The 121,896-nt window shown below is 42.1% G+C and overlaps 2 long non-coding RNA genes across 5 annotated transcripts; one reads left to right on the top strand and one right to left on the bottom strand.

The window, feature by feature from the left end:
* Window positions 1–8,538: 8,538 nt before the first annotated feature.
* LOC130355958 (uncharacterized) lies at window positions 8,539–72,097 on the top strand. Of its 3 annotated transcripts, none has more exons than XR_008888715.1 (3): window positions 8,539–8,674; window positions 65,654–65,732; window positions 71,509–72,097. It is a non-coding gene; the product is annotated as an uncharacterized LOC130355958 (long non-coding RNA). The 3 variants fall into 3 exon arrangements; XR_008888716.1 differs by lacking the exon at window positions 8,539–8,674 and adding an exon at window positions 37,041–37,345; XR_008888717.1 differs by lacking the exon at window positions 8,539–8,674 and adding an exon at window positions 42,471–42,617.
* On the bottom strand, window positions 9,130–83,893 carry LOC130355957 (uncharacterized). Of its 2 annotated transcripts, none has more exons than XR_008888714.1 (5): window positions 83,656–83,893; window positions 83,010–83,087; window positions 35,292–35,387; window positions 34,961–35,103; window positions 9,130–9,501 (listed from the first exon to the last, which is right to left on the bottom strand). It is a non-coding gene; the product is annotated as an uncharacterized LOC130355957 (long non-coding RNA). The 2 variants fall into 2 exon arrangements; XR_008888713.1 differs by having other exon boundaries at window positions 35,310–35,387.
* Window positions 83,894–121,896: the final 38,003 nt, after the last annotated feature.

Raw genomic sequence — 121,896 nt, 5'->3', positions numbered from 1 at the left:
AGGGGGAGGGGGAGGGGGGGGGCGATATTGGTCGGGGGCTGGGTGTCTTCCAACACAGGGTGCCTCCAGTTGTTTCCCCACTACAACTCCCAGCATGCCCTGACAGCAAATAGATGTCAGGGCATGCTGGGAGTTGTAGTGGTGAAACAGCTGGAGGCACCCTGTCAGGAGAACTATGGGCGGAACTCGGCCCCCAGCAGGCATCAGTGACGTGGTGCCTGCTGGGGAAGTCTGCCTGGTAGTGAGCACACTACCAGGCAGACAAAATGCCATTTTTAAGATAATAAAAAAATAAAAATAAAGGCAGGGAGGGGGTTAGGGATAGATGGGCAATAGGCAGGGACAGAAAAAAAAAAAGAGGATGGTGGGAGCTACCCTTTAATGACTGAGTTTCAACCTGCATATGAAAATGATGATTATCACCTGTTTAATATAATTGGTTAGTCAGACATCTGACTAAGGATGGTCACGCCAAATTTTTATTACATTTAGATTTCTCTTTTGTTCATTAAAATTCTATTCTTGCTCTGCAGGATTTTGTTCAGATCTGCCTAAGACTTTTGACAAGGACTGTACATTTTTGTTGAAGCAGATATATTGCTTAAACTTCAGTTCTGCTCTGTTAATAGCATTTAGCAATTACACTGACAAAGGAAATAACAGACCAGAGTAACACATTTAAAAAAACACTTTTATAATTATTGCTTTGTACTTATTACAGTACAAAAAATCCATAGTAAACAATTATAAAAAAAAAACTGTGCTTACTATTGCTTCTATTGCCTCTGCAGCTTGATGTGTGAGCTCTATTTTCTCTCTATACTTGTACACAGCCTTTATGATTCTTCACTGTAAACTGTCTTTTGTTGGCTCTCCTTTTAAGCCTGGGTGAGCTGTCCTCTGATTTCTCTCCTTTCTGTCCACTCTTTGAGCTGGTGTGTATCTCAAAAAGTACTGCTATTTTTAACACTGAGAGAGAAGATAATCCACTAACAGACATATCGTATATTTCTTTAAATGGGCACCATCACTTTGTAGAGACATGTCAAAAGTTGATCAGTCAGGGTGTTAATATTGCAACCGATGTCTCTGATGTCAGCTGCACTTTTCTCCTTGCTAGTTCTTACAATTGGTTGAAGTCTAAACACTTAGAGCCCGACCGTTCAAACTTTTTTGACATTTAAACATTTTTTTTAAGCAACAAGTACACTTTAAATAGCAGCTAAATGGTAGGACATTTTAAAGGGGACAATTTTAAAAAAAAATATACTTCATTTTGCATTTAAGAAAAAAAACAATGTAAAGGTATCCTTAGCTTTTTAAAAAACGTGCACCATAAAAACATGATTTAAGCAAAGGGAACTTTATAATGGCACACTCTCTTTTCAGGGATTCTGTTTACTCTATCTGCCTCTAAAGAACTGCAGATACCTTTTGGATAGATGTAAGGGTATAAAATCAAATTGTACCTTCCATGAAACCAATGATGCTTGCCCAACTTATTCAATCATCTTTTTATATCTTAGCTGTGTGTCAAGGAGGTGGAGCTGAGCTGCTCAAGTACCACAGTCTGGCAAACCTTCTCGGTTGCCCTCATCTTCCAGCTCCTCCTTGATTATGTGCAGAGCTCTGTACATCGGTCAAAAAGGTACTGGGAGGTGATGGTGAGTAAGGAGGGGTGCCGTGCATGCTGTGGCACTAAGGCTCATTTTACACTGCTATTGTGTTCTGTCCGAAAACGCCCATTATGCCCTCTCTTTTTTTATTTTTTGTCTTTTTAACGACCGTTATCAGGACGGGACACAATGGCCAACAACAGGTCCTGATGGATTTCATTGACTATAATGGGGTCCGTTGGACGTCTTTGTTTTTTTAGGGGGAATAGCGGGAGAAAAAGACTGCTCATGCAGTCATTTTTCTCCCGCTATTCTCACCTCATTTTTTAACATCTGATTGCTGGGAGTGTGAAAGAGGTCTTAAGCAGCTCGGCTCTGGGGCCTTAACTCTCTACAAGAGCCATTTACATTTTTTACAAGAGCATTTTTTTACCCCATAATTGTTTTTGTTTTTTTACATAATATGAATCTCTATAATGCCATATACAAATACTCTCTCAGGTGTTTTGAGCCTTGTATTTTAGACAAGCAGTGCATATCTTTGAAAATAGATGTAACTTTAATAAGGCATAAGGAGCTGCTGCCAAAAGAGCTAGATTTGACTGAACAGTGTTAGCATGACAATCATTGTATCAAGTCAGAGCCTTTGGCTTATCATTGTGTCATGCAGCTCGTGTCTGCTGTGTAGTGAACACAGGATATGATGCAGGTGCATAATGCTTGCACATAGTAAAGCAAAAGAAGCGTTTGCTATTATTTTCTTTAAGCCATGAAGGAGCTTAACTGGATTGTGCTAATAAATTAGCTGAAGGCTTTCTTTAGGATGAGTGGATGTGCGCAGCCCATTTTGTGATGCACTGTACTATAGCATATGATGAAGGACTTGTTTTCATTTTAGCATTTCTATCAAGATCAATTTCCATAATCAGCTTCACAGTCTTTCTCAGGCTCTTTGGTGGTGTCACAGGGAAAGAGTGGCACATCTGTTATCTATCACAGCCATATTGAAGTCACAATCCTAGCATTGCCCTCCTGCATCAACAAAGGAATCATGCAGATCATATCTTCTAAATAGCGGAAATTTTAAAGCTTGTTTGTGAATGGAGGAGGGGTGACCTGGACTGGTGTACAAGCCAACAGAATAACTGCTTCCCAGGGAATTAAACAGGGAATTTGTTTATCTCATAAACAAAACATAGCACAGATTACCTATTTATGATAGCAGAGAATACTTCATAAATCAAACACAGTCAGTCTAGCTGTATCTCTATCCACAGGTGTGCTGCTCACTTTGCCAGCACGCTGTGGTCTAAAACTTCATACAAAGTAGAAACTACCTGCCCAATGTTGTGTATATCCCCCTCCTGCTACCATAAAAGCTCTAATCCATCAAAGCATTTACTCCACAAGAACTCTGAAGGTGTCCTGTGGTATATGGCACCAATATATTAACAGGTGATTTTTTTCATTCCTGTAAGATATGAGGTAGGACTCTGTAAATTGAACTTGTTGTTTTCAAGATTGCACACAGATGCAAGATTGGATAGAGATCTTGGGAATTTGGAGCCGAAGTCGACGCTTGAAATCTGTGTCAGTTTCTTCAAGCCATTCCAGATAAATCTGTGTGGCTGGGAACATCATTTTACTTAAAGAGACCACTGCCATTAAGGGAAACTGTATCCATAAAGGCATCTCCTTGGTCTACAACAATATTTAGGTAGGTGGTACATGTCAAAATAATACCCTCATGAATGCTAAGACCCAGGGTTTCTCAGAAACATTACCCAGAGCATCATCCTGCCTCTGAATGAATGAACTGATCGTATGAAATACTTTCGTCTTTACATAGTTGATGTGCTGACAACAAAATCACACAAAAATTATCAACAGAAATCAAATTTGGATATGGAGTCACACTCAAAATCAAAGTGGAAAACCACACTACAGGCTGATCTAACTTTGATGTAATGTCTGTAAAACAAGTCAAAATCAGGCTCAGTAGTGTGTGTGGCCTCCACGGGCCCGTATGACCTCCCTACAATGCCTGGTCATTCTCCTGATGAGGTGGCGGATGGTCTCCTGATGGATGTCCGTCCAGACCTGAACTAAAGCATCCACCAACTCTTGGACAGTCTGTGGTGCAACATGGCAATGGTGGATGGAGCGAGACAGGATGTCCCAGATGTGCTCAATTGGATTCAGGTCTGGGGAATGGGAGGGCCAGTCCAGCCACGAGGTCTAGCATTGTCTTGCATTAGGAGGGACCCAGAGCCAACCGCACCAGCATATGGTCTCCCAAGGATTCTGAAGATCTTGCAAGCACATGGTGGGCTCTGCGGCCCTCCAAAGAAATGCCACCCCTCACCCTTACTGACCCACTGCCAAACCGGTCATGCTGAAGGATGTTGCAGCCAGCAGAACGTTCTCCACAGCGTCTCCAGACTCTCACGTCTGTCCCATATGCTCACTGTGAACCAGCTTTCATCTGTGAGGAGCAGAGGGCGCCAGTGACGAATTTGCCAATCTTGTTGTTCTCTGGCAAATGCCAAACGTCCTGCATGGTGTTGGGCTGTAAGCACAACCTGCACCTGTGGAAATCGGGCCCTCATACCACCATCATGGAGTCTGTTTCTGACTGTTTGAGTGGACATATGAAATTTGTGGCCAGTTGGAAGTCATTTTGCAGGGCTCTGGCAGTGCTTCTCCTGCCCTTCCTTGCACAAAGGCGGAGGTAGCAGTCCTGCTGCTGGGTTGTTGCCCTCCTACGGCCTCCTCCACATCTCCTGATGTACTGGCCTGTCTCCTGGTAGCACCTCCATGCTCTGGACACTATGCTGACAGACACAGCAAACCTTCTTGCCACAGCTCGCATTGATGTGCCAACCTGGATGAGCTGCACTATCTGAGCCACTTGTGTGGGTTGTAGACTCCCTCTCATGCTACCACTTGAGTGAAAGCACCGCCAGCATTCAAGAGTGACCAAAACATCAGCCAGGATGCATAGGACCTGAGAAGTGGTCTGTGGTCACCCCCTGCAGAACCACTCCTTTTTTGGGCGTGTCTTGCTAATTGCCTATAATTTCCACCTGCTGTCTGTTCCATTTGCACAACAGCATGTGAAATTTATTGCCAATCCGTGTTGCTTCCTGAGTGGACAGTGTGATTTCACAGAAGTGTGATTGACTTGGAGTTACATTGTGTTGTTTAAATGTTCCCTTTATTTATTTGAGCAGTGTATATTTTCTATGTTATAGAAGCACAGACATATATGAAAGGTACCATGTGTTTCCCTGCCCCAAAAGAAAGTTTGAATTGTGAATTGCAGCTGACAGATTTACTTTAAATGTTTGTTAAGTGAGTTAGATAAAAATGAAAAATTTAATTTAAAATTACAAAAAGTAAAAAATGTTGTTTAATTCACCCATGTGAAAGGCTCTGTAATGATATTGAATGAAGCTGTTTTCATGTACTGTAAGGGAGTTTTACAATATTCGCCTTTTATCCTTGTGGATTACAGATCTGGACCTGGCTGTTGATAACCTTCTTATCATAAGCATGCTAGGAGTGCTTATGTTCCTGCACTAGATATATAGAAATGAGAGAGAAAGATATATATATATATATATATATATATATATATATATATATGAGATAAATAGACAGATAGATGATATGGGGGATACAGAGAAGACTGATTCAAATGTCACACCTGGTACCTTAAACACGGGGCCAGACAATTTACCATCACCGACTCCGCCATTGAAATTCCATAGTGTGAATGGTGCAGAGGAATCCCATTGCCAGCAATAGGAATCTGCAGCACCAGAATTTCTGACCGAAATTACTAAACGGAATTTTGGTCGGAAATTCTGTCTAGTGTTGCTCGCGAATATTCGCAATTCGAATTTTATTCGCGAATTCGCGAATATTCGCGAATATAGCGCTATATATTCGTAATTACGAATATTCTTTTTTTTTTTTTTTTTTTTCACAGTACACATCACAGAGATCATCCCTCTCTGCTTCCAGTTTATGTGGTGTAAGAAGGCTCTAATACTACTGTGTGAGACTGGCGTGCGAATTTTCGTATATACGAAAATTTGCATATGCTAATTTTCGCATATGCGAATTTCCGCTTATGTCAATTTATTGTATATACAAATTTTCGCATATGTTAATTTTTGCACCCGCGAATATTCGCATATGCGAAAATAAAACGAGAATATTACGAATATGCGAATATTCGCGAATATGCCGAATATTCGTCCATATATTCGCGAATATTCGCAAATTCGAATATGGCCTATGCCGCTCAACACTAATTTTCTGTCGTGTGAACCCAGCATTACAGCTGTCAGGTAACAGGTCCCCTATCTGAGTGTACAAGGGAAGGAAAGAAAAATGTGGCTCTGCTGGCTTGGACAGAGTTATTCTGGTGTCTCCTTAAGGCTAAATTTCCACTTGTTTTTTTTCTGGCAGTTTTTGGATATATACCACTGCAGTTTTTGAGCCAAAGTCAGAAATGTATTCATAAGGAATAGGACATATAAAGGAAGGACTTACACTTCTCCTCCCTTATGGATCCACTTCTGACTTTGGCTCAAAAACTGCAGTGGAAGACATCCAAAAACTGCCAGAAAAAAACCCAAGTGGAAACTTAGCCTTACTGGGGCAAAGTAATGCACCCTGTGTGGTCTTAGGTCACACAGCTGTAATGCAAAGTGTTTCTCTTTGTGTTGCCATATTAGTCGAGCTGTAATATCTCTATGTGTTTTTATATTGGTGGTATTTATTATAGCACTAGTAAAAGTATCACAGTGATATAGCAAAACACAGTGAGATTATAGTACAGTAATATAGTAGCACAATGGCAGTATTATATCTAATAGTGCTGTCATATAACTGGTACTATAATATGTCTCTGTGCTTCTTTATTACTGGTACTTACAGTATTATAGCAACAATAAGAGCAGTAGCTTATTACAAAGATATACTGTAACAAAGCACAGTGAGTATCCAGTACCAGTAATATTGTAGCACAATGGCAGTTTTATATCTCATTGTGCTGTCATAATACTGGTACTGTAATATGTCTCTTTACTGCTTTATACTGGGAGTTGTAGTTTTGCAACATCTGGAGGTCCGCAGGTTGAAGACCACTGGTATTGGAGGTTATACTCACGTGTCCCCGCCGCTCCGGACCGTCACCGCTGCCCTGGATGTCGTCTTCCATCGCTGTCGCCGCGTCCCCGGGGTTTTCCCGTCGCTCTGGAAAGGCCTCTGCTTCCCCGGCACCCTCGCTCTCCGTCGCCGCCATTACGTCACTACGCATGCCGCTCCTATTGGATGACGGGACAGCGTGCGCAGCAACGTGATGACGACGATGAAGAGCACCGACGATGCAGGGGATCCTGAAGAGGACCCGCAGGAGCCCCGAGGACAGGTAAGTGATCATCAGTGGACCACGCGGGGCACCGTAAATGGCTATCCGGTGGCAGCTGAAGCAGTCTGCGCTGCCGGATAGCCGTTTATGCGATGGCCTTGACATACAAAAGCATCGTATGTTGATGCTGCCTTCAACATGCGATGGCCTCTGAGAGGCCATCGTATGTTGAAATGATCGTATGTTGAGGCCATCGTAGGTCGGGGGGTCACTGTAGTTCTTGTAATACAGCAGCACTATATTGCAATGGCATTACCACCACTGTTTCAGTATGAGGAGACATCTACGGGCACAGCACACCGCAAGACTTTTTTATTTTATTTGTTATTTAGAATTTAACATATTTAACTGATTAGCCAAATACACCTAGGTATTAGTATTTGCTTGTTCAATATACTGTTCATTGGTGTGTTTATTCTGTCATTACATGATTTTCAGTCAAGACAATCAAAATTACTGTACAATCATTTACATATTCTGTATGATTTAGGCTCTGTTCACACCAACAGGAATGGAAATATTTGCATCTTTTTCTATGTTTGAACCCAATTATGGTTTGGGCTAAACATACTGATCAAAATGCTGGTACAGAATTACTGATACAGGGAGCTCCTGATTATAGTTGGCATTACTGTTTCTTGATATGAGTTGCCTTTCCTCTGTTATTCCAGTGAGGCTCTTGTGCACTTGGAGCGTCTGACCTGCATCTTCACTAATAATACAGTGCCCCCCGACCTACGATGGCCCCGACATATGATCATTTCAACATACGATGGCCTCTCCGAGGCCATCGCATGTTGAAGGCAGCATCAACATACAATGCTTTTGTATGTCGGGCCATCGCATAAACGGCTATCTGGAAGCGCAGACTGCTTCAGCTGCCACCGGATAGCCATTTACGGTGCCCCGTGTGGTCCGCTAACGATCACTTACCTGTCCTCGGGGCTCCGGCGGGTCCTCTTCGGGATCCCTGCATCGTCGGCGCTCTCCATCGTCATCATCACATCGATGCGCACGCCGTCCCGTCATCCAATAGGAGCGGCGTGTGTAGCGACGTGATGGCAGCGACGGAGAGCGAGGATGCCGGGGAAGCAGAGGCCTTGCCAGAGCGGCGGGGACACCCCGGGGATGCGGCGACAGTGATGGAGGGCGACATGAGCGGTGACGGTCCGGAGCGGTGGTGACAAGTGAGTATAACCTCCAATACCAGTGGTCTTCAACCTGCGGACCTCCAGATGTTGCAAAACTACAACTCCCAGCATGCCTGGACAGCCGCTGGCTGTCCGGGCATGCTGGGTTTTGTAGTTTTGCAACATCTGGAGGTCCAAAGGTTATAGACCACTGTCCTATACTTTCCATTGCACAGATCCCTCAACATACGATGGTTTCAACAAACGATGATCCATTTGGAACGGATTACCATCGTATGTTGAGGGACCACTGTACTCGTCTCTCGCAAGCAGAAAGGTCTCACATATTGTCTGCCGGCCAGACATCACAGTGCAGCCGGGGGTAATAAACGCCCTGAGTGAACAAGAGCCTAATTTGCATTTCTACCATTTCAGGATCCTGTGGATAGGAGATAAGTAAATTTTCCCTGGAGTTCTCCTTTAAGGTTAGTGAACAAGGCAATATACCTGAGAGTAGGTATTATATTGATGTCGTATACTGTATATGTGCATGTCTACAAGGAAGCTGAAAGCTTTAGACTCAATGGGGGAGATTTATCAAAACCTGTCCAGAAGAAAAGTTGCCCAGTTGCCCATAGCAACCAATCAGATCGCTTCTTTCATTTTTAACAAGGCCTCTGCAAAATGAAAGAAGCAATCTGATTGGTTGCTATGGGCAACTGGGTAACTTTTCCTTACACAGGTTTTGATAAATCTCCCCCATTAATCTTAGCAAAAATGATTTCCATGGGAATTTCTTACTGTGTGGTATATTTGTGTTTTCATTTGTTTCCACTGAGATTGCTCTTCAGAGAACTGAGTATTATGGTTGTGAGGTGTTAATAATCCTCTTCATGCATATGCAAAACCAGATCGAAATAGAAGATTTTTTATTCGCCATTTCTCTAATAAAAATATATTGTGTAGTTAAAGCATTTCTTCTTCTATGTTCCCCTAGGAAAAGGATTAAGATGTTATTTAAATGCATTAACCCTCCCCTGACATAGCGAACATAGAGAACTACATTTCCAGAATAGCCAAGTGTTGCATGTCACGTTAATGTGCAGTATTGTGTCCATGTCATTATACTGTACTGTTGGTTCCTGTTATTCAGAATCAATCTTGAACACATTGCTGGATCATACAGTTGCTAAGGCACAATGAAGGCTGCCACAGTAACCACTGCTCGCAACTCACTACACAATACTTCTCCCGGGGCTATGGAACAGGTGGCCAATTACAAAATTCGGTTTCTTCCCAACGCACTTCAGTCCTATAAAGCCATAAAAGGAATCATGTTCAATTTCACCAGTGCTGGAAAAAAAACACATTAAAACTTTTACAGTACAAGGAATTGCCCTTTGCTACCAAGGGCAAAAAATGTAATTAAACTCCAAAAACAGATTTTTGTCTGCATGGTACTTTAACTTTTAATAATATGACAGTGGTTAGATCAGGAGAGAAAAAAGAAAGAGAATGCTTTGTTACTTACCTACTATTTTTTTCCGTATTGTTATTTGAAAAGACCGAATGTTACCTATGGGCTTGTTGTAATGTTCATTTTTTTGCAAGTTAATTGCTTTTACTATATTTCCTATCTATTGTAGCAGACATAATTATTAGTTTCTCAACATCATGAAAAAGGTCATTTAAAGGGGTACTCCACCCCAAGACATCTTATCCCCTATCCAAAGGAGGGGGCGTGACGCCGCCATGCCCCCTCCCATAGACTGTCTAGGGGTGGAGTACCCCTTTAAGCTTCCTGGCACTCATTTTATGTGTATATCAAAATATGTTATACAGCATGTGCAAGTTACAGTTACAATGGGTTCCAACTTATAAAAGGTATAAGACAAACTCCAGCAGTGAAATAAAGGCCATGAATAGAAAATCTATGTTCAAAACTGTCTATAAAGGGGCAGGGTTTATCAAGAAGGGTATGGCCAACAACAGTCTGACAAATTTATTTAGTAAGAGTACAATTACACATACAGGATCCTGCACAGATTTGATGCGCAGGATTTGTAACTGCAGATTAGAAGCTGTGCTCAGTCATTAGGTTTACATTGAAATCTGCAGCAGAAAATCCTGCGCATCACATCTGTGTGAATGTACCCTTAAAGAATATAATGCAAATAAAACCAACACCAATCAGAATCTGTAATAGCGGACGTAGATTTCATGTTCATGTTTGAGGACAGTCCGAGATGTGCTAAATTTATTAAGAGACATCCATATTTTAATAATTTTTGTGAATTTTATTCCGATTTACTTTGTTTTTGCTTAAATTTACCGTTAAACTTCAGGTTTCAAAAGGGGTGTAAACTTTAGCTAATATCTAGGTAAAAACTGAACCAACTTATGGACATATGTTGTGACAAATATCCTGCATTGCCACTAACTTTTACATTGGCTTAGAGGGAACCAGTCCTCTGTTTTATGTTGTTCAAACCATGGACAGAATAAAGTAGGTGCAGGGAGCGTGATCCTGACATACCATGATTATCTCTGAAATACTCAGGCATTTAACTGAAATAATAGTTTAAAGGAGTTCTCTAAGCTAAAATTTTTAACCCCCGCTGTGCCCGGGCTGTAAAACTATACATAATAAACTTTCACTTACCTGCCTACAATCCCCCGTTGTTCCGATATTGCCGTCCCTTTCTCTGGTCCTGGTCTCTTCCACTTCCTGCAGGTTGGTGACTTCACCCTGCGCTCAGCCTATCAGCGGCTGCAGCAATGTTCCGTCGCTGCTGCTGATAGGCTGAGCGCAGAGTGAAGTCACCGACCCGCAGGAAGAGGAAGCTGACAGGGACCGGAGCACGCGCGGCGATATCGGAACAACGGGGGATCGTAGGCAGGTAAGTGAAAGTTAATTATGTATAGTTTTACAGCCTGGGCACAGCGGGGGATAAAAGATTTCAGTTGGAGAACTCCTTTAAGTAGTCACGAGAGGTGGTCCCTGCAGCTGCTTCCTGTCCCACTAACCCTGAGGGACATGTATGCTACATAAAGACCTACTTCTTCAATGTTTTACAATATTGAATTATATTCAGGCAGGATTTACACTAAAGCACACCTGACGGGTGATTTATTCTGAACTGTGCATCATTTCTGAGTAAAAAATAGAGTAAATCCTGACAAGTCTTCTAGAAGACTCATCCTGCCCACAGCAGGTGATTGATAGCTCCCCCTGTATCAGTGTGTACAAAATTATCAGTCAATCCCTAGGTGTGGGCAGAGAAGAGGACTCTCACAGTATATCCTAAGGCCCCATTCACACGGCGGAATTTCTGAGCAGAATCTGGACGGAAAAATTCTGCTTGTTTTCCCATTGTTTTCTGCAGAATCCCATTGTTTTCCGCAGAATCCGCTCAGTAAGGCATTGCCGTCTATGGAGACAGCACATTTTTGATCGATCCTAGCACCAGCTTGTTCTGTTAGTACTTGCTGTGAATGTTGCTGTAGTGATAGGAAATATTTGCAAAATAGATATTATAGGAAACAACAAATGCAATACTAATGTTTTCTTTGCTGTATAGTCCACCCTAGCTAAATCAATGGGAGCTGGAAAACTTTTTTATTTTATTTTTTTCCTTTTTTTTTAAATTGTGAGAATGCAATTTTTTTAAACTCTTATTTATTACAAAGTCATATCTGACCACAAAGACAAAAAGCCAAGCATGAGCACAGGAAATATACTGGATAAACACATTCAGGGTGCATTCACATGATAGTAGCTAGCAGCGAGTTTCCCGCTGCGAGTTACGCTACCATTTATTTAAATTGACCGCGGACAGTCCACAAATCTGACACTATTGTGGACTGTCTGTGGACCCATTCAAATCAATGGTAGTGGGACTCGCAGCAGGTTTTCCGCAGTGTGAAACCCGCTGCTAGTAATAACGTGTGAACGCACCCTGAAGTCGAATTTTTAACACTTGTTTATGCACTAGGCAGCCTAAGAAAAACAAATGTAAATCTTGCTAGTAAAGAATAAATAGCAATGTAACATGCATATCCAGTTCAATCATGCTAATGCTTACACTGTTCTAGACAGTGAATACATTGTATCCCTTATGTAAATGAAACATATAAGAACACTGCTCACATGCTGGGTTATCACATTCACATGCCCTACCATAGCTGTGATGTGTTCCACTTCATCATACAGATGCCTTCCAGCTCTGACTTTGCTTCCTTATCTCCTTCCAGCACGAGCCACTTATAAGGACACTTGCAGTGTAAAGTATCACAGTTGTAGATCTATCAATAACTGCTCATTATTAGATATGGCATGGAGTGTGCCACCCAATTTCCAAAGCAGATGCTCTTCACATTTCAGTTATCTAGCTTCTTTTTCTTTCTCTCTTTTTTTTTTTTTTTTTTTGTCTTTCTATGTAACCTCTTCCACTGGCATGCCTTCTGGGCCTTAATGCCCAAGCAATTAGATTTTTTTCTGTTTCTCTATCGTTGTTCCTTAAGGTGCCATTTAAGTTTTCAAATGCCTTTTTTTTTTTTTTTGCAGGAAAAGATGTACTTTTTAATGTCCCCATTTTGGAAATCATAAACAAAGGTTGAAATTCCCATTGTGCCATAAAAATAAAAACATCTACTTACCTTCTGCTGCTCCACTGGTGCATCCATTGTCCCACTGCAGTCCCTGGTGCATTCCTCTTCCTGGTTCCCGGTGGTCAATGCATCATGCTGCAGCTCAGTGAATTGCTGGCCACCACAATGTCCTACCTTGGCCAGTATTAAGCCCTGGTACAGGTCTTGTTCCTGTTGTCTTTGTGTTTCCTTAGTTGTTTTTTTTTTTTTTTATAACAGAAACAATGGGTATGTTGCTGTAACCCGGTGTACTCCTTTATTTATTCGTTTTTACCAAGGGAAATAGAATTTTTGTTGATGATAAAAAATAACGTTAAAGCTTTATTTTGTGGGTAAGTATGATTGAGTTAGCAAATTTTATATATATATATATATATATATATATATATATATATATATATATATATATATATATATATATATTGTGGCAGTGTGGCAAGGAAAGGGTGTATTTCCCTTGCTAACTCTGGAGAATGCTCCACCTGTGGCCTGATTAATGAGGTATCAAGAAGGTGAAGTGTGTTTAAAAGGAAAAGAAACAGAATAGTTGGGGCTCTCCCTGGAAAACAGTATGCTGACTGTTAGAGGGGGAGACACATGGGCCCTGTTTAGGTAACACGCAGAAGGCGCTGCGAGTGGTCCAAGAATTGGTGTGAACTGTGAGTAACAGGTTGCAGGAGACAAATGCTTAACTGGCTGAGGGTAGCTCACCAGTTCGTAGTCAGGGCATGCTGATATGTGTAGTCAGTGACCAGACGGTCAAGGACTTTATTTTGTTCCTGTTTATGTTTTGTTTTACCTGCAACCTGTGGAAATAAAGCTGGCGAGGAGCCAGACTTGTATGCGGAACTGTGGTCTGTGGTGTTATTGTGAGGAACGTGTTCCGTGGAAAGTGACCAGGACGATCCCAGAGCTAATCCCCAAGACTGTTCGTCACATTTTGGTGGAGGATGCTGGTACACAGTTGCCAAGGGCAACCAACGGGCGAGTTGGAGAGGAGCCATTGCTAGGAGTAGCCCCCTGTAAGATTAGAAGTTGGAGGAGCCCAGCAGAGGAGTTCAAGCACAGGATGGTCTCTGTGGAGGAGCGTTGCTAGGGGCAACGGATTGAGATTTTTTTTCTGGAAAAAGGACATCGGCAGGCCGTTGCTGGGGGCAACCGACGTGGGTCACAACCGGTGGTCGCCAGGATGAAGCCGAGGTCCCGTGAGTTGTTGGTGGGCGGAATCCCATTGTGGGTGGACTTGGATTGTTGCCAGACTGTATCTCGGATTATGCCAGAAATAATTCCATTTGTGAAGTCCCACCCGGAGCCCGGTAAGACTGTTCAAATTACCTTTGATACATGTTTTGGGACAGTAAGCCATATGATGGAGGTATGTGCGGAACTTACAGTTGAAATTGTACTGGGCAGAGACTTTCCGTATTTCTGACAGCTGTGGGATGCTGAGAGTGCACCTCAGAGTTCGCACCCAAAGGTTCCGAAAGTAGTGAGGACTGGGTTGTCTCTACTGGACTGTGTGAATGGTGCTGTATATTGTGAACCCATACAGGCTGATAATGTTTTTCTTGAAACACTTATGTTAATGTGTTCTGATGTAAAGAGTACTGTTGCCACCTCTCGCAGGACAGAAGAAAACCTGTGTGAGCTGGAAATAGAAGGTAAAAAGATGATGGTTTTGTTAGATCCAAAATGTGACGAACCATCTTGGGGATTAGCTCTGGGATCGTCCTGGTCACTTGCCACGGGACACGTTCCTCACAATAACACCACAGACCACAGTTCCGCATACAAGTCTGGCTCCGCGCCAGCTTTATTTCCACAGGTTGCAGGTAAAACAAAACATAAACAGGAACAAAATAAAGTCCTAGACCGTCTGGTCACTGACTACACATATCAGCATGCCCTGACTACGAACTGGTGAGCTACCCTCAGCCAGTTAAACATGTGTCTCCTGCAACCTGTTACTCACAGTTCACACCACTTCTTGGACCACTCGCAGCGCCTTCTGCGTGTTACCTAAACAGGGCCCGTGTGTCTCCCCCTCTAACAGTCAGCATACTATTTCCCAGGGAGAGCCCCAACTACTCTGTTTCTTTTGCTTTTAAACACACTTCCCCTTCCTGATACCTCATTAATCAGGCCACAGGTGGATTCTCCAGAGTTAGCAAGGGAAATACACCCTTTCCTTGCCACACTGCCACAATATATATATATATATATATATATATATATATATATATATATATATTTTACTATTTACTACTTTGGCACAATAGATACATAAAATAGTAAATAAATGTATTGCCACATTACAAGATCCATAGATTTTTTTTTATGTTAGAGCTCATTCTTTACAGAAAACATGTACTTTTTTATTGGTTCCAATTTGAAATATATAATAATAAAATAAAAAATACAATAAATTTTATTGTTTGGGTTGTTATAAATGTGGAGATATCTAATATGTGTTTTTTGTTTTTTTAAATGTTGAGTTGAGTTGGAAAACTCAATGAAAAAATATATCAAATAAGGAAAAAGAATGTAAAGGGAAAGTGATATGCAGACTTCTATGAAAAGGGACTCCTCACATGCAGCAGTCATGATATGACTGCAGAATGTGTGTGTGTGTGCATGTGTGCGTGCGTGTGTGCGTGTGTGAGAGGGGGGTATTCTACCAGGAGCGGAGTTATAGTGGCAGCTCCGTTGAGCTCCAACGTTCTCTGCATGGGAGACTTGTGCGGCCTTATTCTAAGAAGATTCTAAGGGCGTTATGGTGTTTAATGGATAAGGCATTTGTGCAAAGAAGAACTGAAATCTACCATAATTTAATAAAATGCATGTAAAATTCTACAATGACTGTTCAATGCAGTAATACAGCATCATGTTTAGGTCTATATTATGGACATAACATATGGTTCTATGGTGATCTACATTTGATTTAGTAGAACCACCAAGGAAGGTAAAGCTAGGTTCACACTGCGGAATCTCCAGACAGAAAATTTCCACCCGGAGATTCTGAGTGCGGCCAGCACTTAGTCGGTGCTAGGACCACGTGGACACTGCAGTGCTCCAATAGACTGCAATGTATTCCGCAGGGGTGGCGCAAGTATTTCCACCTGGAAAATTAGCAACGTCATACTTCAGGCGGAAATTTTGAAACGGATTTTCCATTCACATATTCCGCTTCAAAAAAATCCGAAGTGTGAATTTGTGAACGTAAAACCCATTCACTACACTATACATTTTAGTAAGCAGAATTTCTGCCTGCAATTTCAAAGCGGAAATTCCGTAGTGTGAACCTAGCCTAAGAGGATAAATCTTGTATTCTTAATACTGGTGCTGGCTGTATTAGCATTAGGGATGAGTGAGACAAATCCGAATTAGTAATGAATTTCAGGAAAAATTTGATTTGCAACGAATGCGAATATCACCGAGATTCAATTGCGCGAATTGCTTCATTAAACTCCATTTAGTGCGGTCCAGGCTCCAGGGCATCTTAAATGGCAGATCCACATATGAGCACATGGGGCAAGGAATCCTGGGAAGGCAGGAACAAGGGTTGGCGGGATGACCCTGAATCACATGCAGCATGTAGCCTATCAGCAGCCAGCCACCCCTGTGATGTCACAGCCCTATATAATCGGCAGCCATCTTGCGGCCAGTCACAACAGCGTTCTATTACAGAGAGAGGGGCAGAGAGCAGTGTGTGTTGCACAGAAAAGCATTTTTACAGCAGCGAATCACCTCCCAGTCACATCAGCCTTCTATTGCAGAGAGGAACAGGGAGCAGTGTGTTGCACAGAAAAGCTTTTTTACAGCAGCGATTCACCTCAAGCCCAAATCCAGCCTAGAAGCACTGATTGGGAAGGGAGTGAGATTGAGAGAGAGAGAGTGAGAGAGAGAGTGTGCAATTTTGGGTGTAGTACACAGCTACTGTGTGCTGCAGCACTGGTGTGTACAACAACTGAAAAGCTAATAGTAGCCAGCCAGTTAGGGTGAGCAGAGCACTAAAACCTTATAGTCCTCTATTAAGTGTAACCTGTGCGTACACCTAAGTGGTGTACCATTTTATTCCTGTTAAAGTCTTAAGGGCCTAGATACTGTGAAAGGCCAGGCAAAAGTACACACCTGCTGGTGTTGTAGACAAATACTGTTTTAAGCGTACTGGAGCGCATTTTCCTCACCTCATAAATGTATACCACATACGTACATCTAAGTGGTGTACCATTTTGTTTATGTTAAAATCTTAAGTGCCTAGATACTGTGAAAGGCCAGGCAAAAGTACATGCCTGCTGGTGTTGTAGACAAATACTGTTTAAGCGTAGTGGAGCGTATTGTACTCCCCTCATATACGCACTAAGTATGTCAGGCAGAGAAGTGCCAGGATGTGCACAGAGGAGTGGCAGAGGCCCACATTCATCAGGCAGAGGTTGCAACAGACTAGGGGAGAGGCCTGAGCTCCCGGTATCAGCTAGCGGTCCTGTCTCAACCAGAAACCCATCTGCCGTCATCGATTGGTTAACATGGTCATCCACTTCATCACAAGTGACAACTGACACCCCCAGTCAACAGTCTGTGGGTTCCTCAGACAGAATCCTCAGTTGGCATGGCCCGGGAGCAATCCCTGTCCTCACATTGCCTCTGTCCTATGCTGTTCCCTCCCCCACAGAAGTATCTTATGCTGTGGGTTCAGCTTCACTATTTAGTGAGGACAGTCAGCAGCTACTGCCCAGCCAAGAAGTGGAGGAGACATCTGTCGCTTCCTCTGCTAAGTGGGCAAGTAGTGATGAGGAGAGTGGCGTGGGAGGTGGTGTTCTGGCTCCTGAAGCAGACACTGTTGAGGAATCTGAGGAAGACATCAGTGATGTGCAGACACAACTCGATGACGATGAAGTCGATAATACTTGGGAGCTGGGTGCAGAAGGGGCTTCATCATCATCAGGAGAAGAGGGTTGCAGGTTGCCCGTGAGGCAGCAGCTGAGCCGGCAAGGTGGTAGCATGGCTGGCAGTCAGCATGGTGGCAGAAGTGGAAAGTCTGGTGCCAAACGTGCCCGGGGTAGACCACCTGCTTCGCGACAGCCTACCTTCCCGGGAGGTAGTGGAACAGGGGTTCCTGAAGTCGGTGGCAGTAGCAGTCAATCAGTGCGGACTGTTGGTGGGAAAATGAGCTACGCGGTGGTGTGGCAGTTTTTCATCAAGCATCCGGAGGATGTTAACCTGGCCACATGCAAGATGTGTTGGCAGAAGGTGAAACGTGGCCAGGGTCTCAATGTTAGAACCCCCACCCTGCATCAACATATGCAGCGTCACCATAAAGCAGCCTGGGAGAACCGTGGCTCTGATGTGGTGGTCCAGCCTGCGGCATGACACAGAGGCACGCCACTCCCTGTTTCAGCCAGCCAAGGCTCCACTACCTCAGCTGAAGGGAGCTGTGTGTCATACCCATCTTCTGTCGCTTCAGATGCTCCTGCTCTTCCTACTTCGAGTCAGTCATTCCGCCAGCAATCCATCGGCGAAGCCAGGTCCAAGAGACAACAGGATGTGCCCACTCATCCAACGGCACAGAAGCTGAATGTGCTCCTGTCCAAGTTGCTAGTGCTGCAGTCCCTCCCTTTTCAAGCGGTGGACTCTGCACCTTTCAGAGAACTGAAGGCTTGTGCCGAGCCGAGGTGGAGAGTGCCAAGCCGTCATTTCTTTGTGAAGAAGGCAGTATCAGCCCTGTACAATTTTGTGGAACAGAAGATTGTCCAGTCCTTGAGTCTGTCGGTGTGTACCAAAGTGCACGGCAACGCCGACGTGTGGAGCTGTAACTACTGTCAGGGACAATACATGTCTTTTACAGCCCACTGGGTAAATGTGGTTCCTGCACAGCCCCAACAGCAACTTGGACAGGTCACGCCACTTCCGCCTCCACGCTCTCAGGCTGTTGGTCCTGTGACAGTTTGCATCTCCACCTCCTCATCCTCCACCATGTCCTCAGCCTTCACTACATGGACAAGTCTCAGTGCCCCTCCAGCATACCATGTGTGCAGGGCACAGTGGTTTCACGTTGTTCTTCCCATGGTTTGCCTTAGCAAACGGAGTCACACAGGGGAGGAACTGCTAAAAGTCATTCATCAAGAAATTAAATCAGGGCTTACTCCATGAAAACTGGAAATGGGAACCATGGTGACCAACAATGATGAACAACGTCCTTCCACTACTTAATTTACTGCAACACATGTTGGAAATTATGGCTGGTCAGGGCACTGGAGACGTGGTGCCTATATCTCATGGCCACATGAGCCCTGTGGGGGCTGAACTGGAGGAGGAGGGGGAGGGGCACAGTGGAGCACAGTTTATGTTTCGTGAGATGGGCGTTTCTTCTAGTCATCTGACAGGGGAGGAGGAGCAGGAGCAGCCAAAGAAGCTAGAGGATTATGAGGAAGGCAAGACAGAGGACCCAGACACACCGTGGCTGTATGGAGATGGAGGTAGGGAGTCCCAACGGGTCACTTGCACAAATGGCACGATGCATGCTCACTTGCTGTCGTAGTGACCACCAAATTGTCACCATTCGGCAGCGGGATGACTTCTGGCTCTCTACCATATTGGACCCTTGCTACTGACACAAAATAGGGGCCTTTTTTACACCCACTTAGAGGGAGGACAAACTGACCTTCTACAGAGACATCCTATGTACTCTATCTGCACCATCGTCCGTCCTCTCGCAGGTCTGAATCGGGGGGCCCTCTGCGCTCACCTTCAGCTGCCATGGATGCTGGGGAGGGGTGGGGTGGTAGGAGCAGTACCATCTCCATCAGCAGTAGCCTGAGTCTACAGTCGCTGATGAGTAGCTTTCTTCACCTGCATAGTGAAGCAACTCATCAGCAGCAGGTAGACCTGGAGCAGGACCTGAACCAGCAGGTGGTGGCATACCTTGATATGACCATTCCAACACACCTTGAAGATCCGCTGGACTTCTGGGCAGCTAAACTTGATTTGTGGCCGCAACTAGCAGAGTTTGCCCTCGAAAAGCTGTCCTACCCGGTCAGTAGTGTGTCATCCGACGCGTTATTAGTGCGGCGGGGGCCATAGTAACCCCTAGGAGAACTCGTCTGTCCACTAAAAATGTGGAGAGACTGACCTTTGGGAAGATGAATCAGGCATGGATCAGCCAGAATTTCCACCAACCAATGCCTGATGCATCAGTGTATATTGACCATGGTGCCACACCAACACTTCACAAAAGTGGATAGTGCTAAACATATTTAAGGCGCTGCTCCCCAGTTATAGACATTCCTCTGCATCAGACCACAAGTAAGTATTGAGGATATGCATAATGTAAAACTTAACTTTTAACCCCTTAAGGACCCAGCCAATTTTCACTGTAGGACCCAGCCATTTTTTGCACATCTGACCACTGTCACTTTAAGCATTAATAACTCTGGGATGCTTTTACCTTTCATTCTAATTCCGAGAATGTTTTTTTGTGACATATTCTACTTTATGTTAGTGGTAAAACTTTGTCGATACTTGCATCATTCCTTGGTGGAAAATTCAAAAATTTGATGAAAAAAATTGAAAATGTTGTTAACTTTTAAGCTCTCTGCTAATAAGGAAAATGAATATTCAAAATAAATTATATATTAATTCACATATACAATATGTCTACTTTATGTTTGCATCATAAAGTTGACATGTTTTCACTTTTGGAAGACATCAGAGGGCTTCAAAGTATAGCAGCAATTTTCCAATTTTTCACAAAATATTTAAAATCGAAATTTTTCAGTGACCAGTTTTTTTTTTAAAGTGGATTTGAAGGGCTTTCATATTAGAAATACCCCACAAATGACCCCATTATAAGAACTGCAAAAAAAAATTCGAAATCTTCATTTTTTACACTGGCATGTTCTTCTAGACCCAGTTATTGAATTTTTACAAGGGGTAAAAGGAGAGAAATTTTCCTAAAATGTGTAACCCAATTTCTCTCGAGTAAGAAAATACCTCGCCAAACTAAGTGTTATAAGTAAATTTCCCACACAGGAAACTTGCTTCAATTTCTTCCTTCTAAAATATAGTCTAGCAAGATCATAAAACACTGCTATTTGTCTTAATGTCTAACCAAGATCATGTATAGAAAATGTCCAGAATGGGGTGGAAGTATATACAATTTCTTCCATATTTATGTCCTTAGATGGATTTGCTCATTCATGGAGTCATGTGATTTGTAGTTGGTTAGAAGGGGCAGGGAGTGTATTTAGCATTCCATATTGATGTCTATGATTAGATATTGACCATCTTGATGTCATTAGAACACAGTGATATGTAACCTTTTTCTTACATGATATTCCAAACCTTGTAGCTTTTGTTTCATTGTAACAAGTTACTTAGTACTCACATGTATTGTTCTACCGTATGTAGTCAATTAACAAGCTTGTAATGTTTACTAATATATCTAATTGATATTCATTTGCATATATCATTGTTTATTACTCATTTTTGTTTATAACCTTATAACCAATAAATCTGCATACTTTTATAATACCTGTGTATTATGGTATATTGCAAAACTACATCCTCAAGCGTTAATGTCATCCCGTCATAAAAAGAACTTGTTGATATCTGAGGAAATAGTCGGACTCAGATGTGATTTGCATTGATTGGCTTTGTCTACAGTTCACCAGGTAATAATTTTGATATTTTTAATAATTTTCATAATTTTCAATTGTTCATAATTAATAATTTTTGTGACCATAATTCATAATTGAGTCATTACCACACAACAAGATGGAGGCACTGCTGAGATATGATTGTGAGATGACAGATCAATGATTTAATGCTATTTTTGTTTGGAAGTAATTTTGCAATATTACTAACTGTTTCTGTATTAAACAAACTCTGTGTAATTCCATGCTAAGCATTGCATTCCATTGTGTTAGCAGTGGCAGGGTGTGGCTAAGCCATCTGCAGTTTGGTTATTGTAAACTGTTTTAATGAGTATGCCATCTAGTGGTTGTTAAGGTAACAGTGAGTCCAAAATTGCCATGTATGTCTTTCTTGGCATCAGTATGCCTAAAGCCAGATCACGTAGACAAACCCTTAGAAGGGTATGGTCTATACAATGTACAATGTCTGGTATTGAAGGTGTTAAACCCATACCAGAACCACAGATGAGTTTGTTGCTATAAGGTGTTATTACACAAATGCAACTAGTGCATGACAAGTAAATCAACTGCAGGAAGTTGTTTTGTCTATGCTGAACACAATTGATTTTTATATCGCCTGAAATTAATTGTAAAATTGTTGCAAGATGTTCAAGATGACATAGGGAACAAATTTAGGTATCATTAGCCTAGGCGGAAGGGTCTGGTTCTAGTCCTTTGACTCAGAAGCCTTCCTATTAATTCCTGGCACACATCTCCAATAGTTGGAGATTTACCCCCATAAGCGTAATGGACACAAATCACAGTAGTTGATTTTTATTAAGGTCCCAGATTACAGGGAGGTTGAGTTAAGTAGCTTAGGGCATGGCAGAAGGATAATAGAAAACTTTATGATGAAGTTTTACCCAATATATGCAAGTTGGAGTAAACATGTTTCTTGCAAAAAATTTATTGCAGGATTCTAACTGTACAATCTGCAATTGTCGCAGATATATAAATCCCCAAGGGGGGATTGTATTGTTTACCTGTATCTGATTAATCGTTTCAGATTGTAAAATGTCTTTTCACATATTTGTCAGTTTCTTCCAAGAAGGTACCTGGACTAGAAACTGGTTTGAGCAGAAAGTTGCTTTTCAAATACTTTTGCAAGCTAAGTCTGTTTGTATAGCAAGTGCTTAAGTGAAGTTTTTAACACTTATCAGCCTTTTATAATCTAAAGGGGGGAGAAAAAGTTGTATGTAAATTCCCTCTGAAAGGTTGTGGCAGATATTCACGCCAAGAAGGTGTGAACGGAAGATGGGATATATCTCAGCGCTGTCCACAAGCCAGGTAGATAGAAAAACTTTTTATAACATGTAACGCGTTTCAAGGACGCTCCTTGAAACGTGTTACATGTAATAAAACTTTTTCTATCTACCTGGCTTGTGGACAGCGCTGAGATATATCCCTTCTTCCGTTCACCCTTGCTTGGCGTGAATATCTGCCTCTGTTGTTTCCCATGCTGCTGCCTGGGCGGGATCAGCTGCAGCCCACATTGGATCAATCGCTACCTCCGAAAGGAGACTGTGCAAACGAGTGTTGTGCCTCTGTTTTAGCACAACAAAATCTGGTGAGTCCTTTTCAATTTAAGGGGCTCCCCCTATCTCCTATCTGTTCTACACATTGGAGCGCTCTGTTTTCTTTTTCCTCTCTGAAAGGTTGTGACGCTGTTGACCTCATGCTGATAGACAGCAGAAGGTGGGGGTTTCTCTAAAAAAGAGTTACATAGTTAGTATGGTTGAAAAAAGACATACGTCCATCAAGTCCAACCAGGGAATTGAAGGGAAGGGTGTAAGGGAATAAGGGAAAGGGATGTAGTTTTATAATTCTGCATAAGCATTAATGTTATTTTGTTCCAGGAATGTATCTAACCCTGTTTTAAAGCTGTTAATTGTTCCTGCTGTGACCAGTTCCTGAGTTAGACCGTTCCATAAATTCACAGTCCTCACGGTAAAGAAGGCGTGTCGCCCCTTTAGACTAAACCTTTTCTTCTCCAGACGGAGGGAGTGCCCCCTCGTCCTTTGGGGGGGTTTAACCTGGAACAGTTTTTCTCCATATTTTTTGTATGGGCCATTTATATACTTATATACGTTTATCATATCCCCCCTTAAACGTCTCTTCTCAAGACTAAACAACTGTAACTCCTTTAATCGCTCCTCATAGCTAAGATGTTCCATGCCCCTTACTAGTTTAGTCGCGCGTCTCTGCACCCTTTCCAACTCCGCAGTGTCCCTTTTATGAACAGGCGACCAAAACTGAACAGCATATTCCAGGTGAGGCCGTACCAATGCTTTATAAAGGGGGAGTATTATTTCCCTGTCCCTTGAGTCCATGCCTCTTTTGATACATGACAATATCCTGCCGGCTTTGGAAGCAGCAGCCTGACATTGCATGCAATTCTGTAGTCTGTGATCTACAAGTACACCCAGATCCTTCTCTACCAGTGACTCTGCCAGTTTAATCCCCCCTAAGACATACGACGCATGCAGGTTATTAGTACCCAGATGCATAACTTTACATTTATCCACATTGAACCTCATTTGCCAAGTGGATGCCCAGACACTTAGTCTATCCAAGTCATCTTGTAACTTATGCACATCCTCTATAGACTGTACCGTGCTACAAAGCTTGGTGTCATCTGCAAAGATAGAAACAGAGCTGTTAATACCATCCTCTATATCATTGATAAATAAATTAAACAGCAGCGGACCCAGTACTGAACCTTGGGGTACACCACTAATAACCGGGGACCAATCAGAGTACGAATCATTGACCACCACTCTCTGGGTACGATCCATGAGCCAGTGTTCAATTCAGTTACAAACTAAAGTTTCCAAGCCCAAGGACCTTAACTTACCTGTCAGACGTCTGTGAGGGACAGTATCAAACGCTTTGGCAAAATCCAGAAACACTATATCCACAGCCATTCCTCTGTCAAGGCTTCTACTCACCTCTTCATAAAAGCAAATTAGATTGGTTTGATAACTTCTATCCTTAGTAAACCCATGCTGGCTATCACTTATAATACTATTATCCCCTATGTATTCCTGTATGTAATCCCTTATAAGTTCTTCAAACAATTTACCCACAATGCACGTTAGACTTACTGGTCTATAATTGCCTGGCGAAGACCTAGAGCCCTTCTTGAAGATTGGTACCACATTTGCCTTGCGCCAGTCCCTTGGCACAATACCAGACACCAGAGAATCTCTAAATATCATGAACAAGGGTACAGATATTACTGAACTTACCTCTCTAAGAACTCTTGGGTGTAGTCCAATCGGCCCTGGAGATTTGCTTACATTTACTTTACTTAACTTACCTTGTACCATCTCTACATTAAGCCAGTTCAATACATTATATGATGTGTTACCAGCACTGACCTGGCCAATGTCAGCTCCTTTTTCCATAGTGTATACAGAACTAAAGAACCCATTCAGTAGCTCCGCCTTCTCTTGATCGCCCGTGACAACCTCCCCATTATCAATATTAAGGGGTCCTGCATGCTCTGTCCTTGTTTTTTTTGTATTTATATATCTAAAAAAATATTTAGGATTAGTTTTGCTTTCTTTGGCCACCTGTCTCTCGTTTTGAATTTTTGCTGTTTTTATTACATTTTTACAGATTTTATTAAGCTTCTTGTACTGTTTAAATGTTATAGCTGACCCATCAGATTTGAAATTTTTTGAAGGCAATTTTATTGTTGTTTATTGCTCTTTTAACCTCATTTGTCAGCCATGTAGGATTTAGTTTTAATCGTTTATATTTGTTCCCCTTTGGTATATATTTAGCTGTATAGTTATTTAGAGTTGATTTAAAGATGTCCCATTTACCTTCTGTATCAGTATTTGAGAACACATCCCCCCAGTCTATGTCCTGTAGTGCAGCTCTCAGCCCAGGGAAATTTGCCTTTTTAAAGTTATATGTTTTTGCTTTCCCCGTCTGTCTTTGTTTTCTACATTTTAAGTCAAAAGTAACTATATTGTGGTCGCTATTACCAAGGTTTTCCCGCACAGTTACATTACCAATCAGATCTGCGTTGTTGGAAATGATCAGATCCAACAAGGCATCACTTCTTGTTGGGTCCTCCACAAACTGGCCCATAAAATTATCCTGCAATAAATTTAGGAATTTTCTCCCCTTTGTAGTTTTAGCCAGCCACCGGCCCCAATCTATATCTGGATAGTTAAAATCTCCCATTATTACCACTGTACCTGCTCGGGCGGCCCTCTCTATTTGTTTATGAAGCCGACCTTCTATCTCTTCAGTGATATTAGGGTGTCTGTAGATTACACCAAATTTTATTTTTTCAGTAATTTCCTCCTTTTGTAATTCTACCCACAGTGATTCCACCTCCTCAGAATCATCACACACTATGGCATCGTTCACACTGACTTTCATACCACTTCTTACATACAGACAGACTCCACCACCTTTTCTATTCATTCTATCCTTGCGAAACAATGTAAACCCCTGCAGATTAACGGCCCAGTCATGCGAGGAGTCCAGCCATGTCTCAGTGACCCCAACTATATCAATATGTTCCTCCAGCATCAATTTTATTTGCTAGGCTTCTGGCATTTGTGAACATACACTTTACATTTCCATTAAGTTTTACACATATAGTCTCACTAATGGGATTTTCAGAGTTATTGGGGTTAATGTTATTATTTGAGTTATAAGGGCTAATTGTACTATTTAAGTTATTGGGGCTAATGGGATTTTTTAAGTTATTGGGTCTAACGTTATTATTTAAGTTATTGGGGCTAATGGGATTTTTTGCGTTATTGCGTCTAACGTTGTTATTTAAGTTATTGGGGCTAATGGTATTTTTTGAGTTAATAGGGCTTATTGTAGTTATTGAGTTATTGGGGCTAATGGAATTTTTTGAATTATTGGGATTACAATTTTTCGGGCTACATTTAACTGCATTTAAATATTTTGAGTTTTTCTCTGCTGATTTTTTTTTTTTTTTTTTTTACATAGCTAAGTCTTTTGTTTTGGGCCATGGTATACTTTGATAATGTGTAAGATTATTTATATTTCTTAATCCAATTGTTAGTAGGAATTATTTAGTGAAATTCTGGTCTAGCTTTCACTTAAATACCCGCCTAGTTGTGGATGTCAATTATAGTTTTTGTCACTGTAAAACTTCTTAATAGACAAATTCTGCAGATCTATTTAGGGATCCAGGATGACATTTGATGAAGTGCCCATCATTTTGATTGTGGATGCACTATAGCTAAATTGGAAGGCTGGTAACTTGTTAAATAATGCCATATTGGGTTTATATTACCAAAGTATCATTAGATTGGTCATGGTCTTCTCACGCAAGGAAGATATCTGGTAGCCATGGTATGCATGGTTAGATATATATGTGTTGTTCTTGTATTCATATATATCCCAGCCAGTTAGATTGCGATATAGTATTGTTTTTTTTTGTTACTCGGTTGCCATAGTGAGGTTGTAGTTAAAGGGGTACTCTGTTACCTTGCTGTCAGAACTCCGCTTTCCAGCGTCCGGAAGTTAATGTTCCAAACGATGTGTGCGCGGGCTTCCGTGTTCAGGGCCGCCCCGCATGACGTCAAGAGGGGCGGCCCTGAACATGGAAGTCCGCACACACATTGTTCGGAACAATAACTTGCGGATGCTGGAAAGCGTAGCTCTGACAGCAAGGTAACAGAGCACCCCTGTAATGCTGCCATATTGTGTTACATTTTGGTACAGATTGCTCTTTATTGTTGCATATTTTCTGTCCACAACATTTTGGCTTAAAGATTCTTTAGTCATCTGTATTATAATTGTCAGTCATAAGATAGTGTGCACCGTCTTATGGGTTGTTTGCTGAGGCCAAGTAAAGAGTGTTTTGTTGTGTAGACACAGTACAGTGAAGTTAGAAGAAACTTAATTTATTGTATGCAATTCAAAATAATAAGTAAAGATCAGAAATCTTTTACAGAAAAGTGCCCATATAGCAGAGTACCTGAAACCAATTAATTTGTTCTGTTGTGAAAAAGTGCAAAACTGTATTTAAAGCTTTCTGTTACTTAACCCTAAATGCCTTAAATGTCTCCTAAGATAGGGCAGGGGTGAGGAGAAAGCCCACAGTATGCTTCCAGGGGTCACAGAGCTGTGTCATGTATGAAATCAGATGTTGCAGAGGCTGTATGTCCCAGAATTTTGCCTACAATCCTAGAGATGGGAGGGGGAAGTGAGCACATTTCTAAGTCCTAGGTACATGTCAGTAAGAGGTCGCAGAGCTGCGCTGCAAGCTGATTTCTCAAGTCAATCTGATAAAAAAGGGAAGAGTAAATTCCTTAGCAGATTTATCTCATAGTCAATAAGATTTCTTTAATTTTAAAAGTGAATTAAATAAGAAAAGTTTTATAGCTGAGACAGGAGTGTCCAGTAAATAAAACAAATTGCTTAATTGAATTGATAACTATAGCAAGTCAATCATTCTAATAATAATAATTAATGATTGTTGATTACTAATCACATTTTTCCACAGGATCATTAATATGATGTTTGTGTGAGTTTTGTTTATTTCAGTCTTAAATGGGCACTGTCAGATACAAAAACTTTTGATATGTTGTAAAGCATGCAAAACCAATTGGTTTTGCAATTGCTTTAATTAGAAAATTTTCAGCATTTCATACTGAAAAAGCCCACCCCTGCCAGCTTGGACACATACTAGTCCTGCTGTGTCCATGCATCATCACCTATGTCATGGACATACTTCCTTGATTGACAGCTGTGAGTGCAGGGCTCATAGCTTGAGGAAAAATCCACCCACTGTCATCTTGTGTCCCGCTACTGTCAGTGAGGACAAGCTGGGAGTTGTAATTTTGCTAATGCTAGGGGAGATGTGAGCAGACAGCATACTGCGGGAGGGGGTGGAGACCTGCACAGTGATGCCATGCCCCCTCCCTTTGAGAGGAATTCAGACCAGTGAGCTAAATTAAAAGTGTAATCAAAAATAAATAATGGTGCTAGACACATAAAAATTAGATGCGCATGGTCAGAATTAGCTGTGTTTTGTGCAATGGCCAGAACTGAAATCAAAACAATTCCAAATTTGAAGATGGAGACACATCATAAATTCCCATGTGGTGGTGGTATTATAAAACTGAAAATGAGCAGTTGTTACTAACCCATGTTGTTTTTGTCTCTCATCTGTGACTAACTTGTTGTCACTGTGTTCCATTGAACATATGTAACTGTTTAGAAGTAGTCTCAAGTATTGATTGGATTATTATCCTAAATAGATGTAAAACCTAGGGCAGTAATAGCCTAACAGAGGATGAATAGTTAAATCTATTCTTGATCACCCTGTAGTTTGTTTTCTTTGGTAGAAAACCGAAGTATCCTCAACTTAGCTGCTAGCTGATATATGGCATAAGTCAGAAGGCCCAAAATAGGCAGGTATATGTTTGACATTGTCTTTTTATCCGGAACCAAGAGATCCTGGGAACAGAGCTAACCAAGACACAAGAGATGTCCAGTCGGAGACAACCCAGATGTATCCAAGATGTATCCAGGAGGGACAAGAGATTCGTCAGCTGCATCCAAAGTACATCACACCAGGTTCAACATGACGTATTGAGGTTGAAGACATGCCAAAGCGCTGCTCGCTAATTCGAGTTGCCAAGTGCCTGACAAGCAAAGAAGCCTTTACTCTAAGTTGGAGGACCAAAGAAATAATTTAACTAGAGACATGTTTCCAGAAAGTCTATGATGAAACGATTTTTCTCTCTACAGTGGTCGTCCAAATTTTTGTTTATAACAATATTTGTTTTATGAACTGGCGTGTTCACTACTAATACAGGTAAAATAACATACTTGAAGTGAAGTAAACTAAACATAAAGTTTGTGCGTTAGATATGTGTAGTAAAAGTGCACACTAAGTTGTGATTCATTTATTCCAAGGTAAAACTTGCCTTCTCCAATCTACAATGATTTGGAGCATTCAGCCCTTAATTGCATTTCAGCTTAATCAACTTTCTATAACGAAGTTGTTACTCTGAAATGGGGGGGGGGGGGGGGGGAGGGGGGGTTGTCATGCTAATTATATGCCCCAAAAATGAATCACTATGTTTAATAACATGATGTTGGTCATTTTGTGTAGGTTCTAAATAGACCACAGTGTATTCTAAAGTTCTCCTATTCAAGTGCCAGTCTGGGAGTAGAATACTTGTTGTCTCTTTAGATATTTATGGCTGTTTAGAGAAGACAGATAGATTCACACGTCTGTGTGAAAGAAAGCTACATGATATTCTGATCTCTCTAATAAATTTGGATGTCTAGGTATGCTCCAAGATGTCCATGAGAATCCAGGTTTTAATTACTTATAGATGTAAAAAATTATCCCTGAATTGTTAATTATGGCTCCATATGTCAAGTGTGGAATGTGGGTTTGAAACCAACATTGGACAGTTAACTCTTAATGGTAATAATGCTAATTGCTTATGCAATAGCACCCCCAAGTGTATGGGTAGTTGACATTACACCAACAGGAAAGGCATTATGGGTGATATAGTGATGTCATAGTAATTACCATATGTAAATGCCAAACCTACATTCATTAAGGAATTCCAATTTAGGAGGGTGTGTCTAACTAATTAAAAAGTCTGGTTAACCAGATGTTAGGAACAGTACTGTAAACTGTAGCCTCTACTGTGCTGTAGAGAACACACAAAGACACAGGAAAGAGGTCCAACTAGGTGGGAAAGCCATGTGAGATCCCAGCAAGATGGACTGATCAAATGGTACCAGACCAATGGCTATCCATGATGATGAGATGGATCGTTAAGTGTTCCTCAGTGCAGAAGCGAGGTTCTTACATAGACTTGGTAAGAGACACAAAAATTATATTCCATTTAATTAAGACCAATTTGGATAATGTGGATGGAATTATACCATTTAGTTTGGCAAATAAATAAATTAATTAAAATAATTATCTCCATATTGAGATTATAGTTTTAGGATATTGTGAGACTTCATTCTACCTGCAAAGAATCAGGACTCATAATCTATCAAAGCATTAAATAATTGCTTAGACATTGATAAATTTCCCACACAGTTCTTCCTTCTAAAATATAGTCTAGCGAGATCATAAAACTCTGCTATTTGTCTTAATGTTTTACCAAGATCATGTAAAGAAAATATCCAGAATGGGGTGGAAGTATATAAAATTCCTTCCACATTTATATCATTAGATGGATTTGCTCACTCATGGATTCATGTGATTTGTAGTTGGTTAGAAGGGGGCAGGGAGTGTATTTAGCATTCCATATTGATGTCTATGATTAGATATTGCCCATCTTGATATCATAAGGTTTCTTCTGAACACCGTGATATAAAACCTTTTTCTTACATGATATTCCTCACCTTGTAGCTTTTGTTTCATTGTAACAAGTTACTTACTACTCACATGTATTGTTCTACCATATGTAGTCAATTAACAAGCTTGTAATGTTTACTAATATATCTAATTGATATTCATTTGCATATATCATTGTGTTTATTACTCATTTATGTTTATAACCTTATAACCAATAAATCTGCATACTTTTATAATACCTGTGTATTATGGTATATTGCAAAACTACATCCTTAAGCGTTAATGTCATCCCGGCATAAAAAGAACTTGTTGATATCTGAGGAAATAGTCAGACTCAGATGTGAATTGTACTGATTCGCTTTGTCTACAATTCACCAGGTCATAATTTTAATATTTGTAATCATTTTCATAATTTTTAATTTTTCATAATAATTTTTATGACCATAATTCATAATTGAGTTATTACCACACAACAGTAACACTTGCCAAGCAGGGAATTAATACCTGCAACAATTGACAATACATTGTTCCCTTCCACCTTTTCGAGGAAAGTGTTACTTGTCTTTAAAAGGGCAGCCCCACATAGGAACTAATCCCTATTTCCACCTAAAAACCCAGGGAAATGTCAGTGTTTGTAGGTGCAAATAGGGAGAGGTTCCTGTGTGGGGCTGCCCTTTTAGTGCGAGTAACACTTGCCAAGAAGGGAATTAATAATGCGAGAGTAGGGCCTTACAGGGGAAGTTTTACCCCCACCGGTTACAATGGACCATACAATATTCCCTTCCACCTTTTAGAGGTCTTTGCATCACATCAATACTTGGTGATGTAGGTGGCACATGGTGTTTTTTGCACACCTTTCTTTTTGCTACATTTAGGATAAAATATATGGTCCCCAAATTTTTCTAAGGCTTTTATTAAAAGTTCAGTTTTACGTAATGCATATCCTCAATACTTGTGCACACTAACACTTTTACAAAAGAGACCGTTTTCTTCTGCCTACCCGCCTCAGCTACTATTCTGATGCTGCCACCCGCCTGATGCCACACATCTGGTCTCCTTTTTTCACCCACCTTCGTCACCGGGGACTGGTATTGCCACCCACTGCACCACTCTGTCACCAGGTCACTTTGAGGACTCCTGATGCTGCTGCTGCCACCCCCAGGCTGTCTCATTCTGCCACCATATGTTCTCCTTATGCTGCTGCCACCTCCAGGCGGTGTCATTCAGCCAGTATATGGCCTCCTCATGCTTCCGCCACCTCCAGGCTGTGTCATTCAACCACTATATGCCTCCTCATGCAGCCGTCAACTCCAGGCTGTGTCATTCAGCCACTATATGCTGACGTCAACTTCACGCTGTGTCATTCAGGCACTATATGGTCTCCTCATGCTGCTTTCACCTCCATGCTATGTCATTCAGGCACTATATGGTCTCCTCATGCTTCAGCCACATTCAAGCTGTGTCATTCAGTCACTATATGGTCTCCTCATGCTGCTGCCACCTCCACGCTGTGTCATTCGGGCACTATATGGTTTCCGCATGCTGCCGCCATCTCCACACTGGGTCATTCAGCCACTATATGGTCTCCTCATGCTGCCGCCAACTCCACGCTGTGTCATTCAGCCACTATATGTTCTCCTCATGCTGCCGCACACTCCAGACTGTGTCATTCAGCCACTATATGTTCTCCTAATGCTGCTGCCACCTCCACGCTGGGTCATTCAGCTACTTTACGGTCTCCTCATGCTGCCGCCACTTCTACGCTGTGTTATTCAGCCAGTATATGGTCTCCTCATGCTGCCGCCAACTCCATGCTGTGTCATTCAGCCACTATATGGTCTCCTCATGCTGCCACTCCCTCCATGCTGTGTCATTCAGGCACTATATGGTCTCCTCATGCTGCCAACATCTCCACGCTGGGTCATTCAGCCACTATATGGTCTCCTCATGCTGCCGTCATCTCCAGACTTTGTCAGTCAAGCACTATATATTCTCCTCATGCTGCCGCCACCTTCACGCTGTGTCATTCAGCCACTATATGGTCTCCTCATGCTGCCGCCACCTCCACGCTGGGTCATGCAGCCACTATATGGTCTCCTCATGCTGCCGCCACTTACACGCTGGGTCATTCAGCCACTATATGGTCTCCTCATGCTGCCGCTAACTCCAAGCTTTGTCATTCAGCCATTATATGTTCTCCTCATGCTGCCACCACCTCCATGCTGTGTTATACAGCCACTATATGGTCTCCTCATGCTGCCACCACCTCCACGCTGTGTTATTCAGGCACTATATGGTCTCCTCATGTTGCCGCTACCTCCACACTGGGTCATTCAGCCCCTATATGGTTTCCTCATGCTGCTGCCAACTCCAGGCTGTGTCATTCAGCCACTATATGGTCTCCTCATGCTGCCGCCACCTCCACACAGTCAGTCAGCCCCTATATGGTCTCCTCATGCTGCCGCAATCTCCGTGCTGTGTAATTCAGCCACTATAAGGTCTCCTCATACTGATGCCACCTCCAGGCTCTGTCATTGTGCCGCTCTGCGACAATGATTTTAATAGCGACGCCTCAGATCTGCATGTCATACTGAATAACAGTATTATTTCACTCAGTATTGTATCACGGTTTTAGGTCCGGTGGGAAAACCGCATACAGGGAAAAAATGAGCCGACCGGAGTCATCGTTTAATTCCGGTCAGCTCATTGAAATGAATTACATACAGGAGCACCCGGTTTTCGCTCCCCCCAGCCATATATGGTCCCATATTGCTGAAAACGTAATGTGATACACCCTATGCATGTTACAGCAAGACAAAGTGTTCTACACCCCTATTGAGGCTCTCTGTAGGCCAGAAATAGCCATTTTTAATAGCGATTTGCTGCGAAAAATTCGGACCGAAACTAATTTTTGGGGAAAATTGGGCGAATCGGCCGAATCAAATTTTTCAAAAAATTCTCTTATCTCTAATTAGCATCTTATATAACCTGTCTAATGATTTCAGTTGATAGCTTCTAAAGATAGGTAAGTCATGAATACATATTTAGGTAAAAGTGCATTCCCAAATACATTCCCTCCACCTAGTATTCCCTATTCAATCCCAAAATAATAAGGCGTGTGTCAAATAATATATGTGTATAGCACTGCAGGATCTTTATTTTTCCCATTATCTGCATATCTCCGTCACGCCTCCTCCCATAGACATAAATGAAGGGGGCATGGTGTCACGAGGGGGCTTGGCATAATGCCGTGAACACTGCTGCCAGAACCCAGCGTTCGTTCAGAACGCTGGGTGCTGCGCGGAGATTGCGGGGTCCCCTCTAATAGTTCAATAAAAGTATAGCCATTACTTGATCAGAAAAACTAGGTTTATTGGTAATGCAACAAAGTTTCGAGTCCGGTCCAGACACTTTGTCAGGCAGTGTATACAATTACCTATCTTGAGTGCACCTAAGGACCGGACCCTGAGGAGCAAACTGAGATAAAATCAAATAAATCTTCACTCAACTGGAGCCCCAGGGACTTTACCATAAACACCATTGTCATTTAATATTGTATGGCAGGATTATAAAGACACTAAATGACAGTATTGTGTGGGAAATGTATAGCGATGTAATGTGGGTACTACATGGCAGCAGCATTTAGTTGTTGCATATGATTTGACACTTGTGTGGGCTTTGTATGAAGGTATTATTTGACATTTGGTAATGTCTGATTTATTCTACAATGAAGTCACAAAGCAGCCAATAATCTCCAGTACATCCAGCTCACAACATGTTACAGAGCAGCAGGTCCACAATGGTCACTAAGGATGCATTCAGTCTCATGTTGCACATATAGTAGCTACTAAAACTTATTTTATATAAGCATTAGGTTTGACAAAGGCTATAAACTGCAGCACAGAAGAGAGCCGATCCTGTGCCGATCCTGTGGTGAAGTGGATTGGATTTCACCTCAAACATAAACAGAAATATAAATGTTATCAATGAGGGCATCATGGAAATTGTAGAATGCAGTCCCTTAGGAGCTAAGGGTGTAGAGAAGTGATACAGGGGAAGTAATGCACAGTATATACAACCCAATAACTTACCGAATATACTGCATTTATTGCTGTTCCAATGCAGATGATCTATGCAATAATATAAAGGATCCTCTGGCAGGTGACATAGCACTTTTCAGAGGGGTCAGCATGAATTACCATGAATTTATACTCAATGTGAGCGACACCAACTCCTAAAATAGACAATACATGTTATCAGCCACAGGTTTCCATAGATGATTCCTACTGACACTTGTAAGACCCTCCAAGATCCAGTAATGGTTGTAATCGCCAATGATGGACGCCGGTCAGCACTAAATAATGATCAGAGATTTATCGTCATCACTGAGCACCCAAGCCGCTGATCTCTTTATCATCCTACCTCCCTTTAGGCATTCACCTAGGATGGTCATCACCAAGTAGATAACCATGTAGAGCATCGACTCCTGAAACTGTATACCCCAGTATTCCTGTGTCACTGTAAAAGAAAATACTGAAAGTGAATAGAAAACAAGAGATAAAATTATCTCATTTTACAGAAAAGAAGAAGTTTTTCACCTTTACCTAGCCCACTATGGGGTAGATTTATCAAAACCTGTGTTACCGTATATACTCGAGTATAAGCCGACCCGAGTATAAGCCGAGGCCCCTAATTTCACCCCAAAATCCCAGGAAAAGGTATTGACTCGAATATAAGCCTAGGGTGGGAAATACATCATCATCCCCCTGTCATCATCCAGACCCCCGTCATTAACATCCTCATCATTATCACCCTGTCATCATCCAGACCCTCATCATCATCACCTGTCATCATCCCCATGTCATCATCCCCTTGTCATCATCCCACCCCCCCCCCTTCATCATCCCCTTGTCATCATCCCCACCCCCCTTCATCATCCCCTTGTCATCATCCCACACCCCCCCTTCATCATGCCCTTGTCATCATCCCCTTGTCATCATCCCCACCCCCCTTCATCATCCCCTTGTCATCATCCCACACCCCCCCTTCATCATCCTCTTGTCATCATCCTCTTGTGAACTATCCGCCCTCAGTGGTCTTCAACCTGCAGACCTCCAGAGGTTTCAAAACAACAACTCCCAGCAAGCCCGGGCAGCCATCGGCCACTGCGGCCTTCGACATCATCCAGCCCCCTCTCACCCCCTTTAGTTCTGTACAGTACTCGCCTCTGCTCGGCGCTGGTCCGGTGCTGCAGGACTGTCCGGTGGGGGGGTCGTCCGGTGGGATAGTGGTTCCGGGCTGCCATCTTCACCGGGAGCGCCTCTTCCCCGCGCTTCGGGCCCAGAATAGAGGCGTTGCCTTGACGATGACGCAGAAGGACGTTGGTAATGAACGTAACTCTGCGTCGTTGTCAAGGCAACGTGACTATTCTGGGGCCGGGCCCGAAGCGATTAGAAGAGGCGCTCCTGGTGAAGATGGCAGCCCGGAACCACTATCCCACCGGACGACCTCCTCACCGGACAGTCCTGCAGCACCGGACCAGTGCCGAGCGGAGGCGAGTACTGTACAGAATTAAAGGGGGTGAGAGGGGGCTGGATGATGTCGAAGGCCGCAGTGGTCTTCAACCTGCGGACCTCCAGTGGTTTCAAAACTACAACTCCCAGCAAGCCCGGACAGCCGATGGCTGCCCGGGCTTGCTGGGAGTTGTAGTTTTGAAACCTCTTGAGGTCCGCAGGTTGAAGACCACTGCGGGTGGAGAGTTCACTCGAGTATAAGCCGAGGGGGGTGTTTTCAGCACGAAAAATCGTGCTGAAAAACTCGGCTTATACTCGAGTATATATGGTAAGTCGTGCAATTGCCCATAGAAATCAATCAGATTCAAACCAATTAATTTTCAAAGAGGCCTGTGAAAAATGAAAGAAACAATCTGATTGGTTGCTATGGGCAACCGGTCAACTTATCCTCTACACAGGTTTTGATAAACCTCTTCCTATCTATTTATCAATTCCCCCAATACATTCAATAATATGATTTTCATGGACAAGCAGGGGGGGGGGGGGGGCGTGGTGGTGGTGTTCGTGACAAAGTGCTACATATACACGTTGAGAGATGCTGACTTCTGACATTTATTGGCGGAGAGCGCTTCCGAAAAATATCCTTCCACAGTGCCTATTTTGGAGAGTGGAAGGTCGGTTGGTGCACCACAGATGATGAGCAAGGGCAGAAGAGCTCATAGGTATCTGTTCGGGATTCGAAGACTTGCATTACAATTAATGCCCACCCACGGCTGGCAGTCATTGAAAAGGCACTTGCCCCCAATAGATGTTGTAAGGGAGTGACTCTCTCTGAGAAGGAAGCAGTTTAGATAATAATCCATGTGGCTTACTCTCAGCATCACTCTCAGCTCTAATAATCCAAAACCACTGCCCTGCCCTCTATCCAGCACCTCTCTTGCATCATATTACAGATTTTGTGCGGTATGTAACTATTGATTTTGCTTTGGCTAAAAGATTTTGACGATTTTAGTACCTCTAGATGAGCATTTGAATTGAACAGGAAGCTGAACACCCATTTCACCGATCCACATTCCAACAGGATCTGTGACTATATACACTTCATCTGTCTATACATCCTGAGGATGTGAATATAGTTGATGGAGGTGTTTGCCCAGGGATCTAGGCCAAAATCATTAACAAATGCCTTCCTTACAGTGCCATGCTGTTCCTAAAAACTCACATAAAGACTATGGGGGAGAATTATCAAAACTTGTCAAGAGGAAAAGTTGCTGAGTTGCCCACAGCAACCAGATTTCTTCTTTCATTTTTGAAAAGGCCTGTGAAAAATAAAAGAAGCGATCTGATTGGTTGCTATGGGCAACTCACCAACTTTTCCTCTCGACAGGTTTTGAAAAATCTCCCCTTTGAGACTGAAAAAAATGTCAATAAGTCACTTTATTGTCCTCAGCTTTATGGAGTTATCCAGCCATTTTTTTAAGTAATGTGTCCAGACTGTGTTGTAAACTAAAAAATAAATCCTGTGCTTGCCACTTGCTTAGGACAATATAGAGGTGACATTTAACCCCTAGTATACATGTACATCACTGTGCACTGGTATGTAATCACTGTGTGGTGGCCCAGTACGGGAGGTGTTACCCCGTGCTCCTGCTGTCCTGTCAGGCAGCCTCCTTCAGTGTCCGCAAGGCACTTGTTTCCCCCATTGTAAATATGTTTTACCATGTAAAGTCTCCCCCATATAAGCCCTGGCTGGAGCTAGCTTTGCTCTCTTTGAGCTCTGCTTTTCTGCTAAGCAGAGGTCCAGTACAGTCGTGCCTAGTGTGTGTGTGTCCAGAGTGTTGGAGGCCTCAAAGTCAGGTCCTGCAGCCACCATCAAGTCAAGGAAGCTAAAGTCATAGCTTTATGAGTCAAGTCAAATCAGTCCTTGTCATCTGTCAAGTCAGCATGGTCTGCATCCAATTGTCCAGTTCTTCTACAAGTCCCAGCAAGCCCTTAAGGTCTCTGCATCACTGGTCACCTCCTTGGGCCCTGGCTGAGCTGTATAGACTTTACCAACTTTCTACCCTCAGTAAAGCGACTGTTGTCCGTAACTTGGCGTCGGAATCTTTATTGCCCCCATGCCTAGCCCAGGATACAGCGTTATACCTTCGGGTGGTTATAGACATCACATATACAAGGGGTTACTGCCATCTGCCCCTAAGGTAACAACATCTGCCCTGCACCACACACCCCGCCACCACAACTGCGTCACCTGACATGGTGATCGAAAGAAGCTGACTGCTGTAATCAGCAACAGGATCCTAGTGCATAACCCCTCAGATCAATAGTGATCATGGCATATAAAATTGCTGCAATTTTTTTGTGATTTGACCAAAAAAAGGAAACATATCTGTGGATGTGTCAGTGAAGAAAATGTCTTTAGAGTACTCACACAAAAAAAGAAGGATACAACCAAATGCATGCTGTGCTCAAAGAGGCAGAGTAGCACTATGTTCATGTAAATAGAGGCAATTAGGGCCAACCAAAAACAATATTTTACTTTTAACATACCCACCTAAAGCCTTTACACAGGAAAGCCTTTAAAGGGATGTAAACATAAAAACACAGACAAGATGTCCACTTCTTTAAAATATGAATTTTGCCAGGAAAATGCCTATCTATATATATAAAACTCAATGGCCCTTATTTACTAAGAGTGGAGTGTAGGTTTCTTTGTGGGTTTTAATTTCCTACAATTTATCTTCCACAGTATTTACTAAGGTTTCCCTACATTTTCCACTTTCCCGACACTTTGCTTTTTTTTTTACACATGCTCTGATCTGTCTGGTTTTCCTCAGCTGAAATCCACCATATTTTATGTGGAAACCTTAGTAAATATGTTGTTTTTATGTGAAAATGTCGGGAACACACCCCTTTTGGAGACCACGCCCCTTTCCCGGTGGCCACGCCCCTTTTCGGATTTTCTTTGCAAAATGGAGAGTTAGTTGGGGTTTTTTCAATTCTAGCGCAAATTCTGGAGCAAAATCTGGCGCAGACAGTATTTCTGGCGCAATGCCACAGAATCTGGCGCACAACCCCACAAAACATTTTGGGTTTGCAATAGTAAATGAGGGCCAATATATGTATGTTCCAGCATCACTTCCAAACGGCTAAAGATATTATTAAAGTCCCATTCAACTCTATGGGAATTATATGTTACTGTATAACTTCCAAACGGCTGGAGATATTTCGATAATACTTGGTCACATGTTACTTATATGTCCACTTAAAATATAGTCCAAAAAATACAGTAGTCGGCACTACCTATATATGCGCTGGTATGAATGGGTGAATAGATGATGTCACGGGTATATACTGGAGGTGGTGAGCATCTGTGGGGTGCACTCTTGTATAAATGCAGTCCGCAAGTAACAATCATCCACAAAGAAGTAAAGAGGCACTCACCACTTATGATGCTAAATCTTCTTTATTCGTGCATAAGGTAAAACAGTCAGGTCGGGTTAGGACGCCAACCACTTAAAATATAGGATAGTTAATTTAACCCTTAACTACCCCCATTTGTGAGGGTCAGGGTTTTTGTTTAAAGTCCCATGCAAATCAATGGGAAATGTATGTGCCCATATAACTTCTGTACGGCTGGAGATATTTCAATACCTGGTACACATATTATGGGTCAGGATAGGAGGTCAGGATAGGAGGTCGGGATAGGAGGTCAGGATAGGAGGTCGGGATAGGAGGTCGGGATAGGAGGACGGGATAGGAGGACGGGATAGGAGGTCGGATAGGAGGTTGGGATAGGAGGTCGGGATAGGAGGTTGGGATAGGAGGTCCAGATAGGAGGTCGTGATAGGAGACGGGATAGGAGGTCGGGATAGGAGGTCGGGATAAGAGGTCGAGATAAGAGGTCGAGATAAGAGGTCGAGATAAGAGGACGGGATAGGAGGTCGGCATAGGAGGATGGGATATGGGGTTGGGATATGACAACAATATATGAGGACAGGATATGAAGTCAAAAGCTTCCTCCTTTGTTTATTTTGCTCCCCAACAAGGATTAGGAAGGAAAAACCGGGCAACGCTGGGTATTCAGCTAGTCTGAGATAAAACTTAGGGCATCTCCATTCCACCCTGTGGAATGTTCCAAGAGATGCCAACTGCACTGTCCAGAAGGGAGAATAAAAAGGTAAAAGTGCATTAGAGTAATCAACCAATCAAAGCACTTAATAGCAGGCAGCAAGCAGAAAGGTAAAGGGAACCTGTCATCACTTTAAAGGAGAACTCCCATGCCCCAGCATTCTAAACATTTTTAAGACAGTAACGCTTTAACACCCCTTTTTGGGGGTGGTGGAAAATCAGCCTTGTCCCTCTTCTAGAAAAATTTAGGAACTCCAGCATGATAAATTAAAGGAGGAAATCAATTGATATAGGCAAATCAACTGTTCTAGTTTACATCAGACACAAGAAAACCCAAGGTGTTGTTAGCTAGATGCCCTTTTATAAGAGATTTTACTTGATTGTACTGTCCTACAATGGATATAATGTTGGGTAGCAGATGAGGACTGTGCCTTAATGCATATAAAACATGTTTTATGTATTTGCTCCCAAGTCTGGTTACAGCTGCAAGGAGATTCAAGGGTTACTGTAGAACACTACAGACACTACAGTCACCTAGAGTTCACACAAGTTACACAACAGCACTGCCTACTGGTCAAACTGTAGAGTGGTGTTTTTCCACTAAAATGGAAGGAAATGACAGGTCCCCTTTAAGAGTCTGGGCACAAGTCAGGTACATGAGGGTCAGGGTCTATAAAAACCCTGGTCACCTGTCCTGGAGGAGAGAACGAGGAGCACTGAGTAGAGACCCCAGAGAGAGGAAGATAGAAGCTGCACTATTTATCTCAGTCAAGTTCTGCTTCCACAGTGTCCACAATAAAGAGTAGGAGGAGAGAGAAGTTTTTACAAAGGCTCTCTTTGCTTACCTCCTCATCCCGGTTCTGTAGCAGACCAAGTCTGTGCACACTCACCTGGATGTGCCAGCAGTAAGCGTCTCAGCAGAGCCAAATAGGGGGATTCCCACCTGGATGAACCAGCAGGAAGCTGTATGTACAACTGTATGTGAAGGAGGCCCTATTTTATTATGATATAAAGGAAATAGGTAAATAGCACATTATAATTTTTATAATAACTAGCTTTTGCCCGCGGCTTCGCTCACATTAAATTTGGGGTAAAAGAGATCTACTTTTTACGATCCTATAGTAATGAGGCCGCTCTGTGACGGGCATCTAAACAACCTGAATTCTTTCAACTTTGATCGCCGCGTCTAAAGAGTTAATGCCGGGCATCTGCCGGATTGGCGATGTCTGGCATTAGCCACGGGTCCTGGCTGCTGATAGCAGCCGGGACCGTGCGGGTATGATGCGAGCTCAGCTCCTGAGCTCGCTTCATAACCCTCCCGTGCCGCAGTGCCGGATATACCCGGCATTCTGTATCAAGGGGTTAATTCATACAAATTTTGAACCCCCGTTTCACCCCTTCGGGGGTGGAATTTTAGAAATTGTTAAAACAAGTGTTTCTTTATCTCTAATTGTTAGCCTAAAAACAAAGTTTCATGCTTCTAGCTGCAAAAATGATGGACCTCCATACAAACTGTCAACCCCTATTTTACCCCCTTAAGGGTTGAATTTAGAAAAATCATTTCTTATTCCTCGTCTATGTCTTAAAAACAACACCTGCAAAAAAAATTCCGCTTTCCAAAATTCTTTCAAAGGGTTTAGGCTGGGCAATGATGAGTCAGTGAGTCAGGCCTCTTTTTATATGTATAGATAATTATGACATAAGGCAGGAACATTTGGTATTATATTAAGAAAGTACTATGGGGGAGATTTATCAAAACCTGTGCAGATGAAAAGTTGCTGAGTTGCCCATATCAACCAATCAGATGACTTCTTTAATTTTTCAGAGGCTTTTTCAAAAGTGAAAGAAGCGATCTGATTGGTTGCTATGGGCAACTCAGCAACTTTTCCTCTGGACAGGTTTAAATAAATCTCCCCCTATGTGTTTTAGTGTCAACTTCCTTAAAAAGAACAAAGACTTTTGTAATATGATGGATAAGTCCCTTAGGCTGTAGCTAAACTCAGTTACATAAAAACGACAAAATGACTCATTTATCATGTTCTCTGAGGATTCCGCCACCCATGATGGCTGCTGCAGGATTTCTGAAGGTCTTCAACCACATACAGTATGTCAATCACATTATTGAAAGAAGTTGTATGGCTAAGATTATAACATAGAGGAAAACATGCCGGGCTGCATCCAATGTTCTCTTTCATCTACACCAACAACCATAATCCTCAGTCTTCATTTCTTTAATGTAAACTGGTTTCCTACTATAAATATTTTTTGTAGTATTACCCTCAGCATAGGTTCCATTCCATGATGCTCTACTGTGTTATTACTGTCTTTGTAACCAGGGCCGGACTGGGGACAAAAAAGACCACAGTATTATGTTGTCAGCTCAGATCTCTCATTGTGTCTTAACTAGCCCAGGCGTGGCGCTTTACATGTCTACATTGGGGGACAGGGAGGCCTAGCATTTTATTTGCCAGGTGTCCATAAAAGAACTGTGTGCAGATGGCGCTCTGAGGTTAACCCCTTAAGGACCTGGCCATTTTTCTTTTTTTTTGCACTTTCGTTATTTCCTCCTCACCTTCTAAAGATCATAACACTTAAAATTTTGCACCTACAGACCCGCTTTTTTTTTTTGCACCACCAATTTTACTTTGTTATGACATCAATCATTTTACCACTAAATCAACGGCAAAACCAGAAAAAAAATATTTGTGGGGCAAAATTAAAAAAAAATGTTTGTAATTTTGGGGGGTTCCGTTTCTACGCAGTCCACTTTTCGGTAAAAATGACACCTTATCTTTATTCTGTAGGTCCATACGGTTACAAGAATATCTAATTTATATAGCTTTTATTTCACTACCTAAATTATAACTACATGCACCAAAATTTGTATGTTGAAAATTGTCTTCTGACCCCTATAACTTTTTTATTTTTCTGTATACAGGGTTGTGTGAGGGCTAATTTTTTGCATTGTCATCTGAACTTTTTATCGGTACCATTTTGTTTTGATGGGATTTTTTATCGCATTTTATACATTTCTTTAGGGTATACAAAGTGACCAAAAATATGCAATTTTGGACTTTTTTTTTTTAAATATAAACGCCATTGACCGTTTACGCCATTAATGTTATATTTTTATAGTTCGGACATTTGCGATACCACATATGTTTATTTTTATTATGGTTACATATTTTTTATATGGAATTTGGGAAAAGGGGGGTGATACAAACTTTTAATATGGAAGTAGTTAATGGGTGTTTTTTTAAACTTTTTATTCAACTTTTTATGTACACCTTTAGTCCCCTTAGGGACTTTTAGGAGGAATTAATATATTTCTCATACAGATCAATGTAGTTCCATAGACCTACATTGATCTGTATGCTCTGCACTCGATTGATAAAGCCTAGTTTAGCCGGGCTTTATTAATCAGCTCCACCTCCACAGTGGATCGCCACAACCCCCCTCCCCCGCGATCACACTGCGGGGGGGGGGGGTGATCCACCCCACTGGACCATCAGGGACTGCTTAACTTTGACAGTGGCGATCTAAAGGGTTGGTCAATAGGCGGCCCCATCGATCGCCGCATGTCGGCTATTCGTGGCAGCCACCAGCTACAAGAATCAGCTGGGGGGCCGGCCGGTATGAGGCGGGCTCTAGTCAGGATCCTTAGACAGCAACCGGTTAAAGGGTGCAGCCGCATTATACATGTTGGAAGCCATGTTGGAAGCCTGGTAAATCAAATTTGTCCGGTAATGCTATTACTTAAAAGGACAATTTAACAAAATTTGATATTTTAGCAAAGTTATTCAAAATGATCAGGATCAACAATGATATGTTAGAAATTTCATATGTTTCTGATAGCATTTAATACATTGTGTTGTCCAATATAGTATAACATTTTGAAAATAGAATGTATAAAATGGTTAAATGTACACAGGACTTTCCCCTTAAATGTTTCTATTAACCTAAATATTATTATTTTACAAATATATTCCATGTATATATATATATATATATATATATATATATATATATATATATAAAATTACTTTATACATATTTATCAGACAACTCTGACATAAAAAAAAAACTGAGCTAGATGAGCTTAAATAATAATTTTGTACTTGAAGTCTTCATGCTTGATATTGTGATATTTTGATCCTTGTATCAGCCACACAGTAGGCTGGTTGTCATTGAGGTAAAGTAGCAGTATACTGTGGAGAAAATCCTAACAATTGTTCTAAATGAAAAATGAATTTGAAATGATTCTTTTTTCCTTGCAAAGTTTTAGCATTCAATGCTCTTTTTTTGAGTGAATTTTAATCATAACAGTTATAGTTGAGCGAGTCATGCCTCGCTCCAAAAAAATCGGCTCGCCAAACATTCAGAGTTTGCCCTGACTTCAGACATTGACCTGTCACCTGCATTAATGTGTCATGTTGGTGCACTACAAATCCCAGCAGTGTGACTGCAGAACAAGTTCATAAAAAGCTTTCACACTATAAATCAAAGCAAGTTGAACGAAGCATTGTACAGTCAATATGCGTGACGCGATATGCGTGACCCCGCGTCATATCTGGTCGGTCCCGGCGGCTATCAACGGCCGGGACCCGCGGCTAATACAGGACATCACCTATCGCGGTGATGCCCTGTATTAACCCTTCAGACGCGGCGATCAAAGCTGACTGCCACGTCTGAAGTGAAAGGGAAAGTATCCAAAGTCCAAAAAAGCGTATTTTTGGTCACTTTTTATACCATTAAAAAATTCATAGAAAGTGATCAAAAAGTCAGATCAAAGCAAAAATGATACCGATAAAAACTTCAGATCACGGCGCAAAAAATGAGCCCTCATACCGCCCTGTACGTGGAAAAATAAAAAGTTATGGGGGTCAGAAGAGGACATTTTAAACGTATACGTTTTCCGAAATGTAGTTATGATATTTTCCAGAAGTACAACAAAATTAAACCTATATAAGTAGGGTACCATTAAACCGTATGGACCTACAGAATAATGATAAGTCAAAGCGCCAAAAAAGGGGAAGGAGATATGCTCAAAAATGTATGGGGTCCTGTGGTAAACACTCTAATTATAGAACCAAAAAGGAAAAGAAACCACTTGAAAACGGACCATGTATAGACTAAAATGAATTTTATTTAGAATAATACAAAGACATATAAAAAATATATAATATACACACACAGCGTGGACAAACAAAAGTGGGAACCAGGGAGCAGGGGGAGACAGAAAGGGAGGTAAAAAATATATGTATATAGTGTCTAGGCGTGCTAAACAGTGGTGCAAAAAGAGACAAGTATATCAAAGTAAGATTGAAGAAATTACATATACACATAAGGCACATATCAGGGCAACATTGCCTCATAAATATAATAATAAATGTGCACTTATTAATTACAGTGCAACTCACATGTTTTAAAGTGCCAACAGCGTGCAAAATAAATGAATAAGACCAATATGTTTAAAAACGCACACAAGACGGATCACAGAGAAAGCCACATGTAGTGGTGGCATAGATCAGTAACACTCCCTCCGCTTCCCAGTTACCCACCAGACCTCCAACGCGTTTCACCCAACGGGGCTTTATCCACTCCTGGACACGCGGTGATACCATATATGTTTATTTTTATTTTTATTTACACTCAGTTTTTTTATGGGAAAAGGGGGGTGATTCAAACTTTTAATATTGGAGGGGTTAAATGATATTCATTCATTTTTTTTCACTTTTTTTTTGCAGTGTTATAGCTCCCATAGGGACCTATAACACTGCACACACTGATCTTTATCATTGATCACTGGTTTCTCATAGGAAACCAGTGATCGATGATTCTGCCGCATGACTGCTCATGCCTGGATCTCAGGCACTGAGCAGTCATTCGGCGATCGAGCAGCGAGGAGGCAGGTAGGGGCCCTCCCGCTGTCCTGTAAGCTGTTGGGGATGCCGCGATTTCGCCGCGGCTATCCCGAACAGCCCACTGAGTTAACCGGCAGGCATGGTTTCACTTTCGCTTTTAGCCACGCGGCTCAGCTCTGAGCGCGCGGCTAAAGGGTTAATAGCGCGCGGCGCCGCGATCGGCGCTGCGCGCTTTTAGCAGCGGGTCTCGGCTTCATTATGACGCCAGGCCCGCCGTGATATGATGCGGGGTTACCGTGTAACCCCGCGTTATATCACGGGAGCAGGACCAAGGACGTACCGGTACGTCCTTGGTCCTTAAGGGGTTAAAGGGGTACTCCGGTGGAAAACATTTTTTTAATTTCTTCATTAGTCAACTGGTGCCAGACAGTTAAACAGATTTGTAAATTACTTCTATTAAAAAATATTTACCCTTCCAGTACTTTTAACAGAGAAAATGTTTTTATTTTTGAATTTCTTTTTTGTCTTGTCCACAGTGCTCTCTGCTGACACCTCTGTCCTTGTGAGGAACTGTACAGAGCAGCATAGGTTTGCAATGGGGTTTTTCTCCTGCTCTGGACATTTCCTGATACGGACATCAGGTGTCAGTAGAGAGTACTGTGGACAAGACAAAAAAGAAATTAAAAAAGAACAGAATTTCCTCTGTAGCATACAGCTGCTAAAAAGTAAAGGAAGGGTAAAGATTTTTAAATAGAAGTAATTTACAAATCTGTTTAACTTTCTGGCACCAGTTCATTAAAAAAACTACGTTTTCCACCGGAGTACCACTTTAATCAAACATATAGCTTTTGTAGCTGGGTTTATCATAAATCCACATTGAATGCATTGAGAATGAACATGATATAGGCATTTTCAGCCATGTTACATGTATTTTGAATGAATTAAATCAAACATTTAGCATTTGTAGCTAGGTTTAACATAAATCTGTGAAAACATAGAATGTGAATGTGTTATATGGATTTTAGGCCAAGTTATGTGTATTTTCTGGGTTTAATCAAACATACAGCATTTCTACCTGTGTTTGACATAAATCTGCATTGAAAGCATTAAGAATGAAAGTTGACTGGCAGTTTCTCTACCACTTGACTAGTTGGTGAGGGATGAATCACCTCAAAAACATAAAAATAACATCCAAATCTTTTTCATTGAAGAAAAAAAACTACACAAAAAAATTGGTAAAGGAAGGATTTGCTAAGAATTGGGTACAGGAAAGAGCACCCTTGCCATGTCCTCTGCCAGTAACAATGTTGGTGGCAGCACCAGTACTGTGGGCACCACTTGTTTGCTCAGGCCCAGTACAGGTATCAGCAGCAGCAAGGTGCCTGGTGGTGGTAGTAGAAGTAGCAGCAGCAGCAGCAAGCAAAAGATGTCCATGTCTTCCAGGATTGTGTTGTTTTTGAGGATAATACAGCCATTGTGGACTGGTTGTCACGTTCTCGGTCATCTCAGGAGGAGGAAGAGTCGGATGTTGAACCAGGTCTCAGTGGATTTCTCATCATCTACAGTTACATAGTGTACAGTTAAATGTCATTCTTAGATGGTCTTTTTCCATCATCTCTATCTTTGCCCCCCCCCCCCACTTGTGCAAATCAGAAGGATAGTCACCAGAAGGAGTGCGCCTTTGGAGTGTGTTGCAGAGGAGGTGAAAGCAGTGGCCGAGCATAGCACTATTGGGACTGGTGGTGGTGATACTGTAAGCCAACGTAGCAGGGGATGAATGAGCCCATGATCAAACATCAGAAGTTCATACAGAGAGGAGTGACGTGGATGATGATGGAGTGTTGGACAGGATGTAGGAGGATAGTGGTACTATCAGCGAAGAAAAGCTTAGCAGAGATAGTGCTAGATCATCTGTCAAATGTACCAAATGTACCAGGCGTAGGCCTGCTAGAATGATCAGCTCAGGAGCAGGTGACGTGGACGCTGCTGCATCTGTAGGCCTGAGAAAAAAAGCCTTTCAGAAGAGGGGTACAGTCGGGTGGTGGTGTTTCTATCTTGTCACAGTATTCTGCTGTGTGGAAATACTACTATTTTACCAGATGCAGAAAATGTGGAACAATGCCATCCCTGACAAAAAAATAAGCCATAGCCTGGCTACGAGTTAGGGATTGTGGCTTTACAACAGCACATGGAGTGGCAACACAAGGCCTGGCTACAAGTATCACTAGTCCACCACTTCCTGCTGTCCGCTGGCTACTACTCCGACCTCCAGTTCTTCAATGCTTGCGTCCACTGGCTACTACAGCCCCTACCAGTATTTTTTGGTCTTTTTTGGTCCTTAAAGGGGTACTCCGCCCCTAAACATCTTATCCCCTATCCAAAGGATAGGGGATAACATGTCAGATCGCTGGGGTCCCGCTGCTGGGAACCCCCGGGATCTACCATGCAGCACCCACCATTAGCGGCTTCCGAAACCGCTGGAGGTCCTCAGGCTGAGTCCATCTCGACCACAGTTGTCACGCCCCCTCCCATAGGCTTGCATTGAGTGGGCGGAGCGTGACGTCACACGGGGCAGAGCCGTGACATCACTATGCTCCGTCCCCGTGATCGCCAGTAATCAGATCCGGAGCGAACACGCTCCAGAGACTGATTCTAACGGGGTGCGGCGTGGAAGATCACGGGGGTCCCCAGCGATGGGACCCTCGTGATCAGGCATCTTATCTCCTATCCTCTGGATAGGGGATAAGATGTCTTAGCGCCGGAGTACCCCTTTAAAAGCTATTATGAAATATTCACTATTATGAAACAAGAATCCTGTTGGAACTCCCAAAAAGGGGTATTTTTTGGAACATTTGAAAAATTGCATTTTCCTATACCTCATGTGTGCATTTTAACACTAGCAGTCATCTGCCAACAAAAAAGGGATACTTTATGCAGCTTTATTGCAGTGTTAAAAAGCATACAAAATCCACTAGTGCAGTGTGTTTCTAAACAAGCTGTAAGTTACCATGGGTTACTGCATGTTGCCATAACTTTGGAATTAACTTAGCTTTAAAACTACTTAACCCCTTAAGGACCAAGGACGTACCGGTACGTCCTTGGTCCTGCTCTCCTGATATAATGCGGGGTTACACAGTAATAGTCATAGTGAAGCCGGGACCTGCCTCTAATAGCGCGCAGCGCCGATCGCGGCGCCGCGCGCTATTAAGTGAAAGTTGCCGGCTAGCTCAGTCGGGCTGTTCGGGATAGCCGCGGCTAATCGCAACATCCCGAACAGCTTACAGGACAGCGGGAGGGCCCCTACCTGCCTCCTCGCTGTCCGATCGCCGAATGACTGCCCAGTGCCTGAGATCCAGGCATGAGCAGTCATGCGGCAGAATCGTTGATCACTGGTTTCTTATGAGAAACCAGTGATCAATGATGAAGATCAGTGTGTGCAGTGTTATAGGTCCCTATGGGACCTATAACACTGCAAAAAAAAGAGAAAAAAAACGTGAATAAAGATCATTTAACTCCTCCCCTATTAAAAGTTTGAATCACCCCCCTTTTCCAATAAAAAAAAAACACAGTGTAAATAAAAATAAAAATAAACATATGTGGTATCACCGCGTGTGGAAATGTATCATAAATTAAACCGCTCGGTCAATGGCGTGTGCGCAAAAAAATTCCAAAGTCCAAAATAGTGCATTTTTGGTCACTTTTTATATCATTTAAAAATTAATAAAAAGCGATCAATAAGTCCTATCAATGCAAAAATGGTAACGTTAAAAACTTCAGATCACGGCGCAAAAAATGAGCCCTCATACTGCCCCATACACGGAAAAATAAAAAAGTTATAGGGGTCAGAAGATGACAATTTTAAACGTATTAATTTTCCTGCATGTAGTTATGATTTTTTCCAGAAGTCCGACAAAATCAAACCTATATAAGTAGGGTATCATTTTAATCGTATGGACCTACAGAATAAAGATAAGGTGTCATTTTTACTGAAAAATGTACTACGTAGAAACGGAAGCCCCCAAAAGTTACAAAACGGCGTTTTTTTTTCAATTTTGTTGCACAATGATTTTTTTTCCGTTTCACTGTAGATTTTTGGGCAAAATGACTGACGTCTTTACAAATCAGAATTGGTGGCGCAAAAAATAAGGCATCATATGGATTTTTAGGTGCAAAATTGAAAGAGTTATGATTTTTTAAAGGCAAGGAGCAAAAAACAAAAATGCAAAAAAGAAAACCCCCCGGTCCTTAAGGGGTTAAATACAGTCCTAGGTGACCATATTAGTGTTATACAGGGCTTTAGAGGTCTTAAGCAGTGTTATACATGTGTTGAGGGTTATTGCATTGGCGGTTTGTCTAGAACTTGTTTGCCGCGAACTAAACTCTTTAAAAACTTGCTCAACACTAATAACAGTGTAGACCTGTATAATGCGAAATAATCCAATGTCACTTTTGTAGATGAATGTAAGATCAGGAGTAATAAATGGTGTGTTGCATTTTGTGTCCCAAATGGATAGCAAGGATTTTAGCCTATAATCTAGTTTGTTAATACTTTAGTTTGATATGACAATAACATCTGCATACAACCAAATTATAATTTTGCTTACGTATGGCTCGGATTGTGTATGAGTTACAAGACGTTGCCTGTTGTGTATCTATTTTTTTGTGTTCATCTTTTATTAATGACAACTATATGATCAGCAAACAAAAACATGTTAAAACAATCTGAATTATTTGTTTCATTTACTAAAAATATATACTAAATATTTTTAAGTATTTCTGGTGGCGAGGTCCTAGCAGAGTTGTGAATAGAATTGCACAGGCTCCACTCCATTTGTGGCCATATTATCAACAAAGTTTGCATTATAGAGGACATTTACTAAGCCATACTACCAGCATATTTGCTCAAAAGTCACAGTTTCCATGCAAAAATTTGCAATACAACCCCAAAGCATGATTGATCAACCCCCATGCTTAACAGCTGGACAGAGGTTCTTTTCAATAAATTATGTTCCCCTTCTTCTCCAAACGTACCTTTGCTCATTCCGGCCAAAAAGTTCAATTTTAACCTCATCGGTCCACAGATCTCAACTGAGCCTGACGAAGCGCCTCGGCACGATAACGGCCCATCGCTCCATGCCCCAGCGTCCTCACCATCTGTCTCCCCGCACCTTGTTTCCAGTGCTTGTTCGCATGAACGAATAAAGAAGCCGACACAGCAAGAACTGAGTGAATGCTCGGTGCTTTCTTAATGTAGTCAGCACCAACACAGGCACCGTCTAGCTTCTAGGGAGCTGCACTCTTATACCATTCACTAGCACCTAGCCCGAGATTCACACAGGTAGGGCCCAGTACCTCTTGATCTGGTCCACAGAACTTGTTTCCAAAATGCATCAGGCTTGTCTATATGTTCATTTGCAAAGTTCAAACGCTGATTTTTGTGGTGAGGATGTAGAAGAGGTTTTCTTCTAATGACTCTTCCATGAAGACCATATTTGTACAAGCATCTCTTTATAGTGGAATAGTGTACCACAACTCCAGTGTCTGCCAGATCTATCTGGAGGGATTGTGCAGTCAAATGTGGGTTTTGAATTGATTTCTCACAATCCTGTTCTGTCTGACATTTTTCTTGGTCTTCCAGATCTTGCTTTAACTTCCACTGTTCCTGTTGACTGCCATCTCTTAATTACATTCCGAACAGAGGATATTGACATCTGAAAATGTTTTGCTATCTTCTTATAGCCTTCTCCAGCTTTGTGAGCGTCCACTATTTTCAGTTTCAGATTTCTAGATAACTGCCTAGAAGAACCCATGGTGCTGATTGTTGGGGCAAGGTCAGATGAGTCTCGGCATTTAAAACCTTTGATATTGACATCCCCTGGTCTTCCTAGATAATGATTGAGAAAAATCCATGACACTGGCAGGTCTCAGCTTTGCAAAGGGGGCAGTGCATGCTATAAATTCTGCAGGGTGGCCAAACTTTTGCAGATGCAATTTTTTTGTTTTCTGTTATTTTGAAATTGTAAAGGATGGAAATAAAATCTAACTTTTGTTGACATATTATAAGAATGTCTAATCTGTAATTTGATGCCTTTTGGAGATTTTTCCATCTTTCCTTGGCTTCTTTATGCACATTAATACAAATTTTTACCTGGGGTGCTCAAACTTTTGATCCCCATTGTAGTTGATATCTCCACGTCTGTAACAACTTGAAAAATAAAATTATTTTATGATTTCTGCTGTACTTTGTTAGTCCGCCTAACAAAAGAGATAAAACGATACCAATTAACCCCTTAACCCCTTAAGGACACATGACGTACTGGAACGTCATGTGTCCACTCCCGATCTATAACGCGGGGCCACGGCGTGGCCCCGCGTCATAGCGGTTCGGGCCCGGCCTCTAACAACGGCCGGGACCCGTGGCTAATAGCGCGCGGCATTGATCGCTGTGCCGCGCGCTATTAACCCTTTAGACGCGGCGTTCAAAGTTGAACGCCGCGTCTAAAGTGAAACTGAAAGCATGCCGGCTAGCTCAGTGGGCTGTTCGGGATAGCCGCGGTGAAATCGCGGCATCCCGAACAGCTGACAGGACAGCGGGAGGGCCCCTACCTGCCTCCTCGCTGTCCGATCGCCGAATGACAGCTCAGTGCCTGAGATCCAGGCATGAGCAGTCATGCGGCAGAATCATCGATCACTGGTTTCTTATGAGAAACCAGTGATCAATGTAAAAGATCAGTGTGTGCAGTGTTATAGGTCCCTATGGGACCTATAACACTGCAAAAAAAAAGTGCAAAAAAAAAGTGAATAAACATCATTTAACCCCTTCCCTATTAAAAGTTTGAATCACCCCCCTTTTCCCATAAAAGAAAAAACACAGTGTAAATAAAAATAAAAATAAACATAAATGGTATCGCCGCGTGCGGAAATGTCCGAATTATAAAAATATATCGTTAATTAAACCGCACGGTCAATGGCGTGCGCGCAAAAAAATTCCAAAGTCCAAAATAGTGCATTTTTGGTCACTTTCTATATCATGAAAAAATGAATAAAAAGCGATCAATAAGTCCTATCAATGCAAAAATGATACCGTTAAAAACTTCAGATCACGGCGCAAAAAATGAGCCCTCATACCGCCCCATACACGGAAAAATAAAAAAGTTATAGGGGTCAGAAGATGACAATTTTAAACGTATAAATTTTTCTGCATGAAGTTATGATTTTTTCCAGAAGTGCGACAAATTCAAACCTGTATAAGTAGGGTATCATTTTAATCGTATGGACCTACAGAATAAAGGTAAGGTGTCATTTTTACCGAAAAATGTACTACGTAGAAACGGAAGCCCCCAAAAGTTACAAAATGGCGTTTTTTTTTTCAATTTTGTCTCACAATGATTTTTTTTTCCGTTTCACCGTAGATTTTTGGGCACAATGACTGACGTCATTACAAAGTAGAATTGGTGGTGCAAAAAATAAGCCATCATATGGATTTTTAGGTGCAAAATTGAAAGAGTTATGATTTTTTAAAGGCAAGGAGCAAAAAACGAAAATGCAAAAACGGAAAAACCCCCGGTCCTTAAGGGGTTAATGACCAAGCCCATTTTGGCGTTAAGGACCAGAGGTTATTTTTGCACATCTGACCACTTTAAACATAACTCTGGAATGCTTTTAGTTATCATTCTGATTCCGAGATTGTTTTTTCGTGACATATTCTACTTTAACATAGTAGTAAATTTTTGTGGTAACTTGCATCCTTTCTTGGTGAAAAATCCCAAAATTTGATGAAAAATTTGAAAATGTTGCATTTTTCTAACTTTGAAGCTTTCTGCTTGTAAGGAAAATGTATATTACAAAAATTTTTTGATTTTATTCACATATACAATATGTCTACTTTATGTTTGCATCATAAAATTGATGAGTTTTTACTTTTGGAAGACATCAGAGGGCATCAAAGTTCAGCAGCAATTTTCCAATTTTTCACAAAATTTTCAAACTCGATATTTTTCAGGGACCAATTCAGTTTTGAAGTGGATTTGAAGGGTCTTCATATTAGAAATACCCCACAAATGACCCCATTATAAAAACTACACCCCCCAAAGTATTCAAAATGACATTCAGTCAGTGTTTTAACCCTTTAGGTGTTTCACAGGAATAGCAGCTAAGTGAAGGAGAAAATTCTAAATCTTCATTTTTTACACTCACATGTTCTTGTAGACCCAATATTTGACTTTTTGCAAGTGGTAAAAGGAGAAAAATTTTACTTATATTTGTAGCCCAATTTCTCTCGAGTAAGCACATGCCTCATATGTCTATGTAAAGTGTTCGGCGGGCGCAGTAGAGGGCTCAGAAGGGAAGGAGCGACAAGGGGATTTTGGAGAGAAAATTTTTCTGAAATGGTTTTTGGGGGGCATGTCACCTTTTGGAAACTAGACCCCTCGGGGAATGTAACATGCAATAAAGTGAGCCTTAATACCCCACAGGTGTTTCATGACTTTTGCAAATGTAAAAAAAAATTTTTTACATTTTTAAAAAGGGTAATAGCAGAAAATACCCCCCTAAATTTGAAGCCCAATTTCTCCCGATTTCGAAAACCCCCCATATGGGGGTGAACAGTGCTCTGCTGGCACACTACAGGTCTCGGAAGAGGATTAGTCACATTTGGCTTTTTGGAAGCAAATTTTGCTCTGGGGGCATGCCGCATTTAGGAAGCCCCTATGGTGCCAGGACAGCAAAAAAAAAACCCACATGGCATACTATTTTGGAAACTAGACCCCGCAGGGAACGTAACAAGGGGTTAAGTGAACATTTCTACCACACAGGTGTTTCACGACTTTTGCATATGTAAAAAAAAAAAAAAATTTACCTAAAATGCTTGTTTTCCCAAAAATGTTACATTTTCAAAAAGGGTAAAAGCAGAAAATACCCCCCAATATTTGTAACACAATTTCTCCCGAGTACGGCGATACCCCATATGTGACCCTAAACTGTTGCCTTGAAATATGACAGGGCTCCAAAGTGAGAGCGCCATGCCCATTTGAGGCCTAAATTAGGGACTTGCATAGGGGTGGACATAGGGGTATTCTACACCAGTGATTCCCAAACAGGGTGCCTCCAGCTGTTGTAAAACTCCCAGCATGCCTGGACAGTCAATGGCTGTCTGGTAATACTGGGAGTAGTTGTTTTGCAACAGCTGGAGGCTCTGTTTTGGAAACAGTGGCGTACCAGACGTTTTTCATTTTTATTGGGGAGGGGGGCTGTGTAGGGGTATGTGTATATGTAGTGTTTTTTACTTTTTATTTTATTTTGTGTTAGTGTAGTGTAGTGTTTTTAGGGTACAGTCGCACGGGCGGGGGTTCACAGTAGTTTCTCGCTGGCAGTGTGAGCTGTGGCAGAAAATTTGCCGCAGCTCAAACTTGCAGCCCGATACTTACTGTAAACCTCCGCCCATGTGAGTGTACCCTGTACGTTCACATTGGGGGGGGACATCCAGCTGTTGCAAAACTACAACTCCCAACATGCGCTGACAGACTGTACATGCTGAGAGTTTTAGTTTTGCAACAGCTGTAGGCACACTGTTGTGTATCACTGAGTTTGTGACCTAACTCAGTGTTTCACAACCAGTGTGCCTCCAGCTGTTGCAAAACTACAACTCCCAGCATTTACGGTGCATGCTGGGAGTTGTAGTTTGCAACAGCTGGAGGCACACCGGTTGTGAAACACTGAGTTAGGTAAAAAAAAAACTCTGAGTTTCACAACCAGTGTGCCTTCAGCTGTTGCAAAACTACAACTCTCAGCAGTCACCGACAGCCAACGGGCATGCTGGGAGTTGTAGTTATGCAACCAGCAGATGCACCACTACAACTCCCAGCATGCACATTAGCTGCTTGTGCAAGCTGGGAGTTGTAGTTATACAACAGCTGAAGGTACTCTTTTCCATAGAAAAAAGGTGCCTCCAGCTGTTGCAAAACTATAAGTCCCAGCATGCCCATAAGGGAATGCTGGGAGTTGTGGTGGTCTGCCTCCTGCTGTTGCATAACTACAGCTCCCAGCATGCCCTTTTTGCATGCTGGGAGCTGTTGCTAAGCAACAGCAGGAGGCTGTCACTCATCTCCTACTGCCGCAGCAGGTGCCGACGAATCAGGGCGATCGGGAGGTGGCACTCAGTGCCACCTCACCCCTGCTGGCTATGGCTGTTTGGGGCCGTCAGAGACGGCCCCAAACAGCCTGTAATACCGGGTCACCGGAGACCCGATTTACTCGGAATCCGCCGCAGATCGCTGGGCTGAATTGTCCAGCGATCTGTGGCCATCGCCGACATGGGGGGACATAATGACCCCCCTGGGCGATATGCCGCGATGCCTGCTGAACGATTTCAGCAGGCATCCGGCTCCGGTCCCCAACCGGCTAGCGGTGGGGACCGGATTTCCCACGGGCGTATGAATACGCCCTGCGTCCTTAAGGACTCGGAATGTAGGGCGTATCCATACGCCCTGTGTCCTGAAGAGGTTAAGGACCTAGCCAATTTTCAGTGTAGGACCCGGCTATTTTTTGCACATCTGACCACTGTCACTTTAAGCATTAATAACTCTGGGATGCTTTTAACTTTCACTCTGATTCCACTCGTCGATACTTGCATAATTTTTTGGTGAAAAATTTCAAAATTTTATGAAAAAATTTAAAAGTTTGCATTTTTATTAACTTTGAAGCTCTCTGCTTGTAAGGAAAATAGACATACCAAATAAATTATATATTGATTCACATATACAATATGTCTACTTTATGTTGTCATCATAAAGTTGACATGTTTTTACTTTTGGGAGACATCAGAGGGCTTCAAAGTTCAGCAGCAGTTCAGTGTTTTTTGACTTTTTGTCAAGTTGGATGTGTAAGTAAAAAAAAAAAATTTCACTAAAATGCTGGTTTTTCCTAAATTTAAAATTTTTACAAGGGGTAATAGGACAAAATGACCCCCAAAAATTGTAACCCCATTCCTTCTGAGTATGGAAATACCCCATGTGTGGACATCAAGTGCTCTGCGGGCGAACTACAATGCTCAGAAGAGAAGGAGTCACATTGAGCTTTTGGAGAGTGAATTTGATTGGAATGGAAGTCAGGGGCCTTGAGCGTTTACAAAGCCACCCCCCCCCCCCCCGCCCCCGTGGTGCCAGAAAAGTGGACTTCCCCACATGTGACCCCATTTTGGAAACTACACCCCTCACAGAATTTAATAAGGGGTGCAGTGAGTATTTACACCCCTCTGGCATTTGACAGGTCTTTGGAACAGTGGGCTGTGCAAATGAAAAATTGCATTTTTAATTTTCACGGACCACTGTTCCAAAAATCTGTCAGACATCTGTGGGGCTTAAATGCTCACTGTACACCTTATTACATTACATGAGGGGTGTAGTTTCCAAAATGGGGTCACATGTGGGTATTTATTTTTTTTCGTTTATGTTAGAACCACTGTAAAATCAGCCACCCCTGTGCAAATCACCAATTTAGGCCTCAAATGTACATAGAGTGCTCTCACTCCTGAGCCTTGTTGTGCGTCCGCAGAGCATTTTACGCCCACATATGGGGTATTTCCGTACTCAGGAGAAATTGCGTTACAAATTTTGGGGTTCTTTTTTTCCTTTTACCGCTTGTGAAAATAAAAAGTATGGGGCAACACCAGAATGTTAGTGTAACATTTTTTATTTTTTTACACTAACAGGCTGCTGTAGCCCCCAACTTTTCCTTTTCATAAGGGGTAAAGGGAAAAAAAGCCCCCCAATATTTGTAGTACATTTTTTCCCGAGTATGGAAATACCCCATATGTGGTCCTAAACTGTTTCCTTGAAATATGACAGGGCTCTGAAGTAAGAGAGCGCCATCCGCATTTGAGGACTAAATTAGGGATTGCATAGGGGAGACATAGGGGTATTCTACGCCAGTGATTCCCAAACAGGGTGCCTCCAGCTGTTGCTAAACTCCCAGCATGCCTGGACAGTCAGGGGCTATCAGGAAATGCTGGGAGTTGTTGATTTGTAACAGCTGGAGACTCCATTTTGGAAACACTGCCGTACGATATGTTTTTCATTTGTATTGGGGGGAGACAGTGTAAGGGTGTGTATATGTAGTGTTTTACCCTTTATTATGTTTAGTGCACTGGTGGGTTATGGTGAGTTTCCCTCTAGAAGTTTGCGCTGCAGCAAAAAATTTGCCGCAGCTCAAACTTGAAGCAGGAAACTCACTGTAAACCTGCCCGTGTGAATGTTTCCTGTACATTCACATGGGGGGGGGGGGGGGGCAAACCTCCAGCTCTTTCAAAACTACAACTCCCAGCATGTACTGATCGCCGAAGGGCATGCTGGGAGATGTAGTTATGCAACAGCTGGAGGGCTACAGTTTAGAGACCACTGTATAATCGTCTCAAACTGTAGCCCTCCAGCTGTTGCAAAACTACAAATCCCAGCATGCCAAAACACCTCACTCCTATCCCTTCAGGGGGATCGTGGGTGTCTTGGACAACCACGATCCCCCTTATTTTCCGGGTCACCATAGACGCATATGACCCTGAATTGCGCAAATCACTGGTGTGAATTCACCGGCGAGTTGCGGTGATCACCGACATGGGGTGGTCTGATGACCCCCCTGGACATTTGCGCGGGGTGCCTGCTGATCACTATCAGCAGTCACCCCTGTCCGGTCCCCGTCACATCATGGGTCCTTAACTACCAGGGTCCCATGACATATCAGTACAACATGGGTCCTTAACAGATTAAAACTACAAGTTTCCCAGTATAAATAAGCCCGAACATAGTGTCACGTGAAAAATCTAAAAGTTATGGATATTGTAATGTGGCAACACAATTTTTTATTTTTTTTTATGTTTCTATTATAGCAATGTAGTAAAAAAAAAAAAAGGTTCAAAACTTGGTATTGCTGTAATCGTAATCAAAAGGTACATCAAGGCAATAGTTGATGAAAAGGGTGTCGCTAAAAGTAACAAATTTATTAATCACGTTAAAAGCCACCAGATAGAAAAAAGTGAATACCAAAAGGTGTAGGATATACATAGAACTTTGCTACCCAAAAGTATGAGGCTGCAGAGTTTCACCATAAGAGCTACTCGCTGTACCCGAAGGGACAGTGGTTAGTCAATTGTGGTAAATAATAACCACATTTCTAATATAATTTACATATATTCCCAACGCGTTTCTGTCCGCATGCTTTTTAGCATGCACGTGGACGTCTTCAGGGGAACCTTTGCAAATGTAGCTCCAAAGAATAGTTAAAAAAACAAACATGCATCTACGTTATAGTAATGTGCATTCCAGGTTATAAGTACTGGCTACAGGTGGCCAGTACTTATCTACACAGATATCATCTACGCAGGCATTCCTTTGTCAATGTCAATATCGGAAGTCCTGTGTTAGCGTGGGAATCCAGCATGCAGCGCCGATTAGTAGAAACATATCCGTCCTGCAGTGGCAGGGAGAAAGGAAAGTGGTCCTGCATTCAGATGCGGCTCGTGGTGAATCCAGTGCCTGTTATTATTGCTATAATCGTACTGATCCACAGAATAAAGCTTTAATGTTATTTTTACCATACGATGAGTGGCGTAAACTTAAAATGGAAAAAATAAATGACAAAATCCCATTTTCCTTTTTGACCAACAAAAGAAGAGTTAATAAAAATTATCTAATAAAAAATATGAACCGCAAAATAACGGCATTAAAAAGTAAAATTTAATTTTTCCATTAACCAAGCAAGTTGATATTTAATAAAGAAAACTACTCCCGAAAATCCCACCACTAGGGGTCCCCATACTTACTAACCAGTCCTGCAGCAGCATCAGCTTGTCCATGAGTCATGGACAAGAGATGACTCATGGACAAGGCTGCATGACTCGATACACCAATCACCTCGGACCATCACACGGGAGGGACATGCCCCCTTCCTCTGAGAGGATTTTTAACACTGTGAGCTAAGGTGATAGAGGCATATAAAATGAGATGAACATGGTCAGGATTAGGTACAGAGTAACATATTAACCCCTTAAGGACCGGAGGTTTTTCCGTTTTTGCATTTTTGTTTTTTGCTCCTTGCCTTTAAAAAATCATAACTCTTTCAAATTTACACCTAAAAATCCATATGATGGCTTATTTTTTGCGCCACCAATTCTACTTTGTAATGACATCAGTCATTTTGCCCAAAAATCTATGGTGAAGCGGGAAAAAAAATCATTGTGCGACAAAATTGAAAAAAAAAACGCTGTTTTGTAACTTTTGGGGGCTTCCGTTTCTACGTAGTACATTTTTCGGTAAAAATGACACCTGATATGTATTCTGTAGGTCCATACGATTAAAATGATACCCTACTTATATAGGTTTGATTTTGTCAGACTTCTGGAAAAAATCATAACTACATGCAGGAAAATTAATACGTTTAAAATTGTCATCTTCTGACCCCTATAACTTTTTTATTTTTCCGTGTATGGGGCGGTATGAGGGCTCATTTTTTGCGCCGTGATCTGAAGTTTTTAACGGTACCATTTTTGCATTGATAGGACTTATTGATCACTTTTTATTCATTTTTAAATGATATAAAAAGTGACCAAAAATGCACTATTTTGGACTTTGGAATTTTTTTGCGCGCACGCCATTGACCGAGCGGTTTAATTAATGATATATTTTTATAATTCGGACATTTCCGCACGCGGTGATACCACATATGTTTATTTTAATTTTTATTTACACTGTGTTTTTTTTTTTATTGGAAAAGGGGGGTGATTCAAACTTTTAATAGGGGAGGAGTTAAATGATCTTTATTCACTTTTTTTTTTCACTTTTTTTGTGCAGTGTTATAGGTCCCATAGGGACCTATAACACTGCACACACTGATCTTCTATGTTGATCACTGGTTTCTCATAAGAAACCAGTGATCAACGATTCTGCCGGATGACTGCTCATGCCTGGATCTCAGGCACTGAGCAGTCATTCGGCGATCGGACAGCGAGGAGGCAGGTAGGGGCCCTCCCGCTGTCCTGTCAGCTGTTCGGGATGCCGCGATTAGCCGCGGCTATCCCGAACAGCCCGACTGAGCTAGCCGGGAACTTTCACTTTCACTTTTAGCCGCGCGGCTCAGCTTTGAGCGCGCGGCTAAAGGGTTAATAGCGCGCGGCGCCGCGATCGGCGCTGCGCGCTATTAGAGGCGGGTCCCGGCTTCACTATGACGCCGGGCCCGCCATGATATGACGCGGGGTTACTGTGTAACCCCGCGTTATATCAGAAGAGCAGGACCAAGGACGTACCGGTACGTCCTTGGTCGTTAAGGGGTTAAAGGGGTTATCCAGGAAAAAAACATTTTTTTATATATCAACTGGCTCCAGAAAGTTAAACAGATTTGTAAATTACATCTATAAAAAAAATCTTAATCCTTTCAGTACTTATGAGTTGTTCTTTTCTGTCTAAGTGCTCTCTGATGACACCTGTCTCGGGAACGGTCCAAATCCCCATAGCAAACCTCTTCTACTCTGTGCAGTTCCCGGGACAAGCAGAGATGTCAGCAGAGAGCACTGTTGCCAGACAGAAAAGAACAACTCAACTTCAGCAGCTGATAATTATTGAAATAATTAATATTTTTTTTAATAGAAGTAACTTACAAATCTGTTTAACTTTCTGGAGCCAGTTGATATAAAAAAATAAAATAAAAAGTTTTTCCATGGAATACCCCTTAAATTTTTTTTTTTTTATCTGATAGGTACACCTTAATTGTTGTTGGTCTCCAAAAGGAGAATCAGTTCACCATTTAAATAGTCAACCAATACCAATCTCTCCAAAGATGAGGGGCAACATCAACAAACAGCTGTCTACAGACATTCTGATTTGGCTAAAATCCTTAGTCATGTTTCGAAGCTCTTTAATACGTAGGACATTGACTGACATGTAAACTACATCCAATAGGGGGCACTATATAGATATATTTCTCCTGTAGGAGTGGGCATTATCTGGTCCTGAGATTATCTTCATCAGCTGGCAGTCCCTAACTGATCTACTCACTTCATTCTGTCAATTTATGAATTTGGAATTCAGCACGGAGATTCCGCTGCAACAGAGTCCCGTTGAATTTAACCCCTTAAGGACACATGACGTACTGGAACGTCATGTGTCCACTCCCGACCCTATGGGACCTATAACACTGCAAAAAAAAAGTGCAAAAAAAAAGTGAATAAACATCATTTAACCCCTTCCCTATTAAAAGTTTGAATCACCCCCCTTTTCCCATAAAAGAAAAAACACAGTGTAAATAAAAATAAAAATAAACATAAATGGTATCGCCGCGTGCGGAAATGTCCGAATTATAAAAATATATCGTTAATTAAACCGCTCGGTCAATGGCGTGTGCGCAAAAAAATTCCAAAGTCCAAAATAGTGCATTTTTGGTCACTTTTTATATCATGAAAAAATGAATAAAAAGCGATCAATAAGTCCTATCAATGCAAAAATGATACCGTTAAAAACTTCAGATCACGGCGCAAAAAATGAGCCCTCATACCGCCCCATACACGGAAAAATAAAAAAGTTATAGGGGTCAGAAGATGACAATTTTAAACGTATAAATTTTTCTGCATGAAGTTATGATTTTTTCCAGAAGTGCGACAAATTCAAACCTGTATAAGTAGGGTATCATTTTAATCATATGGACCTACAGAATAAAGGTAAGGTGTCATTTTTAACGAAAAATGTACTACGTAGAAACGGAAGCCCCAAAAGTTACAAAATGGCGTTTTTTTTTTCAATTTTGTCTCACAATGATTTTTTTTCCCGTTTCACCGTAGATTTTTGGGCACAATGACTGACGTCATTACAAAGTAGAATTGGTGGTGCAAAAAATAAGCCATCATATGGATTTTTAGGTGCAAAATTGAAAGAGTTATGATTTTTTAAAGGCAAGGAGCAAAAAACGAAAATGCAAAAACGGAAAAACCCCCGGTCCTTAAGGGGTTAAAGGGGTTATCCAGGAAAAAACTTTTTTTTATATATCAACTGGCTCCATAAAGATAAACAGATTTGTAAATTACTTCTATTAAAAAATCTTAATCCTTTCAGTACTTATGAGCTGCTGAAGTTGACCAGTTTTTTTCTGTCTAAGTGCTCTCTGATGACATGTGTCTCGGGAACCGCCCAGTTTAGAAGCAAATCCCCATAGCAAACCTCTTCTTCTCTGCTCTCTGCTGACATCTCTGCTTGTCTCGGGAACTGCACACTGTTGCCAGACAGAAAACGACAAATCAACTTCAGCAGTTGATAATTATTGAAAGGATTAAGATTTTTTAATAGAAGTAATTTACAAATCTGTTTAATTTTCTGGAGCCAGTTGATATATAAAAAAAAGTTTTTTCATGGATAACCCCTTTAATGTGATTCTGCTGAGCTTTGCACACGGCTGAATTTTTATGCCAGATGTTTCCTGCTTGGAAATCCCGTTTTCTGTGTCCGCCAAAAAAAAAAAAAAACCTGTTTATTCTTTCTGCAGACTCCGCACAAAATACATTCCCCTGTGGTCCTGGTCCTGCAGTTTGCGGAATGTCCACATGGAGATTTTCCGTGCGAACATTCAGATGTGTGAACATAGCCTTATAGTAACTTTTGTAATGAATGTACTCTTATTTGCTACGGTATCTTCTAATATATGAATATATTGACAAATAGTATTCAGAGTTAATGAATGATACATAATTAATCTAAGAAACATTTAAGCTAAGAGGGATAAGTCTTTTTATGATTATGCCTTATGTATATAATTATGCCTAAGCCACTATTGTTGCAATAAACAGACTCCTTTGCCTGTTTTTATCAATATGTAAAATATATTTTTCTAGTGTAATTCTGCACGGTTAAGCACGGTTTTCACATATGTAGCTGCTAAGTATCTATTTCCTCTCACCCTTATCACTTTCCTGATTGCTCAAGCACCATCTTTATATACAGTAGAATTTTCCGCCAGTAGTTTATTGTATACAAATGACAGGAATTACGCTAGTTTTATTTGTGGATTTAGCCAATGTGCAAGGCAGAATATTTTCCATCTCACTCTTTCACCTTTTATGCCTTTTTTCTACAGCTAAGAGCAACAATCATTCTCAATTGCCATTTTTATATTGTTTTTATTGCCAGTTAAGTTTTATTTTTCACTAAAGCTACTGCTTCACATTATTTGCTGCATTGCATTTAAGTACTAAGATGTATTCAATATTTATTGTTACACTTTAGCTTTTAAATTGGGCACAAAAAGTTGTTCTCACATGTTTAAAAAAAAAAAAATCATGATAATAATTTCCTGCTGTTACAATGTATTAACCTTCCACAAGTGGAGGGTGGAGGCGCACCCCACTGGGTGGAGGCACCTTCAGTAAAGTTATGCTCAGTTCATTTGTGGTTTTATTTCACCATCTACTGGACATTTAGATAATACAGCATTAATAAAACTCATAGGGGTTACATTTCCAATATAGTTTTTCTGCTGTGTTGCTCCACTACTAGAAGTTCAGGGCAGCACTAGTATAAAAGTATGCTTGTCCTTATTATGATCCAGAACACATCAAGGATAACACCAGATCTGCTCTTCATTTTCCATCTGCTACCCAATGGAATTGTCAGGTGGATGAGTAAATAAAAGTGTAAACTAGGTGCCCAGCATTCGTCTATAACATGGAGGGAAGGAAATTATTGTGGATCGGTGAGCCCTTAGGGGAGCACTTCTGCCTCTTTGTTCTAGTGATGGAAGGGGGTCTCAGCACTACAACACTTAATTTTAGTTTAAAATGCAGCTCTTGTTTGTACAAACTGCTTTTTAAATGTATATGAAAGATGGCATGAGTGTCTATGGAAGGTCTTTTCACTCTCCTTTCGTAAGTAGTTTCTGTATTCTGCTTATGGTGCCTTCAGGTCAGAGGCAGGGACGTTAAAGTTGTCTGCAGCCTAATGTTTATTAACCTGTTCTGGTTGTAAAGGCAGTGATAATAATAATATTGAATTTTAAGAATCAATGTATATATAACAACACCCAAATAGTGTATGAAATACACATGTAAGGTCTTTTGATGGTACACCTCACCAGGCGATTTTTATGATAAAATGGTATTATTGTTTTACTATAATGTATATATTTTGTTCACCTTAAATTTTATAAGGGACATTTGCATTTTCCCAATATTAAAATTAGCTCCAAATTTAACATGGTTCAAATTATTTTAGCAATTCCCTTGGTATTTATGCAAAGTCCTTGGTCATTCCAGCTAGAGGAAGTGCGCCAGTGGCACGAAACAGCTTGTTACCTACTACATGTCGTCAAGACCTGAATAAAGCTCTGGTTCGGTGAGTGAGGCCTCTCTTTTCATTCTTTGCTCCTGCTCCCTTGGTATTTATAGTGGCACAGACAGACTGATTTACCTTATTTATAGTCTCCCAATGACTGTAGGTTCTACTTGATGCATGTCGCTGGGACACACAAGAACAGAACAACCTTGACATGAAGTACAAAAATATTCATATCCTTCTGAAATCCGATTTTTTATGCTCATATCAAACAAGTGCATTACAGTTTCTTTTCTTCTTACATCTTGTGATAGAATGTAACAAATGTTTTATCTATCTAATATGTATATATATATATATATATATATATATATATATATATATATATATTGTGATAAAGTGGTAAGGAAAGGGTGCATTTCCTTGATTCACTCTGAGGAATCCTTCACCTGGAAGCTAAGTAACCAGGCAGCAGAGAGGGGAGGTCTTTAAAAGGAGGAAACTCAGTCTAATCTGGGCTCTCCCTGGGAAACAGCAGGTCACTGTAGGGGGAGATGGGGGCCCTGTTGGAAGCACGGAAGCACACAGCTGGAGCTGTGGCCCAAGTGACAGTGTGAACTGTGAGTAAATCAGGTTGCAGGTGGCACATGTTTTAACTGGATGAGGGAAGCTCACCAGTTGGTAGACAGGGCATGCTGAGAGTTATAGTCAGTGACCAGACGGTCTAGGACTTTATTTTGTTCCTGTTTATGTATTGTTTTACATGCAACCTGTGGAAATAAAGCTGGCGAGGTGCCAGACTTGTATCCTGAACTGTTGTCAGGTGAGTTATTGTGAGGAACATGTCCCGTGGCAAGTGACCAGGACGATCAGAGAGCTAATCCCCGAGACAGAACGTCACAATATATACCGTATTTATCGGCGTATAACGCGCACTTTTTAGGCTAAAATTTTTTGCCTAAAGTCTATGTGCGTGTTATACGCCGATACCGCCCCAGGAAAGGCAGGGGGAGAGAGGCCGTCGCTGCCCGCTTCTCTCCCCCTGCCTTTCCTGGGGTCTAGAGCCCTGCTGCCGGCCCTTCTCACCCCCTGGCTATCGGCGCCGCTGCCCGTTCTGTCCCCCTGACTATCGGTACCAGCGCCGATAGCCAGGCGGAGAGAAGGGGCAGCGGCACCCATTGCCGGCGCCGCTGCCCCGTTGCCTCCCCCCATCCCCGGTGGCATAATTACCTGGGTCGGGTCCGCGCTGCTGCAGGCCTCCGGCGTGCGCCCCCTTCGTCGTTGCTATGCGCGGCGCCATGCATAGCAACGACGCAGGGGACACACGCCGGAGGCCTGCAGCAGCGCGGACCCGACCCAGGTAATTATGCCACCGGGGATGGGGGGAGGCAACGGGGCAGCGGCGCCGGCAATGGGTGCCGCTGCCCCTTCTCTCCCCCTGGCTGTCGGCGCCGGCAATGGGGCGCCGGTACCGATAGTCAGGGGGACAGAACGGGCAGCGGCGCCGATAGCCAGGGGGAGAGAAGGGCCGGCAGCAGGGCTCTAGACCCCAGGAAAGGCAGGGGGAGAGAAGCAGGCAGCGACGGCTTCTCTCCCCCTGCCTTTCCTGGGGATGTATCGGGGTATACACGCGCACACACGCACCCTCATTTTACCATGGATATTTGGGTAAAAAACTTTTTTTACCCAAATATCCTTGGTAAAATGAGGGTGCGTGTTATACCCCGATAAATACGGTATATATATATATATATATATATATATATATATATATATATATATATATGAACCAGATACAGGCGCAGCACTCCAACAAAAAAGTGATTTCATGTCTCATGTCAGCATTACTTGTAATGCTGACATGAGACATTAAATCACTTTTTGTTGGAGTGCTGCGCCTGTATCTGGTTCTTATATTGGATGGAGTCTGATCAAGTCCTTTGGGACGCTGGCACCAATTTTCTGGTTGGACTGGATAAGTAGTGCTGCTTTATTTTGGGATTATATATATATATATATATATATATATATATATGTATCCATCTCTCATATCTATCTATCTATCTATCCATATCATATCTATCTATCCATATCATATCTATCTATCATCTCATACCTATCTATCTCATATCATATCATAATTATCTATATCGTATCGTAAATATCTATCTATTTATCTATATCATTACTATCTATCTATCTATCTCATATGATATCTATCTTCTTCATATCTATATAATTTCTTTCTATCTATATCATATCATAACTATCTATCTATTGTTGGGCGGTAATAACTCAATTATGAATTATGATCCAAAAAATATTAATTAGGAATATTTTTTTTTCAAATGATTAAAAATTATGACTTGGTGAATTGTAGACAAAGCCAATCAATACAATTCACATCTGAGTCTGATAGACTGAGTCTGAGTATTTCCTCAGATATCAACAAATTATTTTTATGACTAGATGACATTAACACTTAAGGATGTAGTTTTGCAATATACAATAATACACAGGTATTATAAAAGTATGCATATTTATTGGTTATAATGTTATAAACATAAATGAGTAATAAACACAATGATATATGAAAATGAATATCAATTAGATATATTAGTAAGCATTACAAGCTTGTTAATTGACTACATAACAGTGGAACAATAAATGTGAGTAGTAAGTGACTAGTTACAAGATTACATAAACTGCTAGGTTAGGATATCATACAAGAAAAGGTTTATACATCACTCTGTCCAGTGTAAACCTCATGGTATCAAGATGGACAATATCTAATCATAGACATATCAATCTGGAATGCTAAATACACTCCCTGCCCCCTTCTAACCAACTACAAATCACATGACTCCAAGAAAGGGCAAATCCATCTAAGAATATAAACATGGAAGAACTTGATATACTTCCACCCTATTCTGGACTATTTTCTTACAGGATCTTGGTAAGATATTAAGACAATTAATTGCAGAGATATATGATCTTGCTCTATATTTTAGAAGGAGGAACTTGAATCAAGTTTCCTGTGTGGGAGATTTACTTATAACACTTAGCCTGGCGAGGTAGGAGTTCTATCAATATGTATAAGCAGTAATTTAATGCTTTGATAGATTATGAGTCTTGATTCTTCTGCAGGTAGAATGAAGTCTTGCAATATCCTAAAACAATAATCTCAATATGGAGATAATTAAATAATTCATTTAATTTATTTATTCGCCAATCGAAATGGTATAATTCCATCCACATTATCCAAATTAGTCTTAATTTGGATACCATTTTTGTGTCTCTTACCAAGTCTATGTAAGAAGCGTAATGCTCCATTCATCGCATAGTCATGGGTAGCCATAGTTTGGTACAGTGTGATCAGTCCGGCTTTCTGGAATCTCACATGGCTTTCATGACTTCCATCTTGTGCACCTCTTTCAGTGGCAGACTTCTTTGTCTTTCTCCTAAGTCTTTTTCTAGGTCGGTAGCTCTCTCTTTCCTAAGTCTCCTTCCCCCTTTGTCTCTTGAACATGGTTTATTGCCATGTTCTAATCAGTGAGACACACCCTCCTAAATTGGAAATCCCCAATGAATGTAGGTTTAGCGTGTACATATGATAATGACTATGACATCACTATAATACCCAGAATGCATTTCTGGTTTGTATAATGACAGCTACCCATACACTAGGGGGTGCTATTGCATAAGCAATCAGCATAATTACCATTAAGGTTTAACTGTCCAAAATTGGTTTAAAACCCACATTCCACAATTGACGTAAGGAGCCCTAAATTAGAAGTCTTGGGATTTACTCTGATACATATTCCAATTAAAACATGGTTTCTCAGACAATTCGGGGCCTAGTAAGACAGTTCTCCAAACTATCAAATTTATGGAGAAGGATACCATGGAGGTCTCTTTCACACATATGTGTAAATCTCTCTCAGTGGCTAGTCAAATGGGTAATTAATTGTAAGTTAGAATAACATTCACAAGACTAGCACAGCTTTGCACAAAGACTCCTGATCAAAGTGTATACTTGAAACATTATCACCTTCCCACCATGTCTTAGAAATGCAAGCACTTAGCAATACTCATATAAAAGATAATAGATATATACAGATGTACTTTACAATTCTTAACAGTATATGACAATATCATATGTCCTACTGATTACCTTATATATGTATCTATCTGTCTATCTATCTGCTAGAAAATGGTTGCATTGGGCGACCGTAACATTTGCACTTTATTGGATGGAATTAAACACTTTTTTTCACCATCAATTTTGCCTTGGAGTGCTGCAGCCTTTTCTTATATTTGTTATATCTATCTATCTGTCGATCTCATATCTATCTATCTATCTATCTACTCCTATCTATTAATCTCATATCTATCTCATATCTATCTATCTCATAAATCTCTCTATTTATCTATCTATCTATATCATATCTATCCATCTATCTGTGTATCTCATATCTATCTCATATATATATATATATATATATATATATATATATATATATATAATATCTATCTATATTTTTATCTATCTCATATATCTATCTATCTCATATCTATCTATCTAACTCCTATCTATTTATCTCATATCTATCTCATATCTATCTATCTCATATCTATGGCGGGACATCGCTGCGGCCGGTGATAGGCTAAAGCTCCGTGTGACGTGTCGGGCTAACAGGAAGTAAGAAGCAAACAGCCCGGCGACCGAACACCTGTACCGGAGCTCCGGGGGCACGTTGGCAGATAAGAGAAAGTTTGTTTTCTTTTTTTTTTTTTGCAGCCCGGACCGGATAAAATAAAAAAAGTGCACGCCGGACTACTCCTTTAACTTATTTTAAATATATATATGTACACTTCATTTATGGTATAGTCCATAGCAAGGGTCCTGCTTGGACATATATTTGTATATACTTGTTTGAATAAATGTTATCGGTGATCTTACATACAACTAGTCTATTTTTAATATCGTTTTATACATATATCTAGAGGTCTGTAACATTTTCTTTCTCTACTTGCATATTTTGGCACGAAGGGTACGTGCAACACAAGTACCTCGATATATATATATATATATATATATATGTATATATATATATATATATACACACATTTAATATAAAGTGTGAGCCCCCTAATTTTGGTTTTAATTACATACAGGTATAGGACCATGGTAAAACAATTCCGAGCAAAGTTTCTTGGATAAATGCAGCGCACCAAACAAGTATATCCGTGCAACAATGATTTATTCCATGGTGTATGGAAGAAATACAACATTTCAGTAACCTCTCACTATCATTTTCAACTTGAAAATGGTAGTGAGAGGCTACTGAAATATTGTATTTCTTCTATACACTATGGAATAAATTATCGTTGCACGGATATACTTGTTTGGTGCGCTGCATTCATCCAAGAAATATCTATCTATCTCATATCTATCTGTCTGTCTATCTATCTACTGTATCTCATATCTGTCTATCTGTCTACTCCAGACAAAATTAGAGATGAAAAAAGTGGGTTTCATTCTATCTTTTATGCCCCTTTGGCGTGAGTGGCGTATATTTAAAGTCACACATTTATGCTAAAAAACTAAAACACTGGTTTGCAACAAAACGTGCAACTTTCAAAATATATGCCACTTGTGCAGCTTGGTAAATATCCGCTATGTTTATTTTATTAGTGTGTGTAATGAATTAGCAAATGCATGAAGTATTTTCATTGAATATGGATCATTCACATTTTATTGGTCTAGCTATAACTCTTCTTGAATGGTAATTCCTTCATTTTTGTTTATTACAACTCCTATTTCCCTATGAAGGTATGCAGGCTCTCATTAGGTTGCAGCGGCTTCATCTGAAGTAGCCCCAGTTACGTGTGGGGCTGATGTCACGGCACATATGTTTCAAGCCCTTTGAAATCTGCATGAACGTCAGAAAATCGGAGTGCGTGTCTGACCAGGAAGGAAGTGGTTAACATTTACTCCATGTACATCATCATTATTTTTTGGTTATGATAATATGAGATATGGTTCTTTCCAAATGTATGTATTAATGTATCAGTGCACTCTGGCCACATGTATTTAAGATTTTATTAATTTATTCAATAAAAATACATTTGTATTCTGTGGCTATAGTACTCTCATCATCATAGAATTACATTGATATAATAAAGCTAATTTGACACAATGGGGTGAATGAATAAAAAAATTATGGGTAGCTTTGCTGTCGGTGCTGCCTTTATGAAGGGTCAATAGTGTTTTGGCTTTTGAAATTTGGCGCATTTTATGGTTAATTGGTATTTTTATTATTGGCACCAAAATCAGTCCACCTAAAGTATGTGCCAAAAAATGTCAGGTGACATTTTAAAAATACCTTGAAGAGGATCTTTTTGTTTGTCATGATTTTGATTGCGTCACGTAAGACAGGGAAGAAGTGATCCATGAGCTTTTCCCAGAACCCCTTTTCCTGCCTACTTGCATAGCCACCCTAAATAATGACTCAACAACTGGGCAACAGTCCATCAGCTAACAAAAGTGCAGGGGTGTCATGGTCTAAACCAGGGGTCTGCAACCTTTACGACAAAAAGAGCCCCTTGGACCCGTTTCCGAAGGAAAAAAAAAACTGGGAGCCGCAAAACCATTGTGACATTTAAAACAAATATAACACTGCATATATTGTTTCTTACCTTAATGCTATATATACAGGATATATATATATATATATATATATATATATATATACAGTCAGCTGTCAATCTGAATAAAAAAAGGACTTTCACTTAACAATGTAAAATATATTTTTGCAAATTAATAGCTAATTAAAATATTTTATTTACCTGGTTAATGGGACTGCTGGGGGGAGGGTGTTGCTGGTGGATGATGAGGGTCCTACTCAGGCCTGTCTTTAATGTGGGGCAAAAGGGGCAGCTGCAACAGCTGGAGGCACCCTGATTGGGAAACAGAGCACTTCCCCCTACCCTGGGGCTTTTCAGCTGTTGCAAAACTACAACTCCCAGCATGCCCAGATAGCCAAAGGCTGTTCGGGCATGCTGGGAGTTGTAATTTTGAAACAGCTGGAGGCAGTCTGATTGGGAAACAATGTAGAGCACCTTCCCCTACCCTGAGGCTCTTTAGCTGTCGCAAAACTACAAATCCCAGCATGCCCGGATAGCCAAAGGCTGTCCGGGCATGCTGGGAGTTGTAGTTTTGCAACAGCTGGAGGCACTCTGATTGTAATCCCCCCCTCCAGCCACTTTAATTCTCCCCTGATCCATTTGTGCCCTGATTAGAGGGGGGGGGGAGAATCTCAATGAAAATACCACAGGGGGATCAGGGGGGCTCAATTTAAACCCCCCTGATCCCCCTGAGCAGGTCTGGACCTTACTACAAGATCCTGGGGCAGCCATACATTTACCCAATTACCCCCGGTGGCTCCCTCGCCCACAGCCACTCATTAAAATCTCTCCAATCCCCCCCCCCCCCCCCCGAGTCCCCCGGCCCCTCATGATAACCCGGCCCTTCATTTTGTCACCCTCTCACCGCCATGCTGCACGGACTGGGTACTGCTATCCACAGCCAATGTGGCGCCAGCAGCGGAGGGCCGCCCCTTCGGTGATGGAAGACGTTCTCCTGCGCGGAGGAGGACGTCGTCACTGACATCAGGCCCGGACCCAGGGGCGGCCAGCGGAGTCTCAGACCAGAGCGGAGCTGCGGCAAAGGTTTGAAAGAGCCGCAGGTTGCCGACCCCTGGTCTAAACAATAAACAGGAACTCTACAAGGTCGGGGGCACTAGTCAGGATATGAAAGTTTACAAGAAAACAAAAATACAGCCAGGGAACCAGAATACTGAATAATGACAGGAATACAAAATAATAAACAGATATCAGGGAAACATAGTGGTAGGTATATAGCGCACAGACACAGCCCAAAATCCAAACCAAGATTAAACTGCAGTTGAGAATATGAACAAGACAGGATAACTGGAATATAAACGGCAAGACTAGACCAGAAATGCTGGGGATGAACAGGCAAACTGAAGACAGGCACTATATAGATCAAGCATAGGCAAATACTGGATAACAAGAACAGACACAAAAACACACAAAGACCACACAAAGACCAACGGATCAAACTAACTCCTAGGTTTGAAACATTGCGAAACTCAAGAACAGGATTAAATCCAAAACCGAACTTCAAACATGAAGGAATCCAAAATAGACCTGAACATGGGTCAAGATACAGGATTCAGAGAAACAGGTGTGAACACTAGTGTTGCTCGCGAATATAGCACTATATATTCGTAATTACGAATATTCGTTTATTTTTTTTTTTTATTTTTTTTTCACAGTACACATCACAGTGATCATCCCTCTCTGCTTCCAGCTTGTGTGGTGTAAAGAAGGCTCTAATACTACTGTGTGAGACTGGCGTGCGAATTTTTGCATATGCAAATTTTTGCTTATGCTAATTTTCTTAAATGCAAATTTTCGCTTAAACCGCGAATATTACAAATATGCAAATTTAGCGAATATATGACGAATATTCGTCCATATATTCACGAAATATTGCGAATTCGAATATGGCCTATGCCGCTCAACACTAGTGAACACAAGCCAACATACAAGGAACGGGTTACTAATACAGATACAAAACTAGACAGGATAAAACCGACCAGTACAGAGAAATAACTGGTAAACAGGACAAGGCAAAAACAACACAAACAAGTGAACTACAGAGGCCATGACGAAAGCAATGATACATGTCTGCACAAACAGAGGCAAAGTGAAGTAAAATCGGTAGCACTACTGAAAGGCTCAGAGGCCTGAAATAACCCCTCCTAGCTACCGATTTGTCCAAGACTGTAACACCTTACATGATCAGGATGTAAAATACATAGACTGGCCAAGTGTACTCATCACAAAATGTTGTATCAAAAATGTTGGACACAGTTTCATTTAATACCAGAGTAACTTTTCACTAAAATGCTAAACATTGTGATCCAAATAAATCAATATAATACAAGGGATAGATAGATAGATAGCAACACAGAAAAAACAACACAGATAATGAAGCAAAATTATATCCAAACAGTTAAAGCTATTACAGTTAAAAACAAAACAAAACAACACAATAAAACAAATATCTATAAAATGCATTTGCATGTACAAAAACACCTGCACGGTCTCTTGTGAATGTCAGCAAAGCCACAAAGTACTCGGAGAGCAGATGACTCATTTCTCTTGTGTATAGGCTGGTAGCAACTGTGTGATTGCTAAAGTGTGAGTAAACAGAAAGAGAGACAGTACTTGGTCAGCCGAAACTACCCAAGGAATAGGAAAAAGGACAAATATTTCAGAAATATTCTTCTGCTCTACAAAAAGCTTATTTTAGGAATATTGCCACAATTAGCTTAAAATAATTGAAACATGGAAATTTTACCAACTAGGGATTATGGTGCTTTATATTCTGTTCCACTATGATGTCCTTGAATAATGCCATGACATTTTTTATGTGACTTAAATTTTTTTATTTGCATAAGGGATAACTGGATATGTCTTGGCTACTAAATACCCTTTACCACTACTGCCCTTAGGCTAGGTTTCCACTTTTTTTTTTTTTTACAAAAACGCAAGTAAAAACGCCCATTCTGCCGTTTTGTGAAAAAACGCTGCGGCCAGATGTCAGCTACAAGTCAATAGTAAACTGCAAAATTCCAAACCACTTGGCGTTTTTCAGTTTGGCGTTTTTTTAAATCCTTTTGCCATTTTTGGGCTCCTTGGCAGTTTTTAAAAAACGACCTCTTGTGGAGACTTTGGCGTTTTTTCGGGAAAATCTTGGCGTTTTTCCCCCATAGAAATCTATGGGAGTGAAAAAACGCCAAGAAAAACGCCATGTGGGTTTTAAATTTGCCATTTTTCCAGGCGGTTTTTATTCTCTTTTGGACTTTAGCAATCCAAAAAAGTGTTGGAGATACCTTTTTTTATTAACATTTAGTAGGGTATCATTGAAAAAATAATAATAAAAAAGATACAGTAGTGATGGAAAAAAATTGTATTTAATGAAATTTTTCTTTTTTATAACATAATTTTAATTCATTTTTAAGCAGGGATCAATTTATGTGCGTGGGTAGGGCACTAAAAATTTAGCCGACAATAATAAAAATGTAGTGTGTGTGTTTGTTTCACTTTATTTTTTTAAATTTTTTAGGTAGTACTACTACTCCCAGCATGGAACACACTGTTCCATGATAGGAGTAGTAGTACCTGTACTAATTGATAGATCGCCGGGGTCCGTTGCGATCCTGTATAATGTATAGATGCAGCGGCCGCTCTTCTATGGTCCCCTGCACTGCCGTATATATACACCTATTCATATTTCCCGCAGAGAGCTGTGAGTGGTCAGATGGTTCCAGCCAATCACAACTCTGTGGGAAATAGGAATATGTGTATATATACGGCAGTGCAGGGGACAATAGAAGAGCAGCCGCCGCATCTATACATTATACAGGAGGATCGTAACGGGTGTCAGGAGGAGTGACACTCGCTGCGATCTGTCTATTAATGCAGGTACTACAGCTCCCAGCATGGAGCAGAGTGTGCAGAGTGTTCGTCCTGAAGTGACTCTCGGGATCAGCTGTTCTCAAGGCTACAGAGCCGGGAGAACAGCTGATCCTGAGCTGAGCAGTATATATACATCCTATACATACTCACCAGCAAGAACTGACAGTGAGCCTGCAATGTGTATACAGTATACACATTGCTGGCTCACTTAACCCCTTGCTGAGCTGTGCACTAAGCCAGCCCGGCAAGGAAAGAGTTAACTTACACTGCTGGACAGTGTAGGTTAACCCTTTGAGCAGTATACACTATATACAGCTATATACAGCTATCTATAGATAGCTGTATATAGTGCATACAGAAGATGGAGAAGTCCCCTTACCTCTGTCCAGTTCCCGCATGTCCGTGTAACTCCGCCCCTAGTGATGACGTCATTAGGGGGCAGAGCTACAGACGCGATCCAGGCTGGCAAGGGTATAAGGCTGTGTGAACATTGTCCATATTGGATAATGGGAACAGACCCTTCTGCCAGTATCTACCCAGGCAGGGAGACTCCAGCTGTTGCTAAACTACAACTCCCAGCATGCCCAGACAGCCAAAGGCTGTCTGGGCATGCTGGGAATTGTAGTTTTGCACCAATTGGAGGCTCACTGTTTAGGTAGACATTGCATTATGGGCGCTCTCCCATGCAGAGAGCGCAAAAAATGTCCTAACTCATTTTTTTGTGTTTTTTTCTTTCTTCTCGTTTCAGATCCGTGTATGCAGAGGATTATGACGGATTCGATGGATTACTACGGATGAACTTTATTTTTTTTATTTTAATAAAATGGTTAATGAGGGCTGTGGGGGAGTGTTTTTTAAAATAAAAATTTTTTTCCAATGTGTTGTGTTTTCTTATTTATTGAATATTCAGGCTTAGTTATGGAAGCTGTCTAATAGACAGAATCCATTACTAAGTCAGGGCTTAGCGCTAGCCCCAAAAACAGATAGAGCTAACACCCAATTATTACCCTGGTACCCACCGCCACAGGGGTGCCAGGAAGAGCCGGTACCAACAGGTCCAGAGCGTCAAAAGTGGCGCTCCTGGGCCTAGGCGGTAACAGGCTGGTGTTACTTAGGCTGGGAAGGGCCAGTAACAATGGTCCTCGCCCACCCTGGTAATGTCAGGCTGTTGCTGCTTGGTTGGTATCTGGCTGATACTGAAAATAGGGGGAACCTTATGCGTTTTTTAAATTTTTTTTATTTATGAAAAAAACAACAACGCATAGGGTTCCCTGTATATTCAGTATCAGCACGATACCAACAAAGCAGCAACAGCCTGACCTTACCAGGGTGGGCGAGGACCATTGTTACTGGCCCTCCCCAGCCTAAATAATGCCAGCCTGTTACCGCCTAGGCCAAGGAGCGCCATTTTTGATGCTCCATACCTGTTGGTACCGGCTCTTCCTGGCACCCCTGTGGCGGTGGGTACCAGGGTAATAATTGGGGGTTAGCGCCAGCTGTTTTTGTCATAGATTCCGTCTATTAGACAGCCTCCATAACTAAGCCTGAATATTCAATTAAAAAAAGACACAACACATTGGAAAAAATATTTTATTTTAAAAAACACTCCCCCACAGCCCTCGTTATCCATTTTCTTAAAATTAAAAAAATAAAGTTCATCCATCGTAATCCATCGAATCCGTCGTAATCCTATGCATACACGGATCTGAAACGAGAAGAAAAAAAAACACAAAAAAAATAGGTTAGGACATTTTTTGCACTCTCTGCAGGGGAGAGCTCCCATAATGCAATGTCTACCTAAACAGTGAGCCTCCAATTGGTGCAAAACTACAACTCCCAGCATGCCCAGACAGCCTTTGGCTAGTTTAGCAACAGCTGGAGTCTCCCTGTCTGGGTAGACACTGGCAGAAGGGTCTGTTCCCATTATCCAAAACGGACAATGTGAACAGAGTTTCAGACTAGCCTGAATACGTCTGCAGCTCCTCCCCTAATGACGTCATCTCTAGTGGCGGCGCTACACAGACCGGCGGTGACAGAAACGAGGGAGGTAAGTGGACCTCCTGTTCTGTATACACTATATACAGCTATCTATAGATAGATGTATAATCTGTATACCACCCAAAGGGGCTATAGGAGCAGGGAGCCCTGTCAGTGTGGTGACAGGATTCCTGGCGCCTGTATAGTATATATGGGTACACTATGCCCCCCTGTATACTATACTGCCGGAGAGGTGAGTAGTGATGCTGTACATCACTCCTCATCTCCTTACACACTGTGGACTGGGCACTCAGCATCCGACCCTCAGAGTGGTACCTGAAGGCAGTGAAAAAACTGCAAGAGGGGACAAATTTGGCTGTTTCCACACACCAGGGAAAACGCCAGAAAAAATGCCAGAAAAACTGCCAAGACTCAGGAAAAACCTGTGGCAGTTTTTCTGGCGTTTTTGCTGGCGTTTTTTTAGGTGTGCAAAAAAAACAAGTGGAAACCTAGCCTTACAGATGAGGGTAATTTTTCAAAAGAATGACACTATAATGGGATGCTGGCAACTTTTCTGGTCCCCAGGTCCAAAGTCCTGTACTCCGAGCTCCCACATTTGAACACTGTTCCCAGCCTTTTAGGGCCAGCACACAAAAAGGTTAAATAGTGTTCATCCTGTGGCTGAGCATCTAATGCTAGTTAGGGCTCTCTGAAGCTTTTCCCTTTAACTTCAGCAATAGGTAACGTTAACCCCTTAAGGACCAGAGCATTTTTTGCAAATCTCACCACTGTCACTTTAATAACCAAAACAGAAGGAATTCAGACCTCAAGGTGTAAAGTTATTACAAGAGATGAGCGAATCGAAGCTGTTACAAATTTCAGGAAATATTCCATTCGCAATGAATGAAAATATCGCCCGATTCTATCGCACAAATCCCTTCATTAAACTCCATTTAATGCGGTGCAGGCTTCAGAGCATCTAAAATGGCAAATCCACATGTCAGTACATGGGGCAATGAACGCTGGGAAGGGAAGTAGGTGGGATGACCCTGAATCACATGCAGGATGCAGCCTATCAGCAGTCAAGTCCCCCCTGTGATGTCACAGCCCAATATAATCGCCAGCCACTTCATTACAACACACTGCGGAAGGATCATAGGACACAGAGCCTGTGTGTGTGTGTTGCAGCAGATAAAAGCGAATTCCAGCAGCGTTTAACATCCTCCTAGTCACATCAGCGTTCTCATGGACGAAGAGCATTGTTTTTTTCACTGAAAAGGATTTTTACTACAGCTGCAGGCATTAACCTCCCAGTCACTTTCTTCAGCATAGTATTACAGAGAGTGGCACATAGCTGTGTGTTGCCTCATACATTTCAACAAGCTGCATCAACTTCATAAACCTTAGCAGAGGAGGCAGGAAGAATTTTTCAGCTCAATTCAGTGTCTTTGTTCCACCAAAAATCATCAGCTGGTTATACTAGTCTGTAGATGGTATAATACACAGCAGTCCATTCCTAATAGTCTGTGACAGAGTGCAAATTTGTCTTTAGTACACAGCTTTTTTTAGCTGCAGCCCTGTTGTGTACTGCTGGTGTTTAACAAAAATTATTATTTTTTTAAGGGTACTGTAGCGCATTTTTCTGCCCTCATAAGTGCATACCGCATACGTACGTCTACGTAGTGTACTATTTGGTACCTGTTAATCTTTCAAGGGCCTACATACTGTGAAAGGACAGACAAAAGTAATCACTGGCTGGTGTTTTACAAAAATACGGAGTTTTTAGGCGCATGGTAATGCATTTTTCTGCCCTAATAAGCGCATACCGCATACGTACATCTAAGTTGTGCACTATTTTCTACCTGTTAATCTGTCAAGGGCCTATATACTGTGAAAGGACAGCCAAAAGTAATCACCGGCTGGTTTTTAGGTGCATTCTAGCACATTTTTCTGCCCTCATAAGTGCATACCGCATATTTACATCTAAGTAATGTACCATTTTGTACCTGTTAATCCGTCAAGGGCCTACATACTGTGAAAAGAAGCCAAAAGTAATCACTGGCTGCTATTTTACAAAAATACAGAGTTTTTAGGCGTATAGTGGCGCATTTTTCTGCCCTCATCAGTGCATACTGTACATGTACATCTAAGTAGTGTACCATTTTGTACCTGTTAATCTGTCAAGGGCCTACATACTGTGAAAGGACAGACAAAAGTAATCTTCTGCTGGTGTTTTACAAAAATACAGAGTTTTTAGGCGTATTGTGGCACATTTTTCTGCCCTCATCAGTGCATACTGCACATGTACATCTAAGTAGTGTACTATTTTTTACCTGTTAATCTGTCAAGGGCCTACATACTGTGAAAGGACAGACAAAAGTAATCTTCTGCTGGTGTTTTACAAAAATACAGAGTTTTTAGGCGCATTGTGGCACATTTTTCTGCCCTCATCAGTGCATACTGCATACATACATCTAAGTAGTGTACTTTTTTGTACCTGTTAATCTCTCAAGGGCCTACATACTGTGAAAGGACAGCCAAAAGTAATCACCGGCTGGTGTTTTACTCAGACACTTTTTTAAGTGTACTGTAGAGCATTTTTCTGCCCTCATCAGTGCATACCTACATCTAAGTAGTGTACTATTTTGTACCTGTTAATCTGTCATGGGCTTAGATACTGTGAAAGTCCAGGCAAAAGTAATCACCGGCTAGTGTTGTGCTCAGATACTTTTTAAGTGTACTGTAGAGCATTTTTCTGCCCTCATCAGTGCATACTGCATACGTACGTCTAATTAGTGTACTATTTTGTACCTGTTAATCTGTCAAGGGCCTACATACTGTGAAAGGAAAGACAAAAGTAAACTCCTGCTTGTGTTTTACAAAAATACTGAGTTTTTAGGCGTATTGTAGCGCATTTTTCTGCCCTCATCAGTACATACCGCATACGCACATCTAAGTAGTGTACTATTTTGTACCTGTTAATCTGTCAAGGGCCTACAAACTGTTCTTTTACCACAGTTTTACAAAACGCGGTGGGTAAAATACAACAAGAAATACAAACTCTTGCGATATGCACTGCTAATGTAGAAGATAATGTTAATAAATTAGCAACAGCACAAAATGGAGTAGCTAACTCTATTAAAAAGGTGGAAGAAAAATTAGCGGCATTAAATTCCAAAATGGCAGATATAGAGGACCGCTCACGTAGGAATAATCTCTGCATAAGGGGGGTCCCTGAAACAGTAAACCAAAATGAGCTGAGGAACTATTTAAATGAATATTTTTTTGACTCTATTGCCTGACCTTACTCAACTGGATATGACTATGGATAGAGTACATAGGCTCCCTAAGCCCAAATCTCCCCCTCCCTCAATACCAAGAGATGTAATAACTAGGCTGCATTTTTTCCATATAAAAGAAAAAATCATGTCTGCCACTCGGAACTCTCCTCCAGTCCTGGAAAAATTTTAAAGTCTCTCCATTTTTTCAGATCTTTCAGCAGCAACCATGATGAAAAGGAAAGAGTTTGAAGTGGGAACACAAATATTGAGGGATAGAGGAATCCAATATAGATGGGGATTCCCAGCTAAAGTCATGATAACTTATAAGGGAGAAAGATTTGTTGCATTAACTCCCCAGGCCCTCTTAACATTGTGCGAGGACTGGGGATTAATCCAAGTACACGGAGAGGCAGAAAACAAGAATAGCTCATTGACAACACAAGTTCCAACTGAATAGGCGACGGTTATTAATAAGAGGGAAAAAAAACAAAGAATAACAATATGTGACTCTGTATTAGGAATAATAAAATTGAGAAAATTTGTGTCTAAAGATTTTCTTTCCTCAGATTTTCCTTTTCTTTTTCTCCTCCTTTTTTTTTTTTTTCATTTTTTTCCACCATACCAGGAATGGTCACAATAAGTTTGAAATAACGCTGGTACAGCACATGGATAATTATGTTGGCAGAAGTCCAACATATCCCCAAAAGAGGGGATAATTCCCGCTCTTTGTATTTGTTTTGGTGTTTAGGCATGGTACTAATAAATTTGTTTAAGATTAAATGGATTGATTGTTGTATGAATGGATGTGTGCAGACCCCCTACTTGCATACACATAGGGCTATGAGGGAAAGTATAGAGAGACAAAGCAGCCTAAATTTTTTATATTATGGGTATTAAGTTTATCTCTATTAATGTAAAGGGGCTTAATTCTCCATTTAAAAGATCAATGGTGTGGAAAGAGGCTAAGAGACTGAATGCAGATGTGGTATGTATTCAAGAGATGCATTTTCTTCTAAAGGATGCTCAGCGTCTAAGACATAAACAATATCCACATCTGTTTTTTGCACATGCACCATATAAAAAGGGGGGGTGACTCTGGCCATTAGGGAAAATATAGTTTTTTCAGTACAGAAGCTGGAGAGCGATGATAATGGGCGGTATATTGTCCTGAAATGCCAGCTGAACAACGTTAGCTACACTCTGGTGGCAGTATATGCCCCAAATAAGGGTCAATGTAACTTTATTAAACGTTTGCTCAGTAAAACAGTAAAAGAAGCACCATAATGATGGGGGATTTTAATATGGTGATGTGGCCAGATATGGATTCTACCTCAGCCTCTTCATAAAAAGATCCCACTAGTCTCTTTTCACTTGTGACCAACACAAAGCTTTATGATGCATGGAGAATAACCAATCCAACTGAGAAGGCCTACACATTTTATTCTAATCCTTGTAAAGTTTATACTAGAATTGATAATTTTTTCGTATCTAGATCACTATTAACCTTAATTCAGGATGCCAGTATCATGCCAATTGAGTGGTCAGATCATGCCCCTATAAGCCTCACTATTAAAGAGAAATGCTAAAGAGAAATGCGTTAGGTCTCCAGTATCTGTGTGGAGATTAAACTCAGTGAATTTAAGCAATCCTAAATTCCTAGAAACTACTTCGGCAGCTATAGTTAATTATTTTAAGACTAATGATACAGGGGATATATCTGACTTTACATTATGGTGTGCATTTAAGGCCACCATAAGAGGCCACTTTATCAGCCAAGAGATTTACGATAAAAAAGAGAAAATGCGCCTTAGAACAGAACTGCAGTTACAATTCGCAGATTTACATAAACAAAACCAAACACATTATTCCCCGGAACTGGTGCAGCAAATTACGGGAGTACAATCTCAATTATATACCCTTTCCCTTCAAGAGTATGAGGAAAACCTATCCCGTCTGAAATTAGAATGTTATTGGCAGGGAAACAAAGCTAGTTCGAGATTGGCTAAACAACTAAAAAAAAGAAATGCAAAAACCCAAATCCCCTATATTTCTAAAAAGGACTGCTAGAGTCACAGATACGCAGGGTATTGCTAATTGTTTTAGGGAATATTACCAACGATTATATAATCTTAAATTTGATGCATCAATACCTCAATCAACTTCGGACATAATTTCTTCTTTCCTTTCGTCTATTTCATTGCCTTCCCCCCCTGCAGATAGATTGGAGGAATTGGCATCTGATTTTTTGGCAAATGAAATAATATCTTGCATATCATCTCTTAAATCATTTAAATCTCCTGGCCCAGATGGTATCCCAAATGATTTCTACAAAAAGTTTTCTTCATTATTGGCACCATATTTATTGAGGACTTTTAATCTTATTGTTTCAGCGGGAGCTTCCCCGGATGAGATGCTGGAGGCGCTGGTGGTTACCATCCCAAAAGCAGGTAAACCAATTGATAGTACAGCAAATTTCAGACCTATTTCGCTTTTAAATAGCGACATAAAACTGTACGCAATGGTCCTGGCGGCCCGTTTGAATAAAATCCTACCAGAACTGGTCTATAAAGACCAAGTTGGTTATGTTAAAGGCCGTCAGACATTGGATGGTACCAGGCAATTCCTAGATCTCATTGCTAAGATGTGCACTGATCGAACGCCCTCTCTGCTTCTATCATTGGATGCGGAGAGGGCGTTCGATCGGGTAAATTGGGAGTATTTACGCCAAGTCTTACAGAAATTGAAAATTCTGCTTAAACTTGAACAAGCCATTATGGCACTCTACTCCAATCCCACTGCTAGAGTGCTGAGTGCGGGTGCAATCTCACAGCTCCACAAAATGCTCCACAAAATGGTGCTCAATCCTAACAACATTAAACACTGGCTCCCTGCCTGCACACCTACCTACCTGCACTCTCAACTACCTCCGGCCTATCTGCTGAACTGTCCTCCTATCTACATACCTACCTACCTGCACACGTACCTACCTACCTGGTTGCATACCTACCTGCCTGCACACCAACCTACCTTCACACCTACCTGCCTGCACACCCACTTACCTACCTTCACACCTATCTACCTTCACTATCTACCTACCTGTACTATTTACCTTCCTACCTAGCTTTCTTTCTGCCAGGCGGCACTATATTCCTACCTACTGGGAGCCATTACCTTTCTATCTACAGGGGACAATTTCTATCTACTTGGGGACATAACCTACCCACCAGGGGGTATCACCTAATATCTACCATTAGGAATCCCTACCTATCTACTGGGGCATCTACCTAATGGGGGAGGGGAAGAATTAACTATCTACCTACATACTGGCTTGGGGCATCTACCTCATGGACGAAAATTAGTACCCATTACCAATTCCCCTCCTCCCCCTCCTCATCAACTCACTCATACAATGCAGGGCACTAAGGGAGGCATAATATGGCACACTGAATGTAGGTAAAAGATGGGAAATGTGCTGGAAATGTGCAGAGCCTAACATGTTTTTCTGACAGATTCTTTGGTGATGTGTCATGGTTGGAATGGCCTTCATTGCTTTCTGAGCAAGACAGAGAAGAAAAATCCCCAGCTATTAACCCAGTACCCACCACCACAGGGGTATTGGGAAGAGCCAGTGCCAACAGGCTTTAAAATGGTACTCAAAGGCCTAATAGTTATTTAGGCTGAGTAGGGCCAAAAGCTATGGTCCTCACCCACCCTAGTAACATCAGGTTGCTGTTGCTTGGTTGGTATCTGGCTTATAAGGTAAAAAGGAGGAACCCCACATGTTACAAATGTTAAAAATATTTTAAATGAAGAAAATACTCCCCCACATCCCTTGTTTTTTCTTTTTCTATATGCTGCTCATTGCCGTGGTCCTTGAATTCAAGGTTGCCCTCCACATTCACAAATCTGAAACGACAAGGAAAACACAAAAATGGGTTAGTACATTTTGTGCACTGACAGCATCTGTGAGATCTCGAAAAAAAAAGGAGACCATAGAGCAGGCACAGACAGAAGACCATAAGGCTAAGTGTCTACTTGTTTTTTTGTGGTCCAAAAAACCCAAGAAAAAAACGCAAGAAAAAACACCACAGCATTTTCCTGTGTTTGGCGTTTTTTTTCTTGCGTTTTTTTTCTGGCATTTTTTTGCCTTTGAGTGGAAATTGCATTTTTGGCCCCTTTGACGGTATTTAACGAAATAAATATTTTTTATAACAAAATTTGTATTATTTTTTAAACAGGGATCAATTTATGTGGGCAGGCAGGGCACTAAAAATGTAGCCGACAATAATAAAAACGTAGTGTGTTTGTGTGTTTTTCACTTTTTAAAAAAATATTTTTTAGGTAGTACTACTACTCCCCATGCTGGGAGTAGTCGTTCCTGTACTAATAGACATATCACACCGGGTGTCACTCCTGACACCCGATACAATCGTCCATAATATAGCAGAGATGCGGAGCGGCTCTATACAGCTCTGTACTCTGGCCGGCCAGTGATGTGAGTAGAAATTCACATCATTCATTGATATTTTCTGCCCAAAGTGGGGATTGGCCGGATGGTGACAGCCAATCCATGCTCTCAGCTGGAAATACGAATGGTGAGTGGCCGGCCGGAGTACAGAGCAGAGATGCGAGTGCAGGAGAAAGCCGCTCCGCATCTCAGGGATGAAGAATGATCGCATCGGGTGTCAGGAGTGACACCAGCTGTGATCTGCCCTTAACTGCAGGTACTACTGCTCCCGACATGAAGCACACTCTGCTCCATGCTGGGAGCTGTAGTACCTGCATTAATAGACAGATTGCAGCGAGTTCACTCCTGACACCCGCTGTGATCATCCTGTATAATGTATAGATGCGGCCGGCCGCTCTTCTATGGTCCTGTGCACTGACGTATATATACACCTATTCATATTTTCCACAGAGAGTTGTGAATGGCTGGAACCATCTGGCTTATCACAGCTCTGTGCGGGAAATATAAATAGGTGTATATACACGGCAGTGCAGGGGTCCATAGAAGAGCGGCCTGCCACATCTACAAATTATGCAGAAGGATCTCAACGGTTGTCAGAAGTACAGGTACTACTACTCCCATCAGTGTGTTCCATTCTGGGAGTAGTAGTACTACCTAAAAAATGTAAAAAAAATAAATACATTTTTTTTTTTAAACACACACACACACACTACATTTCTATTATTGTTGGCTATATTGTTAGGTCCCTGCCCGTACACATGAATTGATCCCTGTTTTAAAAATCAATAAAAATTGTATCGTTAGATAAAAAATTTCCATCACTACTGTATCTTTTTTTTTATGGTACCCTACGAAATTTTATAAAAAATGTATCTCCATCGCTTTTTTGGATCGCTAGTCCAAAAAAGAATAAAAACCGCCTGCAAAAACGCCAAAGTTAAAACCCACAGGTTGTTTTTCTTGGCGTTTTTTTTTACTCCCATAGACTTCTATGGGAGAAAAACGCCACAATTTCAGGGGAAAAAACGCCATAGACTCAACATGCTGCGACTTTGCAAAACCGCTAAAGAGCTAAAAAAAATTGAAAAAACGCCAAAAGGATAAAAAAAAACGTAAAGTGGAAAAATAATATTTTATACTAAAATTCTCACGCATTTCCACATGGCAGATTTGTTACAGAAATTTCAGAAGTTAAAACGTATCCTATATCTTTTAATCTAGTTTAAGACAAAAAAAAAAAACAATACACATTTCAAAATACTTAGTACAGATTTACATTACCGGATATTTATCCAACAATTCTGCCATGTATTAACACATGGTGGGGTTTGGCCTGAAAAATTTAGAAATATTCCCAAAATTTATGGAGAAGTACTAGAGAAGTAAAATAGTTATTCAATTATTTGTAAAACATTTATATCTATAATAAATAATAAACCTGTCTAGAGAGTATAGATTTTTTTCTTTTGCAAAGTTGCACTCATCTGTTTCTATGGTTTTTACTTAACTTGCTCTATAGAATTATTAACGCTTTCTTGTCATTTAGCTTTCTTAATCTCCCCTCTAAAAGGCAAAGGTCCCTAGTTAAGACCAAGGACAGAAACCTATTTAACTAAGAAACAAAAGAATAGAATGTTGAATAATATTACAGAAAAGGACAAGTCAAGGACGTCCACTTGCTGTTGATTATTTCTATTTTTAGGGGTTTAGCGCTTACATGAGAATGCTTTGTTTACATTCCATACGAAATTTGCTATGAAAATCACTTCTGTATGTTATGACTTACATATTAGAAAATATTATGGCTCCATTTTTCATGTTTTTTAAACCACATGCAGCATGAAACAGAAGCAGTAAGTAAGGCCAATAAAAACTAGGTGGAATAAATAAGAACTGTGTAAACAAAAACTGTCTGGTTTACCCATAACAACCAATCACAGCTCAACCTTCATTTTTAACACAAAAAAGCTGAGCTGTGGTTGGTTTTCATAGTTCTATTCCTACCAACGAATTACTCTGAAACTCAAGGCGGGAGGGGCTGATGCAGCCACAGAGATTTAATACTACTAGGCTAGGTTATTTAAACTACATTTTTTTTTAAGAATACCTGTGATTCAGAAATAGCTGTTTTTAGTATGTAATGATAGGTTATGGGGGCCTGATAACTCTGTGGCTAAGATGTGTTTTTTTTTTGTGGTCTGTAAATCCATCAGAGGGACGGGCAATTCGTTACAATATGTGTTGTGTGTCACAGTGCAGGCTATTTTTTTGGGGGGGGGGGGGGGGGGGGATGTGCATATATAGTTAAGGGGACATATCTAGTACTGCCTGTACTAAGACACTATACAACTACACATAGTAGCTGCTGATGCGCTTCTGTTCATTAACCCCTACTGGCTGCATTAAAGCATTATAGCAACTGGCTCCAGAAAGTTAAATAGGTTTGTAAATTACTTCTATTAAAAAAAAATTCATCCTTCCAGTAGTTATCAGCTGCAGAAGTTGAGTTGTTCTTTTCTGTCTAACAACAGTGCTCTCTGCTGAGACCTGTCTCAGGAACTGTCCAGAGCAGAAGTGGTTTCCTATGGGAATTTGCTCCTACTTTGGACAGTTCCTGAGACAGACAGAGATGTCAGCAGAGAGCACTGTTGTCAGACAGAAAAGAACAACTCAACTTCAGCAGCTGATAACTACTAGAAGGATGAAGATTTTTTTACTAGAATTAATTGATATAAAAAATGTTTTTTTCCTGGAATACCCCTTTAAACTTTGCTCCATTATACCACATGGCATCCAAGCTGCAGTTATTCTATGCTGCCTGTGCTGTGTGGTCCCCTGATCTGCCTGGTCCACAGCAGTTACTATGTTTACTTACATAGTGTCTCAGTGCAGGCAGCGCTGAACATGTCCCTGCAATTTTACCTTTTTGTGACGCCAGGGCGGGGGTTGACCTATACACCACCCAAGGTAGACCAGCTTCTCCTGTGCCAGGCAAATAATCACTCCGATGCAAGGTTACGTATAACTGGCTTTACTAAGGTTGGAAAGATGGTACAATCCATTACAGCTCAGATTAGCACGAAGGAGATGCAGGGTGAACTTTGGTAAGCTTATTGGCTTGCTGGGACTTATAGTAGTACTAGCTGAATACCCGGCGCTGCCCAGTTTTTCCTACCTTATCCTTGTGGGGGAAAAGCAACAAAGGAGGAAGCTTTTGTCCTCATATCCCGTCCCAAAATCCTGACCCCATATCCCCTCCTCATATCCCGACCCCAAATCCACTCCTCATATTCCGACCTCATATCTTGTCCTCATATTTTGTTCCCATATCCCCTCCTCATATCCTGTTCTCATATCCCGTCCTCATTTCCCGTCCTCATTTCCCGTCCTCATATCCCAACCTCATATCCCGACTTCATATCCCGCCCTCATATCCCGTCCCATCCTCATATGCCGTCCTCATTATCCATTCCTCATATCCCGTCCTCATATCCAGTCCTCATATCCCGTCCTCATATCATGTCCTCATATCCAGTCCACATATCCCGTCCTCATATCCCCTCCTCATTTTCCGACCTCATATCCTGTCCTCATATCCCATTCTCATATCCCGACCTCATATCCCATCCTCATATCCCGTCCTCATATCCAGTCCTCATATCCCGACCTCATATCCCATCCTCATATTTTGTTCTCATATCCCATCTTCATATCATGTCCCCATATCCTGACCCCATATCCCGACCCCATATCCCATCCTCATATCCCGACCTCATATGCCGTTCTAATATCCCGACCTCATATCCCATCCTCATATTTTGTTCTCATATCCCGTCCTCATATCCCTCATTTCTAATCCTAATATCCTGTCCTCAGGTGAGGCTGCATTGTGGTAAAGATATTGTAAGCTGAAAATAAAAGGGGTGTGGTTTAAAAGGTGGGCGTTTCTTTGTGAGATGGGGTGTGGCTTACCAGCCGGACTGACACATTCACCAGGAGATGCAGAACGGACCTTGTGGAGTAAGGCACCAGAAGTCCTATAGACTTACATGGGACTTGAAACAAAAATCCCGTCCTTCACATATGGGGGCAGGTTAGGGGTTAATTTAACTATTATATATTTTTATTTGATATAAAAGTAACATGTGACCAAGTTTTATCGAAATATCTTCAGCTGTTTGGAAATTATGCAGTAACATAAATTTCCCATAGACTTGTATGGGACTTTAAATAAAAACCCCGACCCTGGCAAATGGGGGTGGGTAAGGGTTAAATTACCTATCCTATGTTTGTTGTTGACATATAAGTAACATGTGTGCCAAGTTTCATGTTAATATCTTTAGTGGTTTGGACGTGATGCTGGAACATACACACTCGCACACACACATACATACATAAATACACACATACACACACATTGAGTTTTATATATATAGACTAGCTGAGTACCCCGCGTTTCCCGTTTTTCCTTCCTAAACCTTGTTGTGGAGGAAAATCAACATAGGAAGCTTTTGACTTCATATCTCGTCCTTATATATTGTTGCCATATCCCAACCCCATATCCCAACCCCCTATCCCGACCTCCTATCCCGACCTCCTATCCCATCCTCCTATCCCATCCTCCTATCCCAACCTTCTTTCCCGACCTCCTATACCGACCTCCTATCCCGACCTCCTATCCCGTCCTCATATGTCGACATCCTATCTTGACCTCCTATCCTGACCTCCCATCTCGACCTCCTATCCCGACCTCCTATCCCGACCTCCTATGCCATCCTCATATCTCGACCCTTAATATGTGTACCAGGTATTGAAATATCTCCAGCTGTACGGAAGTTATGTGGGAACATACATTTCCCATAGATTTGCATGGGACTTTAAACAAAAACCCCAACCCTCACAAATGGGGGTAGTTAAATTAACTATCCTATATTTTAAGTGGACATATAAGTAACATGTGACCAAGTATTATCGAAATATCTCCAGCCGTTTGGAAGTTATGCAGTAACATATATTTCCCATTGACTTGTGTGGGACTTTAAACAAAAACCCTGCCTCTGGCAAATGGAGGTGAGTAAGGGTTAAATGGCCTATCCTATGTTTGTTGTTGACATATAAGTAACATTTGTGCCAAGTTTCATGTTAATATCTTTAGCCGTTTGGACGTGATGCTGGAACATACACATACACACACACACACACACACATACACACACATTGAGTTTTATGAAACTGTGACTGACTTGCTGTATGCAACCCATGCTAGCCTGTAGTTAATTGAAGGACTTTAGTGCTTACTGCCAAGCTTTGACTTTCCCCCAGGCGCAGGGGTTAACTGGTAGTAGATGCGTGGTTGCTGAACTAGGCCTCAGGTCTATTTCAAAATCACCTCACAGACTCCTTAGACTTCTCTCAACTAAACTCTGCTACAACTGAACACTGAATTCTGGTTACACTATATATGGAGCAGGTTTTGAGCATTCCCATTGGACAGATAAGTCACATAGTTCACCTTTGCATAGTCCTCTAACAACAAGGTTCATGAGAACAGGTTTAAGGTTTAAAGTGACAAGTACATAGAAAATACCAATTACTTAACCATTGCATAAGGCTAGGTTTCCACTTGGTTTTTTTTCTGACAGTTTTTGGATATCTGCCACTGCAGTTTTTGAGCCAAAACCAGAAGTGTATTCAAAAGGAACAGGAAATATAAAGGAAGAGCTTGTACTTCTCCTCCCTTATGGATCCACTTCTGACTTTGGCTCAAAAACTGCAGTGGCAGTTTTCCAAAAACTGCGAGAAAAAAAAACAAGTGGAAACCTAGCCTAACAGTGCATTACACTGAGAACTATAAAGTCCTGAGGAGTGTGGGCCTGAGACGGACATTGAAGCAGCATCTGCCACACAGGATGGACAGGAGTACAGAAGAACACGCGATTCTGTACTGGGTCACTATACATATAAATCATGCTCTTTTTATCACCGGTATTGCATTTTGAATGGATCGTAATAGTCCATCATGTGGATCATAATACAAGTTCTACACTTGCCATATTTCTGTGTTTAGCAAATTGTGCATTTAATATACCAGGCATATCTGTCCCTCACATCACACAGAGCTTTTCTTTACTATGTTATTTGTTCAAGCATTCCGCTGTGCTACATCACTCATGCTGGTCCATCTCCCTAATACACAAGGCCTGTTCAATCACTCAACAAATGGTCACCCACCTCAAATCAATCAGACCCTGGTGAATTATGTTGCCTAGAGAGACAAGCTACTTCAGAAGTTAAATGACAGAGTGTCAATATGGAGATTGCGGGGAAAATGGTATCTGGAGATAAATCTATTTTCAGAAAGTCTTAATTTAGTATGACAAAATATGTCAAGATGAGAAAGAGTACACACATAATATGTAGCTGGCTACAGATGAGATGTAGACACTAAAATGTTATGAACCTTGGATTGTTTTGCTAATTTCTTTAAGCAGTTAAGACATAATAATGTAACCAAAGATATATGACCAAAGTTGCTTTTCAATCAGAAAAGTGAATTGCGTTTGGTGCTAAACACTTTAGTATTGTCTCCTATCAAAAATTGCGCCAAACAAAAAAGTAAATAAAGTAACAAATTTTATTGAACATATACAATAAATAAAATACATAAATAGTAAGATCAGCAATAGCCAGAAAAATATGAGAGGATCCAATAGGATATACTCCTAGAAAATTGCTACTATCAGTAAAGCATATAAGGCAGTGGAATCGCTGCCACAGTGTGCATACATAGAAAAGGCAAATGCTAACATGATTTGAGCTAGGAGGAGAGAGACAACGTAAACAGATGATCACAAGGTGTACTATGGGAGCCTGGGAACCAAGAGGCAACAATGTAAGCCATTCCCACTGAGGGGAAGGAGGAAAGAGAGTTTTTTTGGCCAGGCTCCTACAAGACATCCATAATAACCATGTTATACTCACAAAGAGGATCACCCACAACCCCTACGCCGTTTCGCTACCCGCTTCGTCAGGGAGTATCTGGGTCTTGGCTGGGTAAGTAATTTATACTAGAAAGGACCAATCAGAAGTTAAGATAAAATTACCTGGTTCAGAACAGCTGCGCTCCTTGACGCCGCACATCGCGGTCGCCGGCGCCATCTTGGACTCTCGGGCGTACAAGAGCCCATGAAGCCAATGGTAAGGTGGATGTATGGCGCATGCGCAGACTAAACTAGGTCCGCTGTGACGCGGGCCCAGGTCTGAGCAGGCACACTGGTTCAAGATCGGAGCAATCTGAAAGAGGCACTAACATTATAATGTATAGACTCAACCTGTACCATATAGGAATTTATATGTCGCTTAGGTGAAGATAAAAATAAATGCCACAGTGGACAAAATAGAATAAAGTGAAGTGCTCGTGCAGAAGAAAAAATAAAATGAGATCAAATAAAATGGTGAACACACGTGAAGCATCCAAAAAGAATTATAATATAAGTTGTAATGCATACAGAAAATGCTTGCAGTGAATCAACAATGGATAGCCATATAAGACCCCTAGTGTAATGCATAAATATATATGAACAAAAAGGTGTGTATGTGAACACCAGACAAAGCAGCCTGATGGCAAAATATGAGAAATTGTGCACAGAAATAATGTCCTAGAGCATAGCTGCTCAGCCAAAAACAGAGATAAGGTGCACTGGGATAAAGTGCTGACTAAGTGACTACTGATAAGGTGCACTGTGATAAAGTGCATGATATATAAAATTACTATATTGTGAAGATAAATATGTAAAAATTGATTTTTTTTTTACAGAAGGTTTTCCCACCCAGTAAGGATGGACTTTCGGACCAGAGAGGCTTCCTGGCTAGAACAGGCCAGTGCACTTTTTTCAGGATCCGCAACAGCCAGTTTAGAAACTGAACAGAACAATGTAAGAGAATATAAGAATATATTGAAGAATCTTATGCACCGCCAAGTTAAAACATGGTGGAACCGAGCATCACTTGATAATTATTTACAGAAACAACTTATACCACAGGGACTTCGAATCCAGACTTTTCCCTCCTTCAGCCTTGAAAATGAATCATATGCAAGAAAATGGGAAGAAGCGTGCAACCTGTGCTCTAGGACATTTATGACAATTATTATGAAACATAACAGTCAGACATTGAACGAGCTGGCAACACAGATAACCAGCGTTGAAGAAGACATTTCTAAGGTAATGTCAGTAGAAGAATTTACCAACTACATACATGAACTAGATAAATCCCTAAAACTTTGGGAAAAGCAAATCAAGGGAACTAAATCCAAGAAATTTTCTAGAGATCTGAATGATTACTCTACGAATAAAATCTACAAATGGAAGCAACTGCCAAAAGAGGGGCGTCCGAGGTTGGCGTCAGTGTCTTCCACTACGTCTGCAGGTATGGGATCCACTACATCATCTCAGGCTTCCAACAACACTGGAAGATATAGTAACAGGAAAAAGACACAGTGAGACAAGGGCAATCACAAATGGAGGTCTGATGCATGCATGGATACCAGGAGTACCAACGGCACCCGAAAGGTAATTAACCTCTCTAATGTTGTTTTAACAGAAGCACAGCATGAGGTTCTATGCCTTGGTATGACGTTTTCCCCTTCCTCCCCGTTCAATACCTTTACAGCAGTAAAAGACCTTCACCTTTTCGCCAGAAAATTGATATTCAAGAAAATGTTTCATTCAGCACCAGATACTGCAATTTTTCAGACACCAGGAGAAGTTGAGGCTGTTAATGCCCTAAACGACCTACTGGAAGAACAACAGACACCAAACCCGGGTAAGTTCCCCAAAGGGGTGTTGTTACTGTCTAAAAACTTTCCTCCTCTATCCCTCAATCCAAATGTGGACATGTTTGTTCAACTGGTGACTAAGGAATTCGAAAGGATTCCTAACACCAAGTCATATGACAATTTGTCATATGCTCAACGCAGGGCCCTCATGGATCTGGGCCGCATGGACGACATTGTGATCAAGCCATCTGACAAAGGTGGCAATGTCGTCCTGTGGTCCAGATCCATGTACGAGAAACAGGCACAGAGACAACTTAGGGACGGGGAGTGCTACAAACGATTAACATTCAACCCCCTCACAAAATATAAACTGGAACTAGCCGGGATACTGGACACCGCCGTAGAAGCTGGCCTTATTAATAAAAAAGAGTATCAAAGTCTCCTACCGGAGCATCCTACTATTGCCACCCTATACCTTCTCCCAAAGGTGCATAAAGATATGGAAAATCCCCCCGGCCGTCCTATTGTCTCAGGGAATAACCCCCTCACAGAACCGATCTGCAGATATGTTGATCATTTCCTGAAATTTATTGTTGAATCTTTGCCTTCATACTTAAAGGATACAACAGATGTGTTGTGAAGACTTGATGGCATACAATTGGACAAAGAGGCAATTCTTGTGACCTGTGATGTTGAGAGCCTATATACATCGATTAGACATTGTGATGGATTGGAAGTAACCAGAACATTCCTTGAGATGACTGATTTGGATGCGGAATTGGGTGAGTTCATTGTCCAACTTCTTGAATTTGCCTTAACGCATAACTTCTTTTTATCTAAGGACCTCCTCTACCTACAGCTCCAGGGGACAGCAATGGGGGCGTCTTGTGCGCCCTCATATGCTAATTTGTTCCTGGGGCTGTGGGAGAGGAGGATCTTTATGTTTGACCCAATTGAACTCACTGAGAGGGTGTCACTGTGGGGAAGATTCATTGACAACATTCTGTTCATGTGGCATGGCTCTGTGGATGAGCTGAAATCCTTTATGACTCAATTGAATAATAACCCATATAACATCAAATTGACATACAAATGGGGACTGTCCAATATGGACTTTTTAGATCTGCTACTAAGTGTTGACAAGGAAGGATATATTACAACTAATATCGACCGTAAAAAGACATCCACTAATTCAGTCCTACACGCAACCTCCTCTCATCCCAAACCTCTTATGGCAAATATCCCCGTAGATCAATTTCTACGACTGAAGCGAATCTGCTCATCTCCCGCTTTCTTTGAGGAACAAGCTGCTTCAAGGAAAGAGGATATAGCAGAAAGGACATTCAGAGGGGATATCAGAGAGCAAAGGAAACACCGAGAACCAACCTATTTGCTCACATAACCAAGAAAACTGCTGAGGATCAGGTAAGGTTCATTAGCACATACAACACCAGGTGGCATCAAATACAGAGAGCCTTACAAAAACTTTGGTCCATCTTACAGATCGGTCCAGTATTATCAAAATACCTACCTAAAAAACCAGCAATTACCTATCGTCGCTCCAAAAACCTGAGAGACATTCTAGTCCATAGCCATCACAAGGAAAGAAAGGTACAGAATGTGTTTGGGACCAAAGGACCTAAGTGGGGTAGCAAATCGTGTGGAGGCTGTGTAGCCTGCCCCAACATGGAATAAGCTCAGGATTTCACGGACTCAAGTGGAGCCAAAAGTTATAAAATAACACAAACTATCAATTGTTGCACCACAGGGGTTGTCTACTGTGTGCGGTGCCCCTGCAATTTGATGTATATTGGTCTCACTTCTAGGGAACTAAGAAGACGCGTCCGGGAACACGTCCTAGGCATTGAGGCTGCAAAAAATGAAGATGACATCAACCAACTCAAGACGATACCAAGACATTTCAAGGAGCGCCATTCATGCGACAGCAGTCTCCTAAAGGTAGGGGGGATTGATAGTGTCATTGTGGGCCCCCGGGGGGGGGGGGGGGATTGGAAAAGAATATTAGTGCAGAAGGAAGCAAGGTGGATTTTTTTATTTAAAAACGATTACCCCATATGGGCTGAATGAAAACAATAGTTATGCATCTTTCTTGTGATGAATTCTAATTACTAGTAATACATTGTAGTCTGTTCTATATAGATTTTAGGTTTTGGGTTTTAGCTTTAGTTTAACAGTTATTCTCATTTAGTTAGTCTGGACTGGTCTATTTCAATTACTCACTATCCATTGTTGTTGCTGTTGTTTGTTGGTGCTGTGTGTGTTTTTTGTTGTTTGTTGTTCTGTCTTTGGCTTTTGTGGTGTCCTGTGTCCTTATTTGTGTGTCTTTCTTTCGTGTGGTTGCGTGGTATGTGTTGTTGTGTGTTTTGGTCTAGTGTGTTTTTCAGAACCTGGAAGAAGCGACAGCTGGATTTGGACTTGATGGCACTTTCTGTAACATATCTTTTCATATAAATGGCCTTTTAACATATATCTCATATATAAAAAATGTTTATACTTCACTTTTTATATATTTTTTATATAATTTTTTACAATTTTTACATATTTATCTTCACAATATAGCAATTTTATATATCATGCACTTTATCACAGTGCATCTTATCAGTAGTTACTTAGTCAGCACTTTATCCCAGTGCACCTTATCTCTGTTTTTGCCTGAGAAGCTATGCTCTAGGACATTATTTCTGTGCACTATTTCTAATATTTTGCCATCAGGCTGCTTTGTCTGGTGTTCACATACACACCTTTTTGTTCATATATATTTATGCATTACACTAGGGGTCTTATATGGCTATCCATTGTTGATTCACTGCAAGCATTTTCTGTATGCATTACAACTTATATTAAAATTCTTTTTGCATGCTTCACGTGTGTTCACCATTTTATTTGATCTCATTTTATTTTTTCTTCTGCATGAGCACTTCACTTTCTTCTATTTTGCCCACTGTCTCATTTATTTTTATCTTCACCTAAGCGACATATAAATTGATATATGGTACAGGTTGAGTCTATACATTATAATGTTAGTGCCTCTTTCAGATTGCTCCGATCTTGAACCAGTGCGCCTGCTCAGACCTGGGCCCACGTCACAGCGGATCTAGTTTAGTCTGCGCATGCGCCATACATCCACCTTACCATCGGCTTCATGGGCTTTTGTGCGCATGCGCCTGCTAAGTATGCAGTGGCGTTGGTGCACAGACGTCCCTCCATCATCGTGCGCACGAGAGTCCAAGATGGCGCCAGCGACCGTGATGTGCGGCGTCAAGGAGCGCAGCAGTTCTGAAGTAATTTTATCTTAACTTCTGATTGGTCCTTTCTAGTATAAATTACTTACCCAGCCAAGACTTAGATACTCCCTGACGAAGCGGGTAGCGAAACGGCGTAGGGGTTGTGGGTGATCCTCTTTGTGAGTATAACGCGGTGATTGTGGATGTCTTGTGGGAGCCTGGCCAAAAAACTCTCTTTTCTCCTTCCCCTCAGTGGGAATGGCTTACATTGTTGCCTCTTGGTTCCCAGGCTCTCATAGTACACCCTGTGATCATCTGTTTACGTTGTCTCTCTCCTCCTAGCTCAAATCATGTTAGCATTTGCCTTTTCTTTGTATGCACACTGTGGCAGTGATTCCACTGCCTTATATGCTTTACTGATTGTGGCAATTTTCTAGGAGTATATCCTATTGGATCATCCTCACATATTTTTCTGGCTATTGCTTATCTTACAATTTATTTTATTTACTAAGACAAAATAATGTAGCAATGTCTATGTAAACAAATAGTAATCTATATATATAAAACTCAATGGCCCCCATTTACTAAGAGGGGAGTGTTGGTTTGTGTTTCTTTTTTGTGATTTCAAAAAGGAGAAGCCTTGACAGAGGAATGGCTGTGGATATAGTGTTTCTGGATTTTGCTAAAGCATTTGATACTGTCCTTCATAGACGTCTGACAGGTAAGTTAAGGTCTTTGGGTTTGGAAATTTTAGTTTGTAACTGGATTGAACACTGGCTCATGGATCGTACCCAGAGAGTGGTGGTCAATGATTCGTACTCTGATTGGTCCCCGGTTATTAGTGGTGTACCCCAAGGTTCAGTACTGGGCCCACTGTTGTTTAATTTATTTATCAATGATATAGAGGATGGTATTAACAGCTCTGTTTCTATTTTTGCAGATGACACCAAGCTTTGTAGCACGGTACAGTCTATAGAGGATGTGCATAAGTTACAAGATGACTTGGATAGACTAAGTGTCTGGGCATCCACTTGGCAAATGAGGTTCAATGTGGATAAATGTAAAGTTATGCATCTACGTACTAATAATCTGCATGCATCGTATGTCTTAGGGGGGATTAAACTGTCAGAGTCACTGGTAGAGAAGGATCTGGGTGTACTTGTAGATCACAGACTACAGAATAGCATGCAATGTCAGGCTGCTGCTTCCAAAGCCGGCAGGATATTGTCATGTATCAAAAGAGGCATGGACTCAAGGGACAGGGACATAATACTCCCCCTTTGTAAAGCATTGGTACGGCCTCACCTGGAATATGCTGTTCAGTTTTGGGCACCTGTCCATAAAAGGGACACTGCGGAGTTGGAAAGGGTGCAGAGACACGCGACTAAACTAATATGGGGCATGGATCATCTTAGCTATGAGGAGCGATTAAAGGAGTTACAATTGTTTAGACTTGAGAAGAGACATTTAAGGGGGGGATATGATAAACGTATATAAGTATATTAATGGCCCATACAAAAAATATGGAGAAAAACTGTTCCAGGTTAAACCCCCCCAAAGGACGAGGGGGCACTCCCTCCGTCTGGAGAAGAAAAAGTTTAGTCTCAAGGGGCGACACGCCTTCTTTACCGTGAGGACTGTGAATTTATGGAACGGTCTACCTCAGGAACTGGTCACAGCAGGAACAATAAACAGCTTTAAAACAGGATTAGATACATTCCTGGAACAAAATAACATTAATGCTTATGAAGAAATATAAAATCCCATCCCTTCCCCAATATCGCGCCACACCCCTACCCCTTAATTCCCTGGTTGAACTTGATGGACACATGTCTTTTTTCGACCGTACTAACTATGTAACTATGTAACTATGTAACCCTTTTTTTCATTTGGTATTTGCTAATCTGTCACACTTTTCCCTATATTTTTATTTGCAGGGAAAAATGCTGTCGCATGGTTCTGTTTCACGGTAATTTCTGTCACAGGCAGGTATCTTCTACAGAAGTACAGATGTGGGAGGGGGGAATCCCAGCAGGGGTTTCCTTGACCTTCCAGTAAATATCTGACTTTGGCACTGGAGCGCTACACCGGCGTGGTGACACATAGTGTTGCTCACGAATATTCGCAATTCGAATATTCATCGCGAATATCGCATATTAGCAAATTCGCGAATATTAAGAATTTTGCGATTAAAATTCGCTATTACGAATATTCGTCTTTTTTTCAAACTGTTTTAAAAATGAACACGTAGGGATCTCCTTCGACTGATAAATGCAATGCTTGTATCATTTCATTAAAGACCCAGGGATGAGATTGTGAGGCGAAAGGTTTGTGCATGTGAATATTCGCATTGCGAGTATTCGCAATACGAATATTCGCAATGCGAATATTCGTGGAAATTCCACCCTACTTATGCTTGTGAGCCAATGAGAGTTCTGCAAGTACAGTTGTCAGAGCTTAGCAACGTCCCTAGCAACGTCCCTCGCATGATGTTATAGCGCGCATGCGCAGACGAGCGAAATTTCGCTATTAATTCGCATTCGCAATAGCGAAATTTCGCAATTCAAAAAAACGTCACGAATATAACGAATATTCAAATTTCACGAATATGGGACGAATATTCATCCTCATATTCGCGAAATATCGCGAATTCGAATATGTCGTATGCCGCTCATCACTAGTGACACAGGAGTCGGTTATAGATTCATAATTGCTTTTTATTGAAAATCATAAAAAGTGGCAATACATGGTAAGACAATGCGTTTCTGAGGGGCTCCCTCCTACCTCAGATCCGAGTTACAGTGTGTGGATACATTGCTTTATATATACATATTTCCATGAATACATTGTCATTAAACATTTGAAGTTTGCCGGGTCTTAATTAGTGTTGCTCGCGAATATTCGCAATACGAATTTTATTCGCGAATATCGCATATTCGCGAATTCGCGAATATTCGCGAATATAGCGCTATATATTCGTAATTACGAATATTCGTATTTTTTTTTTCTTCACAGTACACATCACAGTGATCACCCCTCTCTGCTTCCAGCTTGTGTGGTGTAAGAAGGCTCTAATACTACTGTGTGAGACTGGCGTGCGAATTTTCGCATATGCAAAAATTAGCATATGCGAATTTTCGCATATGCGAAATTAGCATATACTAATGTTCGCATATGCGAATTTGTGCATATGCTAATTTTGTATACGTTAATTTTCGCATATGTTATTTTCGCATACGCAAATTTTCGTTTATGCGAAAATAAACCGCAAATATTACGAATATGCGCGAATATATGACGAATATTCGTCCATATATTTGCGAATTCGAATATAGCCTATGCCGCTCAACACTAGTCTTAATGCCATTGGAGGCTGAGTATGACCTCAGCCTCCTGGGTCTATTGGTGGTGTATAGGAATGAATGGGCTAGATCTATAACATTGTGATTTTTTGCCCATTGAAATCAATGGGCCCATTGTGGTCTATGGATATCTTGTGGCAAACGGGGTAGAGAGCAAAACAGCAGGTTCCTGGTAGTAATATGGATTGGAGACCCTGGTGTAGGTTCAATTCCCAGGTTGATATACAGTGTTGGGATTATGCTTTAATTAGGATAGACATGATTTTTTGAACCGTGGGAACTAGGTCAATTGGATACCATACATTACCTCCAGTTTCAATTTACCTAGTTGCCCATTTATGTTATCCAGTTGACCTAGTTCCCAGGGTTCAAACACTTTCTTAACTATCAATTGACCCATATATGTCTATCCTAATTAATGTATAATCCCAACACTGTATATCAACCCGGGAATTGAACCCACACCAGGGTCTCCCATTCACATTACTACCAGGACCCTGCTGTTTAGCTTTCTACCCCATTTGCTGCTGCAAGATCTCCATAGACCGCAACAGGCCCATTGATTTCCAATGGGCAAAAAAATCACAATCTTCTAGATCTCAATCCAAATTACCCATAGGGAATATCCCTGGGATTTACTATATTCTCTCAATTTCCCATTCTGGCTTGCACCTTCCTGGGACTAATTTCCCGAAACTCGGGAACCCTACAATATAAAATAAAACTTTTATTTTGACCTATAAAATGTATATAAATGGTGAGAAATCAAAAATTGTGAGTTAAAACCACAGGCATTGGGTCAGATAGGGTTATTTTGCACACTCCCATTTATGAATATATGCCACTTTTCATTACTTTTACGATTAATTCCCTATTTTTAAATCCTTACAGGTTATTTGGCTGTCCCAACGCTGTATTTAAAATTACACACTGACACCCCCCTGACGTTTCGCTGTCTGTAACCGGCTTTATCAAGGGTCATTCTTTCTTTTTATTCTCTTTTCTTGGTCTACTGGTAAGTATACTTGCTTTTAATTCTTATGCTCTTCTTCTCTCTTCCTTGTTTCTTCCTTATTATTCCGTTTCCAGTCTTTTCTTTCCTTTCATTTTTTTTTATCTTGGTCTACTATTAGAGAATTATTGTGAAGTTTTAGATTATTTTTATAGAGACAACCATCACTTATATTTTCAACTTCTCATTCTAAGTATTTATATATATATATAAATTACTTCTAATCAGAAACCTACAACCAATCAATGCAAAAAGGCTACATAAGAGTAACTTCTCTTAGAATGAGAAGTTGAAAATATAAGTGAGGCTTGTCTAGATAAAAATAACCTAAAACTTCACAATAATTCTCTAATAGTAGACCAAGATAAAAGAATGAAAGGAAAGAAAGGACTGGAAACAGAATAATAAGGAAGAAACAAGGAAGAGAGAAGATCATAAGAAGTAAAAGCAAGTATACTTACCAGTAGACCAAGAAAAAAGAATGAAAAGAAAGAAAGGATAAGAAAATAAATAACAAAGAAGAAACAAGGAAGAGAGAAGAAGAGCATAGGTGTGACGATTCGGCTTACAGGTAGTGGATCCTCTGTGTCGGCGAGGGATTGGCGTGGACCGTGCTGGTGGACCGGTTCTAAGAGGCTACTGGTGTTCACCAGAGCCCGCCGCAAAGCGGGATGGTCTTGCTGCGGCAGTAGCAACCAGGTCGTATCCACTAGCAACGGCTCAACCTCTCTGACTGCTGAGAAGGCGTGGGACAGAAGGACTAGGCAGAGGCAAGGTCAGACGTAGCAGAAGGTCGGGGCAGGCAGCAAGGATCGTAGTCAGGGGCAACGGCAGGAGGTCTGGAACACAGGCTAAACAACACTTAACGCTTTCACTGGCACAAGGCAACAAGATCCGGCAAGGGAGTGCAGGGGAAGGGATCAGATATAGCCAGGGAGCAGGTGGAAGCCAATTAAGCTAATTGGGCCAGGCACCAATCATTGGTGCACTGGCCCTTTAAGTCTCAGAGAGCTGGCGCGCGTGCGCCCTAGAGAGCGGAGCCGCGCGCGCCAGCACATGACAGGAGGGGCCCGGGACGGGTAAGTGACTTGGGATGCGATTCGCGAGCGGGCGCGTCCCGCTGTGCGAATCGCATCCCCGACGGCCATGTCAGTGCAGCGCTCCCGGTCAGCGGGACTGACCGGGGCGCTGCAGGGAGAGAGGCGCCGTGAGCGCTCCGGGGAGGAGCGGGGACCCGGAGCGCTAGGCGTAACAATAGGAATTAAAAACCAAGTATACTTACCAGGTATGGAAAGAGTGGTGTGACATGGTTGGTATATGGGGGGTGGATGGACTGTGAGATATGGATGGTAACCTATAAAAAGAAAAATATATATTATATAGGAATTGGGCACCCACTTGATCTATTTATATATACATAATTATGCAGTGAGTAGGTAAGATATGATGCACAATCGTGCAATATTTTATTACTTAATGTAATGTGTAATCATATTGTTTAGATAATATATGGAGTATTAAATTGGATCTGAATTGATAAAATAGAGATTAATAAATAGGACACGAGACCAGTCTATAACAAAAATTTTTGGGAATTGACACAATACAACCAAATAAATAAATAATAATAATTGGATTATAAGTTAAATATATTCAAAATAAATCAATATTAAAACAAGGGAAAAAAAGGGGATCAACAACACCAAAATAGCCCAACCAGTACATCCTTAAACCTAAATATTTACCAATAATAAGAATACTACACCTAATTGGCACTAAAACAAAATAACAATGAGAGTTAGCATGACTCACATATCACATGACTTATCATGTAATCTCCTGTGACACAGAAGTAAGATCTAGGGGGATCACATGGAATAGATGAATCTAAGACGTCACTGGTCGCGTGACGGATCATGTGACAAAGATAAACAAAGGAACATCATCAGAGAATGACAGGTGGATCAGTTGACGGGACACGTGACCGCACGGACCCCGGAAGTGAGTAGCGCACTGAACATTAAAGCGCAAGCCTGGAAGGCATTGGCATACAGGTAAGAAACTCATTGGCCAATAAAAGGGGCAAAGATATTACTTTACCAATCAGGGACCATACCTGGGAACGGAAGTGAGGTCGATGTAGAGACTAATAGCGGGATTGGTAGAAACCAAATGGAAAATTGCTCCCGCCTACAAACGGAGAATATTTAATTCAGGATCTAGACAAGTGGTGCCATTAACAACCTGACCCTTGATAAAGCCGGTTACGGACGGCGAAACATCGGGGGGGGGGGGGGGTGTCAGTGTGTCATTTTAAATGCAGCATATGGACAGCACAAATAACCTATAAGGATTTAAAAATAGGGAATTAATCCTAAAAGAAATGAAAAGTGGCATATATTCATAAATGGGAGTGTACAAAGTAACCCCTATCTGACCCAATGCCTGTGGTTTTAACTCACAATTTTTAATTTCTTACCATTTATATACATTTTATAGGTCAAAATAAAAGTAAAATTTTATATTGTAGGGTTCCTGAGTTTTGAGAAATTAGTCCCAGGAAGGCGCAAGCCAGAATGGGAAATTGAGAGAATATTATCTCATAGATTTAGCCCATTCATTCCTATACACCACCAATAGACCTTGGAGGCTGACGTCATACTCAGCCTCCAATGGCATTCAGACCTGGCAAACTTCAAATGTTTAATGGGTTAATGTATTCATGGAAATATGTATGTGTTAAATGTGTAAATGTGTTAATAAAGCTAAAACTTTGCTTAAAAATTAAATTGTGCAAAAAAATAAAAAATAAAAAATGACAAGTAAGAATTGCTTGAAAAAGACGAGGCAGGCAAAGGAGCAAACAGCCAGAGAATTCACTCCGCTTTCTGAAACTTTATACATGCTTTAAAGTGTCGAGTTTTCTTCCCAGATAATTCACATTAATTTCAGAGTGGCTTTAGGAAAAGACTAGTGATTTGGGCTGAAATGTAGGGAACACACCCCTTTTCCCAAAAACAATGCCCATTTTGACTTTTTTTTTCTGTCGCACATTCTGTTGCACGTTCAGTGCGACAGAATTTAGGTGCAAGACTCGAAAAGTAAGAATCGGAATCATGTTAGTAAATGAGGGCCAATGTGTGTATATGTGTATGTATGTGTGTTTGTGCGTATGTTCCAGCATCACGTCCAAACTTCTAAAGATATTAATGTGAAACTTGGCACACATGTTACTTATATGTCAACAACAAACATAGGATAGGTAATTTAACCCTTACTCAGCCACATTTGTCAGGGTAGGGGTTTTTGTTTAAAGTCCCATACAAGTCTATGGGAAATATATGTTATTGCATAACTTCAAAACGGCTGGAGATATTTCGATAATACTTGGTCACATGTTACTTATATTAACTTAAATATAGGATAGTTAATTTAACCATTAAAGGGGTACTCCGCCCCTAGACATCTTATCCCCTATCCAAAGGATAGGGGATAAGATGTCTGATCGCGGGGATCACGATGCTCTAGCCCCTGTATCGCTGGTCATTACGCACGGAGCGAGTCTGCTCTGTGCAGTAATGATAGTGGGGTGCCACAGCGGAGATCACAGGAGTCCCCAGCAGCGGGACCCACGCGATCAGACATCTTATCCCCTATCCTTTGGATAGGGAATAAGATGTCTAGGGGCAGAGTACACCTTTAACTACCCCCATTTGTGAGGGTCAAGGTTTTTGTTTAAAGTCCCATGCAAATCTATTGGAAATCTATGTTCCCACATAACTTCCGTACGGCTAGATATGTTTCAATAATACCTGGTACACATATTACTTATATGTTAAATAAAAAGATATGATAAATTAACCCTTACCTACACCCTTACATAAAAGATGGGTTTTTGTTTCAAGTCCCATGCGAGTATATGGGACTTCCAGCACCTTACTCCACAAGTTCCACTCTGCATCTCCTGGTGAATGTGTCATTCTGGCTTGCAAGCCACACCCCATCTCACAAAGAGAGGAGGTCGGGATAGGAGGTTGAGATATGAATTTGGGATATGAGGACGGGATATGACGTCAAGATAGGAGGACGGGATAGCAGGTCAGGATATGAGGACGGGATAGGAGGTCGGGATAGGCGGTCAGGAAAGGAGGTCAGGATGTGAGGACAGGATATGAGGTAGAAATAGGAGGATAGGATGGGAGGACGGGATATGAGGTCGAGATATGAGGACGGGATATGCGGTTGAGATATGAGGACGGAATAGGAGGACGGGATAGGAGTTCGGGATATGAAGTCGAGATATATGGACGGCATATAAGGACGGCATATGAGGACGAGATATGAGGACAGGATATGTGGACATGATATGAGGTCGATATATGAGGACGGGAGGTGAGGTTGAGATATGATGACGGGATAGGAGGTCAGAATATGAGGTCAAGAAATGAGGTCGGGATAGGAGGTCGGGATAGGAGGTAGAGATATGAGAATGGGATATGAGGATGGGATAGGAGGTCGAGATAGGAGGTCGGGATATGAGGACCGGGTTATGAGGACAGGATATGAGGTCGGGATAGGAGGTTGAGATATGAGGACGAGATATAGGGACGGCATATGGGGTTGGGAAATGACAACAATATATGGGGATAGGATATGAAGTCAAAAGCTTCCTCCTTTGTTGATTTTCCTCCCCAACAAGGATGAGGAAGGAAAACTGGGCAACGCCGGGTACTCAGCTAGTCTATATGAATAAAACTCAAAGTGTGTATGTATGTTTGTGTGTGTGTATGTTCCAGCATCACGTCCAAACCGGTAAAGATATTAACATGAAACTTGGCACACATGTTAATTATATGTCAACAACAAACATAGGATAGGTAATATGACCCTTACCCATCCCCATTTGTCAGGGTCAGGGTTTTTATTTAAAGTCCCATGCAAGTCTATAGGAAATTTATGTTACTGCATAATTTCCAAACAGCTGGAGATATTTCGATAATACTTGGTCACATGTTACTTATATGTCAAATAAAAATATATAATGGTTAAATTAACCCATAACCTGCCCCATCCTTGTTTCAAGCCCCATGCAAGTATATAGGACTTCTGGTGCCTTACTCCACAAGCTCCGCTCTGCATCTCCTGGTGAATGTGTCAGTCTGTCTGGTAAGCCACACCCCATCTCACAAAGACACGCCCACCTTATAAGCCACACCCTTTTATTTTCTTTTTACAATATCTTTACCACAACGCAGCCCCACCTGAGGATGGGATATGAGGATTAGAAATGAGGATTAGCCATGGGGATGGGATATGAGGACGGGATATGAGGACAGGATATGAGGTCAGGATATGAGGTCGGGATATGAGGACAGGATATGAGATCGGGATATGGGGACAGGATATGGGGTCAGGATATGAGGACGGGATATGGGGACGGAATATGGGGATAGGATATGAGGACGGAATATGAGGACGGGATATAAGAACAAAATATGAGGACAGGATATGAGGTCAGAATAGGAGGAGGAGGAGATATGGGGTCAGGATTTTGGGATGGCATATGAGGACAAAAGCTTCCTCCTTTGTTGCTTTTCCCCCACAAGGATAAGGTAGGAAAAACCGGGCAGCGCCGGGTACTCAGCTAGTGTAGTAATAAAAATACAAGTTTTCAGCAAAATTTGGACAACTGTAATGTTAGTGATGAGAAAAGGCTGTTCCTTCTGCCATATTGGCCCTCATTCATCAAATAAGTCGGGTTGTGTTTGTCTTGTTCCTTTAATCCCAACTATCTGCTTTCCTTTTATTTATTATTGTGTCGCACATTCAGTCACACTCAGGTTTTTTCTTTTTTCGCACGTGGGTTTTGAGGATAAATCAGGACCAGTGACTCCATCATTAACACCACCATCTGCGCTTGATCTCGATGGCGTTTCTTGCGGTTTCTAGGACTCTTTAATTAGAGTGTAATTGTTTCTGTCTCTATTTTTTTTACTCATTTAACCAGATTCATTATTAGGGCATCTTTTCAATGCAGCTTCACAGAATTCAATTATATCTGATCATTCAATAAAAGGAGAAACAATACAATGGATTAATCTATCACTGCATCTAAATTGCCAATTTTGTCTAAACGGACAAGTCCCCTTATTTAAAAAAACAAAAAAGACAACTACCCTTCGGAGTGTTGTTTTGATTTGTGTCATGCAGCTAATCAGAAATTAAGAACCAATGGCTTCTAAATCATGAGTGTACCAAAATAGCTATTGTGTTGAAAGAAACCTGTTTACTAGGATTTGGAATAAAAAAAATCTTTATCCCCTTAAGGACCAGGCCATTTTACACCTTAAGGACCAGAGCGTTTTTTGCAATTCTGACCACTGTCACTTTAAACATTAATAACTCTGGAATGCTTTTAGATATCCTTCTGATTCCGAGATAGTTTTTTCGTGACATATTCTACTTTAACTTAATGGTAAAATTTTATGGTAACTTGCATCCTTTCTTGGTGAAAAATCCCAAAATTTGATGACAAAATTGAAAATTTTGCATTTTTCTAACTTTGAAGCTCTCTGCTTGTAAGGAAAATGGATATTCAAAATATATATTTTTTGGGTTCACATATACAATATGTCTACTTTATGTTTGCATCATAAAATTAATGAGTTTTTACTTTTGGAAGACACCAGAGGGCTTCAAAGTTCAGCAGCAATTTTGAAATTTTTCACAAAATTTTCAAACTCACTATTTTTCAGGGACCAGTTCAGTTTTGAAGTGGATTTGAATGGTCTTCATATTAGAAATACCCCATAAAAGACCCCATTATAAAAACTACACCCCCCAAAGTATTCAAAATGACATTCGGTAAGTGTATTAACCCTTTAGGTGTTTCACAGGAATAGCAGCAAAGTGAAGGAGAAAATTCAAAATCTTCATTTTTTACACTCACATGTTCTTGTAGACCCAATTTTTGAATTTTTGCAAGGGGTAAAAAGGAGAAAATTTTTACTTGTATTTGAAACCCAATTTCTCTCGAGTAAGCACATACCTCATATGTCTATGTTAATTGTTCAGTGGGCGCAGTAGAGGGCTCAGAAAGGAAGGAGCGACAAATGGTTTTTGGGGGGCATGCCGCATTTAGGAAGCCCATATGGTGCCAGGACAGCAAAAAAAAAACACATGGCATACCATTTTACATTTTTAAAAAGGGTAATAGCAGAAAATACCCCCCAAAATTTGAAGCCCAATTTCTCCCGATACAGAAAACACCTCGCATGGGGGTGAAAAGTGCTCTGCTGGCACACTACAGGTCTCAGAAGAGGAGGAGTCACATTTGGCTTTTTGAAAGCAAATTTTGCTCTGGGGGCATGCCGCATTTAGGAAGCCCCTATGGTGCCAGAACAGCAACAAAAAACCCACATGGCATACCATTTTGGAAACTAGACCCCTCGGGGAACGTAACAAGGGGTAATGTGAACCTTAATACCCTACAGGTGTTTCACGATTTTTGCATATGTAAAAAAATATATATCTTTTTTTACCTAAAATGCTTGGTTTCCCAAAATTTTTACAATTTTAAAAAGGGTAATAGCAGAAAATACCCCCCAAAATTTGAAGCCCAATTTCTCCCTATTCAGAAAACACCCCATATGGGGGGGAAAAGTGCTCTGCTGGCGCACTACAGGTCTCAGAAGAGAAGGAGTCACATTTGGCTTTTTGAAAGCAAATTTTACTCTGGGGGCATGCCGCATTTAGGAAGCCCCTATGGTGCCAGGACAGCAGAAAAAAAAACACATGGCATACCATTTTGGAAACTAGACCCCTCGGGGAACGTAACAAGGGGTAATTTGAACCTTAATACCCTACAGGTGTTTCACGACTTTTGCATATGTAAAAAAAAAATTTTTTTTTTGACCTAAAATGCTTGTTTTCCCAAAAATTTTACATTTTAAAAAAGGGTAATCGCTGAAAATAACCCCCCCAAATTTTTTAGGCAATTTCTCCCGAGTACGGCGATACCCCATATGTGGCCCTAAACTGTTGCCTTGAAATACGACAGGGCTCCAAAGTGAGAGCGCCATGCGCATTTGAGGCCTAAATTAGGGACTTGCATAGGGGTGGACATAGGGGTATTCTACGCCAGTGATTCCCAAACAGGGTGCATCCAGCTGTTGTAAAACTCCCAGCATGCCTAGACAGTCAACGACATCACTGGGAGTAGTTGTTTTGCAACAGCTGGAGGCTCCGTTTTGGAAACAGTGGCGTACCAGACGTTTTTTTTTTTTTATTGGGGAGGGGGGCTGTGTAGGGGTATGTGTATACGTAGTGTTTTTTTACTTTTTATTTTATTGTGTGTTAGTGTAGTGTAGTGTTTTTAGGGTACAGTCGCACGGGCGGGGAGTTCACAGTAGTTTCTCGCTGGCAGTTTGAGCTGCGGCAGAAATTTTGCCGCACCTCAAACTTGCAGCCAGATACTTACTGTAATCCTCCGCCCATGTGAGTGTACCCTGTACATTCACATTGGGGGGGGGGGGGCATCCAGCTGTTGCGAAACTACAACTCCCAGCATGTACGGTCTATCAGTGCATGCTGGGAGTTGTAGTTTTGCAACAGCTGGAGGCACACTGGTTGTGAAACACCGAGTTTGGTAACAAACTCAGTGTTTTGCAACCAGTGTGCCTTTAGCTGTTGCAAAAGCTACAACCCCCAGCATGTACGGACAGCGGAAGGGCATGCTGGGTCTTGTAGTTATGCAACAGCTGGAGGCATACTACTTTGGCTGGGGATGCTGGGGATTGTAGTTATGCAACAGCTGGAGACACACTGGTTTGCTACTTAACTCAGTGCGCCTTCAGCTGTTGCAAAACTACAACTCTCAGCAGTCACCGACAGCCAACGGGCATGCTGGGAGTTGTAGTTATGCAACCACCAGATGCACCACTACAACTCCCAGCATGCACTTTAGCTGATTGTGCAAGCTGGGAGTTGTAGTTATACAACAGCTGAAGGTACACTTTTCCTTAGAAAAAATGTGCCTCCAGCTGTTGCAAAACTACAAGTCCCAGCATGCCCATAAGGGAATGCTGGGAGTTGTGGTGGTCTGCCTCCTGCTGTTGCATAACTACAGCTCCCAGCATGCCATTTTTGCATGCTGGGAGCTGTTGCTAAGCAACAGCAGGAGGCTGTCACTCACCTCCAACGATCCTCGCCGCACAGGTCAGTCCCTCGTTGTCTCTGCCGCCGTCGCTGCTCCTGGGGCTCCGATCCCAACAGGGACGCCGGGGATCGGGGTCCCCAGCACCCGGGGTGCACGTCCCGCACCCGCTCACGTCCTCCGGAAGAGGGGCGGAGCGGGTTGCGGGAGTGACACCCGCAGCAGGCGCCCTGATTGGTCGGCCGGTAATCCGGCCGACGAATCAGGGCGATCGTGAGGTGGCACCAGTGCCACCTCACCCCTACTGGCTATGGCTGTTCGGGGCTGTCAGCCAATAATTCCGGGTCACAGGGTCACTGGAGACCCGATTGACCCGGAATCCGCCGCAGATCGCTGTACTGAATTGTCCAGCGATCTGCGGCCATCGCCGACATGGGGGGTCATCATGACCCCCCTGGGCGATATGCCCCAATGCCTGCTGAACGATTTCAGCAGGCATCGGGCACCGGCTCCGCTCCAGATGGTTGCGGGGGGCCGGTAAAACACATGACGTTCTCATATGTCATGTGTCCTTAAGGACTCGGAAATGGAGACGTATGAGAACGTCATGTATCCTTAAGGGGTTAAAATCACTTATGTATCTTTTCAACTGTTTCGCAAATATATGCTCCTGTTTTCGCAACTGCTTTCAGCAGTCTGGAAAAAAAGCCTTGAAACGCGTATTTTCGGGTCGGGTTACTTAATAAATCAGTTGGAAACAGTTACTATTGTGGGAAACGCCCCTTTTTTGTCTTCCCTACAACCCGAGTCAGGCTGATTGGTAATGTTTGTTGCATACTGGCACAAGGTGTCTGCAATATGTCGCAGATATCGTGTGCCCATTGTAAAAAAAAAACGACAAAAGAAGTCAGGTCTGCAATGATAAATCAGGACCGTTATCCTTGATCCTGTTTACAAGGTAACTAGAGAGAGGGGTGGATAAATGTTTCTAGAGGGCATGCTAAATGTAGGCAATATAAATTGATCATGGGAAAGGGTAGTTCATTTTGTTGCTTCCATTGACAATATAATTTTGCAGATCAATATCATGTTAATATTGGCTGCGGTAATTTCCACTATCTGGATGGAGTACGCTTGTGACAAATCAGTTTGAGTATATTTTTGTTTACTTTCCACTGACTCTCTGCGACACAGTGTATAATGGCTATAACTGCATTAAATAAATAAAATTGTTATTTATGAATCTGCACTACTGTTACGCCGAGCGCTCCGGGTCCCCGCTCCTCCCCGGAGCGCTCGCTTCACTCTCCCCGCGGCAGCGCTCCGGTCACGTCCTCTGACCCGGGGCGCTGCGATTCCGCTGCCAGCCGGGATACGATTCGCGATGCGGGTAGCGCCCGCTCGCGATGCGCACCCCGGCTCCCCTACCTGACTCGCTCTCCGTCTGTTCTGTCCCGGCGCGCGCGGCCCCGCTCCCTAGGGCGCGCGCGCGCCGGGTCTCTGCGATTTAAAGGGCCACTGCGCCGCTGATTGGCGCAGTGGTTCCAATTAGTGTGTTCACCTGTGCACTTCCCTATATCACCTCACTTCCCCTGCACTCCCTTGCCGGATCTTGTTGCCTTAGTGCCAGTGAAAGCGTTCCTTGTGTGTTCCTTGCCTGTGTTTCCAGACCTTCTGCCGTTGCCCCTGACTACGATCCTTGCTGCCTGCCCCGACCTTCTGCTACGTCCGACCTTGCTTTTGCCTACTCCCTTGTACCGCGCCTATCTTCAGCAGCCAGAGAGGTGAGCCGTTGCTAGTGGATACGACCTGGTCACTACCGCCGCAGCAAGACCATCCCGCTTTGCGGCGGGCTCTGGTGAAAACCAGTAGTGGCTTAGAACCGGTCCACTAGCACGGTCCACGCCAATCCCTCTCTGGCACAGAGGATCCACTACCTGCCAGCCGGCATCGTGACAGTAGATCCGGCCATGGATCCCGCTGAAGTTCCTCTGCCAGTTGTCGCTGACCTCACCACGGTGGTCGCCCAGCAGTCACAACAGATAGCGCAACAAGGCCAACAGCTGTCTCAACTGACCGTTATGCTACAACAGTTACTACCACAGCTTCAGCAGTCATCTCCTCCGCCAGCTCCTGCACCTCCTCCGCAGCGAGTGGCCGCTCCTGGGATACGCTTATCCTTGCCGGATAAATTTGATGGGGACTCTAAGTTTTGCCGTGGCTTTCTTTCCCAATGTTCCCTGCATCTGGAGATGATGTCGGACCTGTTTCCCACTGAAAGGTCTAAGGTGGCTTTCGTAGTCAGCCTTCTGTCCGGAAAAGCCCTGTCATGGGCCACACCGCTCTGGGACCGCAATGACCCCGTCACTGCCTCTGTACACTCCTTCTTCTCGGAAATCCGAAGTGTCTTTGAGGAACCTGCCCGAGCCTCTTCTGCTGAGACTGCCCTGTTGAACCTGGTCCAGGGTAATTCTTCCGTTGGCGAGTATGCCGTACAATTCCGTACTCTTGCTTCAGAATTGTCCTGGAATAATGAGGCCCTCTGCGCGACCTTCAAAAAAGGCCTATCCAGCAACATTAAAGATGTTCTGGCCGCACGAGAAATTCCTGCTAATCTACATGAACTTATTCACCTAGCCACTCGCATTGACATGCGTTTTTCCGAAAGGCGTCAGGAACTCCGCCAAGATATGGACTCTGTTCGCACGAGGCGTTTCTTCTCCTCGGCTCCTCTCTCCTCTGGTCCCCTGCAATCTGTTCCTGTGCCTCCCGCCGTGGAGGCTATGCAGGTCGACCGGTCTCGCCTGACACCTCAAGAGAGGACACGACGCCGTATGGAGAACCTCTGCCTGTACTGTGCTAGTACCGAACACTTCCTGAGAGATTGTCCTATCCGTCCTCCCCGCCTGGAAAGACGTACGCTGACTCCGCACAAAGGTGAGACAGTCCTTGATGTCTACTCTGCTTCTCCACGTCTTACTGTGCCTGTGCGGATGTCTGCCTCTGCCTTCTCCTTCTCTACAGTGGCCTTCTTGGACTCTGGATCTGCAGGAAATTTTATTTTGGCCTCTCTCGTCAACAGGTTCAACATCCCGGAGACCAGTCTCGCCAGACCCCTCTACATCAATTGTGTAAATAATGAAAGATTGGACTGTACCATACGTTTCCGCACGGAGCCCCTTCTTATGAGCATCGGATCTCATCATGAGAGGATTGAACTTTTGGTCCTCCCCAATTGCACCTCGGAAATTCTCCTTGGACTTCCCTGGCTTCAACTTCATTCCCCTACCCTGGATTGGTCCACTGGGGAGATCAAGAGTTGGGGGTCCTCTTGTTCCAAGAACTGTCTAAAACCGGTTCCCAGTAACCCTTGCCGTAACTCTGTGGTTCCTCCAGTAACCGGTCTCCCTAAGGCCTATATGGACTTCGCGGATGTTTTCTGCAAAAAACAAGCTGAGACTCTACCTCCTCACAGGCCTTATGATTGCCCTATCGACCTCCTCCCGGGCACTACTCCACCCCGGGGCAGAATTTATCCTCTCTCTGCCCCAGAGACTCTTGCCATGTCCGAATACGTCCAGGAGGATCTAAAAAAGGGCTTTATCCGTAAATCCTCCTCTCCTGCCGGAGCCGGATTTTTCTTTGTGTCCAAAAAAGATGGCTCCCTACGTCCTTGCATTGACTACCGCGGTCTTAATAAAATCACGGTTAAGAACCGCTACCCCTTACCCCTCATCTCTGAACTCTTTGATCGCCTCCAAGGTGCCCACATCTTCACTAAATTGGACTTAAGAGGCGCCTATAACCTCATCCGCATCAGAGAGGGGGACGAGTGGAAAACGGCATTTAACACCAGAGATGGACACTTTGAGTATCTGGTCATGCCCTTTGGACTGTGCAACGCCCCTGCCGTCTTCCAAGACTTTGTCAATGAAATTTTTCGTGATCTGTTATACTCCTGTGTTGTTGTATATCTGGACGATATCCTAATTTTTTCTGCCAATCTAGAAGAACACCGCCAGCATGTCCGTATGGTTCTTCAGAGACTTCGTGACAACCAACTCTATGCCAAAATTGAGAAATGTCTGTTTGAATGCCAATCTCTTCCTTTTCTAGGATATTTGGTCTCTGGCCAGGGACTACAGATGGATCCAGACAAACTCTCTGCCGTCTTAGATTGGCCACGCCCCTCCGGACTCCGTGCTATCCAACGCTTTTTGGGGTTCGCCAATTATTACAGGCAATTTATTCCACATTTTTCTACCATTGTGGCTCCTATCGTGGCTTTAACCCAAAAAAATGCTGATCCCAAGTCCTGGCCTCCTCAAGCAGAAGACGCCTTTAAACGACTCAAGTCTGCCTTTTCTTCGGCTCCCGTCCTCTCCAGACCTGACCCTTCCAAACCCTTCCTATTGGAGGTTGATGCCTCCTCAGTGGGAGCTGGAGCTGTTCTTCTACAAAAAAATTCTTCCGGGCATGCTGTCACTTGTGGTTTTTTCTCTAGGACCTTCTCTCCAGCGGAGAGGAACTACTCCATCGGGGATCGAGAGCTTCTAGCCATTAAATTAGCACTTGAGGAATGGAGGCATCTGCTGGAGGGATCAAGTTCTCCTGTTATTATCTACACCGACCACAAGAACCTCTCCTACCTCCAGTCTGCCCAACGGCTGAATCCTCGCCAGGCCCGGTGGTCTCTGTTCTTTGCCCGATTTAATTTTGAGATTCACTTTCGTCCTGCCGATAAGAACATTAGGGCCGATGCTCTCTCTCGTTCCTCGGATGCCTCAGAAGTTGAACTCTCTCCGCAACACATCATTCCACCTGACTGCCTGATCTCCACTTCTCCTGCCTCCATCAGGCAGACTCCTCCAGGAAAGACCTTTGTTTCTCCTCGCCAACGCCTCGGAATCCTCAAATGGGGTCACTCCTCCCATCTCGCAGGTCATGCGGGTATCAAGAAATCTGTGCAACTCATCTCCCGCTTCTATTGGTGGCCGACTCTGGAGACGGATGTTGTGGACTTTGTGCGAGCCTGCACTATCTGTGCCCGGGATAAGACTCCTCGCCAGAAGCCCGCTGGTTTTCTTCATCCTCTGCCTGTCCCCGAACAGCCTTGGTCTCTGATTGGTATGGATTTTATTACTGATTTACCCCCTTCCCGTGGCAACACTGTTATTTGGGTGGTCGTTGATCGATTCTCCAAAATGGCACATTTCATCCCTCTTCCTGGTCTTCCTTCTGCGCCTCAGTTGGCTAAACAATTTTTTGTACACATTTTTCGTCTTCACGGGTTGCCTACGCAGATTGTCTCGGATAGAGGCGTCCAATTCGTGTCTAAATTCTGGAGGGCTCTCTGTAAACAACTCAAGATTAAATTAAATTTTTCTTCTGCATATCATCCCCAGTCCAATGGACAAGTAGAAAGGATTAACCAGATCTTGGGTGATTATTTGCGACATTTTGTTTCCTCCCGCCAGGATGACTGGGCAGATCTCCTCCCATGGGCCGAATTCTCGTATAACTTCAGGGTCTCTGAGTCTTCCTCCAAATCCCCATTTTTCGTGGTGTACGGCCGTCACCCTCTTCCCCCCCTCCCTACTCCCTTGCCCTCTGGTCTGCCCGCTGTGGATGAAATTTCTCGTGACCTTTCCATCATATGGAGAGAGACCCAAAATTCTCTCTTACAGGCTTCATCACGCATGAAGAAGTTCGCGGATAAAAAAAGAAGAGCTCCCCCCGTTTTTTCCCCTGGAGACAAGGTATGGCTCTCCGCTAAATATGTCCGCTTCCGTGTCCCTAGCTACAAGTTGGGACCACGCTATCTTGGTCCTTTCAAAATTTTGTGTCAAATTAATCCTGTCTCTTATAAACTTCTTCTTCCTCCTTCTCTTCGTATCCCTAATGCCTTTCACGTCTCTCTTCTCAAACCACTCATCCTCAACCGTTTTTCTCCCAAATCTGTTCCTCCCACTCCTGTTTCCGGCTCCTCGGACATCTTCTCGGTCAAAGAAATTTTAGCTGCCAAAAAGGTCAGAGGGAAAAATTTTTTTTTAGTGGACTGGGAGGGTTGTGGTCCTGAAGAGAGATCCTGGGAACCTGAGGACAACATCCTAGACAAAAGTCTGCTCCTCAGGTTCTCAGGCTCTAAGAAGAGGGGGAGACCCAAGGGGGGGGGTACTGTTGCGCCGAGCGCTCCGGGTCCCCGCTCCTCCCCGGAGCGCTCGCTTCACTCTCCCCGCGGCAGCGCTCCGGTCACGTCCTCTGACCCGGGGCGCTGCGATTCCGCTGCCAGCCGGGATGCGATTCGCGATGCGGGTAGCGCCCGCTCGCGATGCGCACCCCGGCTCCCCTACCTGACTCGCTCTCCGTCTGTTCTGTCCCGGCGCGCGCGGCCCCGCTCCCTAGGGCGCGCGCGCGCCGGGTCTCTGCGATTTAAAGGGCCACTGCGCCGCTGATTGGCGCAGTGGTTCCAATTAGTGTGTTCACCTGTGCACTTCCCTATATCACCTCACTTCCCCTGCACTCCCTTGCCGGATCTTGTTGCCTTAGTGCCAGTGAAAGCGTTCCTTGTGTGTTCCTTGCCTGTGTTTCCAGACCTTCTGCCGTTGCCCCTGACTACGATCCTTGCTGCCTGCCCCGACCTTCTGCTACGTCCGACCTTGCTTTTGCCTACTCCCTTGTACCGCGCCTATCTTCAGCAGCCAGAGAGGTGAGCCGTTGCTAGTGGATACGACCTGGTCACTACCGCCGCAGCAAGACCATCCCGCTTTGCGGCGGGCTCTGGTGAAAACCAGTAGTGGCTTAGAACCGGTCCACTAGCACGGTCCACGCCAATCCCTCTCTGGCACAGAGGATCCACTACCTGCCAGCCGGCATCGTGACAACTACCTTGTTTATAGTTGACAGTAGAATGATTTCCATATAAAAAGATACAAAATTAGCTGCTATCATTGCTTCTCTAAGCTAACACATAATTCAAACAATAAATGTTTATAAATTAATTGAATAAAACAAGTAGTGTTGATCAAGCTTTTCAAAAGTTTGGCTCGCCAGCTTTCAGAAAACCCTTATACCAAGGGTCTAATAGTGTGGCTATCCAGTACACATTTGTTTCTTTCATGCACACAATACTCCTGTCAGTGTCACCAGGCAGCGGTGGACTAGTGGTAGCTGTAGCCAATGAACAGCAGGCAGTAGTGTACTAGTAGTGAAAGTTGTAGCCAGGCCTTGTGATGTCACTCCATGTGCATATGTAGAGTTGTACTTCCTAATCTGTGGCCATGGCCATGCTATACTTTCTGTTCGCAGAGTTGCAACAGGATTGGTGTCTCAAAATAGTGACGAAGAAATAGCTTTTGTAAACATTGAAAAGTTGGAAACATTATAAAAACATTTCCTTTTTGGGAATTTCAGAAAGATTTAGTGACTGACAAGTGAAGAAGAAGCAATGGCTTTTTAAAAGTATTCAAAGCTTTTGTATAAAAGGCCCAAATTCATTTTTTTGGGATCATGGGTTCTGTATGTGTAGGCCTGGCTGGAAGTAGCAAGAGGAAGAGGTGGATTGGTGAAGTTGTAGAAAGCAGTGGACAGCAGGGAGTGGTGGACCACTGATACTTTTATTAGGCAATGGAAAGCAGGGATGATGCACTAGTGCTAGTTGTAGCTAGCTGACAGCAGGAAGTGGTGGACTAGGGATACTTGGAATGCTTGGACCCTGCCTAAGTCTTACCCTCAGCATTTCCACTATGATCCATAAGTTACAATATCACCACCACCATGCCTACTACCATAATTCCCACTAGTGCTTTGTTTGGCCACTACTTCCACCTCCACCACCTCCACAACACTTTCCAAAGGCTGATTGTCCTTACACAACTCCTTCTCATGGCTGATGTTATCCATATGCTTAGCACTAATGGGGGGGAGCAAAGACAGAGATGATGAAACAGACTGTTTAGGAAGGACATTTCCATCATTCCATGCAATTGAAGTTGATGAAGAATCCACTTACACTTGACTCAATGACATATCGTCAGACTCTTTAACCCCCTGAGATGACTGAGAGCCAACCAGTCCACAATGGCCATATTATCTTCTGAAACAACTAAACCCTGTAAGACATGGGCATGGAGCTGATACCTGTACTGGGCCTTGTCAAATAGGTGGTGCCCACAGAGCTACTACTGTCACCAACATGCTTACTGGCAGAGGACATGGCAGAAGTGCTCTTTCCTTCACCCTTTCCTCTACCAGTCATTCCTCAGTGGGGTCGCTGATGGGGGGACAGGGAAAGCCCCCTCCCCATGGCCCAAGTCCTGCAGGAATGCATGGGAACTGAGTTCCTGCACTTTTTCCACAGCAGGAACACCATTCTCATTAGCAGGAGTCCTGCAGTACCAGCAGGAGTCCTGCAGGACCAGCCCTTGAGTGGAAATCTTGGGTGAGTTCCCATACTTTTTTTCCCAGGACTTAACACCTGCCCCTCCCCTTTTCAACCACATAGAAGCCCTAGTCAGTACTGATTTATGTAAATTCTGGTAGAAGTACTATATCTTTGATTAAACCTAGAAGATACACATAACTTGGCCTATTCTGCTTTTACTTCCAGCACTTTTAATGCATAATTATTTTAAACCTAGGTAAAAGTACTATATCTTTGCTTAAAGGCGTACTCCGCCCCAGGGCATCTGATCCCCTATCCAAAGATGTCAGATGTCCCGCCGATGGGGACCCCCTGAATCTCGGCTGCAGCACCCCGCTTTCATTACTGTACAGAGCAAACTTGCTCTGTGCGTAATGACGGGCAATACAGGGGCCGGAGTATCGTTATGTCACGGCTCTGCCCCCTCGTGACATCACGGCCCATCCTCTCAAAACAAGTCTATGAGAGGAGGCATGGTGGCCGTCACGCCCCCTCCCAGAGACTTGCATTAAGGGGCGGAGCTGTGATGTCACGATGCTCCGGCCCCTGTATCACCCATCATTACTCACAGAGCGAGTTTGCTCTGTGCAGTATTGAAAGCCGGTTGCTGAATCTGAGATCCCAGGGGTCCCCAGCGGCGGGACCCCCACGATCTGACATCTTATCCTCTATCTTTTGGATAGGGAATAAGATGTCTTGGAGCGGAGTACCCCTTTAAACCCAAATAATACAGGCAACCTGGCCTAACATGTGTATTGCACATTTACTCAAACACTTTTAATGCATATTTATGTTAAACTCAGATAGAAATGCTATATGTTTGATACACATAAATTAGAATTAGATGCCTGTTCCAGGTTTACTCTCAACACTTTTAATGTGTTTTTATAAAGGTCTGCCCACTGCTTTGCTCAACTTTCTTGGTTAGTAATATGACTCTGATGTTCTGCAGTAATACTGCTGCCATTTATAGTGCACCAGCAGTTGAAAGGTCACTGTCTGAGGTCAGCCCACTGTTCAATGCTTTGCTCAGTTTGCTTTGTATTGTTGTGTGATAGCTGTTATGGGCTCATTCTACAGTCAGACTTCTGGGATTTGTAGCGCACCAACTGGACACAGTAATTCATGAAACAGGCCAGTGCCTGAGGTCTGCCCATTTATCAACGGGAACTGATTGGCTATCTTAACATAACCCCAGGATAGCCAATCATTGCAAAGCAGGGGGCTAACCTCAGACAGTGACCTTTCACCTGCATTACTGTGTCCAGGTGATGCACTATAAATCCAAGCAGGGTGTCTTCAGCACAAGCCCATAGAAAGATATTACACTATAAATCAAAGGGAGTTGAGCAAAGCATTGTGCAGTGGGCTGACCTCAGACAGGGAAATGTCACCTGCATTACTGTGTCCAGTTGATGCACTATAAATCCAAGCAGTGTGACTACAGAACGAGCGCATAGAAAGCTATCACACTATAAATAAAAACAAGTTGAGCAAAGTACTGTGCAGTGGACTGACTTATCTATTAACATAAATATGCATTAAAAGTGTTAAAAGTGAATGTGGCATATGCATTTTAGGCCAAGTTAACATGTATTTTCTGGGTTTAATCAAACAAAAGCATTTCTATCTGGTGTAAGGATTTCTCCCTGGGGATAGCTCTGAGATCGTCCTTGAAACAGCCACAGGACACGTTTCCACTTCAATCAGCAGGCAAACAACAGTACTTTATGCAAGTGTGGCCCCTCTGCAGCTTTATTAGACTGTTTGCAGGATAAATCAAAACATAAGACAGGAACAAACAAACCCCTAGATCATCTAGTCACTACCTAAACAATCCAGAATGCCCTGACTACCAACTGGTGGGCTTTTCCCAGCCAGTTAAACTTATGCCTCCTACAACCTTCTACTCACTGTTCACCACAGTGTTTGCAACCTCTTGCTGTGTGTGC

This window comes from Hyla sarda, chromosome 2 (assembly GCF_029499605.1).
Source record: "Hyla sarda isolate aHylSar1 chromosome 2, aHylSar1.hap1, whole genome shotgun sequence".
In the NCBI taxonomy this organism is placed as follows: Eukaryota; Metazoa; Chordata; class Amphibia; order Anura; family Hylidae; genus Hyla; species Hyla sarda.
The sequence above is the reverse complement of the archived record's forward strand: the minus strand, read 5'-3'. Positions and strand labels throughout refer to the sequence as shown.